The 144179-nt window shown below is 50.2% G+C and overlaps 2 protein-coding genes across 2 annotated transcripts in view; one reads left to right on the forward strand and one right to left on the reverse strand.

Moving 5' to 3' along the window:
- Positions 1 to 33211: 33211 nt before the first annotated feature.
- Positions 33212 to 96952, reverse strand: LOC141197816 (uncharacterized). Its single transcript, XM_073662891.1, has 7 exons — positions 96854 to 96952; positions 39199 to 39338; positions 38890 to 39069; positions 38683 to 38806; positions 38511 to 38599; positions 38224 to 38314; positions 33212 to 35944 (listed from the first exon to the last, which is right to left on the reverse strand). The coding sequence occupies exons 2-7, from the start codon at positions 39265 to 39267 to the stop codon at positions 34422 to 34424; spliced, it is 2076 nt and encodes a 691-aa protein (XP_073518992.1). The 5' UTR covers positions 39268 to 39338; positions 96854 to 96952; the 3' UTR covers positions 33212 to 34421.
- A 40192-nt stretch (positions 96953 to 137144) lies between these two features.
- Positions 137145 to 144179, forward strand: part of LOC141197799 (uncharacterized) — a 14574-nt gene continuing 7539 nt past the window's right edge. Inside the window, exon 1 of the mRNA XM_073662880.1 lies at positions 137145 to 137312. The gene's annotated coding sequence lies outside the window, so the exon portion shown is untranslated. The remainder of the gene's footprint in view (positions 137313 to 144179) is intronic.

Below are 144179 nucleotides of genomic sequence, written 5' to 3' on the forward strand. Positions count from 1 at the left end.
CCAAAACATCTGCCAGAAAGCATTGGTACTGAGATGTGGTCTGTGGTCCCCACCTGCAGAATCAATCCTTTGAGGGTGTCTTGATAATTGCCAATAATTTCCATCTATTGTCTATTCCATTTGCACAACAGCATGTGAAATTGATTGTCAATCAGTGTCATTTCCTAAGTGGACAGTTTGATCTACTTGGAGTTATATTCTGTTGTTTAAGTGTTCCCTTTATTTTTTTGAGCAGTGTATATATACAGTACAGACCAAAAGGTGGACACACCTTCTCATTTAAAGATTTATCTGTATTTTCATGACTAAGAAAATTGTACATTCACACTGAAGGCATCAAAACTATGAATTAACACATGTGGAATTATATACTTAACAAAAAAGTGTGAAACAACTGAAAATATGTCTTATATTCTAGGTTCTTCAAAGTAGCCACTGTTAGAACTCTCCTGTTATTTTTTTTTTAGTTTGCTGGTCACATGACCATTTTTGCCTATTTAATCCGGCTCCGCCCTCCTGGTCTTGCTGAACTTCATTGTATTTACTACTCTTGAGCTAGCTTGGTGATCTGTTGCCGTTCTCTGTTAGTTTTGCTAGGTCTTCTGACCTCTATGCTTTTTGTTGTGTGTTTGTCTTTGACTGCTACTATTTCTGCTAGGAGGTGTCCAACTTATCCCAGTCCCTAGTTCTTGTAGGGATCCCTCCCTCACATCTATAGGTCTTCGTTCAGACTAGCCGAGGACTTTAGCGGATCTGATCGCAGGATCAGGTTCCCCGTTACATCGTAGGGATCTAGTTTAGTTCTATTGTAGGGACAGTTCTCCTGTCTTTCCTTAGTCCCTGTAGCAGATCATAACAATAAGTCCAGCCCTAAAAGAAAAAAAAAAAAAATTTTCTCTAAGGAAAGACCTCCAGTTTTCCATCATGGTCTCGGTTCAAGATTTGGCTCAACGCTTGCAGGGACTCTCTCTGGAGGTGGCCAAGCTCCAACAACACGTGAGTAGCTGTTCTGGAGCACATTTTGTGGAACCAAAGGTACGTCTGCCTGATTTATTTTTTGGCGAACAACAAGATTTTTTTTCTTTTAAAAATGCTTGTTTATTGTATTTTCGTTTGAGACCCGGATCCTCTGGTGATGAATCACAGCGCATAGGGTTCATAATGTCACTTTTGCGCAAAGATCCTCAGGGATGGGCCTTCTCTCTCCAACCTAGTGATCCGTGCTTTAGATCAGTGGATAGTTTTTTTTCTGCTTTGGGTTTGTTGTACGATGATCCTGATCATGTCTCATCTGCTGAGTCTGAATTAAGACGTTTGAGGCAGGGATCAGGTAATGTGGAAAAATATTGTACTCATTTCCGTCGGTGGTCTGCCCAGGTGGGGTGGAACGATTCAGCTTTGAAAAGCTTGTTTCTTGCAGGGCTAGGTGAAAGGGTTAAGGATTTACTGATTGCTTATCCCACACCTGGAAACTTGCAGGAGGCTATGCAATTAGCTATACGGGTGGACAGGAGACTGCGTGCAAGGGTTAATGAGAGCAAATCCTCTGCTATGTCAGCTCCGAGTCTTGAGAGGGTCTGTGCTGAGAATGGAGAGCCGATGGAGATTGGAGCGATGACACCCCGCTCTCAGGAAAAAGATCGCAGGCTTTCTGAAGGCTTGTGCTTCTATTGCGGAAATTCTGGTCATTTTATTAAGAACTGTGTGCTTCGTATGAACAAAGAAAAAAAAATGGTCAGTCATGCCCGTATTGCCTGTTTAAATTCTAAGGGAGTATTCCTATCTGCCACTACTGCTGCTCAGGATGAATTAGTTGAATTTCGGGTATTTGTGGATTGTGGTTCTACTCTGAATGTGATTGATGGGGGATTCTTGGAAAAACTTAGATTAGAACCTAAAACTTTGTCATCCCCTATTGCTGTGGTTTCTGTTGATGGCTCTCCCTTGAAGAGTGTTACTCATAAGGTCTGTGAATTTCCCCTCACTATTAATGGTATTCATCAAGAGAATTTGGATTTGGTGGTATTGGATAATTTGCCTTCTCCAGTAATATTGGGGTTACCCTGGTTGAAATTGCACAATCCTGTGCTGGATTGGTCTACCAATGAAATTAAGTCCTGGAGCCCTAAGTGTTATGACAAGTGTTGTAACGGGCGCATTGCTGCTGTGGATAGGGGGGAATTGCCTGTACCTATTCAGGATTTTTGGAGAGTCTTTTCTGAGGAGGAGTCGCAGGTTTTGCCTCCCCATAGAGACTATGATTGTACCATTGAATTTGTCCCTGGAGCGACTCTTCCTAAGAGTCGTTTATTTAATCTTACTATTCCTGAGAGAAAGGCTTTGGAGGAATACATACAGACAAGCTTGGCCGCCGGTCACATTAGGCCTTCCAAGTCTACTGTGGCTGTTGGTTTTTTTTTTGTAAAAAAAAAAGATGGCGGTTTACGTCCTTGTCTGGACTTTCGTGAGATTAATAAAATTACTGTACGCAATCCTTACCCACTGCCATTGATTCCCGATTTATTTAACCAGTTAGTGGGGGCCAAGTGGTTCTCTAAAATTGATCTCCGGGGGGCTTACAATTTGTTGCGCATGAAGGAGGGTGATGAATGGAAGACTGCTTTTAACACTCCTGTGGGTCATTTTGAGAATCTGGTTATGCCTTTTGGTCTCACCAATGCTCCAGCATTTTTTCAGAATCTTATTAATGATATCCTTAGACCTTTAATCGGCAAAAATGTGGTTGTGTATTTGGATGACATTTTGATTTATTCGCCTGATCTGGAGTCTCATTGGCGGAGCGTACGTGAGGTATTACAGTTATTAATGGACAATTCACTTTTTGCTAAGCTGGAGAAATGTGAGTTCGCTGTACAGAGAATTAGTTTTTTGGGCTACATTGTCTCCAGTGAGGGTTTTGAGATGGACCCGGTTAAAGTTCAAGCTGTGCAGGAATGGCCTAGGCCTATTGTTTTGAAATCGATACAGAGGTTTTTGGGTTTCGCCAATTATTACAGAAAATTCATAAAAAAATTTTCTATTATTGTCAAACCGCTGACCGATCTCACCAGGAAAGGTGCTAATGCGGTTCAGTGGACTTCTGAGGCCATTGAAGCTTTTGTGTTTCTAAAGGAGAGGTTCACCTCTGCTCCCATCCTTATGCAGCCTGATGTGACTAAGCCGTTTTTGGTTGAGGTTGATGCTTCTTCGGTGGGGGTTGGTGCGGTGTTGTCTCAGGAAAACAAGGATGGAGTACATCCCTGTGCCTTTTTTTCAAAAAAATTTTCCGAGACTGAACTTAATTACGATATTGGTAATCGGGAATTGCTGGCGATTAAACTCGCATTTGAACACTGGCGCCACCTCTTGGAAGGTGCTGAATTTCCCGTTCAGGTTTTCACTGATCATAAAAATCTGATCTATCTTGATGCTGCCAAGCGCTTGAATGCCCGTCAGGCTAGGTGGGCACTTTTTTTCTCGCGGTTTAATTTTTCTGTTACTTACATCCCGGGTACCAAGAATGTTAAAGCGGATGCTTTGTCTCGCAGCTTTTCTCCCATGGTCGGTGTTGAGGAGGAGGAGGAGACCATTTTACAAGAAGGTGTTGTGATTGCTGCTTTGGACTCCGTTTTGGAGGATGAGATTCTTAAAGCACAGGAGAATGCCCCATCTAACACTCCCCATGGGAGGTTGTTTGTGCCTAAGACTTTTAGGAGAGATTTGTTTGTTGAGTATCATGAGTCTCGGTTGGCAGGTCATCCAGGAATTTCTGAGACCAAGAGACTTGTGGGTCGCAGTTTTTGGTGGCCTGGATGGCAGAAGGAAGTCATTAAGTGGGTGCGCCAATGTACTGTGTGTGCAAGATCCAAGTCTTCACATGCTCCTGCTGCGGGGTTGCTTTGCCCTCTGGAGGTTCCTAGTGCACCTTGGACACATCTGGCTATGGACTATGCAGCGTTGTTTTGTGGCAGACAATCAAGAGGGGTGGTTTGAGTTTCTGCCACTTGCTGAATTTGCTCTTAACAACCATACATCCTCTTCTGCTGGGTGTTCGCCTTTTTTTTGTTGTTCTGGGAGACATCCGTCTTTTGGGTCATTTTCCAAATTGGTTTCGGCTGTGCCTGAGGAGGAGAGTTTTTCCGGTGATTTGGAGAGAGTTTGGACGGATGTGCGTGGTTATCTTCAGGAGGCTAACAAAAAATCTAAGAGGTACTTTGATAGGAAACGGCAAGAGGTTTTGTTTGCTGTTGGTGACATGGTTTGGTTGTCCTCTAAGAATCTGCGATTGAGGATTCCTTCTAAAAAATTGGGTCCCAAGTTCGTAGGGCCTTTTAAGGTACTTCAGATAGTTAACCAATCTGCTGTTAGGCTGGAGGTTCCTACGTCCTGGAGGATTAATCCGGCGTTTCATGTTTCTCTGTTGAAAAAAGCTGATGTGTCGGATGGTGACGCCTCTGCCACTGTTCCTCCGGTGGTGGAGGACGGGGAATATGAAATTTCCCGCATCCTAAATTCTAGACGGTATAGAGGGAGTTTGCAGTATCTCGTCGCTTAGAAGGGTTTCGGACCTGAGGATAACTCATGGGTGAGGGCGGATGATGTTTCTGCCCCCAGACTTGTCCGAGCGTTTCACAGGAGGTTTCCTGGTAAGCCTGGGCCTAGGGGATCCGGAGGATCCTCTTAGAAGAGGGGGTACTGTTACAACTCTCCTGTTAGTTTTTTTTTAGTTTGCTGGTCACATGACCATTTTGCCTATTTAATCCGGCTCCGCCCTCCTGGCTTTGCTGGACTTCATTTGTATTTACTACTGTTGAGCTAGCTTGTTGCTGTATTGCCGTACTCTGTTAGTTTTGCTAGGTCTTATGACCTCTTTGCTTTTTGTTGTGTGTTTGTCTTTGACTGCTACTATCTCTGCTAGGAGGTGTCCAACTAAATCCCAGTCCTTAGATCTTGTAGGGATCCCTCCCCCACATCTATAGGTCTGCGTTCAGACTAGCCGAGGACTTTAGCGGGTCTGATCGCAGGATCAGGTTCCCCGTTACATCGTAGGGATCAAGTTTAGTTCTATTGTAGGGACAGATCTCCTACCTTTCCTTAGTCTCTGTAGCAGATCATAACAGTTACGCCCACAGAAGACCCCGGGTCTTCACGACCATCTATTTTGTGAAGTACACCAGTCCCTCCTGCAGCAAAACAACCCCACAACATGATGCTTCCACCCCCGTGTTTCACAGTTAGGATGGTGTTTTAGGCTTACAAGCTTCTCCCTTTCTCCTCCAAACGTACCTATAGTCATTATGCCCAAAAAGTTAAATTTTAGTTTCAGCAGACAACAGGACATGTCTCCAAAAATTAAGGTCTATGTTCCTGTGTGCATTTGCAAACATTAATCTGTCTTTTTTATGTTTCTTTTAGAGTAATGACTTCTTCCTGGCAGAGTGGCCTTTCAGCCCATGTTGATACACTACTCATTTCACTGTGGATATTGACACAATCTTAACAGATTCCGCCATCATTTTCACAATGTCTTTTACTTTTGTCCTTATGTTGATATGCAAATATCGGAAAAAAGCATGTTCATATCTGGGACATAGAACCCATCTTCTTCCTCAGCGGTATAATGGCTGGACATTCCCATCTTTTTTGTACTTATGTATAATTGTTTGTACAGATGAACGAGGCACCTTCAGGTATCTTGAAATTGTACCCAAGGATGTGCCAGACTTGTGCAAGTCCACAATTCTCTTCCTGATATCTTGGCTGATTGCTTTAGACTTTCCCATGATGTTACACAAAGAAGCAGTGTGTTTCAGGTGTGCTTTTAAAAACATCAATAGGTGTGTCTCTAATTAACTCAGATGTTGCCAAAAAAAAAAAGAAGCTTCCAAACGCTTGACATCATCATATGGGCAGTCCAGAATTGTTTAAAGGCATAAGGATCTTAGTGTATATAAACTTTTGACTTTGCAGTAAGTAATAAAAATGCCTTAAAACATTCTCTCTCTCTCATTATTCTGGCATTTGGCAAATATTAAAAATGATGTTAATTCTAATTGACCTAAAACGGGAAAGGTTTATTCTGATTTCATGTCAGATATTGAGTAAAACATGCAGATGTGTCTTTTTATATAGTGTATGTAAACTTTTGGTTTCAAATGTATATATCCAGGGGTGGGTTAAGGATAGCCAGGCCCCGGGCAGTTCAGACTGTGTGGACCCCCGAGGGGTCATGTGACGGGTCATCATATACCTGAAACAGATTATTTCTTAAAAAAAATAGCTGCTGAGTGAAACTATAACCAAAAAAAACCCATCAATTAATATAAAATTTACCTACAGTTAAGAGAGTGTTTAAGCCATAGTATTGAACAGACCAATTGTAATATGTAACAAGTCTCTTTCCAATTGTCACAAGCTTTTCATCTCGATAGTGCAGCACAAACACAGAATACTGTAGAAAACATTTACACTATCACATTTCCATTATAATAGAAACATCAGTCATTATACCAATAATAAAGTGTCAAATGTATAATGTAAAATAAATCTATATATATTTCATAAAGCTGCCAGGACCATAAACTGTAGAAAGTGTCCTCTCACTAAGCCTAAGCTCAAGCACAGCAGATAGTTTGGGGTTTGTTACTTGTTACATTTTATAGGTTAATTTGACCTTCAACCAAGGGGACTTAGTAGAGATTTGTCTCTGGAAGCGTTACCCTTTTCCCCTGTATGATGCTGACCAATCATAAACTGGAGGCAACATGGAGGGAAAAAGAAAACACCCCCAGATTAGGTAAGACCTGACCTTTTCTGTGTAATAGAAGACTCGTGTTTGAAGCACCACTCCAGGAACTTCGTTTAGTTGCACCATTCCAGCACTGAAATAAAAACAAAACACTAGACCGTAGCTTTAACCAGGTGACAAAACTCTCACTAGCGGTGATTACTGTGCAGGGGAGGAGAGCGGAGGAGTGTGATTCCATGTACTGCTCTGGATCTATCCCAGGCTGTGTGGAGTAATGTCCTGGGACCTGGGGTAAACGCTGAGCGCTGTATGTGACATGTGCTGATCGGACACTGCAGCTCTCATCTCAGCCCTGTCCTGCTGCTGTGAGACTAGAGCTGTGGTGTGCGATCAGCATTTATCCCAGGTACCGGGAAGTTATTCCCCAAAGCCTGGGATGGATGCAGAGCAGTATATGGAATCTCACATCTCTGCATAGTAATCGCTGGAAGTGAGATTTTTTTTAAATAGTTAGACGTGTATTATATCAGATACAGAGAAAGCCAGTTCTGATATTCTCTGGGGGTGTGCTCATTATCCTCTGCCTGACACCTCTTGCATATTATTGGACAACGTCATACAGGGGAAAAGTAAACGCCCCCTTAGTTGAAGGGAAAATTGGCGTAAAGTTTACAAGTAAATATCTCTTCAATGGAGATGAGAAATGAAAGAAACCATGTTTTATTCATATCTTCAGCCACTTGAATGTAAAGTAACTAGTTCCTCTTTAAAGGGAATCATTTAATAATATGAACCTGGCCAAAACCACATATATAGACATGCAGGTCCTTGAAATCTAAATCCAATGACACCTTTATATCTTTTATCTGCTGCTGCATACCCAAGAAATCAGTTTTGTAACTGGACTTGAAATATGATAACTAATGGGTGACTGGTCTGGTGGGCGTTGTTTTCCTTAGACTAATTGTTCCACAGTCCCACTAATCATGTTATCATGCCCTTTGGGTTTAAGTGACATTATTTGCAAGAGCGGTGCCACCAACAACTCTTTGTAAATTTCAGTATCTCTGATAGTGCACAATAAGCCAGGTGTGCACCTTGGCTTCATCGGAACACTGAGCATGCTGGGTATGCAGCACGGACGCAGGACACAGCCAGCTGCGGAATTTACAGAGAACCGTCTGTGAAGGCTGGCTGTGTCCTGTCATCATTGCCTGCAGTTAATACACAGTGCCCCAATAAAGTTGGGGTGCATACGCCTGACTTACTGCGCAATGTCAAAGAGCCAGTGGTAACAATGCTCTTGTAACTAATGTGACTCATGCTCAAAGAGGGCAATAACGTGATTAGTGGGACAATTAGTCTGGGAAAACAACACCCCCACAACTAGTCCCCCACTACTTATCAAATTGCAAACCCTGTTATAAAACTGATTTTATGCATAGGCAGCAATTAATAAGTCCAAAAAAAGCCTTGTAAGAAAGGTATAAAGGGATCAATAAATACGTGGTTACAGATTGGAGATCCTGACCGGTTCCCTTTAAAATTAAAATTTAGTGGAAATTAATAGACATGAATAATAGTGATGGGCGAGCACTAAAATGCTCGGGTGCTCGTTGCTCGGGTCGAGCACATTGGAACACTCGGGTTCTCGACCCGAGCAACGAGCCCAATGTAAGTCTATGGGAAACTTGATAATTTTTTAGGCGGCTCCCCCCAGCGGTCTGCAGAGGGCCTAAAAATTGGCCATATCGATGGGAACAGTGCTCAAATGGCATGGGAACAGCATGGGGAAGACCCCTGGAAGCATTTCTGACTCCCAGGTCACTGCTGTCAACAATGTTGTCAGAGGTATTACGCCACTTTTACGGACTCACAATAAAACATACAAAAACAAAATGGATTTTCCTGGGAAATATGTTAAGGAACATCCTTTCCAGGGTAATGACTTGTATATAAGGCAAAATAAATAACCATAAACAAAAATACTCCTCCACACCATAGGCTATGTTCACACTTAGCGTTTTTGATGCGGTTTTGCACTTTTGTATTGCTTTCAACCTTGATATATGCATTCACCAGTAAATGTCATTTTAACATTTTACAACATTATCTGGCCATGTGGTGTGTGAGTCATGATCAGACACATCCTTTTTCATTTATGAAGGAGGGACTCTGAAAGTCACAAAGCCTATTTTTATAGGGCCATCAGGCGGCCTTTACTATTCTTAAAGGGCCAGCAGCCGGCTATGCTTTGTTGTTCCCATTACTAAAGAGTGGGTCTCCTATACTGTTATTGTTTATGCAGTGAGTGGCAGGGCTGCCCCAAATTTGGATGCACCCCAATACCCCTTTGAAAATTTGGATGCACCCCAATACCCCTTTGAGACGACTTAGAGGAGAGCCTCCTGAAAACAATGTTCCCATTATTAGGAAGTGTGTCTCCCATACTGTTTACCTATGCAGTGAATGCAAGGGTTGTCAAAAATTTGGAGGCACTCCAATGCCTCTTGGAAGAGACGTGGAGGTCAGAGGGCCTCCTGAAAACAATGTTCCCATTATTAGGAAGTGGGTCTCCCATTGTGTTTGCCTATGCAGTGAATGCAAGGGCTGACAAAAATTGGGAGGCACGCCAATGCCTCTTGGAAGAGATGCGGAGGAGGGCCTCATAAAAAAATGCTCCCATTAGAATGGAGTGGGTCTCCTATACTTGTAATGCCCATGTACTAAGTGTATGAGTGTATGGGCTGACAAACATTTACCCCTAGGGGGTATACATGAACATACTGTATAAAAAATTTTTTTTTACGGGCATCATAAACACCCTTTAAAAGAATTGGGTGGGTGTTGCATCACAGACCATGGTCACCCTGGTGATATGTGGTGAAGGATGAGGAGAAGGAGGAGGACAAGAGCAAATAGCCAAAATCAGGAATCTTATACCCATGTGTGGGTGTGAAAAGGTGCATGGGAATACACCTCCCAAAAAAAGACACTGGATTTGAGTTTATGTTACCCTGCTATCGTTCAGTGGTGTTGAGAGGTCTGGCCCAATCCAGCCCTTGTTCATTTTTATAAGAGTCAGCCTGTCAGCATTTTCAGTTGACAGGCGGATGCGCTTATCAGTTATAATTCCACCAGGGGCACTAAAAACCCGCCCTGATAAAACGCTAACGGCAGGTAGGCCAGGACCTCCAAGGCATAGAGAGCCAGTTCATTCCATGTGTCCAGCTTGGATACCCAATAATTATAAGGCACAGAGGAATCATGGAGGACGTTGGTACAGTCAGCAAGTTACTTCCTCAGCATCTTCCCAAACTTTGCACTCCTTCTGAGAGTAACCAGCGCTTCAGGGCCTGTGCGATGGGAGGGGCTGAGAAAACTCTCCCAGAACTTTGACAGTGTTCCCCTGCCTCTGTTGGAGTTGTGTCTCTCTCGACTGTACTCCTTGGTTGTCCAACGAACTGTGACCTCTGCCGCCAGCATTTTCAGATGGGAATTTTTTTAATAGTTCCGCAACAAGGGCCTTCTTGTATTGCCCCATTTTTGTAGACCTGTCCGCCTCAAGAATAAGAGATATAAAGTTCTCCTTGTAGCTTGGGTCTAGAAGTGTCACCAACCAGTAATGACTGTCACTCAAAATTTTGAGAACGCGAGGGTCATGGGAAAGGCAGCATAACATAAACTCAGCCATGCGTGCCAGATTGCTAACAGGCAAGACTTCCATGTCCTCACCAAGAGGACGACTGACCATGCTCTCCTCCTCCTCCTCCCTGTCTTCAGGCAATCCATGCTGAACAGACAGTATGACAGTTGTACAGGTAGTACCATCTATAGCGCATGAAACTAGCTCCTGTTCTTCCTCCTCCTCTTCCTCATTGTCACCCAATCCACGTTGGGATGAGATGAGGCTGGGCTGTGTGTAATCACCCTGTATGGTTCCTTGCTCCATCTTATCGTGCTCCGCCTGCAATGCATCCTCTTTGATTGTGAGCAGAGAGCGTTTCAGAAGACAGAGAAGCGGGATCCACTCCTGAGGCCTTATGTGTGGAGTCTGAACTGAATACCGACGGCCTTGTTGATGCAGGTAGTCAACAATTGCCTTCTTCTCACAAATCGTTCCCAACATCTGCAGTGTAGAGTTCCAACGCGTTGGGACATCACACACCAATCAGTGAGCCGGAAGCTGCAAACGCTGCTGAAGCATGGCAAGGGCGTCAGAAGCGGTAGCTGACTTTCTAAAATGCGCACACAGGCGGTGTATTTTGACAAGCAGATCCGGCAGCTCTGGGTAGCTTTTGAAAAACCGCTGAAACACGAGGTTAAGCACATGGGCCAGGCATGGCACATGTGTGAGCTCGCCTTGCCTCAGAGCCGCCTCCAGGTTCAGGCCATTGTCACACTCGACCATGCTTCGCTGTAGGTTCACCGGTGTCAGCCACAGATCTGCCTGCTCTTTCAGAGCTGTCCACAACTCTTCAGCATTGTGTGGTTTCTTACCTAAGCATATTAGCTTCAGCACAGCCTGTTACCGCTTGGCCGAGGCAGTGCTTCCAGCTTGTGACTGATGTGGTCATTTCGGAGATGGAGGCTGAAGAGTAGGAGGAGGATGAGATGCAGGAGCTGTAGACTGTGGGGGCAACCCTGATTGACCTAGGGCCCACAATCCTCGGCATTGGGAGGATGTGTTCCGTCCCAAGATCTGGCTGGGTCCCGGCTTCCACTATATTAACCCAGTGTGCCGTCAGTGACATGTACTGTCCCTGCCCACAAGCACTTTTCCACGTGTCCGTGGTTAGGTGGACTTTCCCTGTATCTGCATTGTTGAGGGCACTGCTGATGTTGTGGGACACATGCTTGTGTGATGTGGGGACGGCACACCAGGAAAAATAGTGGGGGCTGGGGACCGAGTACAGAGGGATGGCTACTGCAATCAGGTTGCGGAAAGCTTCCGTCTCCATGAGCCTAAAAGGCAACATTTAGAGCGCAAGCAGTCGTGAAATGTGGGAATTTAATAGTGTGGCCTGTGGGGCGTCGGCTGCGTATTTGCACTTACATTCCAAAGACTGGGGTATGGACAACTGAACGCTGCGCTGGGACAAGGACATGCTTGCTGATGGTGCTAGTTAAGAGTGTGCAACGAGAGGTGCAGGGCAGGAGGCATCTTCGCATGGCATGCGCCATGGGCAGGGGATTGGTTTGCATGCACAACAGCAGAAGAAGCAGCGGTGTCACCCGCAGACACTGTTCCTGGACCCTGGGATTCGGTCCACAAAGTCGGGTGCTTTGCTGCCATGTGCCTGATCATGCTGGTGGTGGTCAGGCTGGTAGTTTTGCTACCCCTGCTGATGCTGGCCAGGCAGGTGGTGCAAATGGCCTTTTTGGGGTTATCGGAAGAGTATTTAAAAAACAACCAGACTCGGGAAGACGTAACAGTTGTACTGGCAACTTCAGTCGTGTTAGTGTTACGGGGAACGGTTGCCCGCCTTCTGTCTGTGGCCACCACACTGCTTCTTCCTGCCTGTTGGGGTGCTCTGCCTCCCGCCTCCTGTGTGCTGCTGTCCTTGCTCTGCATGTCCTCCTGCCAGGTTAGGTCAGTTACTATATCATTCACCACCTTGTCTTCCACTTCCGCACCCTGGTTTTCCTTCTGACTTTCTGGCAATTGTGCCTCATCATCGTCCACCTCTTGTGACACTTTCCCACCGTCACCTTCGTATGACCGTGGCTGCTCAAATATTTGGGCATCGCTACATGCGATCTCCTCTTGCCCCGCTTCAAGTGGACCAGGCGAGACGTCCGAATTTATAAATGGAAAAGTGAACAGCTCTTCAGCGTGTCCAAGTGTGGGATCAGTTGTCTCTGGGCACTCGGCATGGTGGGAGGAAGGAGGTTCAGGGTGAGGAATATGCGGTCCAGACTCACAGCTACTGAGACTTGACCGTGTGGAAGACACGGTGGTGGTGGTGGCTAAGTGACGGAAGCATTATCTGCTATCCAACCAATAGCCTTTTCACACTGCTCTGTGTTCAATAGTGGTGTATTGCAGTCCCCTATTAATTGGGACAGGAAGGTCGAGCGAGAAGATGTGGGTGTTTGTTGTGGCACAATTTCAGCTTGCCCACGGCCTCGGCATGCACCATCACATCCAGTTCCCCGTCCCTTGTCACGTGCCTTGCCCATTTTAAATGGAGGACAATATCTTCCACGCTCACTACAAATGGCTGAATTTGGAGCAAACTTAAATGTGATCCGTGTGACGGACAAACCACAGTTTAAAATAGCCGGCCTGTAGGTAACTATTTTTAACAGCATCGACCTCGTGTCAATAAGTTCACTGACACACTGCAACAACATTTCAATGGAGGCCAGAAATGGCAGTATTTTCAGCACAATTATATGTGATCCGTGTGACGGACAAACCACAGTTTTAAATAGCTGGATTTTTAGCGCTTTAATATGGAAAGGACCTGGCTGTATTCTGCAGTGCCAAGAAGCAAATGGCGCAGATAAACGGTGTTCTCTGGATTGCTTTTTAAGCAAATAATCAGGATTAAGATAAAAAATAAATTATTCCTGGCCCCTGATACCTGGGCCTATTTCTACAAATAATAATCTTTATTTTTATATAGCGCTAACATATTCCGCAGCGCTTTACATACATTATTGTTGCTGTCCCCATCGGGGCTCACAATCTACATTCCCTATCAGTATGTCTTTGGAGTGTGGGAGGAAACTGGAGAACCTGGAGGAAACCCACACAAACACGGGGAGAACATACAAACTCCTAGCAGATGTTGTCCTTGGTGGGATTTGAACCCAGGACCCCAGCGCTGCAAGGCTGCATTGCTAACCACTGTGCCACCGTGCTGCCTGTAAAAGCACCAGCAGACAGAACTTGAATGGATCCTCTTGCTATGTGCACTGCAGTCTGCTATATACCCTGCCTGCCTGCCTAGCATGGCGGCGCCAGGTCTGATATAGACCTGATGACACTGTGCGGCCAGCCAATCACTGTAATGCCACAACCAACATGGCTGCGGCATTACAGTGTGTGGCCGAAAATCCCTGCATGTTGATTGGCGTTCTAAAGAGCGCCAAATATGCAGGGTGGGGACCCAAACTCCCACCGAGCAACCCCGGAAAGTGTCACAAGAGCAGTTCATTACAACATTCCACTCTAAAGCGACAGAATTACGTGACTATCTTATTAAATCGTGGCCCATCTTAATGGCTGACCCCATATTGGCAAAATATCTACCAGAGAGGCAGCAAATCACCTTCAGAAAGGCAAAAAATCTCTGTGATCATCTTATGAGAAGCCACTATTATCCTACCACTCCCCCTAATTTTATGAAAAGACTACCTCCAGTAAATGGATGTGTACCATGTAGTAGATGTGTGGCGTGTCCTAATGTTGAACATGCTAACTCTTTCACGTATTCCCAGGGCTCTAGGACCTATTATATCACCAAACCGATAACTTGTACCTCTAAAGCTATGGTCTATTATGCAACATGCCTGTGTCCTAAAGTCTATGTAAGGCTCACAACTAGACAACTTAGGACAAGAATACGTGAACACGTCCTAGGTATTGAAGCGGCGGTAAATGAAACTGATATTTCTACGTTATAAACTATTCCCAAGCATTTTAGAATACACCATAAGTGTGACGCATCTAAACTTAAAGTTCGGGATATTGACATGATCACCACTAATATTAGGGAAAGTAGAGTGAGCCAACTATTCGCCCAGAAAGAGAGCAGATGGATGTGGACTTTAAAAACACTCCATCCATTGGGCTTGAACGAAAATATTAGTTATGCCCCATTTCTCTGCTCACCTATATCCACATTGTTTTAGCTATTTTGTCTTACCTTTTTATCTAGTATGGTTGGGTAGTTTTTTTTGTATTTTAACTTTTTTCTATTTCTTTAGTGTTCCTCCATGAGAGTTCGCCGTCTTTTTCTACCAAATTTTCATAAAGGCATTACATGGTGATTGACATGTTTGTATAGGTGATATCTCCATTTCTATAAGTCAATGACGTTGATGACTTCCATTCTGCTATTTGATAACATGGACATAATTGCTGGCGCTGCATTGTCTCTCAAGATCTGTAACTATTTTCTGTGTGCGCATTTTTTGTCCATACAGTTATTATTGTATATATTTCGCATTTATAGATCGATATTTTCTTATATCTGATTATGCATTTATACTATAATCTCATATAATCATGTTATACATCATGCTTTTCTTAAAGATATAGTTTATTTGTTTTGTCATGGTCAATTAACTTCTCTGACTTATTTATAATTGTCTATCGCCTATACCCCTTAGAAATACAGTACAGACCAAAAGTTTGGACACACCTTCTCATTTAAAGATTTTTCTGTATTTTCATGACTATGCAAATTGTACATTCACACTGAAGGCATCAAAACTATGAATTATCACATGTGCAATTATATACTTAACAAAAAAGTGTGAAACAACTGAAAATATGTCTTATATTCTAGGTCCTTCAAAGTAGCCACCTTTTGCTTTGATTGCTTTGCACACTCTTGGCATTCTCTTGATGAGCTTCAAGAGGTAGTCACTGGAAATGGTTTTCACTTCACAGGTGTACCCTGTCAGGTTTAATAAGTGGGATTTCTTGCCTTATAAATGGGGTTGGGACCATCAGTCTTGTTGTGCAGAAGTCAGGTGGATACACAGCTGACAGTCCTACTGAATAGACTGTTAGAATTTGTATTATGGCAATAAAAAAGCAGCTAAGTAAAGAAAAACGAGTGGCCATCATTACTTTAAGAAATGAAGGTCAGTCAGTCCGAAAAATTGGGCAAACTTTGAAAGTGTCCCCAAGTGCAGCTGCAAAAACCATCAAGCGCTACAAAGAAACTGGCTCACATGAGAACCGCCTCAGGAAAGGAAGACCAAGAGTCACCTCTGCTTCTGAGGATAAGTTTATCCGAGTCACCAGCCTCAGAAATCGCAGGTTAACAGCAGCTCAGATTAGAGACCAGGTCAATGCCACACAGAGTTCTAGCAGCAGACACATCTCTACAACAACTGTAAAGAGTAGTGGTGAGCGATACCTTCCGATATCGGGAAATATTGGATCGGATTGGATCGGACCGATACCCAAAAAGTATTGGATATCGCCGATTCCGATACCGGAACCCAATGCAAGTCAATGGGACAGAAATATCGAAATAAAAATAAACCCTTTCTTTCCTTGTAGGTTAATTCTACATGAAGGAAAACAACTAAGAATAATGTAGAATGTATTGGGGGAGGTGGGGGAGACAATAAAGGCATAGAGGTTTAACCCAATCAAATGGAATAGCAGGAATTAATATTTTTTTAAGACGTTCTGAGTTACGGAAATATTGACTATGTTAAATTTTTTTATATTTTGTCAGATATTTATGTTTCACTACTTCCATGCTCTTCACCTTCTTTTTTACTTCTCTCACACTTTCTCCTTCATCATCCTCAGCATCAGCATCTTTTTCATCAACTTCTTCTTCACCTTCTTCATCTTCTTCTTCTTCACCTTCTTCGTATTATTCTTTTTTTTTACATTCTTCATATTCTTCTTATTCAACTATTATTCTTCTTCATATTCTACTTCTTCATCTTCTTCTTCTTCTTCATCATATTCTTATTTGTGACAGGCATTCCTGTAGTTGTTATCTATAAAAGTTTGAACATTACACCTTTCGTTCTGCCCGTCACAAAAGATTTACATAGTTACATAGTTACATAGTTTATAAGGCCGAAAAAAGACAAGCGTCCATCCAGTTCAGCCTATTTCTTGTGCACTGCAGCTATTCCGCAGCGTTGAGGGGAAGGCAAAAAAAAAAACATGCGGTATAGGCCAATTTACATCACTGAGGAAAAATTCACTTCCCGACACCAATCTGGCAGTCAGATTAAATCCCTGGATTAATTAACTATCACTAAGCATAAGATGTAATTTTATTGTTCTCAAGAAAGGCGTCCAGGCCTCTCTTGAACTCATTAAGTGAGTTGGACATCACCACTTCCTCTCCCAGAGAGTTCCAGAGTCTCACGGCTCTGACCGTAAAGAATCCCCTTCTATGCTGGTGCAGGAACCTCCTTTCCTCCAGGCGCATAGTGTGCCCCCTCGTCTTTGTCACCATCCTTGGTATAAACAGGTCATGGGAGAGATCTCTGTACTGCCCCCTGATGTATTTATACATGTTTATGAGGTCTCCCCTAAGCCTTCTCTTTTCCAATGTAAATAGGCCTAATTTTGACAACCTCTCTGGGTATTCTAGTCCCTCCATGCCCTTTATTACCTTAGTCCCCCTCCTTTGTACCCTCTCTAGCTCCAATATGTCTTTCCTGAGCACCGGAGCCCAGAACTGTGCACAATATTCTAAGTGCGGCCTTACCAGCGCTTTATACAGAGGAAGAACAATGTTCTCATCATATGCCCCTATTCCTCTTCTGATGCATGCCATGACTCTATTTGCCTTCGCAGCTGCTGCCTGACACTGGGCACTCCAATTTAATTTGCTATTAACCAAGACGCCCAGGTCCTTCTCCATGTCAGATTTCCCCAACGGTTTCCCATTTAATATGTATGGGTGACTGCTGTTTTTCTTTCCCATGTGCATGACCTTACATTTATCGGCATTGAACCCCATTTGCCATTTTTTGGCCCAACTCCCCAATTTATCTAAATCCTCCTGTAGCTGTGCCCTATCCTCATCTGTATTAACTACTTTACAAAGTTTAGTATCATCTGCAAATATTGCTATTTTACTATGCAACTCTTCCACTAGATCATTAATAAATATATTAAATAATATAGGGGCCAAGACAGACCCTTGAGGCACCCCGCTAGTAACCCTGACACACCCTGAGCTTACTCCATTGATAACCACCCTCTGCTTTCGTTCACTCAGCCAGCTATTTACCCACTTGCACACATTATCCCCCAGACCAAGCATTCTCATTTTATATACCAACCTTTTGTGTGGCACGGTATCAAACGCTTTGGAGAAGTCCAGGTATACAACATCCACTGACTCTCCCCGGTCCAGCTGCGAGCTCACCTCCTCGTAGAAGGCGATCAGGTTTGTTTGGCAGGAGCGATCCCTCATGAATCCATGTTGATATGGAGTTAGACAGTTATTATCATTAAGATATTCTACAATAGCATCTCTAAGAAATCCTTCAAACAATTTACCCACAACAGACGTTAAGCTGACTGGTCTATAGTTCCCAGGGTCACTTTTAGACCCCTTTTTGAATATTGGTACCACATTTGCTTGGCGCCAGTCTATTGGGACAGTCCCTGTCGATAAAGAGTGCTTGAATATAAGATACAGCGGTCTGTCTATCACATTACTTAATTCTTTTAGTACCCGGGGGTGTATGCCATCTGGGCCTGGTGACTTGTCTATTTTGATATTATTTAGGCGTTTCTGAACTTCCTCCTGGGTTAGGTGGGTGATATTTTAGCGGAGGGTTTACTTTATCACTCTGCATTTCCTCCGATAAATTGTTTTCTTTTGTGAAAACAGTGGAGAAGAAGCTATTGAGTAGGTTTGCTTTACCCTCATCGCCCTCTATGATTTTACCCAGGTTATTTTTCAATGGGCCAACTCCATCAGTTTTAATCCTTTTACTGTTTATATAGTTAAAGAACAGTTTGGGATTCGTTTTACTTTTCTTGGCAATTAGTCTCTCTGTCTCCTCTTTTGCTATTCTTATTTGTTTCTTACAGATTTTGTTTTTTTCCCTATAAGATATTAGCGCTTCCTCGCTGCCTTCTTGTTTAAGTTTACTGAAAGCCCTTTTTTGGTTTTTCCTTGCCCTCTTGACTTCCTTATTTAGCCACATTGGCTTCCTCCTATTCCTAGCCGTTTTATTCCCATAAGGTATGTACCTTCTACAGTGACTATGTAGGACTGTTTTGAAAATTTCCCATTTTCTATCCGTGCTCCTATTACTAAAGATACTATCCCAGTCTATAAGGTGAAGGGCATCTCTTAGCTGATCAAACTTTGCCCTCCTGAAGTTTAGTGTTTTTGTTACTCCCTTTCTGGGCACCCTACTGAAGCACATGTGGAATTGTATAATGTTGTGGTCACTATTTCCCAGGTGCCCCCCGACCTGCACCACAGTTATTCTGTCTGGCCTGTTAGTTAATATTAAGTCTAAAATGACCGTCCCTCTAGTTGGTTCCTGCACAAGTTGTGACAAATAATTGTCTTTGATAATTGACAGAAACCTGCTTCCTTTCTGAGATCTACAGCTTTCGGTTTCCCAGTCTATATCGGGGTAGTTGAAGTCCCCCATAATAATAACCTCGTTATTTTTTGCTACTTCGTCTATTTGTCTCATTAATAGACTTTCCGTGGCTTCTGCTATATTTGGTGGTTTATAACAGACTCCTATGATAATTTTATTATTGTTTTTTGCCCCATGTATCTCCACCCATAAGGACTCGACCTCCTCATTTCCCTCCCATACATCCTCCCGTATTGTAGGCTTTAGACACGTCTTTACATATAGACAGACTCCACCCCCTTTCCGATTTCTTCGATCCCTTCTAAACAGACTGTAACCCTGTAAGTTAACTGCCCAGTCATAGCTTTCATCTAACCATGTCTCGGTTATTCCCACTATGTCATAGTTACCTGTAGATATTTCTGTTTCCAGTTCATCCATCTTGTTTGTCAGGCTTCTGGCATTTGCTAGCACGCAGTTTACACGATTTTGTTTTGTTCCAATCTTCTCCCTGTGGATTGTGTTAGAAATTTTCTTACCTCCCTTCCAAGTATCTTGTCTTGGACCTTCTTTGTCGCACTTTACAACAGGATTTGTCCGCTTTCAGTTTGGCCTGCAGCAGCAGGTCTTTTCCAGGGGCACCACGAGGAGGAATGGACTCACCCCCATACACTGCTTAGTCATCTTCTGCTTATAATTTAGATAATATCTTTTGCTTTGATTTTTAGTCTTATGCTTAATGTTCTTCCGCCTTTTGTTCTGCAGCTTCTTGTACTTCTGCTTCGTGGTTTTCTGTCTCTTGTTCTTCTGTATCTTGGTGGTTGTCTTCTTGTTCTTTGTCCTCTTGGTCAACTTCTTCAGGGTCATCTTCTTGGTCTTCTTCGGGGTGGTCTTCAGGGTCGTCGTCTTCAGGGTCCTCGTCTTCTTCGGGGTGGTCTTCAGGGTCCTTGTCTTCAGGGTCGTCTTCGGGGTCCTCGTCTTCTTCGGGGTGGTCTTCAGGGTCCTCGTGTTCAGGGTAGTCGTCTTCGGGGTCCTCGTCTTCATCAGGGTGGTCTTCAGGGTCGTCGTCTTCAGGGTTGTCGTCTTCAGGGTTCTCGTCTTCTTCGGGGTGGTCTTCAGGGTCCTCGTGTTCAGGATCGTCGTCTTCGGGGTCCTCGTCTTCTTCAGGTTGGTCTTCAGGGTCCTCGTCTTTAGGGTCCTCGTCAGGGAGATCCAGAGTGATTACCAAGAACCATTTCAAAAAGCTTGAACTTGGAAATGTAGCAGAAGGTACAAGAAGGCTGAGGAACTGCCGAGAACCAGCTGATGGTACTGGAACCCGGATGGGTAGCAGAAGGTACAAGAGCCAATGGAACTACCGAGGACCAGCTGACGGTACTGGAACTCGGTTACTAAGCAGGAGGTACCTGTGCAGAAAGCACTACCAAGGACCAGCAGACGTTGGTGGAACTTGGATACCGCGAAGGAGGCACCTAAGCCAAAGGCACTGCCGAGAACCAACTGACGGTACTGGAACCCGGATGGGTAGCAGAAGGTACCCATGTAAAAAAAAGTTGCAAGGCCCGCGAGCCAGCCGCAGTTACCAAAACCCACAGTCCTACAGGGGGTGCTTGTCCTATTGGCACTATGGAACCAGCCTTCATTGCCATATCCCGCAGCCCACATAGGAGTCACCTAAACTGCAGGCACCATAGAGTCGGCTAACCCGACCGCAACACGACAGGACAACGCATTGGAGGCAAAGTGACGTTGACACTACCCGGAAACAGCTGGCGTGCTGGAACCAGGCTGGGCAGGAGGGAGTACCCATGCCAAAGACACTGCCGAGAACCAGCTGACGGTACTGGAACCCGGATGGGTAGCAGAAGGTACAAGAGCCAATGGAACTACCGAAGACCAGCTGACGGAGCTGGAACTCGGTTACTAAGCAGGAGGTACCTGTGCCAGAAAGCACTATCAAGGACCAGCAGACGTTGGTGGAACTTGGATACCGAGAAGGAGGCACTTAAGCAAAAGGCACTGCCGAGAACCAGCTGATGGTACTGGAACCCGGATGGGTAGCAGAAGGTACAAGAGCAAATGGAACTACCGAGGACCAGCTGACGGTACTGGAACTCGGATGGGTAGCAGAAGGTACAAGAGCCAATGGAACTACCGATGACCAGCTGACGGTACTGGAACTCGGTTACTAAGCAGGAGGTACCTGTGCCAGAAAGCACTACCAAGGACCAGCAGACGTTGGTGGAACTTGGATAACTAGAAGGAGGCACCTAAGCCAAAAGCACTGCCGAGAACCAGCTGACGGTACTGGAACCCGGATGGGTAGCAGAAGGTACCCATGTAAAAAAAAGTTGCAAGGCCGCGAGCCGGCCGCAGTTACCGAAACACACAGTCCTACAGGAGGTGCTTGTCCTATTGGCACTATGGAACCAGCCTTCATTGCCAGATCCCACAGCCCACATAGGAGTCACCTAAACTGCAGGCACCATAGAGTCGGCTAACCCGACCGCAACACGACAGGACAACGCATTGGAGGCAAAGTGACGTTGACACTACCCGGAAACAGCTGGCGGGCTGGAACCAGGCTGGGCAGGAGGGAGTACCCGTGCCAAAGACACTGCCGAGAACCAGCTGACGGTACTGGAACCCGGATGGGTAGCAGAAGGTACAAGAGCCAAAGGAACTACAAAAGACAAGCTGACGGTACTGGAACTCGGTTACTAAGCAGGAGGTACCTGTTCCAGAAAGCACTACCAAGGACCAGCAGACGTTGGTGGAACTTGGATACCAAGAAGGAGGCACCTAAGCCAAAGGCACTGCCGAGAACCAGCTGACGGTACTGGAACCCGGATGGGTAGTAGAAGGTACAAGAGCAAATGGAACTACCGAGGACCAGCTGACGGTACTGGAACCCGGATGGGTAGCAGAAGGTACAAGAGCCAATGGAACTACCGAAGACCAGCTGACGGTATTGGAACTCGGTTACTAAGCAGGAGGTACCTGTGCCAGAAAGTACTACCAAGGACCAGCAGACATTGGTGGAACTTGGATACCAAGAAGGAGGCACCTAAGCCAAAGGCACTGCCAAAAACCAGCTGACGGTACTGTAACCCGGATGGGTAGCAGAAGGTACCCATGAAAAAAAAAGTTGCAAGGCTGCGAGCCGGCCGCAGTTACCGAAACCCACAGTCCTACAGGGGGTGCTTGTCTTATTGGCACTATGGAACCAGCCTTCATTGCCAGATCCCGCAGCCCACATAGGAGTCACCTAAACTGCAGGCACCATAGAGTCCGCTAACCCGACCGCAACATGACAGGACAACGCATTGGAGGCAAAGTGATGTTGACATTACCCAGAAACAGCTGGCGTGCTGGAACCAGGCTGGGCAGGAGGGAGTACCCGAGCCAAAGACACTGCCGAGAACCAGCTGACGGTACTGGAACTCGGATGGGTAGCAGAAGGTACAAGAGTCAATGGAACTACAGAGGACCAGCTGACGGTACTGGAACTCGGTTACTAAGCAGGAGGTACCTGTGCCAGAAAGCACTACCAAGGACCAGCAGACATTTGTGGAACTTGGATACCGAGAAGGAGGCACCTAAGCCAAAGGCACTGCCGAAAACCAGCTGACGGTACTGGAACCCGGATGGGTAGCAGAAGGTACCTCTGAAAAAAAAAGTTGCAAGGCCGCGAGCCGGCCGCAGTTACTGAAACCCACAGTCCTACAGGAGGTGCTTGTCCTATTGGCACTATAGAACCAGCCTTCATTGCCAGATCCCGCAGCCCACATAGGAGTCACCTAAACTGCAGGCACCATAGAGTCGGCTAACCCGACCGCAACACGACAGGACAACGCATTGGAGGCAAAGTGACGTTGACACTACCTGGAAACAGCTGACGTGCTGGAACCAGGCTGGGCAGGAGGGAGTACCCGTGCCAAAGACACTGCTGGGAAACAGGTGGCGGTGCTGGAACCCAGGGTAAATACTAAAAACAGAGTGGAGCCAGAGGCGTAATTGGAGCAACTTTAAAATCTGTAGTAGTGTGAATGTGGACAGAGCAGGAGAATTTGCCGGACACACAGCAGGGGAACAGCTGACGTTACTGAACCCCAATAACACGGCAGCAAGTGTTGACTGTGCAGACGGCACTTCTGAGCAGCAACTAGCAGTATTGGAGCCCAGGGTAAATACTAAAAACAGAGGAGCCAGAGGTGTAATTGGAGCAAGTTTTAAATCAGTAGTACAGTGGATGTGGACAAAGCAGGAGAATTTGCCAGACACACAGCTGGGGATCAGCTGACGTTACTGAACCCCAATAACACTGGAGCAAGCGTTGACTGTGCAGACGGCACTTCTGAGCAGCAACTAGCGGTATTGGAGCCCAGGGTAAATACTAAAAACAGAGGAGCCAGAGGTGTAATTGGAGCAAGTTTTAAACCAGTAGTACAGTGGATGTGGACAAAGCAGGAGAATTTGCCGGACACACAGCTGGGGATCAGCTGACGTTACTGAACCCCAATAACACTGGAGCAAGCGTTGACTGTGCAGACGGCACTTCTGAGCAGCAACTAGCGGTATTGGAGCCCAGGGTAAATACTAAAAACAGAGGAGCCAGAGGTGTAATTGGAGCAACTTTAAAATCTGTAGTAGTGAGAATGTGGACAGAGCAGGAGAAATTGCCGTCCTCACAGCAGGGGAACAGCTGACGTTACTGAACCCCAATAACACGGCAGCAAGTGTTGACTGTGCAGACAGCACTTCTGAGCGCCAACTGGCGGTGTTGGAGCTCAGGGATAATACTGAAAACAGAGGAGCCAGAGGTGTAATTGGAGCAACTTTAAAATCTGTAGTAGTGAGAATGTGGACAGAGCAGGAGAATTTGCCTGACACACAGCAGGGGAACAGCTGACGTTACTGAACCCCAATAACACGGCAGCAAGTGTTGACTGTGCAGACGGCACTTCTGAGCGCCAAATGGCGGTGTTGGAGCTCAGGGATAATACTGGAAACAGAGGAGCCAGAGGTGTAATTGGAGCAACTTTAAAATCTGTAGTAGTGTGAATGTGGACAGAGCAGGAGAAATTGCCGTCCGCACAGCAGGGGAACAGCTGACGTTACTGAACCCCAATGACACGGCAGCAAGTGTTGACTGTGCAAATAGCACTTCTGAGCGCCAACTGGCGGTGTTGGAGCTCAGGGATAATACTGAAAACAGAGGAGCCAGAGGTGTAATTGGAGCAACTTTAAAATCTGTAGTAGTGTGAATGTGGACAGAGCAGGAGAAATTGCCATCCGCACAGCAGGGGAACAGCTGACGTTACTGAACCCCAATAACACGGCAGCAAGTGTTGACTGTGCAGATAGCACTTCTGAGCGCCAACTGGCGGTGTTGGAGCTCAGGGATAATACTGAAAACAGAGGAGCCAGAGGTGTAATTGGAGCAACTTTAAAATCTGTAGTAGTGTGAATGTGGACAGAGCAGGAGAAATTGCCATCCGCACAGCAGGGGAACAGCTGACGTTACTGAACCCCAATAACACGGCAGCAAGTGTTGACTGTGCAGACAGCACTTCTGAGCGCCAACTGGCGGTGTTGGAGCTCAGGGATAATACTGAAAACAGAGGAGCCAGAGGTGTAATTGGAGCAACTTTAAAATCTGTAGTAGTGAGAATGTGGACAGAGCAGGAGAATTTTCCGGACACACAGCAGGGGAACAGCTGACGTTACTGAACCCCAATAACACGGCAGCAAGTGTTGACTGTGCAGACGGCACTTCTGAGCGCCAACTGGCGGTGTTGGAGCTCAGGGATTACAGTTCAGGTGGTAGAAACATGAACACAACAGGAGACCTGGATACTGTTGCCAACCAATTATTTATTCTGGAAGAGGACTGGCAAATTCATGAGAGATCCAGGCCTTGTTCATTTTGAGAAAAGTAAGCCGGTCAACGTTATCGGAGGATAGTCGCATGCGACGGTCTGTTATACACCACCTGCGGCACTAAAGACGCGTTCCGATAATACACTAGCAGCAGGGCAAGCTAGCACCTCCAACGCATACTGGCTAAGCTCTGGCCATGTATCCAGCTTACAGACCCAAAACTTGAAGGGAGAAGAGCCGTCTGGGAGTACACTGAGAGGGCAAGACATGTAGTCTGTCACCATCTGACGGAAACGTTGCCTCCTGCTGACTGGAGCCGTCTGTGATGGTGTAGACATTTGTGGCGGCGGGGACACAAAACTTTGCCACATTTGGGCCATACTGGTCTTGCCTTGTGCTGAGGCGCTGCTTCTGCTCCCTCTTTGTGCAGAGCTTCCTCCACTGCCTCGACGCACTGAGCTGCTTTGTAAAGCACTAACAGCACTGGTCTCGGTTGGAATGGAGAACATGATGGAATGCATCAGTGCGTCTTGGTACTCCCGCATTTTATGCTCCCGGTTCAACGGTGTTATGAGGCTTTGTAAGTTGTCCCGGTAGCGAGGATCTAGGAGGGTGGACACCCAATAATCAGCCGTGTTGAGAATGTGGGCGATGCGGTGGTTGTTTCTCAGGCACTGCAGCATGAAATCAACCATGTGCTGCAGACTGCCAACTGGCCAAGAAACGCTGTCCCCTGCTTGAGGCGTGATCTCTGCCTGCTCTGCATCACCCCACCCTCGCTCTAGATACTGACTACTAGAGCATTGTGTACCTCCCTCCTCTGGACAGATGTCTTCCTCCTCCATTGACTCATCCTCATCCTCCTCATAAAGTGTCCCCTGCCTAGGCCTTTGTGAGGAACCACGCTGCGCAGACTGTAGAGAAGCAGATGGCATTTGTGACTCCTCATCCTCCAAAACCTCGTCCCTTAGTGCTTGCAGTGTTTTATCAAGCAGGCAGATAATGGGGATAGTCATGCTGACTAGTGCATCATCTGCACTCGCCATCCGCGCGGAATAATCGAAGGCATGCAAAACGTGGCAAATGTCCTTCATAGAGGCCCACTCAGTGGTGGTGAAGTGTGAACGGCGCGCACTGCGACTTGTTTGTGCCTGCTGCAGCTGGTACTCCATTACTGCTGCCTGCTCGCACAACCTCTCCAACATATGTAACGTTGAATTCCACCTGGTGGGTAGGTCACATATGATGCGATGTTCAGGAAGACGTAATCGGCGCTGCAGAGCTGCAATGCGCGATCTTGCGTTGCTGGAACGCTGCAAGTGAGCGCACTCTATGGGGACCTTGTGAAGCAGTGCATCAAGATCCGGATAGTCCCTCAAAAAACTCTGCACGACCAAGTTGAGCACATGTGCCAGACATGGGATGTGAGAGAGGTTGCCTAGGCCCAGAGCTGCCACCAGATTTCGGCCATTGTCACACACTACCATGCCTGGCTGGAGATTCGCTGGCACAAACCACACGTCGCTCTGCTGCTTCATGGCATTCCAGAGCTCCTGCGCTGTGTGGCTTCGATTCCCCAAAGAAATTAATTTTAATACGGCCTGTTGACATTTGGCCACGGCTGTGCTCATATCGGTCATCATAACAGGTAACCGTTCACGAGTCGATGTGAAGGTAGACCGTGACGGCTCCTGCAGTGCTGATTCAGAGGAACTGGAGTATGAGGAGGAGTCAATGTGTACAGACTGGATTCCTGCAATCCTTGGAGTTGGCAGAACACGTACAGCGCCACTCTCAAGATCTGTACCCGGCTCCACAACATTTACCCAATGGGCAGTGAGGGAAAGGTATCGTCCCTGTCCATGCTTACTGGTCCACGCATCGGTGGTCAGGTGGACCTTGCTACTGACGGCGTTTTGTAGCACCTGCTGAAATAAAAGCGGCTGGGCATGTTTTATTGTGGGACTGCCAATGCCATAAAGTTACGGAAGGTGTCAGTCTCCACCAGCCTGAATGATAGCATTTCAAGGGCCAGTAGTTTAGCAATGCCAGCATTCAGAGCCTGTGCTCGGGGGTGGTTTGCCGAATATGGGCGCCTTTTCTCCCATGCCTGTGCTAACGATGGCTGTAGACTGGCCTGGGAGTGTGAGGATGACAGGGAAAGTGGTGCTGTGGGTGGAATTGCACTGTGTCTCTGTACAACAGTGCCAGAGATTCTTCCATGGCGATCCTGTGAGGAAGCCGAACCAGCTGCGTGTGAGCTGGAGGAAGAGGCTACAACACGAGCTGAAGAGGTGGTAGGTGGCGCTGTAGGTTGGCCTAGGTCTTCAGTGTGTTTTTGTAACTCCACCACGTGCTTGGTCCGCACATGTTTCCACATATTTGTGGTATTGAGGTTGCTGACACTTTTCCCTCTTTTCACCTTCTGATTACACAGCTTGCATTTGACAAAGCAAATGTCATCTGCAACTGTGTCAAAAAAGGACCAGGCACTGCAAGTCTTGGGAGCGCCCGCTTTGGATTTTGGAAGAGCCATGCTCCTAATGGGTGCCGAAGTGGAGGCTACAGGCAACCAAGTCTGCCCCCTCCCTCCTTTTTGGGCCGTTCGGGGAATTTCTTCCGCAGAGCTGCTCCCACCACCTTCCTGTCCCTCACGCCATGATGGGTCAAGGACCTCATCATCTACACCACCCTCTTCAAACAACTGCTTCTCCTGGGTAGTCTCGACAGCACAGTACGCACCAGAAGTGGCACCTGAGTCTCATCATCAGATGCGTGCTGAGGTGTGCTGCTGACCATAGGCACTTTTCCACCCGCCTCTTCAGATTCAGAGAGACAAAACGGTTGCGCATCACTGCATACTACCTCTTCTTCAAATTCTCGAATTCTGCTTGGCTGGCCCCCTCTTTCCAAGCCAAGAGATTCAGAGAACAGAAGTAGAGATAGCTCCTGTCCAGGGCTCTCTGACTGCCTGGGCAATTTGGCAGGTGGTGAAGAGACAGATGGGTGCTCTTCAGTGCTCAGGACCTGAGAGGATCTGGAACTAATTGAAGTCGATGCGTTAGCTGCCATCCATCCGACAACGGCTTCAATTTGGTCCTCCCGCAGCAGTGGGGTACGGCTAGCTCCTACAAAGCTGTGCATAAAGGACTGTTCCCTGGTAAAACTGGGGGATGCTGAGTCACTTGTGCCCGCAGTAGGCACAGAATCCCCACGTCCTCTCCCTGCAGGCACAGAATCCTCACGTCCTCTCCCTGCAGAAACTCCACGCCCACGACCACATGCCTTACTCCCTGCCTTCTTCATCTTGGTAGACTAATAAAGATAGGCAGAAAAGTACTAAGGGCTTATTGTGCTTATTCCTGAACAGCTGCTAACAGGTATAAGAAACACTAATTTTATAAAGTGTGGACTAGACTTTAATATGAGCTAATGTGGCCTACACAACTGTAAAGTGGAGTGTTTGGTGAACTTTATTTAGGTTTTTTTTTGTCACAAAAAGACATTGGATGTGCCCAAAGATATAATACCGATAGTATCACAAACTTTTTGTAGCTATTACAATGTAGGAAGGTAACCTACAATGCAATAGATGAGGCTACAAAAAATAGGCTAATACTAATCTGGCTGGGGCTGCAGGGCACAATGCTGCAGAAAGGCTCCTCTATCTACTCCTATATAGTGTGTTTGGAACCAATGTAGCTGAATATGGATGGAACCAATACACTAATAGGAGAAATCAGGAAAAATGTTCAATTAGCAAACAAGGACAATGTATGAGGCAGTAACGCACGCTGAGCGCACTACAACCAGACGTGGCTGAAGCACACACTACAGCGTGAGCTGCACTCACACACAGAGACCTTGCAGACAGGCGTGAACAGTGCAGATGCAGAGCACTGTGCACTAGCGCTGCAAGACAAAAAAAATTCTCTATCTACTCCTATATAGTGTGCTTCGAACCAATTTAGCTGAATACGGATGGAACCACCACACTAATAGGAGATATCAGGAAAAATGATCAATTAGCAAAAAAGGATAATGTATGAGGCAGTGATGCACACTGAGCGCACTACAACCAGACGTGGCTGAAGCACACACTGCAGGGTGAGCTGCACTCACACACAGAGACCTTGCAGACAGCGGTGAACAGTGCAGATGCAGAGCACTGTGCACTAGCGCTGCAAGACAAAAAAAAATTCTCTATCTACTCCTATATAGTGTGTTTGGAACCAATTTAGCTGAATACGGATGGAACCACCACACTAATAGGAGATATCAGGAAAAATTATGAATTAGCAAAAAAGGACAATGTATGAGGCAGTGACACACACTGAGTGCACTACAACCAGACGTGGCTGAAGCACACACTACAGGGTGAGCTGCACTCACACACAGAGACCTTGCAGACAGCGGTGAACAGCACAGAGAACTGAGCACTAGCGCTGCAAGGCACAGCAATTTATAAAGTAGCTTGGGTAAAGCAGAATAGACCAAGTAGGTAGCTAAAACTGTCCCTCAGAAAAACAGCGTCCTATCCCTAACTGAATTCACAGCAGTGAGCTCAAAATGGCGGCGGCGGCTTTCATAGTGCATCATGACATCATTTCAGCAGCCAATCACAGCCATGCCATTAGTTAAGATGCCTACATGCCTAACAGGATGTGCCCACACTTCTTAGGATCCTCATTGGCTGAATAAAATGAAACTGGCTCATTGCATTATGGGAACTTCCGATTCCGGCATACGATATTGTAAAAGTATCGGAATTAAGTATCGGAATTCCGATACTGCGACTATCGGCCGATACCCGATATTTCAGTATCGGAATGCTCAACACTAGTAAAGAGGAGACTTTGTGCAGCAGGCCTTCATGGTAAAATAGCTGCTAGGAAACCACTGCTAAGGACAGGCAACAAGCAGAAGAGACTTGTTTGGGCTAAAGAACACAAGGAATGGACATTAGACCAGTGGAAATCTATGCTTTGGTCTGATGAGTCCAAATTTGAGATCTTTGGTTCCAACCACCGTGTCTTTGTACTACGCAGAAAAGGTGAATGGATGAACTCTACATGCCTGGTTCCCACCGTGAAGCATGGAGGAGGAGGTGTGATGGTGTGGGGGTGCTTTGCTGGTGACACTGTTGGGGATTTATTCAAAATTGAAGGCATACTGAACCAGCATGGCTACCACAGCATCTTGCAGCGGCATGCTATTCCATCCGGTTTGCATTTAGTTGAACCATCATTTAATTTTCAACAGGACAATGACCCCAAACACACCTCCAGGCTGTGTAAGGGCTATTTGACCAAGAAGGAGAGTGATGGGGTGCTACGCCAGATGACCTGGCCTCCACAGTCACTAGACCTGAACCCAATAGAGATGGTTTGGGGTGAGCTGGACCGCAGAGTGAAGGCAAAAGGGCCAACAAGTGCTAAGCATCTCTGGGAACTCCTTCAAGATTGTTGGAAGACCATTTCCGGTGACTACCTCTTTAAGCTCATCAAGAGAATGCCAAGAGTGTGCAAAGCAGTCATCAAAGCAAAAGGTGGCTACTTTGAAGAACCTAGAATATAAGACATATTTTCAGTGGTTTCACACTTTTTTGTTAAGTATATAATTCCACATGTGTTAATTCATAGTTTTGATGCCTTCAGTATGAATGTACAATTTTCATAGTCATGAAAACACAGAAAAATCTTTAAATGAGAACATGTGTCCAAACTTTTGGTCTGTACTGTATATATATATATATATACACACACACACACACATACATACATTTGGGATATGCTATTATTTTCTTTTTCTCTCCGGTTGTATTTGACTATATATCTGTGGACTGGGCGGTACGCACGGCTTCACTGTTCTCTGTGGTGTCCTCACTGGCTGTATCAATATGTGCTCACATGACGCGGTTGCCGTGGATGCGGCGGTGTATCGGTGATTGCCATGTGTCATGCCACACCCTCCCCACACCCATTGGCGGAGACTACACACCCCCTTTTCTATTGGCTCAAGGGTTTCTAAACCCTACCCACCTTCATTGACGCCACCCCCTGACGAAGGCAGCCGTGCCGAAACGCGCATTAGGGTGAGTGCCATTGAGGAGCGTGTTCACATCCACTGTGGCTGTAAGTATTCTATAAGATTTATGCTACAATCTTTTCGCTGCCGTTCTTTAATCTTTTTTCCTACTTAGGTGCATTTTCTAGGCTTTAATATGTATTAGGATATACTTTTACTCTGTAGCCTAAGGGGTCAGGGCACTGATACCACTTATAAAGATCTGCTATCCCCGGTATGAGCTATCTATATTAGTACCTATATATAGACAGCGGTATGACTAACCTCTTATATAGCAACTACTTCTGACCTGCCTCATAAGCACCTGCACTTTTATTGAATGCTTCACTGCATTTTAACAATATATTCTTATTTTTTTGGCAGCCCAATTATGTATTTACATCAGAAAAGAATCATGTTAATTTGTCTCATGCTCCTCATTAGTGCTCCTCCATTGTTTTACTATTAACTGTCTCTGTGATTCATATTTTTTTCCTGTATAAATTATAATTAATAAAATGTCATTTTTTCACTATTAGATGGGACTCTGACTTGAAGTTTTTCCCTCTTGTTTCTTATGTATGGAGGACTATGTGGGGCCCATTATACTGTATGGAGGACTATGTGGGGCCCATTATACTGTATGGAGCACTATGTGGGGCCCATTATACTGTATGGAGGACTATGTGGGGCCCATTATACTGTATGGAGGACTATGTGGGGCCCATTATTCTGTATGGAGGACTATGTGGGGCCATTATTCTGTATGGAGGACTATGTGGGGCTCATTATACTGTATACTGGTCGGCCCACGACTTTGTCAAAGTTTTTCATTTTGGCCCTCTGCATGTTTTGAGCTTTCCATCCCTGATGTAAAATCAGTATGGGTATGGAGATGGCAATAATGCAAAGCTGCTAATTGGACTTTGCTACAAGCCTCCTAATACAGCTGAACATGAAGAGGATGATATGCTGCAACAAATTCAAAAGGCAACAAAAACAAGTTATGGTCAAAAGTGTTGAAATTGTTCCAGAAAATGAAGTCATTCTCTCAGAAAATTATTGCAATTACAAGTTTTGTTATACACGTTTATTTCCTTTGCATGCATTGGAACAACACAAGAAAACAGAGAAAAAAAAGGCAACTTGAACATAATTTCACACAAAATAGTTCGGACAAAATTGTTGGCACCTTGCCAAAATTGTGGGTAAACAACTTTGTTTCAAGCATGTGAAGCTTGTTCAAACGCAATTTTGGGGAAGCACGCATCGTGCAGGTTCCCAGTCTCCCACTCAGGTAACTATGCTGGATTTTGACCGTGTGAGATACTAAGGGAAAGGATATCTATCTTTGAGATATAGCTATTTATAGCATATAGACGGTTGTTTTCATGTTGTCCCTTCACATGCGTTATAGTCTCATTAAACATTTGACAATGGGGAGGAAGGGAGTTGTGAGACGAGATACCTGCATCCTATGTGTTACCTGCTTGTTTTTATCTATGTTTTAATGTTTTGTATGGTGATTTGGCACCGATTTGTCTCCTTAGACACTCTGCTCTATTCTTTATGTAAAAAATCTTTTTGAATAAAGTTTATACATGTTTTCTACATCATTGGCCATGTGATCGTTGTTTTCCGCTTCGGCACCCCCTAGTCAAATGCAATTTTGGCAAGTAACAGGTGTGGGCAATATGAAAATTACACCTAAAACCAGATAAAAAAGGGAGAAGTTGATTCAATATTTGCATTGTGTGAAAATGTGTGGCACACTAAGCATGGAGAAAACAGAAAAAGGAGAAGAGAACTGTCTGAGGACTTGATATTTATCAACAATTTTGGTTCTCAACAATTTCAAGGTTATAAGTCCATCTTTAGAGATCCACATGTTCCTTTGCCCAAGGTACACAGCATAAAGAATAAATTTACAACCCATACAGTCAAATATGGTGGCGGTTCAAAGGTGGTTTGGGGTTGCTTTGCTGCCTCCGACTGTGTGCAAGGCATCATGAAATCTGAAGATTAGCAAAGGATTTTGGGTCACAATATAGTGCCTAGTGTCAGAAAGCTGGGTTTGCATCCTAGGTAGTGTTGAGCGAGTATGTTCTATTAACCCTTTCGCCGAGTATGCTTGGGCCGAGCTCCGAGTATTTACAGCTGCTCAGTGATATGTTTGAATCACTCCCATGTGCATGATTTGCAACTGTTTGACAGCTTTATTACATGTGAGGAATGTCTATTTCTTACACATTCCTCACATGTAATAAAGCTGCCAAACAGTCGCAAATCATGCACACGGGAGTGATTCAAACATAACACTGAGCAGCTGTAAATACTCGAAACAAAACACACTCGCTCAACACTAGTCCTAGGTCATGGGTCTTCCAGCATGACAATGAGCCCAAACATACTTCAAGAAGCACCTAGAAAATAGATGGAAACAAAGTGCTGGAGAGTTCTGACCAGCAATGAGTCTGGATCTAAATCCCATTGAACACTTGTGGAGAGATCTTAAAATTGCTGTATGGAGAAAAATATTAAAATTTGAGAGTCCTCAGTGGTTGATACAATCTTTTGAGTTAGCCATTAGTCAATAAGCTTTCTAGACTACTCATGTCTCTTCATGAGACATAGTATAACACAAAATCTGAAGAGTCACATATTTATACACAACAGGGCACAGGAATAATGCAATAGATAAGACAAGTGATGTTAAGCAGAACTATCAGTTTCGGAAAAGGATAAGCAGTTGTGGCCGTAAAAATGTGTGGCCACAAGTAGATCTATTCTTTTTTTCTTTTTTGTGTGGCGATGAGAATTCATCCTTGTTTTAAGTTTTTGCCCTGTCTCCCCTACATACAGACCCCCAGTTGGACAATTGGTACATATAATTAAGTACATTACATTAGATTTAATGCAGCTGAAAGTACCTGGGATCTTGTAATCCTCATGTAAGTTGGGAATCTTTATCTTGTCAGTGGTCATTATAAACGGACAGGTTTACATATACAGGTGAGGATGAATTTTATAAGTTTCACCACAAAGGTGAAACTATCCTCCCAGTCAGTGTGCTTTTCCTCCCAGTACCTTTTAAGTCTAACAATGTTAGGTTTCTGGGAGATTATACTTGTTCCTTTTATTTTTGGTTCTTCTTAGCTTGCCTTCTTTGCCCTATATGAATGTGTTTTTGCTTGTCATTCAGGGTTTTCGTATTTTACTTCATACTTTCCTTTCCCCTTGTTGCAGCCTCCCCTCTGGTTCCTCAGGAGGTATGAGAAACTCCTCAACGACTTATTAGGGAGTTAGGTCTGTGGTGGCGTTTTTAGTTGTACAGCTAGGGCCTTTCTTGTCTGTACAGAGACTAGTTGGGTGTAGTTGCGGCATTCTCCCCTGTGTGGGTTCTCCGGTGGTTATCAAGATGCGCTTTCTGTTTAAAACATTTCCCACATTTTCAACATGAAAAAGGCTTCTTCCCTGTGTGAATTCTCTGATGTTTACTAAGATGTGATTTCTGTCCAAAACATTTCCCACAATCTGCACATGAAAAAGGCTTTGCCCCTGTGTGGGTTCTCTGATGGATGATAAGAGTTGATTTCTCTGTAAAACATTTCCCACATTCTGAACATGAAAATGGCTTCTCCCCTGTGTGAGTTCTCTGATGTATATTAAGACATGATTTTTGTACAAAACATTTCCCACAATCTGAACATGAAAATGGCTTCTCCACTGTGTGGGTTCTCTGGTGCTTAAGAAAACTAGATTTATGGTTATAACATTTTCCACATTCTGAACATGGAAAAGGCTTCTCCCCTGTGTGTGTTCTCTGATGGTTGATAAGAGTATATTTCTCTGCAAAACATTTCCCACATTCTGAACATGAAAAAGGCTTCTCAACTGTGTGAGTTTTGTGATGTTTGATAAGATTTGATTTCGCTGTAAAATATTTCCCACATTCTGAACATGGAAACGGCTTCTCTCCTGTGTGTGTTCTCTGATGGTTGATAAGAGTATATTTCTCTGCAAAACATTTCCCACATTCTGAACATGAAAAAGGCTTCTCAACTGTGTGAGTTTTGTGATGTTTGATAAGATTTGATTTCGCTGTAAAATATTTCCCACATTCTGAACATGGAAACGGCTTCTCTCCTGTGTGTGTTCTCTGATGGTTGATAAGAGTTGATTTCTCTGTAAAACATTTTCCACATTCTGAACATGGAAAAGGCTTCTCCTCTGTGTGCGTTCTCACATGTTTGATAAGATTTGATTTCTTTGCAAAACATTTTCCACATTCTGAACATGGAAAAGGCTTCTCCTCTGTGTGCGTTCTCACATGTTTGATAAGATTTGATTTCTCTGTAAAACATTTCCCACATTCTGAACATGAAAATGGCTTCTCCCCTGTGTGAGTTCTCTGATGTATCTTAAGATTTGATTTCTGTACAAAACTTTTTCCACAATCTGAACATGAAAAAGGATTCTCCTCTGTGTGGGTTCTCTGGTGTGCGATAAGATTTGATTTCTCTGTAAAAAAATTCCCACATTCTGAACAGGAAAATGGCTTCTCTCCTGTGTGAGTTATCTGGTGCCTAACAAGACTTGATTTCTGATTAAACCATCTCCCACACTTGGAGCAAGAAAATCTATTCTTCGCTGTGTGAATTTTTTGATGTTTAAGAAAAGACTTTTTGAGAGGAAAACTATTTCTATATTCTGAATGTGAAAATGGCTTCTTTGCTTTAGGAGCAGTTTGTTTTTTAATGCTTATTTTGTGACTTTGATTTTCCTTAGTAGTCGGTAATGAATCAGAAGACAGGACGTGTTTCAAAGGATCAGATGACAGATCTTTGCTGTGAAGGGATGATGGTAAATCTGGAGTAATGGCATTCACTTCAATTGTATCCTGGGGGATCTGAAAATTATCTGATTTAAAAACTGAAGATGTCAGCTGTCTCTCTGATCTCCTGGTACAGACATCTGCCAAGAATAAAAACAATTATTATTTTTTAATAAAGAATCCTTGGATTTTATATTTTTGAACATTTCTACTTAAATTGTCTGTAAAAAAGGCAAGTTATATAAAAAAAAAATTCACTGGACAATGACCATCTAATAGAAAACCTCATAGGATGAAGCAGTGGAGCGTGGTGTTCACCTGTTTGTTTATTCTGCCTCCCAAATATGGAGTAAAAGGTACAGGCTCTGTCCAGCCACTAAGATTAGGGTTGCTGGGACCAGTAGTACCATCCAGTCTGGCAGTATGGGTGTGTGCAGTCCAGCTGGAGTAATCTGCTCCCTTCTTCAGCAATTTGGAAAGCATCGCACCCTACTAAAGCTGGAAGCATATTGCTGGAAGCTGCCAGATACAGCCTTGTTCTCCTCTGGTTCAGTCCTCTGTGCTCAGCTCCCGGCTTGTGGATTTGTTTCCTGTTGTGACCTCGGCCCGTTTACTGACTACTCGTGTCTTCTGATTTTGTATTTTCTCTGCCCTCCTGGTTCTGACCCGGCTACCTGACTATTCTTCTTTCCATCTCACTCCAAAGAATAGCAGGTAACACCGTGGCCCAAGCCTAGGGGTCTCTGTGTAGGTTCAGATCCATGTAGAGGGGTTAAAGGGTGATGATCAAAGTAATTTGTGAAATCTGTAAACAGGGTAGATAGTTATAAGCCTGTTCGTGGTAGCCATCTTTTGAGCATTCCTAATAACTAAATGGCGCTCCTTCCCTTCTTAACCTGCCATGTGCCCAGACAGTAGTGTACAACCGTATATAGGGGATTGTCAGAGTCAAAAGAAGTTGGAAAATAATTTGTAAGGTCCATTTGTTTCCTATTATCCTTTGTGAAGAATTCCAAAGTTATCACCACATAAAGTGACACACGTCAGATTTGAAAAATGGGGCCTGATTAGAAACATAAAACTGCGGGAAGGGGTTAAAGCAGAGGATTACTGAAGTCAAAAACTGTGACTATAGACAATAAAACATCGTCTGAAATGATCAAACTGAACAGTCTTCATCAGAGAAAAATGAGTAACTAGTGGTGAAACCTCTCTGGGGTAATTGGAGTATGGGGCTCGGTGGCTCTTGGCAATCTAAACTATCATAAGAACCAATATTTTCTGTCAGATGAGTGTCAAGAAGAAATATTAGACATTTAAAGTGAACTTTTTTATAATACTGCAGAGCTGAGGTGTCTTAAATGTAGATCTCGGGCATTTGGAAGAGGCAATGGAGATCTTTTTGAAAAACTACCAGGGAGTTATAGAGTCACATAAGTGAGGCCGGCTGATCCAACCACAATGAAACTATCATAGAGAGGGAATTTGTAAAAAAAAGAATATAAAAACATGTAACATCCCCAACAACAACATATGTATGAAGGGAGAAATCCAACACTAAACTGGAGTAGCACTCATTTATGGTGGACCATTTGGCTTGAACAAGCCGGAACCCCGAACACGAACCTGAATTTGAAATGCCGAACAAATTTGCTCAATACTATTTATGATGTGGAGTGAATCCATGAAACCAGGGCTGGAGCCAACACATCTCCTGCAGGCGTGAATAAATGTATATTACAGCCATCAGCCACGCTCAGCTTAGAGATATATCATGGCACAGGTGTAATGTTTTCTGTATAGTTTATCACAATCCAGTTTGAAGTTAGTTGGTTTTAAAATAAAATGAAGTCAGGATAAAGGGAAACTCTGCTGTTATTGTACAGAAATTCACACTTGGCCTCACTGCACATTTAATGTTGTCGATCATAAAAGTGAAGTTTGGCCAAAAAGACTGGACCTGGTCTTGTAGGGACCATATGAGCACATTCAGCAGCACAGAAGGTAGATTCATCCAATAAGATATCAGGGATCTAGGAAGCCAACACCATCATTACCCTCCGCTTTCTCTTACAGGCCCATCATTATATTTTTCTTCAAGGGATTTTCTCACTAGTCAGCACATTCTACGTACGCTGTCATTTGGCTTTGTAGTTTACAGATCTGGGCAGGTAACGGTCAGCGTCTCCTAATCCCAGGGGGTAGGTGGATCCTCCAGGTTGTAAGTGCTACAGAAAAGGGCTTTCACAATTACACAAAGTAATCTGAATATTTTCGGACGGAGGAGAATGTTGTGGTCTAGCGGCAAAATGGTGATCACACGATTGTGATATGGCTGGACTACATCACCGATAAAGCAGCCACAGCCAGTGACTGAGAAGAATCTGTGACTTCTCTGCATTTAGTGGTTACTACTCACCTGGGTAGTCATATGTAGGAATCTCCTCTTTACACCGCTCATCACCCCTCACATATGTCTCTGTAGTATTAATATGGGTCAGATCTTCACCCTGAAACAAATATTATAAAAGTCAAAGACAGATGAAGAAGTCACATCTATGATCAGCTCTAATCCTGTTATCTCCACCGTTCTCATAACACAAATTTAAAACATAATAATGGTGGATAAAACAAGACTGAAGACAGGACCTTTACAGCCGTCTACACATCATAGGGGAAATCTCATGACATCTTCTCTCCATCTACCTGAAGAACATTGGTATCTTCTTGTTTACAGTCCTGTGGAAGAAGAGGATGGGGACATCTCTCTGGTGTTGTCCTCTTACTGGATAGATCTGGAGGAAACACATACAAGGACTGAATTCATTTTTTACATACAGATAATTATAGGCCGTGTGTATTTAGTCCTGTCTATTACCTGGTGATGTGAAGGGCTGGGGAACCTCCATCATGACGTCCTTGTACAGATCTTTGTGTCCTTCTAAATACTCCCACTCCTCCATGGAGAAATAGACAGCGACATCCTGACATCTTATAGGAACCTGACACATACAATGATACCGTCATCCCCCAGATCCCTTCATAGCATTACTGTATAATATCCCAGCATTCCCAGCAGTGTCACCTCTCCAGTCAGCAGCTCAATCATCTTGTAGGTGAGTTCTAGGATCGTCTGGTCATTGATGTCCTCATGTATCAGAGGGTGAGGTGGAGGCCCTGTGATTGGGCTCAGGGGTATTCCCCATTCCTCAGACACAGGGTCCTGACAGCGCTCACTAGAGGTCTTCTTCACTACTGTGTAATCCTGGTTATGGAGAGACACATTAATAAATCTCCCTCCAGACATTTCCAGAGTCCTCACCTCTCCAGTTCTGTCCATCTGTTATTCCCATAGATAAGAATTATGTAATGTGACGTCATCAGAATCTCTCACCTCTCCAGTAAGACGGAAGAGGATCTCTAGGGCGAGGTGTAATATCCTCTCCGCCATCTTGTCCATCATTTTCCTGGATAAATCAGGAAAATTTTCTTATATAGATGATCTTCACTGAGAGGATCCGGTATTTTAGAGATCTGAATGAGAAAAAGATAAGCTGATGGATAAGACCATTTTTCACAGCTTACTAATTCTCCTACACATAAAGATGGAAATATTCTTTGACCTGATCTTCGCCCGGCTCTGTTCAATACATGATTTTACTAACTCTCCTCTTCCACTCTCTGATCACAACCTTCTTTCATTCTCTGTCAAGAACTGTCACCCTGCTCAAGACACCCCCACTTTCCACACTTATAGAAATATACATGCCATTAACACCCAGAAATTTATGAAAATGTTGCAATCATCATTGGCCCCAATCTCCTCCCTCTCATGCCCTGACTTTGCACTGAAGCATTATAACAAAACATTGCAATGCGCCCTGGATGAAGCCGCACCTCCTACACAGAGAACAACTCGGCACAGACGGCGACAACCCTGGAACACACTGCAAATACACTTTCTCCAGTGGTGCTCCAGGTGTGCCGAACGGCTGTGGACAAAATCTAATCTGGCCGAAGATTTCCTCCATTATAAATTTATGCTTAAAACCTATAACTCCGCCCTTCACCTCTCCAAACAAACCTACTTTAACAACCTCGTCATCTCATGGTCCAATAATCCTAAACACCTGTTTGACACTTTTCACTCTCTCCTTAATCAAACAGCACAGGCCTCAAACATCAACCTCAGCACTAACGATCTGGCCAATTATTTAAAAGAAAAAATTGACCATATCCGATAGGAAATTTTCTCTCAATCCCCAAATGTTATGCATACTCCTCCCTCCCACACTGCATCTTGCTAATTTTCTGACTTCAAACCAGTCACGAAAGAAGAAGTGAAAAGGCTCCTTTCTTCATCTCGCTCTACCACCTGCACCAGTGACCCTATTCCCTCACATCTCCTTCAGTCCCTTTCTCCAGCTGTCACTACTCACCTAACTAAAATATTAAACCTCTACCTTTCATCTATTATTTTTCCCTCCTTTTTTAAACACGTCAGCATACATCCATTACTTAAAAAAACATCCCTCGACGAGAACTGTGCTGCTAACTACAGACCTGTTTCCAATCTTCCCTTTATCTCTAAACTACTCGAACAAGTGGTCCACTCCTGTCTAATCCGCTATCTCTCAGATAACTAACATTCTACTGAAACTGCACTCACTAAAGTTTCTAATGATCAACTAACAGTAAAATCTAATGGTCACTACTCCCTGCTGATTCTCCTGGATCTCTCTGCAGCATTCGACACTGTGGATCTACCTCTCTGACCGCTCCTTCACTGTGTCTTTTGTTGGCTTCTCTTCTTCTCCCCTTCCCCTTATTCTCGGGGTTCCTCAAGGATCAGTCCTAGACGCCCTTCTTTTCTACTTATACACCGCTTCTATTGGACAAACAATCAGCAAATTCGGTTTTCAGTACCATCTCTATGCTGATGACACCTAATTAGACACCTCTTCTCTGGACATCACTCCTGCATTATTACAAAATACCAGTGATTGTCTTTCCGCTGTCTCTAACACTATGCCCTCCCTCTATCTAAAATTGAATCTGTCAAAAACTGGACTCCTCTTATTTCCTCCCTCCACTAACCTACCTGTGCCCGATATTGCCATTTCTGTTTGTGGCTCCATCATTACTCGCCAGCAACATGCCCGCTGTCTTGGGGTCATACTTGATTCAGATTTTTCCTTCACTCCTCACATCAAATCACTTGCTCGCTCGTGTCTTCTATACCTCAAAAACATCTCTAGAATTAGAAATTTTCTTTCCTTTGACTCTTACTGTAGCTCTTACTCATTCTCGTCTGGACTATTGCAACTCTTTACTTATCGGTCTCACCTACCGATACAACGATGTCTCTTCCCTGTGCCAGTCATTGCACTGATTGCTCATCCAATACAGAGTTCAATATAAACTTATTGCTCTTACCCACAAAGCTATCCACGATTCAGCACCACTCTACATCTCCTCCCTCGTCTCAGTCTACCACCCTACCAGTGCCCTTCGTTCTGCTAATGACTTAAAACTAAAATCCTCCGTAATCCGAATCTCCCACTCCCGTCTCCAAGATTTCTCGCATGCTGCACCAATTCTTTGGAATGCACTACCCAGGACAATTTGATTAATTCCCAATACCCACAGTTTTAAGCGTGCCGTAAAAACCCATTTATTTAGACTGGCCTATCACCTCAACATACTTATCTAACTGTCCCAGTTTTGGCCCATATTAAAATTTTCTTCAAAATCATGCTCATACCATCCATGCACTGCATAGCCTCTGTCTGTACTGTACACATACTGGCTGGCGATCAGTTCATGTAGTGTTATGTACTTACCCTATTTAGTATATTAAGGCTGTATTATACAATATATGTACATTTTACCTTTTGTGTCTCCCCTATTTCCTTATAGACTGTAAGCTTGTGAGCAGGGCCCTCACTCCTTTTAATATCTGAGTTATGCTTATTCTGTAAAGTCTTTAATTCTGTAAAGTCTTTAATTATAATAATAATTTTTATAGCGCCAACATATTCCACAGCACTTTACAATTTTAGGGGGGACTTACACAGACAATACCTGTGTAAGTCCCCCCTAAAATTGTAAAGTGCTGTGGAATATGTTGGCGCTATAAAAATTATTATTATAATTAAATTCAGATGTAAATCTAAGGCCCACTCTATTGATGTTGAGTTCCCTGACAAATTCAAAAGATTGTTCACTCGTCCCCGACCAGATGATAAAAATGTCATCAATATATTTGTACCATACCCCAATATATGGATGCCATCACTTATGACCATTACTGAATATTGTGGATTCCTCCCACCAGTCCAGGGATAAGTTAGCATATGAGGGGGCACAGAGGCTCCCCATCGCAGTACCCCTGAGCTGGTGGAAGTACTTCCCGTCAAAAAGAAAGAAGTTATGAGTAAGAGTGAATTTTAGAAGATCCTCCATGAAGTCATTATGTCTGCTACACTCTATTGATCTGGATTTCAAGAAATGTCTTACTCCTCTGATACCGTCCTCATACTGTATATTACTGTACAAAGCCTCGATATCTAATAAGGTCTGCTCCCCTACATGCATGTATACATGCTCGAGGGTCTACATGTAGGGGAGCAGGCAAAGGGAAAGCCAACTCTAGAGGGATTATTCCAACTTCAGGACCTCAGGCGATACTATGGGAACATTACACTGTGTAGGGGCATCATACATCCTGCATAAGGGGGATAATGGGGGCATTACACTGTGTGGGGGCATCATACATCCTGCATAAGGAGCATAATGGGGGCATTACACTGTGTGGGGGCATCATACATCCTGCATAAGGGGCATAATGGGGGCATTACACTGTGGGGGCATCATACATCCTGCATAAGGGGCATAATGGGGGCATTACACTGTGTGGGGGCATCATACATCCTCCATAAGGGGCATAATGGGGGCATTACACTGTGGGGGCATCATACATCCTACATAAGGGGCATAATGGGGGAACATTACACTGTGTGGGGGCATCATACATCCTGCATAAGGGGCATAATGGGGGCAGTACACTGTGTGGGGGGCATCATACATACTGCATAAGGGGCATAATGGGGGCATTACACTGTGTGGGGGCATCATACATACTGCATAAGGGGCAAAATGGGGGCATTACACTGTGGGGGGCATCATACATACTGCATAAGGGGCATAATGGGGGCATTACACTGTGGGGGGCATCGTACATACTGCATAAGGGGCATAATGGGGACATTACACTGTGTGGGGGCATCATACATCCTGCATAAGGGGCATAATGGGGGCATTACACTGTGTGGGGCATCATACATCCTGTATAAGGGGCATAATGGGGGCATTACACTGGGGCATCATACATCCTGCATAAGGGGCATAATGGGGGCATTACACTGTGTGGGGCATCATACATCCTGTATAAGGGGCATAATGGGGGCATTACACTGGGGCATCATACATCCTGCATAAGGAGCATAATGGGGGCATTACACTGTGTGGGGGCATCATACATCCTGCATAAGGGGCATAATGGGGGCATTACACTGTGGGGGCATCATACATCCTGCATAAGGGGCATAATGGGGGCATTACACTGTTTGGGGGCATCATACATCCTCCATAAGGGGCATAATGGGGGCATTACACTGTGGGGGCATCATACATCCTACATAAGGGGCATAATGGGGGAACATTACACTGTGTGGGGGCATCATACATCCTGCATAAGGGGCATAATGGGGGCAGTACACTGTGTGGGGGGCATCATACATACTGCATAAGGGGCATAATGGGGGCATTACACTGTGTGGGGGCATCATACATACTGAATAAGGGGCAAAATGGGGGCATTACACTGTGGGGGGCATCATACATACTGCATAAAGGGCATAATGGGGGCATTACACTGTGGGGGGCATCGTACATTCTGCATAAGGGGCATAATGGGGACATTACACTGTGTGGGGGCATCATACATCCTGCATAAGGGGCATAATGGGGGCATTACACTGTGTGGGGCATCATACATCCTGTATAAGGGGCATAATGGGGGCATTACACTGGGGCATCATACATCCTGCATAAGGAGCATAATGGGGGCATTACACTGTGTGGGGGCATCATACATCCTGCATAAGGGGCATAATGGGGGCATTACACTGTGGGGGCATCATACATCCTGCATAAGGGGCATAATGGGGGCATTACACTGTATGGGGGCATCATACATCCTCCATAAGGGGCATAATGGGGGCATCATACATCCTACATAAGGGGCATAATGGGGGAACATTACACTGTGTGGGGGCATCATACATCCTGCATAAGGGGCATAATGGGGGCAGTACACTGTGTGGGGGGCATCATACATACTGCATAAGGGGCATAATGGGGGCATTACACTGTGTGGGGGCATCATACATCCTGCATAAGGGGCATAATGGGGGCATTACACTGTGTGGGGCATCATACATCCTGTATAAGGGGCATAATGGGGGCATTACACTGGGGCATCATACATCCTGCATAAGGAGCATAATGGGGGCATTACACTGTGTGGGGGCATCATACATCCTGCATAAGGGGCATAATGGGGGCATTACACTGTGGGGGCATCATACATCCTGCATAAGGGGCATAATGGGGGCATTACACTGTATGGGGGCATCATACATCCTCCATAAGGGGCATAATGGGGGCATCATACATCCTACATAAGGGGCATAATGGGGGAACATTACACTGTGTGGGGGCATCATACATCCTGCATAAGGGGCATAATGGGGGCAGTACACTGTGTGGGGGGCATCATACATACTGCATAAGGGGCATAATGGGGGCATTACACTGTGTGGGGGCATCATACATACTGCATAAGGGGCATAATGGGGGCATTACACTGTGTGGGGCATCATACATCCTGTATAAGGGGCATAATAGGGGCATTACACTGGGGCATCATACATCCTGCATAAGGGGCATAATGGGGGCATTACACTGGGGCATCATACATCCTGCATAAGGGGCATAATGGGGGCATTACACTGGGGCATCATACATCCTGCATAAGGGGCATAATGGGGGCATTACACTGTGTGGGGGCATCATACATACTGCATAAGGGGCATAATGGGGGCATTACACTGTGGGGGCATCTTACATACCGCATAAGGGGCATAATGGGGTCATTACACTGTGGGGGCATCTTACATACTGCATAAGGGGCATAATGGGGGCATTACACTGTGTGGGGGCATCATACATACTGCATAAGGGGCATAATGGGGGCATTACACTGTGGGGGGCATCATACATACTGCATAAGGGGCATTACACTGTGTGGGGGCATCATACATCTTGCATAAGGGGCATAATGGGGGCATTACACTGTGGGGGCATCTTACATACTGCATAAGGGGCATAATGGGGGCATTACACTGTGGGGCCAGTAAAGGGGTCCTGTACTATGAGAACAATACGTTTCCTCCCTTCCTGTCTCCATAGTTGGGTCGTATGTATCTATTACAGGAAACAGAACAAAAACCTTATGATTGTTATAAAGGGGCAACACAAGACCCCAAAAGAGTCTCGGTGCTGAAGGGGTTATGCCCCCTGCGCCCAGTAATGGGGTCTCCACATACCTCCACCTGCAGAGACGCCACCACATATATGGCTGCTCTGTGCGCACAGGAGCTGTGATGAGGTCACAGGAGGGGAGGAGTCAGGGGTCACATGATCAAGGGCCTCAGCGGATGCAGGACTCTGCTGTGCTTGTTGTCATGGTGCTGGATGAGCTGAAGGTTATGTGTGGGGTCAGGAGGGGTTTACAGGGGGGATGTAGCAGAGCCGAGTGTGTACGAGGTGTACGGAGCAGAGCCGCGTGTGTGCGAGGTGTACGGAGCAGAGCCGCGTGTGTGCGAGGTGTACGGAGCAGAGCCGCGTGTGTAAGAGGCGTACGGAGCTGAGCCGCGCGTGTACTAGGTGTACGGAGCAGAGCCGCGCGTGTACGAGGTGTACGGAGCAGAGCCGCGTGTCTACGAGGTGTACGGAGCAGAGCCGCGCGTGTACGAGGTGTACGGAGCAGAGCCGCGCGTGTACGAGGTGTACGGAGCTGAGCCGCGCGTGTGCGAGGTGTACGGAGCAGAGCCGCGTGTCTACGAGGTGTACGGAGCAGAGCAGCGCGTGTACGAGGTGTACGGAGCGGAGCCGCGCGTGTGCGAGGTGTACGGAGCGGAGCCGCGCGTGTGCGAGGTGTACAGAGCGGAGCCGTGTGTAGGAGGTGTACGGAGCGGAGCCGCACGTGTACGAGGTGTACGGAGCGGAGCCGCGCGTGTACGAGGTGTACGGAGCGGAGCAGCGTGTACGAGATGTACGGAGCAGAGCCGTGCGTGTACGAGGTGTATGGAGCGGAGCCGCGTCTGTATGAGGTGTACGGAGCGGAGCCACATGTGTACGAGGTGTACGGAGCGGAGCCGCATGTGTACGAGGTGTACGGAGCGGAGCCGCGCGTGTACGAGGTGTACGGAGCGGAGCCGCATGTGTACGAGGTGTACGGAGCGGAGCCGCATGTGTACGAGGTGTACGGAGCGGAGCCGTGTGTACGAGGTGTACGGAGCGGAGCCGCATGTGTACGAGGTGTACTGAGTGGAGCCGCGCGTGTACGGAGCGGAGCCGCGTGTGTACGAGGTGTACGGAGCAGAGCCGTGTGTGTACGTGGTGTACGGAGCAGAGCCGCGTGTGTACGAGGTGTACGGAGCAGAGCCGCGTGTGTACGAGGTGTACGGAGCAGAGCCGCGTGTGTTCGAGGTGTACGGAGCAGAGCCGAGTGTGTACGAGGTGTACGGAGCAGAGCCGCGTGTGTACGAGGTGTACGGAGCAGAGCCGCGTGTGTGCGAGGTGTGCGGAGCAGAGCCGCATGTGTACGGTGCGGAGCCGTGTGTACGAGGTGTACGGAGCGGAGCCGCGTGTGTACGAGGTGTACTGAGTGGAGCCGCGTGTGTATGGAGCGGAGCCGCGTGTGTACGAGGTGTACGGAGCAGAGCCGTGTGTGTACGAGGTGTGCGGAGCAGAGCCGTGTGTGTACGAGGTGTACGGAGCAGAGCCGCGTGTGTACGAGGCGTACGGAGCAGAGCCGCGCGTGTACGAGGCGTACGGAGCAGAGCCGCGCGTGTACGAGGCGTACGGAGCGGAGCCGCGCGTGTACGAGGCGTACGGAGCGGAGCCGCGCGTGTACGAGGTGTACGGAGCGGAGCCGCGCGTGTACGAGGTGTACGGAGCGGAGCCGCGCGTGTACGAGGTGTACGGAGCGGAGCCGCATGTGTACGGTGCGGAGCCGTGTGTACGAGGTGTACGGAGCGGAGCCGCGTGTGTACGAGGTGTACGGAGCGGAGCCGCGTGTGTACGAGGTGTACTGAGTGGAGCCGCATGTGTACAAGGTGTACTGAGCGGAGCCGCGTGTGTACAGAGCGGAGCCGCGCGTGTACGAGGTGTACGGAGCGGAGCCGCGCGTGTACGAGGTGTACGGAGCGGAGCCGCGCGTGTACGAGGCGTTTTTGAGCGGAGCCGCGCGTGTACGAGGTGTACGGAGCGGAGCCGCGTGTACGAGATGTACGGAGCAGAGCCGCGTGTGTACGAGGTGTACGGATCGGAGCCGCGTGTACGAGGTATACGGAGCGGAGCCTTGTTTGTACGAGGTGTACGGAGCGGAGCCGCGTGTGTACGAGGTGTACAGAGCGGAGCCGCGTGTGTACGAGGTGTACGGAGCAGAGCCGTGTGTGTACGAGGTGTACGGAGCAGAGCCGCGCGTGTACGAGGTATACGGAGCAGAGCCGCGCGTGTATGAGGTATACGGAGCAGAGCCGCGCGTGTATGAGGTATACGGAGCAGAGCCGCGCGTGTATGAGGTGTACGGAGCAGAGCCGCGTCTGTACGAGGTGTATGGAGCGGAGCCGCATGTGTACGAGGTGTACGGAGCGGAGCCGCGCGTGTACGAGGTGTACGGAGCGGAGCCGCATGTGTACGAGGTGTACGGAGCGGAGCCGCATGTGTACGAGGTGTACGGAGCGGAGCCGTGTGTACGAGGTGTACGGAGCGGAGCTGCGTGTGTACGAGGTGTACGGAGCGGAGCCGCGTGTGTACGAGGTGTACGGAGCAGAGCCGCGTGTGTACGAGGTGTACGGAGCAGAGCCGCGTGTGTGCGAGGTGTGCGGAGCGGAGCCGCGTCTGTATGAGGTGTACGGAGCGGAGCCGCGCGTGTACGAGGTGTACGGAGCGGAGCCGCGCGTGTACGAGGTGTACTGAGCGGAGCCGCGCATGTACTAGGTGTACGGAGCGGAACCGCGCGTGTACGAGGTGTACGGAGCGGAGCCGCATGTGAACGAGGTGACGGAGCAGAGCCGCATGTGTACGAGGTGTACGGAGCGGAGTCGTGTGTACAAGGTGTACGGAGCGGAGCCGCATGTGTACGAGGTGTACGGAGCGGAGCCGCATGTGTACGAGGTGTACGGAGCGGAGCCGCGTGTGTACAAGGTGTACTGAGCGGAGCCGCGTGTGTACGGAGCGGAGCCGCGTGTGTACGGAGCGGAGCCGCGTGTGTACGAGGTGTACGGAGCAGAGCCGCGTGTATACGAGGTGTACGGAGCAGAGCCGCGTGTGTACAAGGTGTACGGAGCAGAGCCGCGTGTGTGCGAGGTGTACGGAACAGAGCCGCACGTGTAGGAGGTGTACGGAGCGGAGCCGCGCGTGTACGAGGCGTACGGAGCGGAGCCGTGTGTGTACGAGGTGTACGCGGAGCGGAGCCGCGCGTGTACGAAGCGTACGGAGCGTAGCCGTGTGTGTACGAGGTGTACAGAGCGGAGCCGTGTGTATGAGGTGTACGGAGCGGAGCCGCGCGTGTACGAGGTGTACGGAGCATAGCCGCGCGTGTACGAGGTGTACGGAGCGGAGCCGCGCGTGTACGAGGTGTACGGAGCGGAGCCGCGCGTGTACGAGGTGTACGGAGCGGAGCCTCGCGTGTACGAGGCGTACGGAGCGGAGCCGCGCGTGTACGAGCCGTACGGAGCGGAGCCGTGTGTGTACGAGGTGTACTCGGAGCGGAGCCGCGCGTGTACGAGGCGTACGGAGCGTAGCCGTGTGTGTACGAGGTGTACAGAGCGGAGCCGTGTGTGTACGAGGTGTACGGAGCAGAGCCGCATATGTACGAGGTGTACGGATCGGAGCTGCGTGTACAAGGTGTACTGAGCGGAGCCGCGTGTGTACGGAGCGGAGCCGCGTGTGTACGGAGCGGAGCCGCGTGTGTACGGAGCGGAGCCGCGTGTGTACGGAGCGGAGCCGCGTGTGTACGGAGCGGAGCCGCGTGTGTACGAGGTGTACGGAGCAGAGCCGCGTGTGTACGAGGTGTACGGAGCAGAGCCGCATGTGTACGAGGTGTACGGAGCAGAGCCGCGTGTGTACGAGGTGTACGGAGCAGAGCCGCGTGTGTACGAGGTGTACGGAGCAGAGCCGCGTGTGTACGAGGTGTACGGAGCAGAGCCGCGTGTGTACGAGGTGTACGGAGCAGAGCCGCGTGTGTACGAGGTGTACGGAGCAGAGCCGCGTGTGTGCGAGGTGTACGGAGCAGAGCCGCGTGTGTGCGAGGTGTACGGAGCGGAGCCGCGTCTGTATGAGGTGTACGGAGCGGAGCCGCATGTGTACGAGGTGTACGGAGCGGAGCCGCGCGTGTACGAGGTGTACTGAGCGGAGCCTTGTTTGTACGAGGTGTACGGAGCGGAGCCGCGTGTATGAGGTGTACGGAGCGGAGCCGCGTGTGTACGAGGTGTACAGAGCAGAGCCGCGTGTGTACGAGGTGTACGGAGCGGAGCCGCGTGTGTATGAGGTGTACTGAGCGGAGCCGCATGTGTACGAGGTGTACTGAGTGGAGCCGCGTGTGTACGGAGCGGAGCCGCGCATGTACGAGGTGTACGGAGTGGAGCCGCATGTGTATGGAGCGGAGCCGCGTGTGTACGAGGTGTACGGAGCAGAGCCGTGTGTGTACGAGGTGTGCGGAGCAGAGCCGCGTGTGTACGAGGTGTACGGAGCAGAGCCGCGCGTGTACGAGGTGTACGGAGCGGAGCCGCGCGTGTACGAGGTGTACGGAGCGGAGCCGCACGTGTACGAGGTGTACGGAGCGGAGCCGCATGTGTACGAGGTGTACGGAGCAGAGCCGCATGTGTACGAGGTGTACGGAGCGGAGCCGTGTGTACGAGGTGTACGGAGCGCAGCCGCGTGTGTACGAGGTGTACGGAGCGGAGCCGCGTGTGTACGAGGTGTACTGAGTGGAACCGCGTGTGTACGAGGTGTACTGAGCGGAGCCGCATGTGTACGAGGTGTACTGAGTGGAGCCGCGTGTGTACGGAGCGGAGCCGCTTGTGTACGAGGTGTACGGAGCGGAGCCGCGTGTGTACGAGGTGTACGGAGCAGAGCCGTGTGTGTACGAGGTGTGCGGAGCAGAGCCGCGTGTGTACGAGGTGTACGGAGCAGAGCCGCGTGTGTACGAGGTGTACGGAGCAGAGCCCCGCGTGTACGAGGTGTACGGAGCGGAGCCGCGCGTGTACGAGGTGTACGGAGCGGAGCCGCATGTGTACGAGGTGTACGGAGCGGAGCCGCATGTGTACGAGGTGTACGGAGCAGAGCCGCATGTGTACGAGGTGTACGGTGCGGAGCCGTGTGTACGAGGTGTACGGAGCGGAGCCGCGTGTGTACGAGGTGTACTGAGTGGAGCCGCGTGTGTACGGAGCGGAGCCGCGCATGTACGAGGTGTACGGAGCGGAGCCGTGTGTACGAGGTGTACGGAGCAGAGCCGCGTGTGTACGAGGTGTACGGAGCGGAGCCGCGTGTGTACGAGGTGTACGAAGCAGAGCCGCGTGTGTACGAGGTGTACGGAGCAGAGCCGCGTGTGTGCTAGGTGTACGGAGCAGAGCCGGGTGTGTTCGAGGTGTACGGAGCGGAGACGTGTGTACGAGGTGTACGGAGCGGAGCCGTGTGTACGAGGTGTACGGAGCGGAGCAGTGTGTACGAGGTGTACGGAGCGGAGCCGCGCGTGTACGAGGTGTACGGAGCAGAGCCGTGCGTGTACGAGGTGTACGGAGCAGAGCCGCACGTGTACGAGGTGTACGGAGCAGAGCCGCGCGTGTACGAGGTGTACGGAGCGGAGCCGCGCGTGTACGAGGTGTACGGAGCGGAGCCGCGCGTGTACGAGGTGTACGGAGCGGAGCCGCGCGTGTACGAGGTGTACGGAGCGGAGCCGCGCGTGTACGAGGTGTACGGAGCGGAGCCGCGCGTGTACGAGGTGTACGGAGCGGAGCCGCGCGTGTACGAGGTGTACGGAGCGGAGCCGCGCGTGTACGAGGTGTACGGAGCGGAGCCGCGCGTGTACGAGGTGTACGGAGCGGAGCCGCGCGTGTACGAGGTGTACGGAGCAGAGCCGCATGTGTACGAGGGGTACGGAGCGGAGCCGTGTGTACGAGGTGTACGGAGCGGAGCTGAATCTGTACGAGGTGTACGGAGCGGAGCCGCGCGTGTACGAGGTGTACGGAGCGGAGCCGCGCGTGTACGAGGTATACGGAGCGGAGCCGCGCGTGTACGAGGTGTACGGAGCGGAGCCGCGCGTGTACGAGGTGTACGGAGCGGAGCCGCATGTGTACGAGGTGTACGGAGCGGAGCCGCATGTGTACGAGGTGTACGGAGCAGAGCCGCATGTGTACGAGGTGTACGGAGCAGAGCGGCATGTGTACGAGGTGTACGGAGCAGAGCCGCGTGTGTGCGAGGTGTACGGAGCGGAGCCGCGTCTGTATGAGGTGTACGGAGCGGAGCCGCATGTGTACGAGGTGTACGGAGCCGCGCGTGTACGAGGTGTACGGAGCGGAGCCGCGCGTGTACGAGGTGTACGGAGCGCAGCCGCATGTGTACGAGGTGTACGGAGCGGAGCCGTGTGTACGAGGTGTACGGAGCGGAACCGCATGTGTACGAGGTGTACGGAGCGGAGCCGTTTGTACGAGGTGTACGGAGCGGAGCCGCATGTGTACGAGGTGTACGGAACGGAGCCGCATGTGTACGAGGTGTACGGAGCAGAGCCGCATGTGTACGAGGTGTACGGAGCGGAGCCGCATGTGTACGAGGTGTACGGAGCGGAGCCGCGTGTGTACGAGGTGTACTGAGTGGAGCCGCGCGTGTACGGAGCGGAGCCGCGTGTGTACGAGGTGTACGGAGCAGAGCCGTGTGTGTACGTGGTGTACGGAGCAGAGCCGCGTGTGTACGAGGTGTACGGAGCAGAGCCGCGTGTGTACGAGGTGTACGGAGCAGAGCCGCGTGTGTACGACGTGTACGGAGCAGAGCCGCGTGTGTATGGAGCAGAGCCGCGTGTGTGCGAGGTGTACGGTGCAGAGCCGCGTCTGTATGAGGTGTACGGAGCGGAGCCGCGTGTGTACGAGGTGTACGGGGCGGAGCAGTGTGTGTACGAGATGTACGGAGCGGAGCCGCGCGTGTACGAAATATACGGAGTGGAGCCGGGCATGTACGGGGTGTATGGAGCGGAGCCGCGTGTGTCCGAGGTGTACGGAACGGAGCCGCATGTGTACGAGGTGTACGGAGCAGAGCCGTGTGTGTACGAGGTGTACGGAGTAGAGCCGCGTGTGTACGAGGTGTACGGAGCGGAGCCGTGTGTACGAGGTGTACGGAGCGGAGCCGTGTGTACGAGGTGTACGGAGCGGAGCTGCGCGTGTACGAGGTGTACGGAGCGGAGCCGGGCGTGTACGAGGTGTATGGAGCGGAGTCGCGCGTGTACAAGGTGTACGGAGCGGAGTCGCGCGTGTACAAGGTGTACGGAGCGGAGTCGCGCGTGTACATGGTGTACGGAGCGGAGCCGTGTGTGTACGAGGTGTACGGAGCAGAGCCGCATATGTACGAGGTGTACGGAGCGGAGCCGGGTCTACGGAGCGGAGCCGCATGTGTACGAGGTGTACGGAGCGGAGCCGCGCGTGTACGAGGTGTACGGAGCGGAGCCGCATGTGTACGAGTTGTACGGAGCGGAGCCGCATGTGTACGAGGTGTACGGAGCAGAGCCGCATGTGTACGAGGTGTACGGAGCAGAGCCGCATGTGTACGAGGTGTACGGAGCGGAGCCGCGTCTGTATGAGGTGTACGGAGCGGAGCCGCATGTGTACGAGGTGTACGGAGCCGCGCGTGTACGAGGTGTACGGAGCAGAGCCGCGCGTGTACGAGGTGTACGGAGCCGCGCGTGTACGAGGTGTACGGAGCAGACCCGCGCGTGTACGAGGTGTACGGAGCGCAGCCGCATGTGTACGAGGTGTACGGAGCGGAGCCGTGTGTACGAGGTGTACGGAGCGGAACCGCATGTGTACGAGGTGTACGGAGCGGAGCCGTTTGTACGAGGTGTACGGAGCGGAGCCGCATGTGTACGAGGTGTACGGAACGGAGCCGCATGTGTACGAGGTGTACGGAGCGGAGCCGCGTGTGTACGAGGTGTACTGAGCGGAGCCGCGTGTGTACGAGGTGTACTGAGTGGAGCCGCGCGTGTACGGAGCGGAGCCGCGTGTGTACGAGGTGTACGGAGCAGAGCCGTGTGTGTACGTGGTGTACGGAGCAGAGCCGCGTGTGTACGAGGTGTACGGAGCAGAGCCGCGTGTGTACGAGGTGTACGGAGCAGAGCCGCGTGTGTAAGACGTGTACGGAGCAGAACCGCGTGTGTATGGAGCAGAGCCGCGTGTGTGCGAGGTGTACGGTGCAGAGCCGCGTCTGTATGAGGTGTACGGAGCGGAGCCGCATGTGTACGAGGTGTACGGAGCGGAGCCGCGTGTGTACGAGGTGTACGGAGCGGAGCCGCGTGTGTACGAGGTGTACGGGGCGGAGCAGTGTGTGTACGAGATGTACGGAGCGGAGCCGCGTGTGTACGAAATATACGGAGCGGAGCCGCGCGTGTACGGAGTGGAGCCGGGCATGTACGGGGTGTATGGAGCGGAGCCGCGTGTGTCCGAGGTGTACGGAACGGAGCCGCATGTGTACGAGGTGTACGGAGCAGAGCCGTGTGTGTACGAGGTGTACGGTGCAGAGCCGCGTGTGTACGAGGTGTACGGAGCGGAGCCGCATGTGTACGAGGTGTACGGAGCGGAGCCGCGTGTGTACGAGGTGCACGGAGCGGAGCCGCGTGTGTACGAGGTGTACTGAGTGGAGCCGCGTGTGTACGGAGCAGAGCCGCGTGTGTACGTGGTGTAAGGAGCAGAGCCGCGTGTGTAGGAGGTGTACGGAGCAGAGCCGCGTGTGTACGGGGTGTACGGAGCAGAGCCGCGTGTGTACGAGGTGTACGGAGCGGAGCCGCGTGTGTACGAGGTGTACGGAGCAGAACCGCGTGTACGAGGTGTACGGAGCAGAGCCGCGTGTGTACGAGGTGTACGGATCGGAGCAGCGTGTACGAGGTGTACGGAGCGGAGCCGTGTTTGTACGAGGTGTACGGAGCGGAGCCGCGTGTACGAGGTGTACGGAGCGGAGCCGCGTGTGTACGAGGTGTACGGAGCAGAGCCGCGTGTGTACGAGGTGTACGGAGCAGAGCCGCGTGTGTACGAGGTGTACGGAGCAGAGCTGCGTGTGTACGAGGTGTATGGAGTGGAGCTGCGTGTGTACGAGGTGTACTGAGCGGAGCGGCGTGTGTACGAGGTGTACTGAGTGGAGCCGCGTGTGTATGGAGCGGAGCCGCGCGTGTACGAGGTGTACGGAGCGGAGCCGTGTGTACGAGGTGTACGGAGCGGAGCCGCGTGTGTACGAGGTGTACGGAGCGGAGCCGCGTGTATACGAGGTGTACGGAGAGGAGAAGCGTGTGTACGAGGTGTACGGAGCGGAGCCGCGTGTGTACGAGGTGTACGGAGCGGAGCCGCGTGTGTACGAGGTGTATGGAGCGGAGCCGCGTGTGTACGAGGTGTATGGAGCGGAGCCGCATGTGTACGAGGTGTACGGAGCGGAGCCGCGTGTGTACGGAGCAGAGCCGTGTGTTTACGAGGTGTACAGAGCGGAGCCACGTGTGTACAGAGGGGAGCCGCGTGTGTACGAGGTGTACAGAGCGGAGCCGTGTGTAGGAGGTGTACGGAGCGGAGCCGCACGTGTACGAGTTGTACGGAGCGGAGCCGCGCGTGTACGAGGTGTACGGAGTGGATCCGCGCGTGTACGAGGTGTACGGAGCGGAGCCGCGTGTGTACGAGGTGTACGAAGCGGAGCCGCATCTGTACGAGGTGTAGGGAGCGGAGCCGCGCGTGTACGAGGTGTACGGAGCGGAGCCGCGTGTGTACGAGGTGTACGGAGCGGAGCCGCGCGTGTACGAGGTGTACGGAACGGAGCCGCATGTGTACGAGGTGTACGGAGCAGAGCCGCATGTGTACGAGGTGTACGGAGCAGAGCCGCGTGTGTGCGAGGTGTACGGAGCGGAGCCGCGTCTGTATGAGGTGTACGGAGCGGAGCCGCATGTGTACGAGGTGTACGGAGCGCAGCCGCATGTGTACGAGGTGTACGGAGCGGAGCCGCATGTGTACGAGGTGTACGGAGCGGAGCCGCGCGTGTACGAGGTGTACGGAGCGCAGCCGCATGTGTACGAGGTGTACGGAGCGGAGCCGTGTGTACGAGGTGTACGGAGCGGAACCGCATGTGTACGAGGTGTACGGAGCGGAGCCGTTTGTACGAGGTGTACGGAGCGGAGCCGCATGTGTACGAGGTGTACGGAACGGAGCCGCATGTGTACGAGGTGTACGGAGCGGAGCCGCGTGTGTACGAGGTGTACTGAGCGGAGCCGCGTGTGTACGAGGTGTACTGAGTGGAGCCGCGCGTGTACGGAGCGGAGCCGCGTGTGTACGAGGTGTACGGAGCAGAGCCGTGTGTGTACGTGGTGTACGGAGCAGAGCCGCGTGTGTACGAGGTGTACGGAGCAGAGCCGCGTGTGTACGACGTGTACGGAGCAGAGCCGCGTGTGTACGACGTGTACGGAGCAGAGCCGCGTGTGTATGGAGCAGAGCCGCGTGTGTGCGAGGTGTACGGTGCAGAGCCGCGTCTGTATGAGGTGTACGGAGCGGAGCCGCATGTGTACGAGGTGTACGGAGCGGAGCCGCGTGTGTACGAGGTGTACGGGGCGGAGCAGTGTGTGTACGAGATGTACGGAGCGGAGCCGCGTGTGTACGAAATATACGGAGCGGAGCCGCGCGTGTACGGAGTGGAGCCGGGCATGTACGGGGTGTATGGAGCGGAGCCGCGTGTGTCCGAGGTGTACGGAACGGAGCCGCATGTGTACGAGGTGTACGGAGTAGAGCCGTGTGTGTACGAGGTGTACGGTGCAGAGCCGCGTGTGTACGAGGTGTACGGAGCGGAGCCGCATGTGTACGAGGTGTACGGAGCGGAGCCGCGTGTGTACGAGGTGTACGGAGCGGAGCCGCGTGTGTACGAGGTGTACGGAGCAGAGCCGCGTGTGTACGTGGTGTAAGGAGCAGAGCCGCGTGTGTAGGAGGTGTACGGAGCAGAGCCGCGTGTGTACGGGGTGTACGGAGCAGAGCCGCGTGTGTACGAGGTGTACGGAGCGGAGCCGCGTGTGTACGAGGTGTACGGAGCAGAACCGCGTGTACGAGGTGTACGGAGCAGAGCCGCGTGTGTACGAGGTGTACGGATCGGAGCAGCGTGTACGAGGTGTACGGAGCGGAGCCGTGTTTGTACGAGGTGTACGGAGCGGAGCCGCGTGTACGAGGTGTACGGAGCGGAGCCGCGTGTGTACGGTGTACGGAGCAGAGCCGCGTGTGTACGAGGTGTACGGAGCAGAGCCGCGTGTGTACGAGGTGTACGGAGCAGAGCTGCGTGTGTACGAGGTGTACGGAGCGGAGCTGCGTGTGTACGAGGTGTACTGAGCGGAGCGGCGTGTGTACGAGGTGTACTGAGTGGAGCCGCGTGTGTACGGAGCGGAGCCGCGCGTGTACGAGGTGTACGGAGCGGAGCCGTGTGTACGAGGTGTACGGAGCGGAGCCGCGTGTGTACGAGGTGTACGGAGCGGAGCCGCGTGTATACGAGGTGTACGGAGAGGAGAAGCGTGTGTACGAGGTGTACGGAGCGGAGCCGCGTGTGTACGAGGTGTACGGAGCGGAGCCGCGTGTGTATGAAGCGGAGCCGCGTGTGTACGAGGTGTATGGAGCGGAGCCGCATGTGTACGAGGTGTACGGAGCGGAGTCGCGTGTGTACGGAGCAGAGCCGTGTGTTTACGAGGTGTACAGAGCGGAGCCACGTGTGTAGAGAGGGGAGCCGCGTGTGTACGAGGTGTACAGAGCGGAGCCGTGTGTAGGAGGTGTACGGAGCGGAGCCGCACGTGTACGAGGTGTACGGAGCGGAGCCGCGCGTGTACGAGGTGTACGGAGCGGAGCCGCGCGTGTACGAGGTGTACGGAGCGGAGCCGCGTGTGTACGAGGTGTACGGAGCGGAGCCGCGCGTGTACGAGGTGTACGGAGCGGAGCCGCACGTGTACGAGGTGTACGGAGCGGAGCCGCGTGTGTACGAGGTGTACGGAACGGAGCCGCATGTGTACGAGGTGTACGGAGCAGAGCCGCATGTGTACGAGGTGTACGGAGCAGAGCCGCGTGTGTGCGAGGTGTACGGAGCGGAGCCGCGTCTGTGCGAGGTGTACGGAGCGGAGCCGCATGTGTACGAGGTGTACGGAGCGCAGCCGCATGTGTACGAGGTGTACGGAGCGGAGCCGCATGTGTACGAGGTGTACGGAGCGGAGCCGTTTGTACGAGGTGTACGGAGCGGAGCCGCATGTGTACGAGGTGTACGGAGCGGAGCCGCATGTGTACGAGGTGTACGGAGCGGAGCCGCATGTGTACGAGGTGTACGGAGCGGAGCCGCATGTGTACGAGGTGTACGGAGCGGAGCCGCGTGTGTACGAGGTGTACTGAGTGGAGCTGCGCGTGTACGGAGCGGAGCCGCGTGTGTACGAGGTGTACGGAGCAGAGCCGTGTGTGTACGTGGTGTACGGAGCAGAGCCGCGTGTGTACGAGGTGTACGGAGCAGAGCCGCGTGTGTACGAGGTGTACGGAGCAGAGCCGCGTGTGTACGACGTGTACGGAGCAGAGCCGCGTGTGTATGGAGCAGAGCCGCGTGTGTTCGAAGTGTACGGTGCAGAGCCGCGTCTGTATGAGGTGTACGGAGCGGAGCCGCATGTGTACGAGGTGTACGGAGCGGAGCCGCGTGTGTACGAGGTGTACGGGGCGGAGCAGTGTGTGTACGAGATGTACGGAGCGGAGCCGCGTGTGTACGAAATATACGGAGCGGAGCCGCGCGTGTACGGAGTGGAGCCGGGCATGTACGGGGTGTATGGAGCGGAGCCGCGTGTGTCCGAGGTGTACGGAACGGAGCCGCATGTGTACGAGGTGTACGGAGCGGAGCCGCGTGTGTACGAGGTGTACGGAGCGGAGCCGCGTGTGTACGAGGTGTACTGAGTGGAGCCGCGTGTGTACGGAGCGGAGCCGCGCGTGTACGAGGTGTACGGAGCGGAGCCGTGTGTACGAGGTGTACGGAGCGGAGCCGCGCGTGTACGAGGTGTACGGAGTGGAGCCGGGCGTGTACGAGGTGTATGGAGCGGAGCCGGGCGTGTACGAGGTGTACGGAGCGGAGCCGGGCGTGTACAAGGTGTACGGAGCGGAGCCGTGTGTGTACGAGGTGTACGGAGCAGAGCCGCATATGTACGAGGTGTACGGAGCGGAGCCGGGTCTACGGAGCGGAGCCGCATGTGTACGAGGTGTATGGAGCGGAGCCGCGTGTGTACGAGGTGTACTGAGTGGAGCCGCGTGTATACGGAGCGGAACCGCGTGTGTACGTGGTGTACGGAGCAGAGCCGCGTGTGTACGAGGTGTACGGAGCAGAGCCGCGTGTGTACGAGGTGAACGAAGCGGAGCCGCGTGTGTACGAGGTGTACGGAGCAGAACCGCGTGTACGAGGTGTACGGAGCAGAGCCGCGTGTGTACGAGGTGTACGGATCGGAGCAGCGTGTACGAGGTGTACGGAGCGGAGCCGTGTTTGTACGAGGTGTACGGAGCGGAGCCGCGTGTACGAGGTGTACGGAGCGGAGCCGCGTGTACGAGGTGTACGGAGCGGAGCCGCGTGTGTACGAGGTGTACGGAGCAGAGCCGCGTGTGTACGAGGTGTACGGAGCAGAGCTGCGTGTGTACGAGGTGTACGGAGCGGAGCTGCGTGTGTACGAGGTGTACTGAGCGGAGCTGCGTGTGTACGAGGTGTACTGAGTGGAGCCGCGTGTGTACGGAGAGGAGCCGCGCGTGTACGAGGTGTACGGAGCGGAGCCGTGTGTACGAGGTGTACGGAGCGGAGCCGCGTGTGTACGAGGTGTACGGAGCGGAGCCGCGTGTATACGAGGTGTACGGAGAGGAGAAGCGTGTGTACGAGGTGTACGGAGCGGAGCCGCGTGTGTACGAGGTGTACGGAGTGGAGCCGCGTGTGTATGAAGCGGAGCCGCGTGTGTACGAGGTGTATGGAGCGGAGCCGCATGTGTCTGAGGTGTACGGAGCGGAGTCGCGTGTGTACGGAGCAGAGCCGCGTGTTTACGAGGTGTACAGAGCGGAGCCACGTGTGTACAGAGGGGAGCCGCGTGTGTACGAGGTGTACAGAGCGGAGCCGTGTGTAGGAGGTGTACGGAGCGGAGCCGCACGTGTACGAGGTGTACGGAGCGGAGCCGCGCGTGTATGAGGTGTACGGAGTGGATCCGCGCGTGTACGAGGTGTACGGAGCGGAGCCGCGCGTGTACGAGGTGTACGGAGCGGAGCCGCGTGTGTACGAGGTGTACGGAGCGGAGCCGTGTGTACGAGGTGTACGGAGCGGAGCCGCGCGTGTACGAGGTGTACGGAGTGGAGCCGGGCGTGTACGAGGTGTATGGAGCGGAGCCGGGCGTGTACGAGGTGTACGGAGCGGAGTCGCGCGTGTACAAGGTGTACGGAGCGGAGCCGTGTGTGTACGAGGTGTACGGAGCAGAGCCGCATATGTACGAGGTGTACGGAGCGGAGCCGGGTCTACGGAGCGGAGCCGCATGTGTACGAGGTGTACGGAGCGGAGCCGCGTGTGTACGAGGTGTACTGAGTGGAGCCGCGTGTATACGGAGCGGAACCGCGTGTGTACGTGGTGTACGGAGCAGAGCCGCGTGTGTACGAGGTGTACGGAGCAGAGCCGCGTGTGTACGGGGTGTACGGAGCAGAGCCGCGTGTGTACGAGGTGTACGGAGCGGAGCCGCATGTGTACGAGGTGTACGGAGCGGAGCCGTTTGTACGAGGTGTACGGAGCGGAGCCGCATGTGTACGAGGTGTACGGAGCGGAGCCGCATGTGTACGAGGTGTACGGAGCAGAGCCGCATGTGTACGAGGTGTACGGAGCGGAGCCGCATGTGTACGAGGTGTACTGAGTGGAGCCGCGCGTGTACGGAGCGGAGCCGCGTGTGTACGAGGTGTACGGAGCAGAGCCGTGTGTGTACGTGGTGTACGGAGCAGAGCCGCGTGTGTACGAGGTGTACGGAGCAGAGCCCCGTGTGTACGAGGTGTACGGAGCAGAGCCGCGTGTGTACGACGTGTACGGAGCAGAGCCGCGTGTGTATGGAGCAGAGCCGCGTGTGTGCGAGGTGTACGGTGCAGAGCCGCGTCTGTATGAGGTGTACGGAGCGGAGCCGCATGTGTACGAGGTGTACGGAGCGGAGCCGCGTGTGTACGAGGTGTACGGGGCGGAGCAGTGTGTGTACGAGATGTACGGAGCGGAGCCGCGTGTGTACGAAATATACGGAGCGGAGCCGCGCGTGTACGGAGTGGAGCCGGGCATGTACGGGGTGTATGGAGCGGAGCCGCGTGTGTCCGAGGTGTACGGAACGGAGCCGCATGTGTACGAGGTGTACGGAGCAGAGCCGTGTGTGTACGAGGTGTACGGAGCAGAGCCGCGTGTGTACGAGGTGTACGGAGCGGAGCCGCATGTGTACGAGGTGTACGGAGTGGAGCCGCGTGCGTACGAGGTGTACGGAGCGGAGCCGCGTGCGTACGAGGTGTACGGAGCGGAGCCGCGTGTGTACGAGGTGTACTGAGTGGAGCCGCGTGTGTACGGAGCGGAGCCGCGCGTGTACGAGGTGTACGGAGCGGAGCCGTGTGTACGAGGTGTACGGAGCGGAGCCGCGCGTGTACGAGGTGTACGGAGTGGAGCCGGGCGTGTACGAGGTGTATGGAGCGGAGCCGGGCGTGTACGAGGTGTACGGAGCGGAGCCGTGTGTGTACGAGGTGTACGGAGCAGAGCCGCATATGTACGAGGTGTACGGAGCGGAGCCGGGTCTACGGAGCGGAGCCGCATGTGTACGAGGTGTACGGAGCGGAGCCACGTGTGTACGAGGTGTACTGAGTGGAGCCGCGTGTATACGGAGCGGAACCGCGTGTGTACGTGGTGTACGAAGCAGAGCCGCGTGTGTACGAGGTGTACGGAGCAGAGCCGCGTGTGTACGGGGTGTACGGAGCAGAGCCGCGTGTGTACGGGGTGTACGGAGCGGAGCCGCGTGTGTACGGGGTGTACGGAGCAGAACCGCGTGTACGAGGTGTACGGATCGGAGCAGCGTGTACGAGGTGTACGGAGCGGAGCCGTGTTTGTACGAGGTGTACGGAGCGGAGCCGCGTGTACGAGGTGTACGGAGCGGAGCCGCGTGTGTACGAGGTGTACGGAGCAGAGCCGCGTGTGTACGAGGTGTACGGAGCAGAGCTGCGTGTGTACGAGGTGTACGGAGCGGAGCTGCGTGTGTACGAGGTGTACTGAGCGGAGCTGCGTGTGTACGAGGTGTACTGAGTGGAGCCGCGTGTGTACGGAGCGGAGCCGCGCGTGTACGAGGTGTACGGAGCGGAGCCGTGTGTACGAGGTGTACGGAGCGGAGCCGCGTGTGTACGAGGTGTACGGAGCGGAGCCGCGTGTATACGAGGTGTACGGAGAGGAGAAGCGTGTGTACGAGGTGTACGGAGCGGAGCCGCGTGTGTACGAGGTGTACGGAGTGGAGCCGCGTGTGTATGAAGCGGAGCCGCGTGTGTACGAGGTGTATGGAGCGGAGCCGCATGTGTACGAGGTGTACGGAGCGGAGTCGCGTGTGTACGGAGCAGAGCCGCGTGTTTACGAGGTGTACAGAGCGGAGCCACGTGTGTACAGAGGGGAGCCGCGTGTGTACGAGGTGTACAGAGCGGAGCCGTGTGTAGGAGGTGTACGGAGCGGAGCGGAGCCGCACGTGTACGAGGTGTACGGAGCGGAGCCGCGCGTGTATGAGGTGTACGGAGTGGATCCGCGCGTGTACGAGGTGTACGGAGCGGAGCCGCGTGTGTACGAGGTGTACGGAGTAGAGCCGTATGTGTACGAGGTGTACGGAGCGGAGCCTTGTGTACGAGGTGTACGGAGCGGAGCCGCATGTGTACGAGGTGTACGGAGCGGAGCCGCGTGTGTACGAGGTGTACTGAGTGGAGCCACGTGTGTACTTAGCGGAGCCGCGCGTGTATGAGGTGTACGGAGCAGAGCCGCGTGTGTACGAGGTGTACGGAGTAGAGCCGCGTGTGTACGAGGTGTACGGAGCAGAGCCGCGTGTGTATGAGGTGTACGGAACGGAGCCGCGTGGGTACGAGGTGTACGGAGCAGAGCCGCGTGTGTACGAGGTGTACGGAGCAGAGCCGCGTGTGTACGAGGTGTACGGAGCAGAGCCGCGTCTGTATGAGGTGTACGGAGCGGAGCCGCATGTGTACGAGGTGTACGGAGCGGAGCCGCGTGTGTACGAGGTGTACGAGGCAGAGCAGTGTGTGTACGAGATGTACGGAGCGGAGCCGCGCATGTACGGAGCGGAGCTGGGCATGTACGAGGTGTATGGAGCAGAGCCGCGTGTGTCCGAGGTGTACGGAACTGAGCCGCATGTGTACGAGGTGTATGCAGCGGAGCCGTGTGTATACGAGGTGTACGGAGCGGAGTCGTGTGTACGAGGTGTATGGAGCGGAGCTGCATGTGTACGAGGTGTACGGAGCGGAGCCGCGTGTGTACAAGGTGTATTGAGTGGAGCCGCGCGAGTACGGAGCGGAGCCGCGTGTGTACGAGGTGTACGGAGCAGAGCCGTGTGTGTACGAGGTGTACGGAGCAGAACCGCGTGTGTACGAGGTGTACGGAGCAGAGACGCGTGTGTACGAGGTGTACGGAGCAGAGCCGCGTGTGTACGAGGTGTACGGAGCAGAGCCGCGTGTGTGCGAGGTGTACGGAGCAGAGCCGCGTCTGTATGAGGTGTATGGAGCGGAGCCGCATGTGTACGAGGTGTACGGAGCGGAGCCGCGTGTGTACGAGGTGTACGGAGCGGAGCCGCGTGTGTACGAGATGTACGGAGCGGAGCTGCGTGTGTACGAAATATACGGAGCGGAGCCGCACGTGTACGGAGCGGAGCCGGGCATGTACGAGGTGTATGGAGCGGAGCCGCGTGTGTCCGAGGTATACGGAACGGAGCCGCATGTGTACGAGGTGTACGGAGCAGAGCCGTGTGTGTACGAGGTGTACGGAGCAGAGCCGCGTGTGTACAAGGTGTACGGAGCAGAGCCGCGTGTGTACGAGGTGTAGGGAGCAGAGCCGCGTGTGTACGAGGTGTACGGAGCAGAGCCGCGTGTGTACGAGGTGTACGGAGCAGAGCCGCACGTGTACGAGATGTACGGAGCGGAGCCGCGCGTGTACGAGGTGTACGGAGCGGAGCCGCATGTGTACGGGGTGTACGGAGCAGAGCCGCATGTGTACGAGGTGTACGGAGCGGAGCCGTGTGTACGAGGTGTACGGGGCGGAGCAGTGTGTTTACGAGGTGTACGGGGCGGAGCAGTGTGTGTACAAGATGTACGGAGCGGAGCCGCGTGTGTACGAAATATACGGAGCGGAGCCGCACCTGTACAGAGCGGAGCCGTGTGTGTACGAGGTGTACTGAGTGGAGCCGCGTGTGTACGGAGCGGAGCCGCGCGTGTACGAGGTGTACGGAGCGGAGCCGCGCGTGTACGAGGTGTACGGAGTGGAGCCGGGCGTGTACGAGGTGTATGGAGCGGAGCCGGGCGTGTACGAGGTGTATGGAGCGGAGTCGCGCGTGTACAAGGTGTACGGAGCGGAGCCGTGTGTGTACGAGGTGTACGGAGCAGAGCCGCATATGTACGAGGTGTACGGAGCGGAGCCGGGTCTACGGAGCGGAGCCGCATGTGTACGAGGTGTACGGAGCGGAGCCGCGTGTGTACGAGGTGTACTGAGTGGAGCCGCGTGTATACGGAGCGGAACCGCGTGTGTACGTGGTGTACGGAGCAGAGCCGCGTGTGTACGAGGTGTACGGAGCAGAGCCGCGTGTGTACGGGGTGTACGGAGCAGAGCCGCGTGTGTACGAGGTGTACGGAGCGGAGCCGCATGTGTACGAGGTGTACGGAGCGGAGCCGTTTGTACGAGGTGTACGGAGCGGAGCCGCATGTGTACGAGGTGTACGGAGCGGAGCCGCATGTGTACGAGGTGTACGGAGCAGAGCCGCATGTGTACGAGGTGTACGGAGCAGAGCCGCATGTGTACGAGGTGTACTGAGTGGAGCCGCGCGTGTACGGAGCGGAGCCGCGTGTGTACGAGGTGTACGGAGCAGAGCCGTGTGTGTACGTGGTGTACGGAGCAGAGCCGCGTGTGTACGAGGTGTACGGAGCAGAGCCCCGTGTGTACGAGGTGTACGGAGCAGAGCCGCGTGTGTATGGAGCAGAGCCGCGTGTGTGCGAGGTGTACGGTGCAGAGCCGCGTCTGTATGAGGTGTACGGAGCGGAGCCGCATGTGTACGAGGTGTACGGAGCGGAGCCGCGTGTGTACGAGGTGTACGGGGCGGAGCAGTGTGTGTACGAGATGTACGGAGCGGAGCCGCGTGTGTACGAAATATACGGAGCGGAGCCGCGCGTGTATGGAGTGGAGCCGGGCATGTACGGGGTGTATGGAGCGGAGCCGCGTGTGTCCGAGGTGTACGGAACGGAGCCGCATGTGTACGAGGTGTACGGAGCAGAGCCGTGTGTGTACGAGGTGTACGGAGCAGAGCCGCGTGTGTACGAGGTGTACGGAGCGGAGCCGCATGTGTACGAGGTGTACGGAGCGGAGCCGCGTGCGTACGAGGTGTACGGAGCGGAGCCGCGTGCGTACGAGGTGTACGGAGCGGAGCCGCGTGTGTACGAGGTGTACTGAGTGGAGCCGCGTGTGTACGGAGCGGAGCCGCGCGTGTACGAGGTGTACGGAGCGGAGCCGTGTGTACGAGGTGTACGGAGCGGAGCCGTGTGTACGAGGTGTACGGAGCGGAGCCGCGCGTGTACGAGGTGTACGGAGTGGAGCCGGGCGTGTACGAGGTGTATGGAGCGGAGCCGGGCGTGTACGAGGTGTACGGAGCGGAGCCGTGTGTGTACGAGGTGTACGGAGCAGAGCCGCATATGTACGAGGTGTACGGAGCGGAGCCGGGTCTACGGAGCGGAGCCGCATGTGTACGAGGTGTACGGAGCGGAGCCGCGTGTGTACGAGGTGTACTGAGTGGAGCCGCGTGTATACGGAGCGGAACCGCGTGTGTACGTGGTGTACGAAGCAGAGCCGCGTGTGTACGAGGTGTACGGAGCAGAGCCGCGTGTGTACGGGGTGTACGGAGCAGAGCCGCGTGTGTACGGGGTGTACGGAGCGGAGCCGCGTGTGTACGAGGTGTACGGAGCAGAACCGCGTGTACGAGGTGTACGGAGCAGAGCCGCGTGTGTACGAGGTGTACGGATCGGAGCAGCGTGTACGAGGTGTACGGAGCGGAGCCGTGTTTGTACGAGGTGTACGGAGCGGAGCCGCGTGTACGAGGTGTACGGAGCGGAGCCGCGTGTGTACGAGGTGTACGGAGCAGAGCCGCGTGTGTACGAGGTGTACGGAGCAGAGCTGCGTGTGTACGAGGTGTACGGAGCGGAGCTGCGTGTGTACGAGGTGTACTGAGCGGAGCTGCGTGTGTACGAGGTGTACTGAGTGGAGCCGCGTGTGTACGGAGCGGAGCCGCGCGTGTACGAGGTGTACGGAGCGGAGCCGTGTGTACGAGGTGTACGGAGCGGAGCCGCGTGTGTACGAGGTGTACGGAGCGGAGCCGCGTGTATACGAGGTGTACGGAGAGGAGAAGCGTGTGTACGAGGTGTACGGAGCGGAGCCGCGTGTGTACGAGGTGTACGGAGTGGAGCCGCGTGTGTATGAAGCGGAGCCGCGTGTGTACGAGGTGTATGGAGCGGAGCCGCATGTGTACGAGGTGTACGGAGCGGAGTCGCGTGTGTACGGAGCAGAGCCGCGTGTTTACGAGGTGTACAGAGCGGAGCCACGTGTGTACAGAGGGGAGCCGCGTGTGTACGAGGTGTACAGAGCGGAGCCGCACGTGTACGAGGTGTACGGAGCGGAGCGGAGCCGCGCGTGTATGAGGTGTACGGAGCGGAGCCGCGCGTGTATGAGGTGTACGGAGTGGATCCGCGCGTGTACGAGGTGTACGGAGCGGAGCCGCGTGTGTACGAGGTGTACGGAGTAGAGCCGTATGTGTACGAGGTGTACGGAGCGGAGCCGTGTGTACGAGGTGTACGGAGCGGAGCCGCATGTGTACGAGGTGTACGGAGCGGAGCCGCGTGTGTACGAGGTGTACTGAGTGGAGCCGCGTGTGTACTTAGCGGAGCCGCGCGTGTATGAGGTGTACGGAGCAGAGCCGCGTGTGTACGAGGTGTACGGAGCAGAGCCGCGTGTGTACGAGGTGTACGGAGCAGAGCCGCGTGTGTATGAGGTGTACGGAACGGAGCCGCGTGGGTACGAGGTGTACGGAGCAGAGCCGCGTGTGTACGAGGTGTACGGAGCAGAGCCGCGTGTGTACGAGGTGTACGGAGCAGAGCCGCGTCTGTATGAGGTGTACGGAGCGGAGCCGCATGTGTACGAGGTGTACGGAGCGGAGCCGCGTGTGTACGAGGTGTACGAGGCAGAGCAGTGTGTGTACGAGATGTACGGAGCGGAGCCGCGCATGTACGGAGCGGAGCTGGGCATGTACGAGGTGTATGGAGCAGAGCCGCGTGTGTCCGAGGTGTACGGAACTGAGCCGCATGTGTACGAGGTGTATGCAGCGGAGCCGTGTGTATACGAGGTGTACGGAGCGGAGTCGTGTGTACGAGGTGTATGGAGCGGAGTCGCGCGTGTACAAGGTGTACGGAGCGGAGCCGTGTGTGTACGAGGTGTACGGAGCAGAGCCGCATATGTACGAGGTGTACGGAGCGGAGCCGGGTCTACGGAGCGGAGCCGCATGTGTACGAGGTGTACGGAGCGGAGCCGCGTGTGTACGAGGTGTACTGAGTGGAGCCGCGTGTATACGGAGCGGAACCGCGTGTGTACGTGGTGTACGGAGCAGAGCCGCGTGTGTACGAGGTGTACGGAGCAGAGCCGCGTGTGTACGAGGTGTACGGAGCAGAGCCGCGTGTGTACGAGGTGTACGGAGCGGAGCCGCATGTGTACGAGGTGTACGGAGCGGAGCCGTTTGTACGAGGTGTACGGAGCGGAGCCGCATGTGTACGAGGTGTACGGAGCGGAGCCGCATGTGTACGAGGTGTACGGAGCAGAGCCGCATGTGTACGAGGTGTACGGAGCGGAGCCGCATGTGTACGAGGTGTACGGAGCGGAGCCGCGTGTGTACGAGGTGTACTGAGTGGAGCCGCGCGTGTACGGAGCGGAGCCGCGTGTGTACGAGGTGTACGGAGCAGAGCCGTGTGTGTACGTGGTGTACGGAGCAGAGCCGCGTGTGTACGAGGTGTACGGAGCAGAGCCCCATGTGTACGAGGTGTACGGAGCAGAGCCGCGTGTGTACAACGTGTACGGAGCAGAGCCGCGTGTGTATGGAGCAGAGCCGCGTGTGTGCGAGGTGTACGGTGCAGAGCCGCGTCTGTATGAGGTGTACGGAGCGGAGCCGCATGTGTACGAGGTGTACGGAGAGGAGCCGCGTGTGTACGAGGTGTACGGGGCGGAGCAGTGTGTGTACGAGATGTACGGAGCGGAGCCGCGTGTGTACGAAATATACGGAGCGGAGCCGCGCGTGTACGGAGTGGAGCCGGGCATGTACGGGGTGTATGGAGCGGAGCCGCGTGTGTCCGAGGTGTACGGAGCGGAGCCGCGTGTGTACGAGGTGTACGGAGCAGAGCCGTGTGTGTACGAGGTGTACGGAGCAGAGCCGCGTGTGTACGAGGTGTACGGAGTGGAGCCGCGTGCGTACGAGGTGTACGGAGCGGAGCCGCGTGTGTACGAGGTGTACTGAGTGGAGCCGCGTGTGTACGGAGCGGAGCCGCGCGTGTACGAGGTGTACGGAGCGGAGCCGTGTGTACGAGGTGTACGGAGTGGAGCCGGGCGTGTACGAGGTGTATGGAGCGGAGCCGGGCGTGTACGAGGTGTACGGAGCGGAGCCGTGTGTGTACGAGGTGTACGGAGCAGAGCCGCATATGTACGAGGTGTACGGAGCGGAGCCGGGTCTACGGAGCGGAGCCGCATGTGTACGAGGTGTACGGAGCGGAGCCGCGTGTGTACGAGGTGTACTGAGTGGAGCCGCGTGTATACGGAGCGGAACCGCGTGTGTACGTGGTGTACGGAGCAGAGCCGCGTGTGTACGAGGTGTACGGAGCAGAGCCGCGTGTGTACGGGGTGTACGGAGCGGAGCCGCGTGTGTACGGGGTGTACGGAGCAGAACCGCGTGTATGAGGTGTACGGAGCAGAGCCGCGTGTGTACGAGGTGTACGGATCGGAGCAGCGTGTACGAGGTGTACGGAGCGGAGCCGTGTTTGTACGAGGTGTACGGAGCGGAGCCGCGTGTACGAGGTGTACGGAGCGGAGCCGCGTGTGTACGAGGTGTACGGAGCAGAGCCGCGTGTGTACGAGGTGTACGGAGCAGAGCTGCGTGTGTACGAGGTGTACGGAGCGGAGCTGCGTGTGTACGAGGTGTACTGAGCGGAGCTGCGTGTGTACGAGGTGTACTGAGTGGAGCCGCGTGTGTACGGAGCGGAGCCGCGCGTGTACGAGGTGTACGGAGCGGAGCCGTGTGTACGAGGTGTACGGAGCGGAGCCGCGTGTGTACGAGGTGTACGGAGCGGAGCCGCGTGTATACGAGGTGTACGGAGAGGAGAAGCGTGTGTACGAGGTGTACGGAGCGGAGCCGCGTGTGTACGAGGTGTACGGAGTGGAGCCGCGTGTGTATGAAGCGGAGCCGCGTGTGTACGAGGTGTATGGAGCGGAGCCGCATGTGTACGAGGTGTACGGAGCGGAGTCGCGTGTGTACGGAGCAGAGCCGCGTGTTTACGAGGTTTACAGAGCGGAGCCACGTGTGTACAGAGGGGAGCCGCGTGTGTACGAGGTGTACAGAGCGGAGCCGTGTGTAGGAGGTGTACGGAGCGGAGCGGAGCCGCACGTGTACGAGGTGTACGGAGCGGAGCCGCGCGTGTATGAGGTGTACGGAGTGGATCCGCGCGTGTACGAGGTGTACGGAGCGGAGCCGCTCGTGTACGAGGTGTACGGAGCGGAGCCGCGTGTGTACGAGGTGTACGGAGTAGAGCCGTATGTGTACGAGGTGTACGGAGCGGAGCCGTGTGTACGAGGTGTACGGAGCGGAGCCGCATGTGTACGAGGTGTACGGAGCGGAGCCGCGTGTGTACGAGGTGTACTGAGTGGAGCCGCGTGTGTACTTAGCGGAGCCGCGCGTGTATGAGGTGTACGGAGCAGAGCCGCGTGTGTACGAGGTGTACGGAGCAGAGCCGCGTGTGTATGAGGTGTACGGAACGGAGCCGCGTGGGTACGAGGTGTACGGAACGGAGCCGCGTGGGTACGAGGTGTACGGAGCAGAGCCGCGTGTGTACGAGGTGTACGGAGCAGAGCCGCGTGTGTACGAGGTGTACGGAGCAGAGCCGCGTCTGTATGAGGTGTACGGAGCGGAGCCGCATGTGTACGAGGTGTACGGAGCGGAGCCGCGTGTGTACGATGTGTACGAGGCAGAGCAGTGTGTGTACGAGATGTACGGAGCGGAGCCGCGCGTGTACGGAGCGGAGCTGGGCATGTACGAGGTGTATGGAGCAGAGCCGCGTGTGTCCGAGGTGTACGGAACTGAGCCGCATGTGTACGAGGTGTATGCAGCGGAGCCGTGTGTATACGAGGTGTACGGAGCGGAGTCGTGTGTACGAGGTGTACGGAGCGGAGCCGCATGTGTACGAGGTGTACGGAGCGGAGCCGCGTGTGTACAAGGTGTATTGAGTGGAGCCGCGCGAGTACGGAGCGGAGCCGCGTGTGTACGAGGTGTACGGAGCAGAGCCGTGTGTGTACGAGGTGTACGGAGCAGAACCGCGTGTGTACGAGGTGTACGGAGCAGAGACGCGTGTGTACGAGGTGTACGGAGCAGAGCCGCGTGTGTACGAGGTGTACGGAGCAGAGCCGCGTGTGTACGAGGTGTACGGAGCAGAGCCGCGTGTGTGCGAGGTGTACGGAGCAGAGCCGCGTCTGTATGAGGTGTACGGAGCGGAGCCGCATGTGTACGAGGTGTACGGAGCGGAGCCGCGTGTGTACGAGATGTACGGAGCGGAGCTGCGTGTGTACGAAATATACGGAGCGGAGCCGCACGTGTACGGAGCGGAGCCGGGCATGTACGAGGTGTATGGAGCGGAGCCGCGTGTGTCCGAGGTATACGGAACGGAGCCGCATGTGTACGAGGTGTACGGAGCAGAGCCGTGTGTGTACGAGGTGTACGGAGCAGAGCCGCGTGTGTACAAGGTGTACGGAGCAGAGCCGCGTGTGTACGAGGTGTACGGAGCAGAGCCGCGTGTGTACGAGGTGTACGGAGCAGAGCCGCGAGTGTACGAGGTGTACGGAGCAGAGCCGCACGTGTACGAGGTGTACGGAGCGGAGCCGCGCGTGTACGAGGTGTACGGAGCGGAGCCGCATGTGTACGAGGTGTACGGAGCAGAGCCGCATGTGTACGAGGTGTACGGAGCGGAGCCGTGTGTACGAGGTGTACGGGGCGGAGCAGTGTGTTTACGAGGTGTACGGGGCGGAGCAGTGTGTGTACAAGATTTACGGAGCGGAGCCGCGTGTGTACGAAATATACGGAGCGGAGCCGCACCTGTACAGAGCGGAGCCGGGCATGTACGAGGTGTACGGAGCGGAACCGCGTGTGTCCGAGGTGTATGGAACGGAGCCGCATGTGTACGAGGTGTACGGAGCAGAGCCGCGTGTGTACGAGGTGTACGGAGCGGAGCCGCGCGTCTACGAGGTGTACGGAGCGGAGCCGCATGTGTACGAGGTGTACGGAGCGGAGCCATGTGTGTACAAGGTGTACGGAGCCACGCGTGTGTACGAGGTGTACGGAGAGGAGCCGCGTGTGTACGAGGTGTACGGAGCAGAGCCATGTGTGTATGAGGTCTACAGAGTGGAGCCGCGTGTGTACGAGGTGTACGGAGCAGAGCCGTGTATGTATGAGGTGTACGGAGTGGAGCCGCGTGTGTACGGAGCGGAGCAGCGCGTGTACGAGGTGTACGGAGCATAGCTGCGTGTGTACGAGGTGTACGGAGCGGAGCCGCGTGTGTAAGAGGTGTACGGGGCGGAGCAGCGTGTGTACGAGATGTACGGAGCGGAGCCGCGCGTGTACGAGGTGTGCGGAGCGGAGCCGTGTGTAGGAGGTGTACGGAGCGGAGCCGCACGTGTACGAGGTGTACGGAGCGCAACCGCGCGTGTACGAGGTGTACGGAGTGGATCCGCGTGTGTACGAGGTGTACGGAGCGGAGCCGCGCGTGTACCAGGTGTACGGAGCGGAGCCGCGTGTGTACGAGGTGTACGGAGCGGAGCCGTGTGTACGAGGTGTACGGAGCGGAGCCGCGTGTGTACGAGGTGTACTGAGTGGAGCCGCGTGTGTACGAGGTGTACTGAGTGGAGCCGCGTGTGTACGGAGCGGAACCGCGTGTGTACGTGGTGTACGAAGCAGAGCCGCGTGTGTACGAGGTGTACGGAGCAGAGCCGCGTGTGTACGGGGTGTACGGAGCAGAGCCGCGTGTGTACGAGGTGTACGGAGCGGAGCCGCATGTGTACGAGGTGTACGGAGCGGAGCCGTTTGTACGAGGTGTACGGAGCGGAGCCGCATGTGTACGAGGTGTACGGAGCGGAGCCGCATGTGTACGAGGTGTACGGAGCAGAGCCGCATGTGTACGAGGTGTACGGAGCGGAGCCGCATGTGTACGAGGTGTACGGAGCGGAGCCGCGTGTGTACGAGGTGTACTGAGTGGAGCCGCGCGTGTACGGAGCGGAGCCGCGTGTGTACGAGGTGTACGGAGCAGAGCCGTGTGTGTACGTGGTGTACGGAGCAGAGCCGCGTGTGTACGAGGTGTACGGAGCAGAGCCCCATGTGTACGAGGTGTACGGAGCAGAGCCGCGTGTGTACAACGTGTACGGAGCAGAGCCGCGTGTGTATGGAGCAGAGCCGCGTGTGTGCGAGGTGTACGGAGCAGAGCCGCGTCTGTATGAGGTGTACGGAGCGGAGCCGCATGTGTACGAGGTGTACGGAGCGGAGCCGCGTGTGTACGAGGTGTACGGGGCGGAGCAGTGTGTGTACGAGATGTACGGAGCGGAGCCGCGTGTGTACGAAATATACGGAGCGGAGCCGCGCGTGTACGGAGTGGAGCCGGGCATGTACTGGGTGTATGGAGCGGAGCCGCGTGTGTCCGAGGTGTACGGAGCGGAGCCGCGTGTGTACGAGGTGTACGGAGCAGAGCCGTGTGTGTACGAGGTGTACGGAGCAGAGCCGCGTGTGTACGAGGTGTACGGAGCGGAGCCGCGTGCGTACGAGGTGTACGGAGCGGAGCCGCGTGTGTACGGAGCGGAGCCGCGCGTGTACGAGGTGTACGGAGCGGAGCCGTGTGTGTACGAGGTGTACGGGGCGGAGCAGTGTGTGTACAAGATGTACGGAGCGGAGCCGCGTGTGTACGAAATATACGGAGCGGAGCCGCACCTGTACAGAGCGGAGCCGGGCATGTACGAGGTGTACGGAGCGGAGCCGCGTGTGTCCGAGGTGTATGGAACGGAGCCGCATGTGTACGAGGTGTACGGAGCAGAGCCGTGTGTGTACGAGGTGTACGGAGCGGAGCCGCGCGTCTACGAGGTGTACGGAGCGGAGCCGCATGTGTACGAGGTGTACGGAGCGGAGCCATGTGTGTACAAGGTGTACGGAGCCACGCGTGTGTACGAGGTGTACGGAGAGGAGCCGCGTGTGTACGAGGTGTACGGAGCAGAGCCATGTGTGTATGAGGTCTACAGAGTGGAGCCGCGTGTGTACGAGGTGTACGGAGCAGAGCCGTGTGTGTATGAGGTGTACGGAGTGGAGCCGCGTGTGTACGGAGCGGAGCCGCGCGTGTACGAGGTGTACGGAGCATAGCTGCGTGTGTACGAGGTGTACGGAGCGGAGCCGCGTGTGTAAGAGGTGTACGGGGCGGAGCAGCGTGTGTACGAGATGTACGGAGCGGAGCCGCGCGTGTACGAGGTGTGCGGAGCCGTGTGTAGGAGGTGTACGGAGCGGAGCCGCACGTGTACGAGGTGTACGGAGCGCAACCGCGCGTGTACGAGGTGTACGGAGCGGATCCGCGTGTGTACGAGGTGTACGGAGCGGAGCCGCGCGTGTACCAGGTGTACGGAGCGGAGCCGCGTGTGTACGAGGTGTACGGAGCGGAGCCGTGTGTACGAGGTGTACGGAGCGGAGCCGCGTGTGTACGAGGTGTACTGAGTGGAGCCGCGTGTGTACGGAGCAGAGCCGTGTGTGTACGAGGTGTACGGAGCAGAGCCGCGTGTGTATGAGGTGTACGGAACGGAGCCGCATGTGTACGAGGTGTACGGAGCAGAGCCGTGTGTGTACGAGGTGTACGGAGCAGAGCCGCGTGTGTACGAGGTGTACGGAGCAGAGCCGCGTGTGTACGAGGTGTACGGAGCAGAGCCGCGTGTGTACGAGGTGTACGGAGCAGAGCCGCGTGTGTACGAGGTGTACGGAGCAGAGCCGCGTCTGTATGAGGTGTACGGAGCGGAGCCGCATGTGTACGAGGTGTACGGAGCGGAGCCGCGTGTGTACGAGGTGTACGAGGCAGAGCAGTGTGTGTACGAGATGTACGGAGCGGAGCCGCGCGTGTATGGAGCGGAGCTGGGCATGTACGAGGTGTATGGAGCAGAACCGCGTGTGTCCGAGGTGTACGGAACGGAGCCGCATGTGTACGAGGTGTATGGAGCGGAGCCGTGTGTAGACGAGGTGTACGGAGCGGAGTCGTGTGTACGAGGTGTACGGAGCGAAGCCGCATGTGTACGAGGTGTACGGAGCGGAGCCGCGTGTGTACGAGGTGTATTGAGTGGAGCCGCGCGTGTACGGAGCGGAGCCGCGTGGGTACGAAGTGTACGGAGCAGAGCCGCGTGTGTACGAGGTGTACGGAGCAGAGCCGCGTGTGTACGAGGTGTACGGAGCAGAGCCGCGTGTGTACGAGGTGTACGGAGCAGAGCCGCGTGTGTACGAGGTGTACGGAGCAGAGCCGCGTGTGTACGAGGTGTACGGAGCAGAGCCGCGTGTGTGCGAGGTGTACGGAGCAGAGCCGCGTCTGTATGAGGTGTACGGAGCGGAGCCGCATATGTACGAGGTGTACGGAGCGGAGCCGCGTGTGTACGAGGTGTACGGGGCGGAGCAGTGTGTGTACGAGATGTACGGAGCGGAGCCGCGTGTACGAAATATACGGAGCGGAGCCGCGCGTGTACGGAGCGGAGCCGGGCATGTACGAGGTGTATGGAGCGGAGCCGCGTGTGTCCGAGGTGTACGGAACGGAGCCGCATGTGTACGAGGTGTACGGAGCAGAGCCGTGTGTGTACGAGGTGTACGGAGTAGAGCCGCGTGTGTACAAGGTGTACGGAGCAGAGCCGCGTGTGTACAAGGTGTACGGAGCAGAGCCGCGCGTGTACGAGGTGTACGGAGTGGAGCCGCGCGTGTACGAGGTGTACGGAGCGGAGCCGCGCGTGTACGAGGTGTACGGAGCGGAGCCGCGCGTGTACGAGGTGTACGGAGCGGAGCCGCATGTGTACGAGGTGTACGGAGCAGAGCCGCATGTGTACGAGGTGTACGGAGCGGAGCCGTGTGTACGAGGTGTACGGGGCGGAGCAGTGTGTTTTCGAGGTGTACGGGGCGGAGCAGTGTGTGTACAAGATGTACGGAGCGGAGCCGCGTGTGTACGAAATATACGGAGCGGAGCCGCACCTGTACAGAGCGGAGCCAGGCATGTACGAGGTGTACGGAGCGGAGCCGCGTGTGTCCGAGGTGTATGGAACGGAGCCGCATGTGTACGAGGTGTACGGAGCAGAGCCGTGTGTGTACGAGGTGTACGGAGCGGAGCCGCATGTGTACGAGGTGTACGGAGCGGAGCCGTGTGTGTACAAGGTATACGGAGCCACGCGTATGTACGAGGTGTACGGAGAGGAGCCGCGTGTGTACGAGGTGTACGGAGCAGAGCCATGTGTGTATGAGGTCTACAGAGTGGAGCCGCGTGTGTACGAGGTGTACGGAGCAGAGTCGTGTGTGTATGAGGTGTACGGAGTGGAGCCGCGTGTGTACGGAGCGGAGCCGCTCGTGTACGAGGTGTACGGGGCGGAGCAGCGTGTGTACGAGATGTACGGAGCGGAGCCGCGCGTGTACGAGGTGTGCGGAGCGGAGCCGCGTGTGTACGAGGTGTACGGAGCGGAACCGCGTGTGTCTATGACGTGTACGGAGCCGAGCCGAGTGTGTACGAGGTGTACGGAGCAGAGCCGCGTGTGTACGAGGTGTACGGAGCAGAGCCGCGTGTGTATGAGGTGTACGGAGCGGATCCGCATGTGTACGAGGTGTACGGAGCGGAACCGTGTGTGCGAGGTGTACGGGGCGGAGCAGTGTGTGTACAAGATGTACGGAGCGGAGCCGCGTGTGTACGAAATATACGGAGCGGAGCCGCACGTGTACAGAGCGGAGCCGGGCATGTACGAGGTGTACGGAGCCGAGCCGCGTGTGTCCGAGGTGTATGGAACGGAGCCGCATGTGTACGAGGTGTACGGAGCAGAGCCGTGTGTGTACGAGGTGTACGGAGCGGAGCCGCGCGTGTACGAGTTGTACGGAGCGGAGCCGCATGTGTACGAGGTGTACGGAGCGGAGCCGTGTGTGTACAAGGTGTACGGAGCCACGCGTGTGTACGAGGTGTACGGAGAGGAGCCGCATGTGTACGAGGTGTACGGAGCAGAGCCGTGTGTGTATGAGGTGTACGGAGTGGAGCCGCGTGTGTACGAGGTGTACGGAGCAGAGCCGCGCGTGTACGAGGTGTACGGAGCGGAGCCGCATGTGTACGAGGTGTACGGAGCGGAGCCGCACGTGTACGAGGTGTACGGAGCGGAGCCGCATGTGTACGAGGTGTACGGAGCAGAGCCGCATGTGTACGAGGTGTACGGAGCAGAGCCGCATGTGTACGAGGTGTACGGAGCAGAGCCGCATGTATACGAGGTGTACGGGGTGGAGCCGTGTGTGTACGAGATGTACGGAGCGGAGCCGTGTGTGTACGAGATGTACAGCGCGGAGCCGCATGTGTACGAGGTGTACAGAGCAGAGCTGCGTGTGTACGAGGTGTACGGAGCGGAGCCGCGTGTGTACGAGGAGTACGGGGTGGAGCAGCGTGTGTACGAGATGTACAGGGCGGAGCAGCGTGTGTACGAGATGTACGGAGCGGAGCCGCGTGTGTACGAGGTGTACGGAGCGGAACCGCGTGTGTCTGTGAGGTGTACGGAGCAGAGCCGTGTGTGTACGAGGTGTACGGAGCAGAGCCGCGTGTGTACGAGGTGTACGGAGCAGAGCCGCGTCTGTATGAGGTGTACGGAGCGGAGCCGCATATGTACGAGGTGTACGGAGCGGAGCCGCGTGTGTACGAGGTGTACGGGGTGGAGCAATGTGTGTACGAGATGTACGGAGCAGAGACGTGTGTGTACGAAATATACGGAGCGGAGCCACGCGTGTACGGAGCGGAGCCGGGCATGTACGAGGTGTACGGAGCGGAGCCGCGTGTGTCCGAGGTGTACGGAACGGAGCCGCATGTGTACGAGGTGTACGGAGCAGAGCCGTGTGTGTACGAGGTGTACGGAGCGGAGCCGCATGTGTACGAGGTGTACGGAGCAGAGCCGCATGTGTACGAGGTGTACGGAGCGGAGCTGTGTGTACAAGATGTACGGAGCGGAGCCGCGTGTGTACGAAATATACAGAGCGGAGCCGCACCTGTACAGAGCGGAGCCGGGCATGTACGAGGTGTACGGAGCGGAGCCGCGTGTGTCCGAGGTGTATGGAACGGAGCCGCATGTGTACAAGGTGTACGGAGCAGAGCCGTGTGTGTACGAGGTGTACGGAGCGGAGCCGCATGTGTACGAGGTGTACGGAGCCACGCGTGTGTACGAGGTGTACGGAGCGGAGCCGCATGTGTACGAGGTGTACGGAGCGGAGCCATGTGTGTACAAGGTATACGGAGCCACGCGTATGTACGAGGTGTACGGAGAGGAGCCGCGTGTGTACGAGGTGTACGGAGCAGAGCCATGTGTGTATGAGGTCTACAGAGTGGAGCCGCGTGTGTACAAGGTGTACGGAGCAGAGTCGTGTGTGTATGAGGTGTACGGAGTGGAGCCGCGTGTGTACGGAGCGGAGCCGCTCGTGTACGAGGTGTACGGAGCATAGCTGCGTGTGTACGAGGTGTACGGAGCGGAGCCGCGTGTGTACGAGGTGTACGGGGCGGAGCAGCGTGTGTACGAGATGTACGGAGCGGAGCCGCGCGTGTACGAGGTGTGCGGAGCGGAGCCGCGTGTGTACGAGGTGTACGGAGCGGAACCGCGTGTGTCTATGACGTGTACGGAGCAGAGCCGCGTGTGTACGAGGTGTACGGAGCAGAGCCGCGTGTGTACGAGGTGTACGGAGCAGAGCCGCGTCTGTATGAGGTGTACGGAGCGGATCCGCATGTGTACGAGGTGTACGGAGCGGAACCGCGTGTGCGAGGTGTACGGGGCGGAACCGCGTGTGCGAGGTGTACGGGGCGGAGCAGTGTGTGTACAAGATGTACGGAGCGGAGCCGCGTGTGTACGAAATATACGGAGCGGAGCCGCACATGTACAGAGCGGAGCCGGGCATGTACGAGGTGTACGGAGCGGAGCCGCGTGTGTCCGAGGTGTATGGAACGGAGCCGCATGTGTACGAGGTGTACGGAGCAGAGCCGTGTGTGTACGAGGTGTACGGAGCGGAGCCGCACGTGTACAGAGCAGAGCCGGGCATGTACGAGGTGTACGGAGCGGAGCCGCGTGTGTCCGAGGTGTATGGAACGGAGCCGCATGTGTACGAGGTGTACGGAGCAGAGCCGTGTGTGTACGAGGTGTACGGAGCGGAGCCGCGCGTGTACGAGGTGTACGGAGCGGAGCCGCGCGTGTACGAGGTGTACGGAGCGGAGCCGCATGTGTACGAGGTGTACGGAGCGGAGCCGTGTGTGTACAAGGTGTACGGAGCCACGCGTGTGTACGAGGTGTACGGAGAGGAGCCGCATGTGTACGAGGTGTACGGAGCAGAGCCGTGTGTGTATGAGGTGTACGGAGCGGAGCCGCGTGTGTACGAGGTGTACGGAGCAGAGCCGCGCGTGTACGAGGTGTACGGAGCGGAGCCGCATGTGTACGAGGTGTACGGAGCGGAGCCGCACGTGTACGAGGTGTACGGAGCGGAGCCGCATGTGTACGAGGTGTACGGAGCGGAGCCGCATGTGTACGAGGTGTACGGAGCGGAGCCGCATGTGTACGAGGTGTACGGAGCAGAGCCGCATGTGTACGAGGTGTACGGAGCAGAGCCGCATGTGTACGAGGTGTACGGAGCAGAGCCGCATGTATACGAGGTGTACGGGGTGGAGCCGTGTGTGTACGAGATGTACGGAGCGGAGCCGTGTGTGTACGAGATGTACGGAGCGGAGCCGTGTGTGTACGAGATGTACGGCGCGGAGCCGCGTGTATACGAGGTGTACAGAGCAGAGCTGCGTGTGTACGAGGTGTACGGAGCGAAGCCGCGTGTGTACGAGATGTACGGAGCGGAGCCTCGTGTGTACGAGGTGTACGGAGCGGAGCCGTGTGTGTATGGAGCGGAGCCGTGTGTGTACGAGGTATACGGAGCAGAGCCGCGCATGTACGAGGCGTATGGAGCGGAGCCGCCTATGTACGAGGTGTACGGAGCAGAGATGTCTGTGTACGAGGTGTACGGAGCGGAGCCGCGTGTGTACGAGGTGTATGGAGCGGAGCCGCACGTCTATGAGGTGTACGGAGCGGAGCCGCGTGTGTACGAGGTGTATGGAGCAGAGCCGTGTATGTACGGAGCGGAGCCGCATGTGTACGAGGTGTACGGAGCGGAGCCGTGTGTGTACAAGGTATACGGAGCCACGCGTATGTACGAGGTGTACGGAGAGGAGCCGCGTGTGTACGAGGTGTACGGAGCAGAGCCATGTGTGTATGAGGTCTACAGAGTGGAGCCGCGTGTGTACGAGGTGTACGGAGCAGAGTCGTGTGTGTATGAGGTGTACGGAGTGGAGCCGCGTGTGTACGGAGCGGAGCCGCTCGTGTACGAGATGTACGGGGCGGAGCAGCGTGTGTACGAGATGTACGGAGCGGAGCCGCGCGTGTACGAGGTGTGCGGAGCGGAGCCGCGTGTGTACGAGGTGTACGGAGCGGAACCGCGTGTGTCTATGACGTGTACGGAGCCGAGCCGAGTGTGTACGAGGTGTACGGAGCAGAGCCGCGTGTGTACGAGGTGTACGGAGCAGAGCCGCGTGTGTATGAGGTGTACGGAGCGGATCCGCATGTGTACGAGGTGTACGGAGCGGAACCGTGTGTGCGAGGTGTACGGGGCGGAGCAGTGTGTGTACAAGATGTACGGAGCGGAGCCGCGTGTGTACGAAATATACGGAGCGGAGCCGCACGTGTACAGAGCGGAGCCGGGCATGTACGAGGTGTACGGAGCCGAGCCGCGTGTGTCCGAGGTGTATGGAACGGAGCCGCATGTGTACGAGGTGTACGGAGCAGAGCCGTGTGTGTACGAGGTGTACGGAGCGGAGCCGCGCGTGTACGAGTTGTACGGAGCGGAGCCGCATGTGTACGAGGTGTACGGAGCGGAGCCGTGTGTGTACAAGGTGTACGGAGCCACGCGTGTGTACGAGGTGTACGGAGAGGAGCCGCATGTGTACGAGGTGTACGGAGCAGAGCCGTGTGTGTATGAGGTGTACGGAGTGGAGCCGCGTGTGTACGAGGTGTACGGAGCAGAGCCGCGCGTGTACGAGGTGTACGGAGCGGAGCCGCATGTGTACGAGGTGTACGGAGCGGAGCCGCACGTGTACGAGGTGTACGGAGCGGAGCCGCATGTGTACGAGGTGTACGGAGCAGAGCCGCATGTGTACGAGGTGTACGGAGCAGAGCCGCATGTGTACGAGGTGTACGGAGCAGAGCCGCATGTATACGAGGTGTACGGGGTGGAGCCGTGTGTGTACGAGATGTACGGAGCGGAGCCGTGTGTGTACGAGATGTACAGCGCGGAGCCGCATGTGTACGAGGTGTACAGAGCAGAGCTGCGTGTGTACGAGGTGTACGGAGCGGAGCCGCGTGTGTACGAGGAGTACGGGGTGGAGCAGCGTGTGTACGAGATGTACAGGGCGGAGCAGCGTGTGTACGAGATGTACGGAGCGGAGCCGCGTGTGTACGAGGTGTACGGAGCGGAACCGCGTGTGTCTGTGAGGTGTACGGAGCAGAGCCGTGTGTGTACGAGGTGTACGGAGCAGAGCCGCGTGTGTACGAGGTGTACGGAGCAGAGCCGCGTCTGTATGAGGTGTACGGAGCGGAGCCGCATATGTACGAGGTGTACGGAGCGGAGCCGCGTGTGTACGAGGTGTACGGGGTGGAGCAATGTGTGTACGAGATGTACGGAGCAGAGACGTGTGTGTACGAAATATACGGAGCGGAGCCACGCGTGTACGGAGCGGAGCCGGGCATGTACGAGGTGTACGGAGCGGAGCCGCGTGTGTCCGAGGTGTACGGAACGGAGCCGCATGTGTACGAGGTGTACGGAGCAGAGCCGTGTGTGTACGAGGTGTACGGAGCGGAGCCGCATGTGTACGAGGTGTACGGAGCAGAGCCGCATGTGTACGAGGTGTACGGAGCGGAGCTGTGTGTACAAGATGTACGGAGCGGAGCCGCGTGTGTACGAAATATACAGAGCGGAGCCGCACCTGTACAGAGCGGAGCCGGGCATGTACGAGGTGTACGGAGCGGAGCCGCGTGTGTCCGAGGTGTATGGAACGGAGCCGCATGTGTACAAGGTGTACGGAGCAGAGCCGTGTGTGTACGAGGTGTACGGAGCGGAGCCGCATGTGTACGAGGTGTACGGAGCGGAGCCATGTGTGTACAAGGTATACGGAGCCACGCGTATGTACGAGGTGTACGGAGAGGAGCCGCGTGTGTACGAGGTGTACGGAGCAGAGCCATGTGTGTATGAGGTCTACAGAGTGGAGCCGCGTGTGTACAAGGTGTACGGAGCAGAGTCGTGTGTGTATGAGGTGTACGGAGTGGAGCCGCGTGTGTACGGAGCGGAGCCGCTCGTGTACGAGGTGTACGGAGCATAGCTGCGTGTGTACGAGGTGTACGGAGCGGAGCCGCGTGTGTACGAGGTGTACGGGGCGGAGCAGCGTGTGTACGAGATGTACGGAGCGGAGCCGCGCGTGTACGAGGTGTGCGGAGCGGAGCCGCGTGTGTACGAGGTGTACGGAGCGGAACCGCGTGTGTCTATGACGTGTACGGAGCAGAGCCGCGTGTGTACGAGGTGTACGGAGCAGAGCCGCGTGTGTACGAGGTGTACGGAGCAGAGCCGCGTCTGTATGAGGTGTACGGAGCGGATCCGCATGTGTACGAGGTGTACGGAGCGGAACCGCGTGTGCGAGGTGTACGGGGCGGAACCGCGTGTGCGAGGTGTACGGGGCGGAGCAGTGTGTGTACAAGATGTACGGAGCGGAGCCGCGTGTGTACGAAATATACGGAGCGGAGCCGCACATGTACAGAGCGGAGCCGGGCATGTACGAGGTGTACGGAGCGGAGCCGCGTGTGTCCGAGGTGTATGGAACGGAGCCGCATGTGTACGAGGTGTACGGAGCAGAGCCGTGTGTGTACGAGGTGTACGGAGCGGAGCCGCACGTGTACAGAGCAGAGCCGGGCATGTACGAGGTGTACGGAGCGGAGCCGCGTGTGTCCGAGGTGTATGGAACGGAGCCGCATGTGTACGAGGTGTACGGAGCAGAGCCGTGTGTGTACGAGGTGTACGGAGCGGAGCCGCGCGTGTACGAGGTGTACGGAGCGGAGCCGCATGTGTACGAGGTGTACGGAGCGGAGCCGTGTGTGTACAAGGTGTACGGAGCCACGCGTGTGTACGAGGTGTACGGAGAGGAGCCGCATGTGTACGAGGTGTACGGAGCAGAGCCGTGTGTGTATGAGGTGTACGGAGCGGAGCCGCGTGTGTACGAGGTGTACGGAGCAGAGCCGCGCGTGTACGAGGTGTACGGAGCGGAGCCGCATGTGTACGAGGTGTACGGAGCGGAGCCGCACGTGTACGAGGTGTACGGAGCGGAGCCGCATGTGTACGAGGTGTACGGAGCGGAGCCGCATGTGTACGAGGTGTACGGAGCGGAGCCGCATGTGTACGAGGTGTACGGAGCAGAGCCGCATGTGTACGAGGTGTACGGAGCAGAGCCGCATGTGTACGAGGTGTACGGAGCAGAGCCGCATGTATACGAGGTGTACGGGGTGGAGCCGTGTGTGTACGAGATGTACGGAGCGGAGCCGTGTGTGTACGAGATGTACGGAGCGGAGCCGTGTGTGTACGAGATGTACGGCGCGGAGCCGCGTGTATACGAGGTGTACAGAGCAGAGCTGCGTGTGTACGAGGTGTACGGAGCGGAGCCGCGTGTGTATGAGGAGTACGGGGCGGAGCAGCGTGTGTACGAGATGTACAGGGCGGAGCAGCGTGTGTACGAGATGTACGGAGCGGAGCCGCGTGTGTACGAGATGTACGGAGCGGAGCCGCGTGTGTACGAGATGTACGGAGCGGAGTCGCGCGTGTACGAGGTGTGCGGAGCGGAGCCGCGTGTGTACGAGGTGTGCGGAGCGGAACCGCGTGTGTCTGTGAGGTGTACGGAGCAGAGCCGTGTGTGTACGAGGTGTACGGAGCAGAGCCGCGTGTGTACGAGGTGTACGGAGCAGAGCCGCATATGTACGAGGTGTACGGAGCGGAGCCGCGTGTGTACGAGGTGTACGGGGCGGAGCAGTGTGTGTACGAGATGTACGGAGCAGAGCTGTGTGTGTACGAAATATACGGAGCGGAGCCACGCGTGTACGGAGCGGAGCCGGGCATGTACGAGGTGTACGGAGCGGAGCCGCGTGTGTCCAAGGTGTACGGAACGGAGCCGCATGTGTACGAGGTGTACGGAGCAGAGCCGTGTGTGTACGAGGTGTACGGAGCGGAGCCGCGCGTGTACGAGGTGTACGGAGCGGAGCTGCATGTGTACGACGTGTACGGAGCGGAGCCGTGTGTGTACAAGGTGTACGGAGCCACGTGTGTGTACGGAGAGGAGCCGCGTGTGTACGAGGTGTACGGAGCAGAGCCGTGTGTGTACGAGGTGTACGGAGCAGAGCCGTGTGTGTACGAGGTGTATGGAGCGGAGGCGCGTGTGTACGAGGTGTACGGAGCATAGCTGCGTGTGTAAGAGGTGTACGGAGCGGAGCCGCGTGTGTACGAGGTGTATGGGGCGGAGCAGCGTGTGTACGAGATGTACGGAGCGGAGTCGCGCGTGTACGAGGTGTGCGGAGCGGAGCCGCGTGTGTACGAGGTGTACGGAGCGGAACCGCGTGTGTCTATGACGTGTACGGAGCAGAGCCGAGTGTGTACGAGGTGTACGGAGCAGAGCCGCGTGTGTACGAGGTGTACGGAGCAGAGCCGCGTCTGTACGAGGTGTACGGAGCGGAGCCGCGTCTGTACGAGGTGTACGGGGCGGAGCAGTGTGTGTACGAGATGTACGGAGCGGAGCCATGTGTATACGAAATATACGGAGCGGAGCCGCGCGTGTACGGAGTGGAGCCGGGCATGTACGAGGTGTACGGAGCGGAGTCGCGTGTGTCCGAGGTGTACGGAACGGAGCCGTGTGTGTACGAGGTGTACGGAGCGGAGCCGCGCGTGTACGAGGTGTACGGAGCAGAGCTGCATGTGTACGAGGTGTACGGAGCGGAGCCGTGTGTGTACAAGGTGTACGGAGCAGAGCCGTGTGTGTACGAGGTGTACGGAGCGGAGCCGTGTGTGTACGGAGCAGAGCCGCGCGTGTACGAGGTGTACGGAGCGGAGCCGCGCATGTACGAGGTGTACGGAGCGGAGCCGCATGTGTACGGGGTGGAGCAGTGTGTGTATAAGATGTACGGAGCGGAGCCGCGTGTGTACGAAATATACAGAGCGGAGCTGCGTGTGTACGAAGTGTACGGAGCAGAGCTGCGTGTGTACGAGGTGTACGGAGCGGAGCCGTGTGTGTACGAGGTGTACAGGGCGGAGCCGCGTGTGTACGAGATGTACGGAGTGGAGCCGCGCGTGTATGCGGTGTTGCGGAGTAGAGCCGCGTGTGTACGAGGTGTACGGAGCGGAACCGCGTGTGTCTATGAGGTGTACGGAGCGAAGCCGCGTGTGTACGAGATGTACGGAGCGGAGCCTCGTGTGTACGAGGTGTACGGAGCGGAGCCGTGTGTGTATGGAGCGGAGCCGTGTGTGTACGAGGTATACGGAGCAGAGCCGCGCATGTACGAGGCGTATGGAGCGGAGCCGCCTATGTACGAGGTGTACGGAGCAGAGATGTCTGTGTACGAGGTGTACGGAGCGGAGCCGCGTGTGTACGAGGTGTATGGAGCGGAGCCGCACGTCTATGAGGTGTACGGAGCGGAGCCGCGTGTGTACGAGGTGTATGGAGCAGAGCCGTGTATGTATGGAGCGGAGCCGCGTGTGTACGAGGTGTACGGAGTGGAGCCGTGTGTGCACGAGGTTTTTCCCTCATATCTTTACCATTTGGCGGTGTGACAATAATATTACATTTGTTCACCTACCATGCCGGCAGGTCCTATATTAGCCGGCAGGTCCTATATTAGGCCACTCCACCCACCGCTCTCTGCTGAATGTTGGTTCCTGGGCAGTTCACTCTGCTAGTGTCTAGTTTGTTGCTCCTGTTATACCTCGCACTCGTGTCTCTGACTCTTCCACCAGCTGCTGCGGTCCTGGGGACTACCATTCAGTAGTACCCGATGTCTACCAGCAGCCCATCCTATCCTCTCCACCAGAGGCTCTAGTGAAGACCTGGTAGACACCTAGTTATGCCCTCCAGGGTAAGCTCGGCCCGTGGCCCTGTGGGTCCACATCCACCAGCGTTACACCAAGTAACCGTGTGTACAATTACGGTGGCACAGCCTAATCATAGGTATAGGGGAACCTCCGCAGATGACCGCGCTGTTACTGAAAATCCCTATACAAAGATTAAGTCCACATTCACATGTTCAGTATTTGGTCAGTATTTTACAATCAAATTTGTAAGCCAAAACCTATTCTTTATAGTTCATCTCTCTTTGCAAATCCCTTCACTGGCTCCCAATTGCCCAGCGTATCCAGTTCAATCTACTAACACTGACCTACAAAGCCATCTATAACCTTTCTCCTCTGTTCATCTCTGAACTAATCTCCCAATATATTCCCTCATGTAATCTCCGGTCTTCCCAAGATCTCCTTTTCTCCTCCATACTTATTCGTTCCTCACCCAATCGCCTCCAAGACTTCTCCCGAATATCCCCCATCTTCTGGAATTCTGCGCCTCAACAAGTCCGATTATCTGCCACATTCGGATCCTTCAGACGGAACCTGAAAACCCATGTCTTCAAGAAAGCTTACAACTTGCAATGACCACGCTGCCGCCTCACCACCACCAGAGCTGCAGCAACCCCCCAACCTACTGTCTCCTTCCCCACCATCCTATAAATGTAAGCCCGCGAGGGCAGGGTCCTCTTCCCTCTGTACCAGTCTATCATTGTTAGGTCATTTACTGTAAGTGATATCTGTATTTCGTGTGTAACCCTTTCTCATGCACCATGGAATCAATGGCGCTATATAAAATAATAATATTTCAGTCTTGTGATTTTCCTGGATATTTAAGACCATTTAAGTGGACCCATATAGACATTAATCTACGTATCCCTCTTATTCTATTGTTTTTTTATGCATATAAGAATTGTTCATGGGTACACACTTAATATATGTTTGCATGTGTAACTTTAGGTACATATTCTATATATATGTGTACAGTTATTATATTTCACATTGCACTTTATTTTTCATGCACATAGACAACTAATTCTGTCATAATATGTGCTTTTGTGTATATACAGAACAGACCAAACGTTTGGACACACCTCATTTAAAGATTTTTCTGTATTTTCATGACTATGAAAATTGTACATTCACACTGAAGGCATCAAAACTATGAATTAACACATGTGGAATTATATACTTAACAAAAAAGTGTGAAACAACAGAAAATATGTCTTATATTCTAGGTTCTTCAAAGTAGCCACCTTTTGCTTTGATGACTGCTTTGCACACTCTTGGCATTCTCTTGATGAGCTTCAAGAGGTAGTCACCTGAAATGGTCTTCCAACAATCTTGAAGGAGTTCCCAGAGATACTTAGCACTTGTTGGCCCTTTTGCCTTCACTCTGCGGTCCATCTCACCCCAAACCATCTCGATTGGGTTCAGGTCTGGTGACTGTGGAGGCCAGGTCATCTGGCGTAGCCCCCCATCACTCTCCTTCTTGGTCAAATAGCCCTTACACAGCCTGGAGGGGTGTTTGGGGTCATTGTCCTGTTGAAAAATAAATGAGGGTCCAACTAAATGCAAATCGGATGGAATAGCAAGCGCTGCAAGATGCTGTGGTAGCCATGCTGGTTCAGTATGCCTTCAATTTTGAATAAATCCCCAACAGTGTCACCAGCAAAGCACCCCCACACCATCACACCTCCTCCTCCATGCTTCACGGTGGAAACCAGGCATGTAGAGTCCATCCGTTCACCTTTTCTGCGTCGCACAAAGACACGGTGGTTGGAACCAAAGATCTCAAATTTGGACTCATCAGACCAAAGGTCAGATTTCCACTGGTCTAATGTCCATTCCTTGTGTTCTTTAGCCCAAACAAGTCTCGTCTGCTTGTTGCCTGTCCTTAGCAGTGGTTTCCTAGCAGCTATTTTACCATGAAGGCCAGCTGCACAAAGTCTCCTCTTAACAGTTGTTGAAGAGATGTGTCTGCTGCTAGAACTCTGTGTGGCATTGACCTGGTCTCTAATCTGAGCTGCTGTTAACCTGCGATTTCTGAGGCTGGTGACTTGGATAAACTTATTCTCAGAAGCAGAGGTGACTCTTGCTCTTCCTTTCCTGGGGCGGTCCTCATGTGAGCCAGTTTCTTTGTAGCGCTTGATGGTTTTTGCAACTGCACTTGGGGACACTTTCAAAGTTTTCCCAATTTTTCGCACTGATTGACCTTCATTTCTTAAAGTAATGATGGACACTCGTTTTTCTTTACTTAGCTGCTTTTTTCTTGCCATAATACAAATTCTAACAGTCTATTCAGTAGGACTATCAGCTGTGTATCCACCAGACTTCTGCACAACACAACTGATGCTCCCAACCCCATTTATAAGGCAAGAAATCCCACTTATTAAACCTGACAGGGCACACCTGTGAAGTGAAAACCATTTCCGGTGACTACCTCTTGAAGCTCATCAAGAGAATGCCAAGAGTGTGCAAAGCAGTCATCAAAGCAAAAGGTGGCTACTTTGAAGAACCTAAAATATAAGACATATTTTCAGTTGTTTCACACTTTTTTGTTAAGTATATAATTCCACATGTGGTAATTCATATTTTTGATGCCTTCAGTGTGAATGTACAATTTTCATAGTCAAGAAAATACAGAAAAATCTTTAAATGAGAAGAAGGTGTGTCCAAACTTTGTCTGTACTGTATATATCTGTAATAAATATAATATATAATATAAAATATATAATATAAAAAATATAATAATAGAGAAGTCCACAATGACAATGTGCAAAATAATGTGCAAACAGTGCAAAAGTGCAGGTATAATACTACTTGATGTCACAAAGTGACAAGTGCTATGATTTCACACATAAACTTTTCATATTTATATTTATTTTTATATACATAATTTTTTTCATTCTCTTATTATTTCTTCATTACCAATTTGGGGTATGTGCAATTTTTATTGTCATTAATACACACAGCTGTGCACTTTCATTTTTTTTTTCATTTTTAGCACGTGTCACTTTGTGGTACCAATTTTAAACTATCTATTCAACTCTTTCAATTAATTGTTTTTCTTTTTTGTATTTTTTATTATTTATTTTTTATTTTTATCGTTTATTTTTAGCTTTCTTTATCATAGCACTTGTCACTTTGTGACATCAAGTAGTATTATACCTGCACTTTTGCACTGTTTGCACATTGTCATTGTGGACTTCTCTATTATTATATTTTTTATATTATTATATTTTTTTTTATTTTTTTCTTCTTATCATATTGCATATCACTTTATGGCATTATATTTATTACAGATATATAAGTATACTTTTTGCACAAGTGACTGAACATGTACTGTGCCCATTGATCTATTTTCTCATCTATATACAAATTGCACATTATCACTTTAGGGGTGTATTACTGTTTATACATTCCTTTTTTCATTTTCATCTATTCCTTTGCCATTCATTTTTCACCATTTTCTTCACCTCCACTTACACCCACTCACACCACACTGTCTTTTCTCTTCTTTTATCTATATGCGTTCCAACTGTGGAGCGCACATTAACTCCGCCCACTTTAATGACGCTATATGCGTCTGTGGCGCCCTGCTACGCATTGGTGCCACAGATCCCAGAGGGGTGCATTGACGGATTTCTCCACAAGAGCCCCTCAGAGCATAAACACACCTCCATCCTACCACATCAGACCACCAGAGGGAGCCCGGATAGGGTTATATATATATACGGAGGGTGGCGTTAGGCAGGCAGTCTGCTAGAGTACAGAGCTAAGTACAGATCCTAGTCAGACTCAGTGAGTCGAGTTCATCTAGTGAAAGAGTCTAGAGTGTAGCTCAGTGAACTCAGTAAGCTCAGGATAGTGAGCTTAAGGTGAGCCGACGCCATAAGAGCGGTGAAGAAGCAGTTAGCCTGCTGCTGTGTGTAGCCTAGTGAGGGCCCTGAGTAGGCTGAAGGCTAGTGGAGTGAGCAACATAGGGGGCAGAGGAGCTGTACCAGCTCACCCCAAAAGCATCTACCGGACACCGGGTCCGCGTCTACAGGGCCCTATATCCCCTGTAAAGACAACTGGAACCCCTGGAAGACTTCAGGTCCCAGGATCACCCAAGAGCTGATACATACCAGAGCCAGGAGTCACGGAGGCCCCGCAAGCAGGGAGAGTGATCTCCAACCAAAGGCCCTACCACAAGATCAGCCAGTGCAGGACAGAAACCAAGTTAGGCCTAGCTCCAAGCAGGTCAGAGACTTACTAAACAAAGACAAGAAACAGGAGGCCCTACACCCGCTCACTGGGGAGAGTCCTGATTTGCACCCCTCACCCTACAGTGCTCCGGAAGGTGCCTGAATTAACAACAGTAAAAGGTACTGAAGTGACTATCGTGTGTGTCCCTGTTCTTACTCTGACCCGGCTGGGTCCCCTCTGTCCTGCATCCCTGCACCCACGCTGCCCTGAGGCCCTGCTCCACCTGTGGGGAGCCATACCACCCAAGCTGCTTAACACCGGCCTCAGAGGACTGCTGCAGCGCTGGTGATCCTCACCAGGAACCACAGGTGGTGTCACGAACTTTCATTATCCCCTTTTGAAGAGTGACCCCAGGGTACAGGCCTGGGAAGCGACTACCGCGACATCCCCCAAGTCCATGCATTAAGGCCCGGGTGCCGAGTCATCCCCATCCCCTGGGCTCGTCACGTCATTTCCGCTTCTGCGTTCCAGGGTGACACGCACGCCGACACCGCCTTCTCCATATGCCCTGCGCTCTTTGGAGCCGCAGCTCACCATGGGGAGGCGGCGTTTGGCTTATTCAACATGGCGCCATACTCAAACACATGAGACCCATCAGGTATTTATTATGCACATTCATGATTGGCCCAATTCTTGTTAAATATCTCCTGTCTATTCTCTGACATCATATCATCGTTAAAGCCTCTGGCGAAACGCGCGTTGGATCTGGTCACTTGGGTCAGTATTGGCTATCTTACTTTCTCCATACATAGATTTGCTTTATATCACCTTTTCAATGACCGTGTAACTATGTTTTTGTCTCTTTAGACTTTACAATCAGCACTATGCACTTTAGCCTGTAATTTATTTAGGGACCCTGTTGCACATTTATGTCTTGTTCTGGTTTATGATTGATTGATTTCTGTATGAACATAATGTAATAGCTACTACCCCTTTGTGACTTTTCTGTTGTGTTACTTTTCCCATACACACATAAATATAAATATATATATATTGTGACAGTGTCACTGGTTTTATATGTGAGGGGAGGTATGTGTCACTCAGGATGCTCTCCTGTGTGAACTAAGACCTACTTTATTTTTCTGCCAGCATGTTATATGCTGGTAGATTTACTCTGTTAAAGGGTGTGCGGTTTTATGGGAATGGCAAAGAGGGCGGGACGCCATTCCCCCTACCTCCCCTCAGGGTGTGGCTGAGCAATGTGTAAAAGCTCAGTCCTGTTTTTTTTCTCCTGTGAAGTGTGATCTGGAGAGCTAAGTCTCCAGACAGTATTGTGGAAGCTGCAGAGCTTGTTACCTGTGCAGTTTATGCTACCGAGAGCGGGCGGAACCCGCTCAACTATGGACTGAGCTATACTTTGTTTTGTTTTTCCATTTAACCCAGAGGGGTCTTGTTTATTTTTTCTGCGAAACCCTGCACGAGTTTATGCCAGACAATAAACCAGCAGAAAGGTAACCTTAGAACGTATGTCCTGAGTCTGCCTCCTGGAGAGCCGAGCAAGTCGTCTTGCCACAGTTGGTGTGAGAGTGCGTGCAGGATTCCAGGAACACGTGTACCTGCCACAAAGACCGGTGGATGTCCTGGGTGAAGGCTGCCAGCCAGCCAGAGAAGTCCAGCAGCATGGAGGAGCTCATTAAGCACCTGGTCCAGGCCCAGCAGAGCATGCAGCAGCAACACCTACAGGCCCAGCAGAGCATGTAGCAGCAGCACCAGGAGATGACCAAACTGTTGCTTCAGCAAATCCAGTTGCAGCAAAAGTCGCAGCAGCAGCACCAGCAGGAGGCGCAACAGCAGATACAGCTTTTGGCGGACGCCATCCAGAGCAGGGCGGCCGCCCCACCCCCAGGGCCGACTGATGATTCTCAGGTCAGGAAGGCGGTAAGGCGGGCCATGCAGAAGATGACCCCTGGGGATGATGTAGAAGCATTTCTGACTGTTTTTGAGAGGGTGGCTGATCGGGAGAGACTTCCACCAGCACAGTGGGCAGAGGTTCTGGCGCCATATTTATCGGGTGAACCCCAGAAGGTGTATTTTGACTTGGCGCTGCAAGATGCTAAGGAGTATCCCAAACTAAAGATAGAGATCTTAGCACGTCTGGGAGTAAATATGGCGGTGAGAGCCCAACGAGTTCATCACTGGGCGTATGCTAGCGACAAACCCCCTCGCTCGCAGATGTTTGACCTCCTGCACCTGGTTCAGAAGTGGCTACAACCGGAGTCCTCCACTCCGGCCCAGATGGTTGAGCGGGTGGTGATTGACAGATTCATGCATTCCCTTCCCAAGCCAGTACAGACCTGGGTTGCCCAGGGTGATCCCCAGAACGCAGATGACTTCATCGGCCTGGTAGTGAGGTACCAGGTAGTCGAGAGATCTCTTGGGAAACCGGATGCAGTCACTTCTCCCTACTGGGATACCGAAAGGGGGGCGGGTTCACCACGGAAGGAGTCTAGAGCCACCACTGGGGGGGCGTCCCACTCCCACTGAAGGTGCCGTTAGAACAGTTGGTAAAGATATAGTTTGCTGGTGGTGTCACAACCCTGGACATGTAGCCGCCAGGTGTCAAATATCCCCTGAGCCCATGGACTGCAGCCTAGGCAGGCGGGTCTCCTATTATGTCTATCCAGCCTGTAGCGTGGACTGTCGACCCGGTGAGGGGCCGCAGGCGTGTTCAGTGTCCATTAATGGAGTAAAAGTGCTTGGGCTGTTGGACTCCGGGAGTCTGGTGACCTTGATCAGAGCATCCCTTCCCCACCAGTTGATCCCTTCCAAAACCCTGGGCGTTCGGTGCATCCATGGTGACGCCAAGGACTATCCCGTGGCCATAGTAACAGTGGGGACAGACTGTGGTGCCCAGTCCCATGAAGTCGGGGTAGTAAAGGACCTGATACATCCCGTCATATTGGGCCGTGATTTTTCCTTATTCTGGGACTTGTGGGGGAAGGGAACTGGACTAAGTAGCATGGGGAAAAGCCAGGTCCTTGAAGAAGAACCCCGGACGAAGTCTCAGATGGAGGAGTTCCCACTGTGCGTCCTTGTCGGTGATGAGGATGAGATGGTGACCGAGGAGGCCGACCTCCCTGCGTTAGATATGTCCAGAGAGAACTTTTGGACTGCTCAAGTTCGAGACCTGACCTTAAAAGGGGTGTTCCTACCAGGTTACTGTATGTAATGGGGTTGCCCAAGAGCCGGGGGCCGACACCAGATTCCCCCACTTTGCAGTGCAGGGGGAGTTGCTATATCGGGTGGCCAAACTGAGGGGCGGTGAGATAGTGGAACAGCTGTTAGTGCCGGGGCCATACAGACGGCGGGTGCTACATATGGCCCATTCACATGTTCTGCGGGGACACCTAGGGGTCGAGAAAACTCAGGAGAGGATATTGAGAAGGTTTTATTGGCCAGGGTGTTATCGAAAAGTTCAAAACTATTGTAGGTCCTGCCCCACCTGCCAAATAACCGCTCCCTCCTCCCACTTCCGTAGCCCCTTAGTCCCACTACCTGTGATAGAGGTTCCCTTTGAGAGGATTGCCATGGACCTCGTGGGCCCCTTAGTTAAATCAGCTCGGGGCCACCAATATATCCTGGTCGTCATGGACTATGCGACTCGGTATCCGGAAGCGGTTCCCCTAAGGAACATGTCCAGTAAAAGTATAGCCCGAGAGCTGGTCCATATTTTTGCTCGGACAGGTCTACCAAAAGAGATTCTGACAGACCAAGGAACCCCCTTCATGAGCAAGGTGATGAAGGAGCTTTGCAGAGTCCTTCAGATAACTCAGCTTCGGACCTCGGTTTATCATCCACAGATGGCCGGCCTAGTAGAACGCTTCAACAAGACCTTAAAGGCGATGCTCAAGAAGGTTGTTGAAATGGATGGGCGAGACTGGGACTACCTGCTCCCATTTCTGCTTTTCTCGGTCAGAGAAGTTCCTCAAGCCTCCACTGGCTTCTCTCCATTTGAGCTCCTATATGGGCGGCATCCAAGAGGTCTCCTACACATCGCCAAGGAAACTTGGGAGGCTGAAGTCACACCACACCGGAGTATCATCGAACATGTCGCCCAGTTACAGGGGAGAATGTCAAAGGTGATGCCCATCGTGAAGGAACATCTCCTCCAGGCGCAGGAAGCCCAGGCGAGGGTCTATAACCGGTTGGCGAGACTAAGACAGTTCCAGCCCGGGGACCGTGTTTTGGTGCTGATCCCTACCGTTGAGAGCAAGTTCCTCGCCAAATGGCAAGGTCCATACGAGGTGGTGGAGAAAGTCAGCGAGGTTAATTATAAAGTCCACCATCCTGGCCGAAGAAAGCCGCATCAAATATATCATGTAAATTTGCTCAAGCCGTGGCGGGACCGTGAACCTGTGGAAACTCCTTGCCTGGGAGCCGCACCAGAAGGCAAGGTGGAGGAGGTCACTATTGCAGAGACTCTATCACCGGCCCAGAAGCAACAGTGTCGAGAATTACTACAGCGGAATCGGGAGCTGTTCTCAGAGTTGCCGGGGCATACTCAAGTGGTAGAGCATGATGTGCTGACAGAGCCGCACGTACGAGTGAATCTGAAGCGGTATCGGATTCCAGAAGGACGCCGGGAGGTGATCTCGGCCGAGGTGAAGAGGATGTTAGACCTCGGAGTAATAGAGGAGTCAAAGAGTGGGTGGTTGAGCCCAATCGTCCTCGTGCCGAAACCCAATGGAGAGTGGAGGTTTTGTAATGACTACTGCCGACTGAATGAGGTATCCAAGTGTGACGCGTACCCGATGCCCCGTGTCGACAAACTCATCGAGAGGCTTGGACCGGCAAGGTACATCACCACTCTTGACCTGACGAAGGGCTACTGGCAGATCCCCATGTCCCAAATGGCTGAGGAGAAGACGGCTTTCTCAACACCTGATGGGTGTTTTCAATACACGCAGATGCCATTCGGACTACAGGGGGCCCCAGCCACTTTCCAGGGGGCTATGGATCGGATCCTAGCCCCACATAAGAAGTATGCCGCAGCCTACCTCGACGACATTGAAGTCTTTAGCCCAGACTGGGCTAGTCACCTACCTAAACTACAGGCCGTTCTGGACGCGCTAAGGAAGGCAGGATTTACCATAAATCCGAGAAAGTGTGCCATCGGAAAGGAGGAGGTCAAGTACCTGGGCTATGTTGTTGGGAGAGGCGAAATAAAGCCGCAAATCAAGAAAGTGGAGGCAATTCAAACCTGGCCGCAACCACTCTCGAAGAAGCAGGTGAGAGCATTCCTGGGAATGGTGGGATACTACCGGAGGTTTATCCCGAATTTCGCTATGATTGCCGCGCCACTAACGAATCTTCTAAAAGGCACCAAATCAATCATGGTGAAATGGACGGAAGAAAGGGAGACCGCGTTTCAACAGTTGAAGCTAACACTGTGCAAGCAGCCGGTCCTGGTCTTCAAGAAAGAATTTGTAGTCCAGAGGGACGCTTCAGAGGTTGGTCTAGGGGCTGTACTCTCCCAAGAGATAAATGGGGAAGAACATCCCATTCTCTATCTAAGCCGAAAGCTGTCCTCCTGCGAGAAGAGCTACGCCATAGTAGAGAAAGAGTGTTTAGCCATAAAATGGGCCGTGGATACACTGAAATATTACCTACTAGGCCGGAAGTTTAAATTAGTATCAGACCATGCCCCGTTGAGATGGTTGAGGGAGAAGAGGGGTAAAAATGCCAGGGTAACTAGATGGTTCCTAGGACTTCAAGAGTTTAACTTTCACGTGGAGCATAGGCCCAGGAAGTTACATGGGAATGCAGATGCCCTCTCTAGGATTCCCTGCCTGGTGTCAGAAGGTGCCCAAACCCCCGGCTTTGGGCAGAGGGGGGGAATATGTGACAGTGTCACTGGTTTTATATGTGAGGGGAGGTATGTGTCACTCAGGATGCTCTCCTGTGTGAACTAAGACCTACTTTATTTTTCTGCCAGCATGTTATATGCTGGTAGATTTACTCTGTTAAAGGGTGTGCGGTTTTATGGGAATGGCAAAGAGGGCGGGACACCATTCCCCCTACCTCCCCTCAGGGTGGGGCTGAGCAATGTGTAAAAGCTCAGTCCTGTTTTTTTTCCCTGTGAAGTGTGGTCTGGAGAGGGAAGTCTCCAGACAGTATTGTGGAAGCTGCAGAGCTTGTTACCTGTGCAGTTTATGCTACCGAGATCGGGCGGAACCCGCTCAACTATGGATGGAGCTATACTTTGTTTTGTTTTTCCATTTAACCCAGAGGGGTCTTGTTTATTTTTTCTGCGAAACCCTGCACGAGTTTATGCCAGACAATAAACCAGCAGAAAGGTAACCTTAGAACGTGTGTCCTGAGTCTGCCTCCTGGAGAGCCGAGCGAGTCGTCTTGCCACAGTATATATATATTTTATTGTCTTTATCAATAAATGTTATATTTTATACTGCCCTAGTTCCTGTGTCACATATGTAGGTTATTATAGTTGCAGATACATGAACGTCTGATTATAGCACTATACTGACTTTGAGTAATTATCCAATAACTAGTGATCAGCAAATGATCTTTGGATAAGGGGTTAACCGAGCACGCTCAAGTATAACTGAGTATCTTTGGCGTGCTCGTATATCATGTTCGAGTCCCTGTGTCTGCATGATTTGCAGATGTTAGACAGCCTCAACACATGCAGGGATTCCCTGTTTATTGGGGAATCCTCACGTGTTGAAGCTGTTTAACAGCCGCAAATCATGCAGACACAGGGACTCGAACACAATATACGAGCACTCCGATGATACTCAGTTATGCTCGAGTGCGCTCTGTTAACCCCTTATCCGAGCACGTTCCCTCATCACTACCGATAACAAGATGCGGCCGGACAATCGCAGTAATGCCAGTAGAAAACATGGCTACAGCACTACAGTGTATGGCAGGCAATGCCCGAATGTATATTGGCCGTATAACAGACACAAGACATATGGGGCGCGGTCTAGAACTCCCCCGATACTCGTAATGGAGAGATAATCACCAGTATCTACATTACTGTGCTGGAGCTAGGAGAGGAATAATGGCGTTGTGTGAGGACTTCTCTGGGCTTCTGTCCTTCATCCTGCAGTCGTCTGAATGGATCTAATGTGGACGGGAACCAGCTAAGCCGCATTCTGTCCACAGCTGTTACCTCACTGTTCACACCACACAGAGACCCCAAAAGAGTCTCCGTGCTGAAGGGGTTAATGCCCAGTAATGGGGAATTTCCACATACCTCCACCTGCAGAGCCGCCACCACACATATGACTGTTCTGTGCGCACAGGACCTGTGATGAGGTCACAGGAGGGGAGGAGTCAGGGGTCACATGATCAGGGGCCTCAGTGGCTGCAGGACTCTGCTGTGCTGGTTGTCATGGTGCTGGATGAAGTTGTCTACTAGATAGATAAAGTGTCTCTCCATAACCAGGATTACACAGTAGTGAAGAAGACCTCTAGTGGGCGCTGTCAGGACCCTGTGTCTGAGGGATGGGGAAGACCCCTGAGCCCAATCACGGGGCCTCCACCTCACCTTCTGATACATGAGGACATCAATGACCAGAAGATCCTAGAACTCGCCTACAAGATGATTGAGCTGCTGACTGGAGAGGTGACACTGCTGGGAATGCTGGGACATTATACAGTAACGCTATGAAGGGATCGGGGGGGGTGACGGTATCATTGTATGTGTCAGGTTCCTATAAGGTGTCAGGATGTCGCCGTCTATTTCTCCATGGAGGAGTGGGAGTATTTAGAAAGACGCAAAGATCTGTACAAGGACGTCATGATGGAGGTTCCCCAGCCCCTCACATCACCAGGTAATAGACAGGACTAAATACACACGGCCTATAATTATCTGTATGTAAAAAATGAATTCAGTCTGTTATGCACACGCCCGGACTGACTGGCGTGTGCGTGATTAGTGATCCCACTGTACCATGAACCGAAGAGTGCCTGGAGGGGCATAACTAAGTATCAACCCGATCCGACCAAGGTCGCACGGCGGCCCAGTCGACTCCGTGCACCAGTGAGGAACCGAGCAGAGGGACCAGGTGCTACTCCAGGTCAGACCCCGGACACAGCTGTTGACCCACACTGGGGAATGCAGGGACAGGCAGGTTAGGCTGACATGCAGATAGGTGGGTATTGGCAGGCACGGCTGGTATGCAGACAGGTGGGTACTGGCAAGCACGGCTGGTATGCAGACAGGTGGGTACTGGCAAGCACGGCTGGTATCCAGACAGGTGGGTACTGGCAAGCACGGCTGGTATGCAGACAGGTGGTTACTGGCAAGCATGGCTGGTATGCAGACAGGTGGTTACTGGCAAGCACGGCTAGAGTGCAGACAGGGAGGTACTGGCAAGCACGGCTGGAGTGCAGACAGGGAGGTACTGGCAAGCTCGGCTGGCGTGCAGACAGGTGGATACTAGCAGGTTGGAGCGCAGGCTGGATAGGGTCCAGTACAGACTGGGATACAGGAACAGAGCCGCAGATGCGGTAGACAAGCAGAGTAAAGCGAAACCGCCGGAGCGGTGGACAAGGCAGAGCAGAGCGAAACCGCAGGTGCGGTGGACAAGGTAGCAGATCTGGTGAAGAAGAAGAAACTGCTGACTGTCCTGAAAATATGGGGACTGGACACCCCTTGTACCTTAGCAGTCCCCTAGGATACACCATGCAGGATCTCCAGACCTGAGCGGGCACTAGATCTCTTGGCTCTGGACGACCTGTGAGTAAACCAGTCAGCACCTGGAATGTGAACTTCTTCATGTGTAATGCTCCAATCTGGAGCTTAATTTGTACAGACATATTTTGACTGTTTCTGCGTAGGGCTCGTCCTTCCGCTGACAATGCCCAAACTGACTTCTGGAGTTTTCGGACTGGAATCAAACACTGACTCTTCAAGGCTTTAAGCCCGAAACTTCCGGTTAATCCGAGACTTTCACTTGCTATGGAGACAGTCATGGTCATCTGTGGAGAGGAAACACTAACGCCAAGGGCAGCCTCTCCTACAGGCCTAATGTCTTGGGATTCCCCAACCTTCGCTGGACAAAGACCGTCAGGGGGTCCCAAACAACTGCAGAGGGACCGCAATCCAATTTTGTGACTGAGTTCCGGCCTCTGCTTAGCCTGACGAACATGGTCAACCTTCATGGATTCAGTGCGGATAGCTGCCTCTACGGGCTTGGGAACAGGAGGTCTTTGGGAGGACAGAACCTGGCGTGATGGTTTACCTCTATGCCTTGCACGTCTGGACTGCCTCTTGAGGTTGGGAAGAGAAGTATTCTGTGGAGCATAGTCATCCTGTGTGGATTCTGGGTGGGCAGCTGTCTCTTCGGGCTGGAGAACTGGTAGGCTACCTACACACATTACTCATCGGGGCTGCTCCGGGATATTGGGAAGGGAAGCTTTAGCAGAGGCTTCAGGATTAGGGTCATCGAAGACCATTAGAAAGGCCACCAGGAAGGCCTGCAGGTCAGAGATGATAGGATCCCATGCTTCCCATAGGGGAGCGATCTATTTCAAGGCATCACCCGCTAGGTAGGACATCATAAATGCTACTTTAACCCGATCGGTAGGAAAATAGTGAGAATAGAACTTGAAATGCAGCATGCATTGCTCCACAAACACACGGCTTCGTTTTGGATCCCCATAGTACCGTGGCAGATCTGCAGGAACGAGTGTTGATAGCTCCATTTGGGCTGGTGCGTAAATCGCCTGGACCTCAGCTTGTGGAAAAAAATTTTCTTGGTGCACGTATTCGCCAGACAAGGATTCAAATGTCTCTGAGAGCGAAGGGCCGTGGGGCTCAACGGGAACAATGGCATGAGAAAACTGTTATGCACACGCCCGGACTGACTGGCGTGTGCGTGATTAGTGATCCCACTGTACCATGGGTACCATGAGTGTCTGGAGGGGCGTAACTAAGTATCAACCCGATCCGACCAAGGTCGCACGGCGGCTCAGTCGACTCCGTGCACCAGGGAGGAACCGAGCAGAGGGACCAGGTGCTACTCCAGGTCAGACCCCGGACATGGCTGTTGACCCACACCGGGGAATGCAGTACAGGCAGGTTAGGCTGGCATACAGACAGGTGGGTATTGGCAAACACGGCTGGTATGCAGACAGGTGGGTACTGGCAAGCACGGCTGGTATGCAGACAGGTGGGTACTGGCAAGCACGGCTGGTATGCAGACAGGTGATTACTGGCAAGCATGGCTGGTATGCAGACAGGTGGTTACTGGCAAGCACGGCTGGTATGCAGACAGGTGGGTACTGGCAAGCTCGGCTGGAATGCAGACAGGGAGGTACTGGCAAGCACGGCTGGAGTGCAGGCAGGGAGGTACTGGCAGGCACGGCTGGTGTGCAGACAGGTGGACACTAGCAGGTTGGAGCGTAGGTTGGATAGGGTCCAGTACAGATTGGGATACAAGAACAGAGCCGCAGATGCGGTAGAGAAGCAGAGTAAAGCGAAACTGCCGGAGCGGTGGACAAGGCAGAGCAGAGCGAAACCGCCGGAGCGGTGGACAAGGCAGAGCAGAGCGAAACCGCTGGTGCGGTGAGAAAGTAGAGCAGAGCGAAACCGCAGGTGCAGTGGACAAGGTAGAGCAGAGTGAAACCGCTGGAGCGGTGGACAAGGTAGAGCAGAGCGAAACCGCCGGAGCGGTGGACAAGGCAGAGCAGAGAGAAACCGCAGGTGCGGTGAGCAAACTGAGCATAGCGAAACCGCAGGTGCGGTGGACAAGGTAGAGCAGAGCGACACCGCCGGAGTGGTGGACAAGGTAGAGCAGAACAGGGCAGAAGGTGCAGGCAGAGAGGACAGGGCTCTGTTCACATGGAACAGACTGGAAAATACAGGAAGATGCTTAGAACACAGGAGGTAGATACGGAGGAAGGGAAAAGGGACAAGCAGAACCAGATACACACAAGGTACTTACAATGAAGTAGCTAGTGGACTCTAAACTCACAAACAGAAGTACAGAGACAATGAGTTGGAGTTAGGTGCAGGTTCAGACACTGCAGGAAAAGGGAAGGTACGGACATAGAGAGAAACAGGTAACAGGTTAGGAGACAGTTCAGACAAGAACTGACACTGGAACGAGATACAGGAACGAGCCTGGGTACTCAGCCCCCAGGAAGGCAGAAACAAACTAGAAGTCACAGGTAACAGTCCTGGGTATACAGCCCCCAGGGTGGCGGAAACAGACTAGCAGTCACAGATACAGGTAACAGAATCAGACAAGATGCAGAACAGGACCTGGCAACTCAGAGGCAAGGAGCACACTGATTGTTAGTGTTGCTCAGGCACCTCCTTCTGGGTGGGGGGGTTTAAATATCCAGTGACTCACAGCAATAGGCTGGGTACGCTTTAGGAGTGCGCCCACAGCAGCTATAAGAATCAGAAAGTAACTGGGCCACCGCCCTAAGCAATCAGACAAGACACATGCACACAGCATGTACTGGAGCAAGGTTTGCAGGCTGGACTGATCTGTAAGATTGCGGTCTTGTATGGTGAGAGGTGGTGCACTATGCAAGCACTGACGAGTGACTCTGACAAGTGATTCTGACGAGTGATTTTGACAAGTGATTTTGACGAGTGATTCTGACAAGTGATTTTGATGAATGATTCTGACGAGTGATTCTGACGAATGATTCTGAGGAGTGATTCTGAAGAGTGATTCTGACGAATGATTCTGAAGAGTGATTCTGAAGAGTGATTCTGATGAATGATTCTGAAGAGTGATTCTGAAGAGTGATTCTGACGAGTGATTCTGACAACTGATTCTGAGGAGTGATTCTGACAAGTGATTTTGACGAATGATTCTGACGAGTGATTTTGACGAGTGACTTTTACAACTGTAATAATAATAATAATAATATTAAAAAAAAAAAGTACCTGTTCGCTGATGGGACTTGAACACAAAAGTCTATGTCCCAAAGCCAGCGCACTAACCACTAAGCTATTAACTTAGCTGTAAAAACCTATGAGTTCTATTTGGTTATATGATTTTCAGTGCAAACTTGTCTAAAACTCATTGGGACTTATGCACAGACTGCAAGCAAGCCAAATTCAAATCATGTTTGATTCTGATGTGTGAGTCTGATGTGTGACTTTCTTCAAACATCAGAATCATAATGACTTTTAGTCACCCTGAGTATTTTCATGGTTAATCTCATAAGACAAGAAAAGCTGCCAGCTACAATCACTTGACTGGATAGTTCAATGGTAAGGCAACAGTCTCTGAAACTACTTTGTCAGAGATCAAATCCTGACAGGCATAAGATTTTTTTTATTTTAATTATTCCTATTAAGCACACAAACTACAGGGGTGTTTTACTTTTAATATCTGACGTTCTGATTGTCATCCTGACGTGTTAAGAGTTTCGGACACGCTGTCTATTTCTATGGTAAATTACATAGCCAAACTAAATTGGGAGGCAAGAATTTACTACATATCTATTTCCAAGTGACTTTATATTTGCATAACTTCTTAAAGGGGTCTAATGATAAAATGTTTTTATTGTAAATTTTTATTTCCATCCACCCAAGTACTGGCTGCAAACTCCCAATTTACTTTTGCTATCTAATTTACCATGCAAATAGACAGCGTGTCCGAAACTCTTAACACATCAGGATGACAATCAAAACGTCAGATATTAAAAGTAAAACACCCCTGTAGTTTGTGTGCTAAATAGGCATAATTTAAAAAAAAAATAAAAATCTTATTCCTGTCAGGATTTCAACTCTGACAAAGTAGTTTCAGAGGCTGATGCCTTACCATTGCACTATCAAGTCAAGTGATAGTAGCTGCCAGCTTTTCTTGTCTTATAAGATTAACCATGAAAATACTCAGGGTGACTAAAAGTCATTATGATTCTGATGTTTGAAGAAAGTCACACATCAGACTCACACATCAGAATCAAACATCATTTGAATGTGGCTGGCTTGCAGTCTGTGCATAAGTCCTAATGAGTTTTAGACAAGTTTGCACTGAAAATCATATAACCAAATAGAACTCATAGGTTTTTACAGCTAAGTTAATAGCTTATTGGTTAGTGTGCTGGCTTTGGAACACAGACTTTTGGGTTCAAGTCCTATTAGCAAACAGGTACTGTTTTTTTTATTATTATTATTATTACAGTTGTAAAAGTCACTCGTCAGAATCACTCGCCAGAGTCACTCGTCAGAATCATTCGTCAAAATCACTTGTCAGAGTCACTCATCAGAATCACTCATCAGAGTCACTCGTCAGAATCATTCGTCAAAATCACTTGTCAGAGTCACTTGTCAAAATCATTCGTCAAAATCACTCGTTAGAATCACTTGTCAAAATCATTTGACAGAATCACGTGTCAGAATCACTTGTCAGAATCACTTGTCAGACAGGGTATTTAGCCTCAAACTGACATCATTCTGATGTTTGATTTTGATATCTGATCATGTCCTAAAATGGACACTGTAACAGAGACATATGTGAGGGGTGATGAGCGGTGTAAAGAGGAGATTCCTACATATGACTACACAGGTGAGTAGTAACCACTAAATGCAAAGAAGTCACTGATTCTTCTCTTGGAAATATATATATGATGCGCCACATCAAAGGTAATTTGTATCTAATAAAATATAAGCTGGGTGACAGTTCTTTGTAAAACAACAACGATAAAGGATAAGACAAAATTACTTGGAGGGTGAGGGCTTTTTAGCTCCTTTACTTTAACCGGACAAAACCATCGGTCTGGAGGGATTTTTATACCATATAGATGTTTTTTTTAGACTTTGATGCTTTTTTAAAAACAATAACATAAATAATGATGTAAATATGTAAGGCGCTTTCATGAATCTCCGGTAGATTGACAATTGAGATCAGAAGCAAATATTTAGCTCTTTTGGTCAGAACGGAACATGCATTATGGTTGTAGGTTTATTTTCTCCCATTCGATTAAAACTTGTGAACATTCGTCTTTTTTCATTCGTATTAACTATGTAAATATGTCAGATATTATTATTGTGCGATAACATGGAGATATATAGGCAAACAACAGAAGATTCCTAGGAGGATGGAAGGTCAGTGCTATGGGTGTCGAGAACGCTGCTCACCTTCCTTCTGCTGCAGATTTACTTCTGTTGAATCTGCTCAAAATATTCATCTGAAAGAGATTAAATGCTGGAAATATCTTCTGGTTTATCCAGCCTCAGAAAGCCTTTAATAATTAATAATAATAATAATTTTTATTTATATAGCGCCAGCATATTCCGCAGCACTGTACAATTAAGCGGGGACATGTACAAATACTAAATTCAATACAATTTAAGGACAGTTTAAACAGTTACATCAGGAGTGAGGTCCCTGCTCGCAAGCTTACATTCTACAAGGAAATGGTGGACACACTGGGTGAAAAGTGATTTGTTATTTCAGGTCAGGCAATTATAATAAATAGGGATATTCATGTAAAGCTGTATGATCCGGTCATCAGCCCATATGTTTAAGTGCAATACTCAAGTATTGAGTGCAGTTATCTTGTGCATGGAGAGTGTGGAGACAGATGAAGAGAAGGGAACAGATTCTGAATGATATTTAGAAGGAGGGAACAGGGGAAAGTTAATTTACTGAGTAGTTAAGGTGTTAGGATTGTTTAAAGAGATGGGTTTTTAATGCGCGCTTGAAGATGTGGTGGCTAGGCATCAGTCGGTTCGTCTGGGGTAGATTCCAGAGAACTAGCGCAGCATGGTAGAAGTCTTGGAGACGGAGATGCGAGGTTCTGATTATGGGGGATGTTAGTCTTAGGTCATTTGTAGAACGGAGGGCACGTGTAGGGCGATAGAGACGAGAGAGGAGATATAAGACGGTGCAGAACTGTGGAGAGCTTTGTGGGTGAGAGCAATGAGTTTATATTGGACCCTGTAGTCAATGGGCAACCAGTGTAATGACTGCCACAAGATGGAGGCATCAGTGAAATGACTGGACAGAAATACGACCCTGGCTGCCGCATTCAGGACGGATTAGAGAGGAGAAAGTTTGGTAAGAGGGAGACCGATCAGAAGAGAGTTGCAGTAGTCCAAACGAGAGTGAATCAGAGCGACTGTAAGACTTTTAGCAGTTTCCGAAGGGGTCGGATTCTGGAGATGTTTTTAAGATGCAGTTGACAAGAGCGAGTGAGTGATCGGATATAGGGAGAAAAGGAAAGGTTAGTGTCGAATATGACCCCAAGGCATCGGGCGTGCTGCTTGGGAGTTATGGTTGAACCCTCCAAGGTAATTTCGGTGTGAGGTAGAGTTGGGTTAGTAGAGGGGAGAAACACAAAAAGGTCAGTTTTGGTGAGATTCAGTTTAAAATAGAGAGAGGACATGATGTTAGAGACAGCAGACAGACAATCCTTGATATTTTGTATTAGGGTAGGGGTGATGTTAGGGGAAGTGTATAATTGGGTGTCATCAGCATAGAGATGATAATGAAACCCAAATCTGCTAATAGTTTGTCCAATAGGGGCAGTGTATAGAGTTAAGAGGAGGGGGCCTCTTCTCTCTGTACGTCTGTTTAAAGGGGGCTTTTAAACAGATGTATAGTGGGGAGAATAAGTATTTGATACACTACTAATTTTGCAAGTTTTCCCACCTACAAAGAATGGAGAGGTCTGTAATTTTTATCGTAGGTATACTTCACCTGTGAGAGACAGAATCTAAAAATAAAAACCAGAAAATCACATTGTATGATTTTTAAACAATTAAATTGCATTTTGTTGCATAAAACAAGTATTTGATCACCTACCAATAAGCTAGAATTCTGGCTCTCACAGACCTGTTAGTTTTTCTTTATGAAACTGCGCTCATTACCTGTATTAACTGCAGCTGTTTGAACTCATTACCTGTATAAAAGACACCTATCCACACACTCAACCAATCACACTCCAACCTCACCACCATGGCCAAGAATAAAGAGCAGTCTAAGGACACCAGGGACAAAATTTTAGATCTGCACAAGGCTGGGATGGGCTACAGGACAATAGGCAAGCAGCTTGGTGAGAAGGCAACAACTGTGGGTACAATTATTAGAAAATGGAAGAAACACAAGATGCCTTTCAATATTCCTTGATCTGGGCCTCCATACAAGATCTCGCCTCATGGGGTAAGAATGATTTTGAGAAAAGTCAGGAATCAGCTCAGAACTACAAGGGAGGACGTGATCAATGACCTGAAGAGAGCTGGGACCACAGTCTGAAACATTACCGTTAATAACACACTACGCCATCATGGATTAAAATCCTGCAGGCCACGCAAGATCCCCCTGCACATGCCAGCACATGTCTGGGAAACATCATTCTTTGGGGTTGCTTTTCTGCAGAGGGGACAGGACAACTGCACCGTATTGAAGGGAGGATGGATGGGGTTATGTATCGTGAGATTTTAGCCGACAACCTCCTTTCCTCAGTAAAAGCATTGAAGATGGGACGTGGTTGGGTCTGCCAGCATGACTTGATCTGAAACACACAGCCAGGGCAACTATGGAGTGGCTCCGTAAGAAACATTTCAATGTCCTGGAGTGTCCTAGCCAGTCTCCAGACCTGAACTCAATATAAAATCTTTGGAGGGAGCTGAAACTCATGTTGCCCAGCGACAGCCCCGAAACCAGAAAGATCTGGAGAAAATCTGAATGGAGGAGGGGGCCACAATCCCCGCTGCAGTGTGTGCAAACCTGGCCAAGAATTACAGGAAACGTCTGACCTCTGTAATTGCAAACAAAGGTTTCTGTACCAAATATTAAGTTCTGTTTTTCTATTGTATCAAATACTTATTTCATGTAATAAAATGCTAATTAATTATGTAAAAATCATACAATGTGATTTTCTGGATTTTTTTTTATATTCTGTCTCTCACAGGTGAAGTGTACCTGGGAAATACAAGGAGGCCTTGTGTAGTAAGGTTGTAAGTCCATACTCTCAGTTTTGCACCGATTACCGCTGACCAATTCTTATTATTCTCTCTTTTCATGTTGTGTACATTATAATATTTAAGCCATATGACAAGAGCCTTGGGGCAGGGCCTTCATAACCCTTATCCCTTTTGCTGTATGAGGAGAAATTACTGGAAACCTCCGAGTATAGACCACTACTTTCAGAATGAGTTCCATCATTTAGACTGAATATAATTAGTTTGTCTCCTCTCTTTGTGCTAACCAGCAAACAAATGCAGGACAATTGTGACCTCTCTGCACACAGGAGCGGCAGTTCAGTTTATTCAATAGTTCCATTAGGAAAGAAAATCCTCAGCTCTCACCGAATGTTGCAAATTATCCATTTTTTTTTTACTTAAAAGCCAGGAGTCGATTATAAGGGAAGGAAACATATGAAAAGTCCCCTTTTTATCCACTCCTAACTTTTTCTACATTCCCTTTTACAATTTTCCACTGAGGATTTAACTAGAAAAGACTGACGATGGGCAACACTGATATATGAGCCTACGAAAATGGTTTTGATTAATGAAAAATAAACTGCAAGAAAGCAGCATGGGGCGAAGTGTCATCTTCTGTTTTTGTTTTAAAGCCTACTGTTAGATTGTGATCAGCGTTGCATCACTGTTTTTGTTAAAAAGCAAATTTTTCTGTATGCTTTGTAGTTTGGATGAAAACTTTTACATATTAAGGTTCTAAAATATCAGTAGCAGAGGCGTAGCTAGGGTTTTGGTTCAGGGGGGGCGAAACTTCTGAGTGGGCCCCTAACCAGGTAATCCTGATTATAACTATGGTGGCGCACCCTAATAGTGGATGTAGGAGAACCTCAGCAGATGACCGCGCTGTTACTAAAAATAATCTCTATACAAAGACCAGCACTGATATTACCGCCATGTGGTTACATACAGTATATTGATAGATACCAGTCCTGCAGAACATATAAGAGATCACAGCACAGTTATATATGGTGACTTACAGCTGACGTTCTTTCTGATTAAATTGTTCACTTTTCTCTTCTTTTCCATCTGGTCCAGACCGACACGACAACTTCTCCATCCAGGACTCAGTCTCAGGTCTGCAGAGATCACAACAAAGATACATTTGACTCCTTACATTTCAGGCACCGTCCCCCATCTATTCCGAACCTGCATAAACTCCTCATCCTGCTGATACTGCACCTGCTGTGTGCTCTCTAGATGGTAAAACAAACCTCTAAAATATAGTAATGCTGTGTGCAAGTGCCCTAGAAAACATTGCCAACATTTTGCCCCTAGAATGTTATAGTGTCCTCTGTGTGCCCCTCTGACTGTTATAATAACCTGAGTTCCCCTATAACGATAAGTGCCCACTTAAGATTTAATAATGTCCTGAGTCTCCCCCCATATACAGCCCCCTCTACACAGTATGATGCTCTCTTATACACAGTATAATTCCCCCTTACTGTATAGTACCCCCCACAGTATACTGACATCTTAGTAGCCTCCAAACTGATGTCTCCAACACTGTATGATGGCCCCCACACTGTGCAAAGACCCAACATTATCTCCCACACTGTATGATGGCCCCCTCACTGTGCAAAGACCCAACATTATCTCCCACACTGTATGATGGCCCCCACACTGTGCAAAGACCCCACATGTATGACCCAAATGTAATCCTCACACTGTATAAATAGCCCACATATAGTATAATGCCCCTCCCATAGGCAAAGTCTGTAGTATAATGTTCCCCCTCATAGGCAGAGTCTGTAGTATAATGTCCACCCCCCCATAGGCAGAGTCTGTAGTATAATCCCCCCCCCCTCATAGGCCGAGTCTGTGGTATAATGTTTCTCCCCCCACCCCATAGGCAGAGTCTGTAGTATAATGTTCCCCCTCATAGGCAGAGTCTGTAGTATAATGTCCACCCCCCCATAGGCAGAGTCTGTAGTATAATCCCCCCCCCTCATAGGCCGAGTCTGTGGTATAATGTTTCTCCCCCCACCCCATAGGCAGAGTCTGTAGTATAATGTTCCCCCTCATAGGCAGAGTCTGTAGTATAATGTTCCCCCTCATAGGCAGAGTCTGTAGTATAATGTCCCCCCCTCATAGGCAGAGTCTGTAGTATAATGTTCCCCCTCATAGACAGAGTCTGTAGTATAATGTCCCCCCCCCATAGGCAGAGTCGGTAGTATAATTCCCCCCCCCCTCATAGGCCGAGTCTGTGGTATAATGTTTCTCCCCCCACCCCATAGGCAGAGTATGTAGTATAATGTCGCCCCCCTCTCACCCCCTTGCAAAATATGACTAAGCAAATACTCACCTCTCCTCCTCGTTCCTTCACTGCTCCGAGTGCTGCTCCTGGCACGCACATCTTCAGAACAGCGGCCGGACGCCAAGTGATGAAGTCACTGATGTCAGACGCAGAAGGGACTGATGAGAAAGGAAGCATCGTGAGAGGGAGCCATATACATGTTTGGAATGGGGAAAATGTTTTGACTGGAAATCAAAATTTATTCAACATAAGAGAAGTCACACAGGGGAGAAGACAATTTGTTGTGAAGATGAGAAATGTTTTAGCGAAAGATCTTTTCTTTTTAGAGAAGCAACACAGGAGCAAAAACGTTTTCATTCTCACAATGTGGAAAATGCTTTAAATAGAAATGAGGCCTTGTAAAACATAAGAGAAGTCACACAGGGGAGAAGCCGTATTCATGTTCAGAATGTGATAAATGCTATAGTGATAAATCAAGTCTTGTGAGTAGTGTTGAGAAATATCGGGCATCGACCGATATTCGCTGTATCGGAGTTCCGATACTGAGTTCCGATACTTTTACAATATCGAATACCGGAATCGGAAGTTCCCATAATGCCTGCGCTCTGCAGTGTCTCTGAAGGATGACAAGCTGGATGGCAGCGCTCAGCTGCGATCCAGCCTGTCATCAGAATGCCATCCCAGCGTGAGAGAATTCTCCTGCTCAAGCGCTGACATTACATTATCTCCCTTACATTACAATTAAATGGAATAGCAGGAATTCATAATTTTTAAGACGTTAATGCCACAGCCATGGCGGTTGTGGCATTACAGTGGTTGCCCAAATCGATGGGAACAGTGCTCACAGTGAAACATGAAAAGCCGGCAATTCATCAGCGGCATATACAGGTACCCGACAATTTAGAACAGAAAGAATAGAGCTTCACACATAGATTAGATAGATAGAAACATGTTAGTCACATCTACTATATAATTGTCTTATCCCGTCTGTCTGTCTGTCTTTCTGTATGTCTGTCTGTCTGTCTGTCCTGGAAATCCCGGGTCGCTGATTGGTCCGGCCGCGTCCAATCAGCGATGCGGCATTTCTGAAAAACATGGCGGCCGTTAGCTGCTCATGTGTGGCACGGAGGTCAGCGGCGATGCAGCTGGGAGATGCAGCCGGCTACTCACAGCATAAGTCCCCCGACCGCAGGCGCCGCTGACCTACATGCGGCTATCATCGGGAGATCAGCGGCTACGGCCGCTTATCTCCCGAGGACAAGTGTGACGCCGATTCCCCTCCCCTCCTCTCCTCTCCCCTCCACTCTCCTCCCGTCCCTCCCCCCGCTCGATCAGGACCCCGGCACCCGGCGTCATACTTACCCCTCCCCTCCCCTCCTCTCCCCTCCCCTCTCCTCTCCTCTCCCCTCCCCTCTCTTCCCGTCCCTCCCCCAGCTCGATCAGGGCCCCGCCACCAGGCGTCATACTTACCCCTCCCCTCCCCTCTCCTCTCTTCCCCCCTCCCCTCTCCTCCCGTCCCTCCCCCCACTCGATCAGGACCCCGACACCGGCGTCATACTTACCCCTCCCCATGCCTCCGCAACAGCTCCTGTGTCTTCCGCTGATGCTCTGTGACGTCTCAGGTCAGAGGGCGCGGTGACGTCTTTACACCGCGTGCGCTCTCTCCTGACCGGTCACAGCGCACAGCGTCAACATGTGGGCTACGCTGGAGTCCAGAGAAGCAGCTGAGAAGGGAGGTGAGTATTGGATTTTTTTTTTTTTGTTTAGGGCCATAGGGGACCTGCATGGGGCACTATGGGGGGATGGATATACAGGGGATATGACTTCCTGCATGGGGCATTATATGGGGGGGAGAGGTGAAATCCTACATGGGGCATTATATGGGGGGAGAGGTGACATCCTACATGGGGCATTATATGGGAGAGAGGTGACATCCTGCATGGGGCATTATATGGGGGGAGAGGTCACATCCTGCATGGGCCATTATATGGGGGAGAGGTGACATCCTGCATGGGACATTATATGGGGGGAGAGGTCACATCCTGCATGGGGCATTATATGGGGGGAGAGGTGACATCCTACATGGGTCATTATATGGGTGAGAGGTGACATCCTGCATGGGACATTATATGGGGGGAGAGGTCACATCCTGCATGGGGCATTATATGGGGGGAGAGGTGACATCCTACATGGGGCATTATATGGGGGAGAGGTGACACCCTGCATGGGGCATTATATGGGGGAGAGGTCACATCCTGCATGGGGTATTATATGGAGGGAGAGGTCACATCCTACATGGGGCATTATATGGGGGAGAGGTCACATCCTGCATGGGGCATTATATGGGGGGAGAGGTCACATCCTACATGGGGCATTATATGGGGGAGAGGTGACATCCTGCATGGGGCATTATATGCGGGGATGTGACATCCTGCATTGGGTATTATATACGGGGGATGTGACTTCCTGCATGGGGCATTATAAAGGAGGGTCGGGAGACATATGCTAGAATACCCGATGCGTTAGAATCGGGCCACCATCTAGTAAATAATAAGTACAATGACAGTGTTGCTTACTGTACTTGTCATTTAGTGTAAAGGATTTATTTAAAAAAATATTAGTGTTTTCATGCACCGTCTCTTTAAAAAAGCCGGCCGGCAATTCAGCAGCGGTACCCGACAATTTAGAACAGAAAGATAGAGCATCACACATAGATTAGATAGATAGAAACATGTCAGTCACATATATAAGAAGTACAGTGATAGTGTTGGTTATTGTACTTGTCATTTAGTGTTAAAATAAAAGATTTATTAAAAAAAAAAAAATTGGCGTGGGGTTCCCCCATAATTATAGTCTCTAGCGGAGGTTAAGCAGACAGCTGGGGCAGATGTTTGAAGCCTGGGAAGGGGGTAATACCCACGGAGCTTCCCAGGCTACTAATATCAGCCCCCAGCTGAATACCTAGTCTTTACTAGCTATTAAAATGGGGGACCCCCCCAAAAAATGACGTGGGGTCCCCCATATTTTAACCACTTCGCGCCAGAGCCTGTTTTTGCCTTCGTGACCGGGCCAATTTTTTCAATTCTGACCACTGTCACTTTATGAGGTAATTACTCTGGAACGCTTCAACGGATCTCCCTGATTCTGAGACTGTTTTTTCATGACATATTGTACTTCATGATAGTGGTAAAATTTCTTCGATATAACTTGCGTTTATTTGTGAAAAAATCGGAAATTTGGCGAAAATTTAGAAAATTTTGCAATTTTCAAACTTTGAATTTTCATGCCCTTAAATCAGAGAGATATGTCACACAAAATAGTTAATAAATAACATTTCCCACATGTCTACTTTACATCAGCACAATTTTGGAACCAAAATTTTTTTTTGTTAGGGAACTATAAGGGTTAAAAGTTGACCAGCGATTTCTCATTTTTCCAACAAAATTTACAAAAACAATTTTTTAGGGACCACATCATATTTGAAGTCACTTTGAGGGGTCTTTATGACAGAAAATACCCAAAAGTGACACCATTCTAAAAACTGCACCCCTCAAGGTGCTCAAAACCACATTCAAGAACTTTATTAACCCTTCAGGTGCTTCACAGGAATTTTTGGAATGTGGAAAAAAAAAATTAACATTTAACTTTTTTCACAAAAATGTTACTTTAGACCCAATTTTTTTTATTTTCACAGGGGTAACAGGAAAAAATGGACCCCAAATTTTTTTGTGCAATTTCTCTTGAGCGTGCTGATACCCCATATGTGGTGGAAAACCACTGTTTGGGCGCACTGCAGGGTTCGGAAGGGAAGGAGCGCCATTAGACTTTTTGAATGTAAAATTTGTCTGAATAATTAGCAGACGCCATGTTGCGTTTGGAGAGCTCCTGATGTGCCTAAACAGTGGAAACCCCCCACAAGTGACACCATTTTGGAAACTAGACCCCTTAGGGAACTTATCTAGATGTGTGGTGAGCACCTTGAACCCCAAGGTGCTTCACAGAAGTTTATAATATTGAGCTGTAAAAATAAAATTTTCACATTTTTCCCACAAAACCGTTTTTCATCCCTTAATTTTGCATTATCATAAGGGTAATAGGATAAATTGCACCATGAAATTTGTTGTGCAATTTCTCCTGAACACGCTGATACCCCATATGTGGAGGCAAATTACTGTTTGGGCGCATGGCAGGGTTTGAAAGGGAAGGAGCGCCATTTGACTTTTTGAATGTAAAATTTGTTTGAATAATTAGCAGACGCCATGTCGCATTTGGGGAGCCCCTAATGTGCCTAAACAGTGGAAACCCCCCACAAGTGCCACCATTTTGGAAACTAGACCCCTTAGGGAACTTATCTAGATGTGTGGTGAGCACCTCGCACCCCCAGCTGCTTCACAGAAGTTTATAATATTGAGCCGTGAAAATAAAATTTTCACATTTTTCCCATAAAAAATGTTTTTCATCCCCTAATTTTGCATTATCATAAGGATAACCGGAGAAATTGCACCATGAAATTTGTTGTACAATTTCTCCTGAGTACGCCGATACCCCATATGTGGGGGAAAACCACTGCTTTGGTGTACGGCAGGGTTCGGAAGAGAAAGGAGCGCTATGTTGGCTGGGATAGGCAGCAGACACCATGTCACATTTGAAGAGTCGCTGACATGCCAAAACAGCAGAAACCTCCACAAGTGACCCCATTTTGTAAACTACACCTCTCAAGGAATTCATCTAGGGAAGTAGTGAGTATTTTTTAATTTTTAAATTTATACCATTGGGCAGTGAAAAAATCATAATTATATTTTTACCACAAAAAAATGTTTTACCCTCAGATTTTACATTTTCACACAGGGCAATGGGTAAAAATGGTGCCGAAATGTGTCACACAATTTCTTCTAAAAGTGTCAATACCCCATATGTGGCTGTATCGTACCGCTTAGCCATACGGTGAGATCTGGGGGGGACGGAGTGCTATTTGACAATTGGAGAACAAATTATTGTAGAATAGGCATTTGGATTTGGGAGCACAAAATTTTCTGAATTTCTTTTGGGGGGCAAGGGTCATTTTGCTTTTCCAGAGCCTTTCTGCTACCAGTAACTTGGAAGTCCCTTATATTTTTAACAGATGACGGACCTGAGTGGGGACTAGCTTTTTTTGAGGACTGAGTTGAAGCTTTTATTGGGAACATTTTACGTAACATTTATCCGGCGCTCTAGGCTGAGCACTTACATCGGGGTTTCCATCTAAATTTCCAAGTGATGTAATTCAGATGAAACCCCTGCAGGATCCATTCACTGTAATGAGGCAGCAGAGTTACTCTGGACACCGTCTGGCCTCTGTGTAGCGGTGTCCTTTTTTTCAGAAGTGCACAAAACTGTGGCCTACCGCACTTTTATCTACGCCTAAAAAAACTGACACCGTGGGATCACAGGCCAGACGGCATCCACAGTGGCCTATATCTGTCTCATTACAGGGAATCTTCCGTCATGGGTTCCGGCTGAATCATGTATTTCAGAGATTTACACGGAAACTCTGGTGTAAGTGCTCAGCGCAGAGCACAGGATAAATGTGGGCAGAGCCTTACTGGGATCTTTGGGGACATAATAAACAAATCAGTAGCAGGTGAAGAATTGGTTTTATTTATTTTTTACGCCGTTCCTAGTGTGATATAACTGATTAAATTACTTTATTCTTCGGGTCGGTGTGATTACAGAGATACCAGATTGATATCGGGTTTTTATGACTGACAGCTGTCACATACTAAAAGACGCTTTTTTTGCAAAATCTAGTTTTTGCATCACCATATTTTGAGAGCTATAATTTTTCCATATTTCGGCCGACAGAGTCATGTGACGGCTTGTTTTTTGCGGGACGAGTTGACATTTTTATTGGTACCATTTTTGGGGACGTGACATTTTTTGATCGCTTTCTATTCTGTTTTTTGGGAGGTAAAATTAACAAAAACAAACAATTCAGGAATTGTTTTTTGAGTTTTTTTTTTATGCCGTTCTGCGTGTGGTAAAAGTGATCAGGCAGCGTTATTCTTCGGGTCAGTACGTTTACAGCGATACTACACTTACTGTATTTTTTTTATGTTTTGGCGCTTTTACACAATAAAACTATTTTATAGAAAAAAATATTTTTTTTGCATTGCTTTATTCTGAGCGCTATAACTTTTTTATTTTTCGGCTGATGGAGCTGTATGGTGGCTTTTTTTTTGCGTAACAAGATGACGTTTTCAGTGGTACCATTTTTATTTCTATTTTGTTTTTTGATCGCATTTTTTTCCACTTTTTGTTTGGCAATATGATGAAAAAGCATATTTTTTTGCTCCGTTTTTTATTTATTTTTATTACGGTGTGCACAGAAGGAGTTAATTAGTGTGACAGTTTTATAGCTCGGGTTGTTTCGGACGCGGCGATACCAAATATGTGTACTTTTTTTGGTTTTGTAAAAATATACGGATTTATTGGTTTAATATTTTATTTATTTATTTTTATTTATTTTGTGATTTTTTTATTAATAGTTTAAAAACTTTTTTTTTACTTTTTTTCACATTTTTTCTTAGTCCCTGTATGGGACATTAATTTTTATTTTTCTGATCTCTGATCTCATGTAATGTAATAGACATATATTACATTACATGAGATCTTCCCTGACTGTTTCAGTCAGAGTCTCCTGTCTGGCTACAGCTGCAGCTGAGCCAGACAGGACACCATATATGGCAGAGCTGGAGGCGGTCATGTGACCTCCAGCTGCCATAGCAACCCCAGGTCCTGGAAGGACTCGGAGGTCTTCGGAGAGGTAAGTTGACGACCCCCTCTCCTCCTGCTGTCTCCTATATGCCGCGATCACTATAGATCACAGCATATAGAAGACAGCTAAGGGTTAACATCACTGGGACCTCATCTAATCAGGTCCCGATGATGTTCCCTGTCAGAGCTAACGCTCTGCACCGGAATCGCAGCGCTTGCAGGACCCTGGGGGTCCTGAGCGCTGCGAGACCACCCACCGTTTTTAAACGTCGGCGCTGCACAGAGCCCGGCAAGCGCCGACGTTTATCTACAGTGGGCGGTCGGGAAACGGTTAATAGCTAGCAAAGGCTAGGCAGACAGCTGGGGGCTGATATTAATAGCCCAGGAAGGGTGCCATAAATATTGGCCCCCTCCCAGGCTAGAAACACCAGCCGTCAGCCGCCCCAGAAATGGCGCATCCATAGGATGCACCAATTCTGGCACTTAGCCTCGCTCTTCCCACTGCCCTGTAGTGGTGGCAGTGGGGTAATAGGGCTGGGGTTGATGTCAGCTTATAATGCCAGCTGACATCAAGCCCAAGTTAGTAATGGAGAGGCGTCTATAAGACACCCCCATTACTAACCGCTTAGTCAAAGTTAAAAAAAAAACACAAACACCCAGAATAAAGTCCTTTAATTGAAATAAACACACAATTCTTTATTGTTCTAAATTAAACCATACTTACCGTCACGCCCATTCCAGCTGAAGCCAACGATCTCCTGCAATAAAAGTAAAATAATAAAGCAACATCATTCTTACCTTTCCATGGTTCCCACGACGGCTACAGCTCTGCTACATTCACATGACAGGCTGGACCGCAGCAGAAAGCAGCCATCCAGCCTGTCATCCCGCAGACACTGAGAAGCGCAGGCATGCTTGCGCTCCTCAATGTCTGGCTGTGACGGCATCCAGATGAGCCGACAATGAACTCAGCTCACCTCATGCACGTCACTGACAGCGTGGGAGAATTCTCCTGCGCATGCGGTGAGCGTGAGAGAATTCTCCTGCTGAAGCGCTGAGCGCAGGAGAATTTTCCCACGCTGTCAGTGACGTGCATGAGGTGAGCTGAGTTCATTGGACATGACCTCGGCTCATCTGGATGCCGTCACAGCCTGACACTGAGGAGCGCAAGCAAACCTGCACTTCTCAGTGTCTGCGGGATGACAGGCTGGATGGCAGCTTTCTGCTGCGGTCCAGCTTGTCATCTCGATGTAGCAGAGCTGGAGCTGTCCTGGGAACCATCGAAAGGTAAGGATGATGTTGCTTTATTATTTTTCTTTTATTGCAGGAGATCGTTGGCTTCAGCTGGAATGGGCGTGATGGTAAGTATGGTTTAATTTAGAACAATAAAGAATTGTGTGTTTATTTCAATTAAAGGACCTTTTTCTGGGTGTTGCAAATTGCACTCCACCGCCACCCCGGAAAATGGCGCGTTCATAGAAGCGCCATCTTCTGGCGCTGTACCCAACTCATCCAGGGCCCTGGTGCGGTGGCTCACTGGGTAATAAAGGGGTTAGGGCCAGCTTGGCATTATCAGCTGGCCCTAAGACCGAAATTCATGGGGTCACGCCAATATTAGACATGACCGCCATGAATTTCTAGTAAAGTATTTAAAAAAAACACAACACCCAGAATAAAGTCCTTTAATTGAAATAAACACACAATTCTTTATTGTTCTAAATTAAACCATACTTACCATCACGCCCATTCCAGCTGAAGCCAACGATCTCCTGCAATAAAAGAAAAATAATAAAGCAACATCATCCTTATCTTTCGATGGTTCCCAGGACAGCTCCAGCTCTGCTACATCGAGATGACAGGCTGGACCGCAGCAGAAAGCTGCCATCCAGCCTGTCATCCCACAGACACTGAGAAGCGCAGGCTTGCTTGCGCTCCTCAGTGTCAGGCTGTGACGGCATCCAGATGAGCTGAGGTCATGTCCAATGAACTCAGCTCACCTCATGCACGTCACTGACAGCGTGGGAAAATTCTCCTGCGCTCAGCGCTTCAGCAGGAGAATTCTCTCACGCTCACTGCATGCACAGGAGAATTCTCCCACACTGTCAGTGACGTGCATGAGGTGAGCTGAGTTCATTGTCGGCTCATCTGGATGCCGTCACAGCCAGACACTGAGGAGCGCAAGCATGCCTGCGCTTCTCAGTATCTGCGGGATGACAGGCTGGATGGCAGCTTTCTGCTGCGGTCCAGCCTGTCATCTCGATGTAGCAGAGCTGGAGCTGTCGTGGGAACCATGGAAAGGTAAGGATGATGTTGCTTTATTATTTTACTTTTATTGCAGGAGATCGTTGGCTTCAGCTGGAATGGGCGTGACGGTAAGTATGGTTTAATTTAGAACAATAAAGAATTGTGTGTTTATTTCAATTAAAGGACTTTATTCTGGGTGTTTGTGTTTTTTTTTTAACTTTGACTATGGGGTTAGTAATGTGGGTGTCTTATAGACGCCTCTCCATTACTAACCTGGGTTTGATGTCAGCTGGCATTATAAGCTGACATCAACCCCAGCCCTATTACCCCACTGCTACCGCTACAGGGCAGTGGGAAGAGCGAGGCTAAGAGCCAGAATTGGCGCATCCTATGGATGCGCCATTTCTGGGGCGGCTGACGGCTGGTGTTTCTAGCCTGGGAGGGGGCCAATATTCATGGCACTCTTCCTGGGCTATTAATATCAGCCCCCAGCTGTCTGCCTAGCCTTTGCTAGCTATTAAAATAGGGGGGACCCCACGTCATTTTTTTGGGGGGTCCCCCATTTTAATAGCTAGTAAAGGCTAGGTATTCAGCTGGGGGCTGATATTAGTAGCCTGGGAAGCTCCGTGGGTATTACCCCCTTCCCAGGCTTCAAACATCTGCCCCAGCCGTCTGCTTAACCTCCGCTAGAGACTAAAATTACGGGGAACCCCACGCCAATTTTTTTTTAAATAAATCCTTTATTTTAACACTAAATGACAAGTACAGTAACCAACACTGTCACTGTACTTCTTATATATGTGACTGACATGTTTCTATCTATCTAATCTATGTGTGATGTTCTATTCTTTCTGTTCTAAATTGTCGGGTACCGCTGCTGAATTGCCAGCCGGCTTTTTTAAAGAGACGGTGCATGAAAACACTAATATTTTTTTAAATAAATCCTTTAACACTAAATGACAAGTACAGTAAGCAACAGTGTCACTGTACGTATTATATATGTGACTGACATGTTTCTATCTATCTAATCTATGTGTGAAGCTCTATTCTTTCTGTTCTAAATTGTCGGGTACCGGTGTATGCCGCTGATGAATTGCCGGCTTTTCATGTTTCACTGTGAGCACTGTTCCCATCGATTTGGGCAACCACCTCCCCCAATACATTCTACATTATTGTTAGTTGTTTTCCTTCATGTAGAATTAACCTACAAGGAAAGAAAGGGTTTATTTTCATTCCGATATTTGTGTCCCATTGACTTGCATTGGTTTCCGGTATCGGAATCAGCGATATCCGATACCTTTTGAGTATCGGCCAATCCAATCCGATCCGATATTTCCTGATATCGGAAGGTATCGCTCAACACTACTTGTGAGACATCAGTGAATTCACACCGGGGCAAAGCCGCATTCATATTCAGAATGTGGGAAATGCTATAGTGATAAATCAAGTCTTGTGAGACATCAGTGGATTCACACAGGGGAGAAGCTGTATTCATGTTCAGAATGTGGGAAACTTTATAATAATAAAACACATCTTGCCACACATCAGTGGTGAAGCCATTTTCATGTTCAGAGTGTGGGGCATTTTTTACTGATAAATCATCTCTTGTTAACCATCAAAGCGTTCATACAGGATCAATGCCATATTCATGTTCAGAATGTGGGAAATGTTTTATTAATAAATCAAATTTTGTTAGACATCAGTGGGTTCACAAGGAGGTGAAGCCGTTTACATGTTCAGAATGTGGGAAATGTTTTAGTCAGAAGTTGTAAGACATCAAAGAACTCACACAGGGGAGAAGCCATTTTCATGCAATAATGTCAGAAATATCTTACCAAGAAATCAAGTCTTAGGGTATGTGCTCACGTAGCGTTTTACAAGCGTATATGCTGCGGAATTTCCGCAGCATAAACGCTTGGGAAACGCTTGGTAATCCGCCCCCCATGGTCCCCAATGACAAGCCGCAATGTCAATGCCCATGCTGCGGATTTTTCCGCAGCGTTTATGCTGCGCTCAAAAATCCGCAGCATGTCCATTAATTTGGCGGACACGCAGCGTAATCGCCGCCATTGACTTGCATTGAAACGCATAATATCCGTGTCAGTACATTTGTACACACGGATATTATGCGTTTCTATGTGCGGATGGTACCCAAGTCTGGAGGAGAGGAGACTCTCATCCAGACCTGGGTGCCATAGAAACTGTAAAAAAAAGAATTTAAAATAAAAAATAAAGTTTATACTCACCTTCCGGTGTCCTCCCGGTGTTTTGTCTGCTCCTTCCGGTGTCTTTCACTGCTCGCGCTGTTGTGAACGACCTGCCATGACATCACTGAATCATGTGACCCATCACATGGCTCAATGACGTCACCACTGCGAGCATTGCAAGAGACCGAACGCAGCAGAGATAACACCGGGAAGACACGGGAAGGTGAGTATAATCTTTTTTTATTTTTTACCATTCTATTCTTTTTTTTAACTATTACTTGGTCACACTATATAAATCCATGCCGGTTGCATGGATTTATATAGTGTGAACAAGTTGTCAAGCACTTTCCAAGTGATGCTAAAATCGCTTGGAAAAGCGCTTGATAACCCGCATGCAGAAATGCATGCAAAGACGCTTGACAAACGCTTCTACCTGGCGGGAAAAACGCATGTAAAAAATGTTTTTCCTGCCAGGGAGAAGCGTAAAAAATATGCAGCATTTATGCATCGTGGGCACATAGCCTTAATAACTATTAAAAAACTCAAATATATCAGAGAAAACTTTCACCTACCCTATTCGGAGAGTGTTTTAATCAAAGCCAGCGCTAATTCTGCATCAGAAATCTTTTATCGGAAAACATTTCCAATTCCTGAATGTTTTACTCACAAATCAAATCTCCATTAAAAATAAATGGATTCATTCAGTGACAGCATTTTTTCAAGCTGTTTTATGTATTAAAATGATAATAGACATTCAATTTACAGTCATAATAAATCATTGATGAGATAGGAAAAGATATAACATTGGTCAAGAACTTAAAGGGTTGTCTCCTTTCAGAAAATCCTCGTCCCATGCTGCCGTTTGTTATAAAATAACCATCCACTCTTCACTCACCTTCTCTGGGTCCAACACTGAGTTTCTGGCTCTGCTCCCGGTGACCAGTATTGAATGCTGCGTTGACTTCATGGCAAAAGTGTGGCACCCAATCAGTGAGCTCAGCGACTCTGCACGTGTAGACTGAGCCCGCCCCATTCAGAGTTTCTGAGTTCTCTGATTGGCCGCCGCGCTGTCGACGTGGGGTCAGCACCGCAGCCAATACCAGACACCAGGAACAGGGGTAAAGACTTAGCGCTGGATCCTGGGACGGTGAGTAACGAGTGGTTGGTTATTTTATAACAAACTTCAGTTGGAGACGAAGATTTTCTAAAAGGGGATAACCCCTATAAAAATGTATATAAAAAAGTATTTGCCTTTTTGTAGTTTCTTTCAGTTTTATTTTTTTTGTCACATGTAAATGTTTGTGATCATCCAACTATTTTTACCATAAAATAAAGTTTAAACAAGTAACTACAAAATGCAGCTTCTAATAGATCATTCCATTTACTGAAGTTCAAAGATTTATACAAACCCTATAGATCCACCTTGTAAAAAAAGAATAATTGCTTTTCTAAACAAATAATTGGTCGTGCCATCCTCTACAGTAACAGATGCAAACCATTAGCTTGCGATAACCTGTGATGAGTTTTTTTACATCAATGTGGAGGAATTTTGGACACTTGCAGAATTGTTTTTATTCGGCTACATTGGAAGGTTCTCAAGCATAAACTGCCCGTTGAAAGTCTTACCACAGAATCTCAATGAAGTTCAAGTTAGGACTTTGACTAAGGCAATCCAACACCTTAGTTTTGTTTCTTTTTAGCCATTCAGAGAGAGACCAATTTCTGTGAATTTGTGATAGGGTTCAGAATACATGTTTCTGTCAATTCTGGTAACTCGACCACTTCTTGTAGAAGCAGCTCCACACCATCACAGTACCTCATTTGTCTCATTTTCTCCAGGTGTTCTCTGTTCTGGAGATTGCTACTTAACTGAGCTGTCTGCCATTGATCCCTGCCAGATGTAGTTTGTGCTTCCTGGTGAGTGTTTGCCTGGTTCTGTTCTGCTGAGTTCTGATCTTCCGCTGCCTGACCCTTTGTTCTGACTATCCCTTCGTCTTGTCCTTTTGCCTTGATCCGCTCTCTCCTGGTATTTTGACCCCGGACCATTACCTGACTTATGTCTTTATCTATTCCCTATGGTTTTCTATGTGCTCTCTTGGTATTGACCCCGCAACGTCTGACTTCTCTGCCTCACGGTCTGTCCACAAGTAGTGACTAGTGTCACAAAACCTTTATGTTCTTTTTGGTCAGCCACGTTTTGCAACTCTCCCATGCAATTTCTGCCCATCTTTCTTATTGTGAAATTAAGGACATTTTACATTAACTGAGGAGAGAAACGAGGCCTTTAGTTCTTTAGACGTTCATCTTGGTTCTTTTGTGACATTCTGGATAAGTTCTAGGTGAAATTTTGGTAGGTTGGATCCTCCAAGGAAAATTCAACATGGTTCCAAATTTTTTTTCCATCTCACTCTCACTTTAATTCACTAGAATCCCCAGGGGCGGGCTGGGCCGGGTGGCAGAGGGCCAATTGCCTCCCCAGGCCGGTCCTCTAGCAGCGGTTTTGGGCCGCCCGGCTGTCAGCCATCGCCTCAGCCGGGCGACCCAAACTGTGCCGCCTGACTGCAATACTGCCGCGGCCACTCTCCTCTACGTGCACCCTCCCATCAGGGTGCGCGGCCTGATGGGAGGGCGCGCGGCCTGATGGGAGGGCGCGCCGCCTGACAGGAGCTGCGGCGCTAGTGAAAGCGGGATGGCTCGTGGGCCCACAGGTAAGTAGGGATCAGCGCTGGAATGGCAGAGGTGAGTATTTATTTATTTTTTTAATCTGGGACTAATATACAATACACTATGCAGGGCCATATATACAATACCGAGCACTTTTCAGGGGCATATATACAGTACAGAGCAATATGCGGGACCCTGTATACAGTACGGTGTCCAGAGCCCAAATCCAACGGGCTTCCAATTGTGCCAAACGTTGACTCCTCTTTCCACCTCTAGCAGTATTTGTAAGTAAATCTATACCCCGCACTTTAAGAAGTGTGCTGTCACAGTCATGATGTAATTGAAAGTGATGGGGAATGGTCCTAAGCGTCACTTAGGGCCATATATATAGTACGGAGAACTATGCAGGGCCATATATACAATATGGAGCACTATGCGGGGCCATATATATAGAACGGAGCACTATGCAGGGCCATATATACAGTACGGAGCACTATGCAGGGCCATATATATAGAACGGAGCACTATGCAGGGCCATATATACAGTACGGAGAACTATGCAGGGCCATATATACAGTATGGAGCACTATACAGGGCCATATATATAGTACAGAGAACTATGCAGGGCCATATATATAGTACGGAGAACTATGCAGGGCCATATATACAGTATGGAGCACTATGCAGGGCCATATATATAGTAAGGAGAACTATGCAGGGCCATATATACAGTATGGAGCACTATGCAGGGCCATATATATAGTAAGGAGAACTATGCAGGGCCATATATACAGTACGGAGCACTATGCAGGGCCATATATATAGTACAGAGAACTATGCAGGGCCATATATATAGTACGGAGAACTATGCAGGGCCATATATACAGTACGGAGCACTATACAGGGCCATATATATAGTATGGAGAACTATGCAGTGCCATATATACAGTACGGAGCACTATGCAGGGCCATATATATAGTACAGAGCACTATGCAGGGCCATATATATAGTACGGAGAACTATACAGGGCCATGTATATAGAACGGAGCACTATGCAGGGCCATATATATAGAACGGAGAACTATGCAGGGCCATATATACAGTACGGAGAACTATGCAGGGCCATATATATAGTACAGAGCACTATGCAGGGCCATATATATAGTACAGAGCACTATGCAGGGCCATATATACAGTACAGAGCACTATGCAGGGCCATGTATACAGTACAGAGAACTATGCTGGGCCATATATATAGTACGGAGAACTATGCGGGGCCATATATACAGTACAGAGCACTATGCGGGGCCATATATATAGAACGGAGCGCTATGCGGGGCCATATATATAGAACAGAGCACTATGCGGGGCCATGTATACAGTACGGAGCAATATGCAGGGCCATATATATAATACGCAGTACTATGCAGGGCCATATATACAGTACGGAACACTATGCAGGGCCCTATATACAGTATGAAGCATTATGCAGGGCCATATATACAATACGGAGCACTATGCAGGGCCATATATATAGTACGGAGCACTATGCAGGGCCATATATACAGTACAGAGCACTATGCGGGGCCCTATATACAGTATGAAGCACTATGCAGGGCCATATATACAATACGGAGCACTATGCAGGGCCATATATACAGTACGGAGAACTATGCAGGGCCATATATACAGTACGGAGCACTATGCGGGGCCATATATATAGTACAGAGCACTATGCAGGGCCATATATATAGTACAGAGCACTATGCAGGGCCATATATACAGTACAGAGCACTATGCTGGGCCATATATATAGTACGGAGAACTATGCAGGGCCATATATACAGTACAGAGCACTATGCAGGGCCATGTATACAGTACAGAGAACTATGCTGGGCCATATATATAGTACGGAGAACTATGCAGGGCCATATATACAGTACAGAGCACTATGCAGGGCCATGTATACAGTACAGAGAACTATGCGGGGCCATGTATATAGTACGGAGAACTATGCAGTGCCATATATACAGTACAGAGCACTATGCAGGGCCATATATACAGTACGGAGCACTATGCAGGGCCATGTATACAGTACAGAGAACTATGCGGGGCCATGTATACAGTACATAGCACTATGCAGGGCCATATATATAGTACGGAGCACTATGCAGGGCCATATATATAGTACGGAGAACTATGCAGGGCCATATATACAGTATGGAGCACTATGCAGGGCCATATATATAGTACAGAGAACTATGCAGGGCCATATATATAGTACGGAGAACTATGCAGGGCCATATATACAGTACGGAGCACTATGCAGGGCCATATATATAGTAAGGAGAACTATGCAGGGCCATATATACAGTATGGAGCACTATGCAGGGCCATATATATAGTAAGGAGAACTATGCGGGGCCATATATATAGTACAGAGCACTATGCAGGGCCATATATACAATACGGAGCACTATGCAGGGCCATATATATAGTACGGAGCACTATGCAGGGCCATATATACAGTACAGAGCACTATACGGGGCCCTATATACAGTATGAAGCACTATGCAGGGCCATATATACAATACGGAGAACTATGCAGGGCCATATATACAGTACGGAGCACTATGCAGGGCCATGTATACAGTACGGAGCACTATGCAGGGCCATATATACAGTACGGAGAACTATGCAGGGCCATATATACAGTACGGAGCACTATACAGGGCCATATATATAGTACAGAGCACTATGCAGGGCCATATATACAGTACGGAGCACTATGCAGGGCCATATATATAGTACAGAGCACTATGCAGGGCCATATATATAGTATGGAGCACTATGCAGGGCCATATATATAGTACCGAGAACTATGCAGGGCCATATATACAGTACGGAGCACTATGCAGGGCCATATATACAGTACGGAGAACTATGCAGGGCCATATATACAGTACGGAGCACTATGCGGGGCCATATATATAGTACAGAGCACTATGCAGGGCCATATATATAGTACAGAGCACTATGCAGGGCCATATATATAGTATGGAGCACTATGCAGGGCCATATATATAGTACCGAGAACTATGCAGGGCCATATATACAGTACGGAACACTATGCGGGGCCATATATATAGAACAGAGCACTATGCGGGGCCATGTATACAGTACGGAGCACTATGCAGGGCCATATATATAATACGCAGTACTATGCAGGGCCATATATACAGTACGGAGCACTATGCAGGGCCCTATATACAGTATGAAGCATTATGCAGGGCCATATATACAATACGGAGCACTATGCAGGGCCATATATATAGTACGGAGCACTATGCAGGGCCATATATACAGTACAGAGCACTATGCGGGGCCCTATATACAGTATGAAGCACTATGCAGGGCCATATATACAATACTGAGCACTATGCAGGGCCATATATACAGTACGGAGCACTATGCAGGACCATATATACAGTATGAAGCACTATACAGGGCCATATGTACAGTACGGAGCACTATGCAGGGCCATATATACAGTACGGAGCTCTATGCGGGGCCATATATACAGTACGGAGCACTATGCAGGGCCATATATACAGTACGGAGCACTATGCAGGGCCATATATACAGTACGGAGCACTATGCAAGGCAATATATACAGTACGGAGCACTATGCAGGACCATATATACAGTATGAAGCACTATACAGGGCCATATGTACAGTACGGAGCACTATGCAGGGCCATATATACAGTACGGAGCTCTATGCGGGGCCATATATACAGTACGGAGCACTATGCAGGACCATATATACAGTACGGAGCTCTATGCGGGGCCATATATACAGTACGGAGCACTATGCAGGGCCATATATACAGTACGGAGCACTATGCAGGGCCATATATACAGTACGGAGCACTATGCAGGGCCATATATACAGTACGGAGCACTATGCAAGGCAATATATACAGTACGGAGCACTATGCAGGGCCATATATACAGTACAGAGCACTATGCAGGGCCATATATACAGTACGGAGCACCATGTAGAGCCATATATACAGTACGGAACTCTATGCGGGGCCCTGTATACAGTATGAAGCACTATGCAGGGCCATATATACAGTATGAAGCACTATGCTGGGCCATATATACAGTACGGAGCACTATGCAGGGCCATATATACAGTACGGAGCACCATGTAGAGCCATATATACAGTACGGAGCACTATGTGGGGCCCTGTATACAGTACGGAGTAAATTTACTCAGCCTCAGAGCCAAAACCTCGGCCAATATTTTGATGTCTGTGGGTAGTAAAAATATTGGCCTATAAGAATCAGGTACAAGTGGATCCTTTTTTGGCTTCATGAAATGAGCTTGGTAAGCTATTGGCATCAGCAGCTTCATGGAAAGTGTGTAATACAAGGAAATTCACTCGAATGAGGCCCTGAATATTCTGTAACAACTCTTACTATGACAAAGCAATCTGATCTAAACAGATGCAATATGCACCTCAGTATATGGAGCTTCGAACAAGCCAGGATGCATTGAGGTAGAAGCTGTTGTAGCGTTTACCCTCCGTTTGCGACTTCCATCCATTGGTAAGGGACACAGCAGAAATTGAGTCCTTTTTCGGCAACAGGGTAATTGGCAATCACAGTTTCTGGATCTAACACCACCAGACTTCTTCCTTTTGGGGTATGCTCAAAGGAAGTTTATCAGAACAAGCCTTGCACTTCGGAAGTTTTGAAGGAAAATATCCAACGATAACTTACTGCTATACCCCCGATATTCTTGCCGATGCCTTCAGGAACATGGAACGCAACTTTGAAATGTGTCTGGCGGAAAACGAGTATCACTTCCAGCATGGCAAATGACGCAACCAATTATACATACGTCATGGTATATAGTATATTTTATTTTATTCAGATTACTTAATCTTAATGAAAATTACAACAGAATACATTGTTCTACATATTTTCAAAAGTTGTCAGGTTCATTTATGAAATGAGCCATTTGTTAATGATTTTGACCTCCTGAATTCAAATCTCACAATGAGAATTTTTAGTTGTCTCTTGTTTCTATGACATCAAAGAGTTTTCCTTTTACTGCTACATATAATGAAAGCTTAAAAGTTTCAGTACTTTGAAACATTATTATTTTTGCAAATATAAAAATGCAGAATATTTTGCTATGCCAATCTTCTGATATTTATGTAGAGGAAACTTAGCAACAATTCAAATAACTAAAACCTGTCTAAACACTATTGCGAATTATTGAGAGTTGCAGAAATTGCACTACAACATTTGCTCCTCATTCAGTGACCACTCTTTCTTGCTTGTCTCTTGTACTCCTACACTGGATCATCTCTTACAATTGTATAACGGTAATGTTCAAGCATTGATGGCTTCCATTTTTCTTGATATCTTTCCTCCATAGCCGTAATATCTTGGTGAAATCTCTCACAGTGCTCTTCATTCACTGCTCCACAGTTTGGTGGAAAAAAGTCTAGATGCGAATGTAAGAAATTAATCTTTAAGGGCATGTTATAGCCAAGATCATTATATGTTTTGAGGAGAATTTCTCCCAATTTTTCATAGTTATCTACTCTGGAGTTTCCCAAAAAATTAGTTACCACTAATGTGAATGCTACCCATGCAGTCTTTTCATTGCCCTGCAATGGACAAACTGCTCATCTTGAAGAAGCTTAAGAATCTGAGGTCCAATAAAGAGTCCTTCCTTTATCTTTGCTTCTCTCAACCTTAGAAATGTATCAATGAGATACTTTTATGCTTTTGCATTTTTATCCATTGCCTTTACAAAGTTCTTCATTAGGCCCAACGTAATATGCAATGGTGGCAACAAAATCTTATCTAGGTCAAGAAGTGCTGGATGCAGGACATTTTTACTCCCTGGCTGAAGTGACTGTTGGAAAGGCAAGTCTTTTATTGTAGTGATATTCTCTTGCACAACTATTTCACTCAGAAAGAAGCAGTACTTTGTGTATCCAACCTGGAGACAAAGTTAGAGGGAAACCACCTTTAAGTCACCACAGAGGGGCTGCAAATGTTGGTCATAGTTCAGGCACCTCAACAGCTGTTTCATGTTGTTATAGGTTTCTTTCATGTGGACTGCATAACCTAATGGAATTGAAGGTAGCGGATGTTTTGGACGTTCGATGAAGAGCCTCCACTCCTCTGAATTATGACTTATCTTCAGAGCTTCCATTAAACTGTTCATGTTGTTACATAGACTGAAAAAAGATAATTAGCTCATATCACCTGATACTCACAGGAATCCCAGGCTCACGGATTAGTGTCCAGCATACACTTGCAAGGATATATAAGGAAGGTAAAATCCGGTGCCACATGCGATAAATCCTTTTATTCCAAAATTAAAAATCACAACATGTCACTAGGAGCGGAACAACTGGACGCGTTTCGATGACACAGTCCCTTATTCGTCAGTATCTTTTTATTTGCTAGTGTTTGTCTGAGAACGACGCTTACCACATATATGGCAGCCTCAGGCCACAGGAGATTGCAGAAGGCATCCGATCTCATTTCCTATGCTGTGGCTGCCATAGCAGTAGGGGAGCAAGGCACCATTTAATTGTATTATCACTGTATGTTCCAAAATGATACATAGCACTTCAATAACACTTGAAAGTTCACCAGTCTGTGACATAAAATGTCAAAGACAAAGAAAAGCTATATGATTATAATAAAATTTTAATTTTATTAAATTACATAATAAAAATTATAAAAGTGCAGACCATTAGATTGTGACTTTATCAGATTAGTAATATGCAGAAGTATATGTAAAATAAGAAAGAATTAATAAATTCTTAAATGCTAGTGCAATATATTATCCCTATATCTTAATAATCACCCGCAGTTTATATATCATTATTTAACCACTATTCCTATTTCATCACAGTTAAGCACCGCATAGGATCCTTATCAGGTAAACTTATTTCACTTGAATGAACATAGGGAATAGTAAATTTGTATACAAGTCAGTCCCCTTTTCCCCCCGACGCGCGTTTCAGCGCTCTGGCTTCTTCCTTGCGGGCGTGTCTTAAGTGGGGGGCATGGCCTGGTTAAATATGTCACTGGACCAATCAGCTACAGATACGTTTTTACTCAATCAGCCAATAGAAAATGGCATCTGACGTCATGAAGTGGGTGGTGTCCTTGGCGCATAACACTCCTGTGCCGCCCTATAAGGAAGTGATCTCCTTCATGTGCGAGGTGAACCACAAGCAGGATATGCTAGTGGTTACTATGATACGCACTGAGTTTGGTCTATGAGGTCCTCAGGAGACGCATGCGCACTACCGCCCATTATTACTTAGATGGTTCTCTGCGCTGTTTTTATATATGTTGGGATATTGAAGGGAGTAGGAGGGGGAAATAAAATAATTATATGTAGGAAAATGTTTGAATTACCAAAATAATCCAGACTATTTAGTATTTTTTGAATACTATATATGTGTTCAGATTACTATAAATTTTATACATTGTTATAGCCTATACCTATCACTAGGAAAACTGTACAACAAAAAGAGCCCATGGGAGAAGAATATTATTATACTTATTGTTTGGATAAGTGAAATTAGTGTAGGAAAAATAATTTGCCCAAATGTGTGAAAAGAAATTGTGACTAAGGATGTATGATGGAAATGTCACGTGTTAAGCAGCAAATATGGAGAGGTGATGCTGAGAAATTGTAAGGAAAGTGCAAAAATATACAGACATGTAGAAGTGATGAAACGGGAATAGTGGATCAATAGAGAAAAGACTTTATATGATTTATAAACTGCGGGTAATTATTAACATCCAGGGAGAATATACAGTGCTGGCCAAAAGTATTGGCACCCCTGCAATTCTGTCAGATAATACTCTGTTTCTTCCTGAAAATGATTGCAATCACAAATTCTTTGGTGGTATTCTCTTCATTTAATTTGTCTTCAATGAAAAAAACACAAAAAGAATTGTCCTAAAGCCAAATTGAATATAATTCCACACCAAACCTAAAAAAGGGTGTGGACAAAAGTATTGGCACCCTTTGAAAAATCATGTGATGCTTCTCTAATTCGTGTAATTAACAGCACCTGTAACTTACCTGTGGCACCTAACAGGTGTTGGCAATAACTAAATCAAACTTGCAGCCAGTTAACATGGGTTAAAGTTGACTCAACCTCTGTCCTGTGTCCTTGTGTGTACCACATTGAGCATGGAGAAAAGAAAGAAGACCAAAGAACTGTCTCAGGACTTGAGAAACCAAATTGTGAGGAAGCATGAGCAATCTCAAGGCTACAAGTCCATCTCCAAAGACCTGAATGTTCCTGTGTCTTCCGTGCGCAGTGTCATCAAGAAGTTTAAAGCCCATGGCACTGTGGCTGACCTCCCAAGATGTGGACGGAAAAGAAAAATTTATGAGAGATTTCAACGCAAGATTGTGCGGATGGTGGATAAAGAACCTCGACTAACATCCAAACAAGTTCAAGCTGCCCTGCAGTCCGAGGGTACAACAGTGTCAACCCGTACTATCCGTCGACGTCTGAATGAAAAGGGACTGTATGGTAGGATACCCAGAAAGACCCCACTTCTTACCCCAAGACATAAAAAAGCCAGGCTGGAGTTTGCCAAAACTTACCTGAGAAAGCCTAAAACATTTTGGAAGAATGTTCTCTGGTCAGATGAGACAAAAGTAGAGCTTTTTGGGAAAAAGCATCAACATAGAGTGTACAGGGAAAAAAAAGAGGCATTCAAAGAAAAGAACACGGTCCCTACAGTCAAACATGGCGGAGGTTCCCTGATGTTTTGGGGTTGCTTTGCTGCCTCTGGCACTGGACTGCTTGACCGTGTGCATGGCATTATGAAGTCTGAAGACTACCAACAAATTTTGCAGCATAAGGTAGGGCCCAGTGTGAGAAAGCTGGGTCTCCCTCAGAGGTCATGGGTCTTCCAGCAGGACAATGACCCAAAACACACTTCCAAAAGCACTATAAAATGGTTTTAGAGAAAGCACTGGAGACTTCTAAGGTGGCCAGCAGTGAGTCCAGACCTAAACCCCATAGAACACCTGTGGAGAGATCTCAAAATGGCAGTTTGGAGAAGGCACCCTTTTCAAATATCAGGGACCTGGAGCAGTTTGCCAAAGAAGAATGGTCTACAATTCCAGCAGAGCATTGTAAGAAACTCATTGATGGTTACCGGAAGCGGTTGTTCGCAGTTATTTTGGCTAAAGGTTGTGCAACCAAGTATTAGGCTGAGGGTGTCAATACTTTTGTCCGGCCCTTTTTTGGAGTTTTGTGTGACATGATCAATGATTTGATTTTTGCTTCATTCTCTTTTGTGTTTTTTCCTTGCAAGCAAATTAAATGAAGAGAATTATACCAAAGAATTTGTGATTGCAATCATTTTCAGGAAGAAACTGAGTATTATCTGACAGAATTGCAGGGGTGCCAATACTTTTGGCCAGCACTGTATTACACTAGCACTTAATCAGTTATTAATTCTTTCCTATTACACATATACTTCGGTATATTACTAATCTGATAGTCACAATCTAATGCTCTGCACTTTCCTGAGGTTTCCTTCTTTTTACATGATTTTTTGTAATCTTTTAAAAATATTTAAATTTGAGAGTCCTCAGTGGTTTATACCTTTTAATGACTAACTGAAAAGATAGTAACAGGTTGAAAGCTGGCTAACACAGTACAAAAAAAAATATATATATATATCGGGCCACCATCTAGTGTGTGTGTGTATGTATGTATATAAATATATATACAGTGCCTACAAGTAGTATTCAACCCCCTGCAGATTTAGCTGGTTGACACATGCGGAATTAACTTGGCATTGTGACATTTGTACTGTAGATCAGCCTGGAAGTGGGAAATGCACTGCAGCAAATTTTTTTTTTATTTTTTTTTTAAAACGTAAAAAGTTAATTCAGAGTGTCATTTATTATTCAACCCCTCAAACCACAAGAATTAAAGTATTAAGAAGTAGTTCAGGCACCAAGAATAATGAGCTTCACATGTGTGGATTAAAGATCTCTTTTGCCAGCCTTTTCTGACTATTTAAGACCCTCCCCAAACTTGTGAACAGCACTCAGACATGGTCAACATGGGAAAGACAAAGGAGCATTCCAAGGCCATCAGAGACAAGATCGTGGAGGGTCACAAGGCTGGCAAGGGGTACAAAACCCTTTCCAAGGAGTTGGGCCTACCTGTCTCCACTGTTGGGAGCATCATCCGTAAGTGGAAGGCTTATGGAACTACTGTTAGCCTTCCACGGCCAGGACAGCCTTTGAAAGTGTCCTCCCGTGCCGAGGCCAGGCTTGTCCGAAGAGTCAAGGCTAACCCAAGGACAACAAGGAAGGAGCTCCGGGAAGATCTCATGGCAGTGGGGACATTGGTTTCAGTCAATACCATAAGTAACGTACTCCACCGCAATGGTCTCCGTTCCAGACGAGCCTGTATGGTACCTTTACTTTCAAAGCGTCATGTCAAGGCTCGTCTACAGTTTGCTCATGATCACTTGGAGGACTCTGAGACAGACTGGTTCAAGGTTCTATGGTCTGATGAGACCAAGATCGAGATCTTTGGTGCCAACCACACACGTGACGTTTGGAGACTGGATGGCACTGCATACGACCTCAAGAATACCATCCCTACAGTCAAGCATGGTGGTGGCAGCATCATGCTGTGGGGCTGTTTCTCAGCCAAGGGGCCTGGCCATCTGGTCCGCATCCATGGGAAGATGGATAGCACGGCCTACCTGGAGATTTTGGCCAAGAACCTCCGCTCCTCCATCAAGGATCTTAAGATGGGTCGTAATTTCATCTTCCAACAAGACAACGACCCAAAGCACACAGCCAAGAAAACCAAGGCCTGGTTCAATAGGGAAAAAGTCAAGGTGTTAGAGTGGCCTAGTCAGTCTCCTGACCTTAACCCAATTGAAAACTTGTGGAAGGAGCTCAAGAATAAAGTCCACATGAGACACCCAAAGAACCTAGATAACTTGGAGAAGATCTGCATGGAGAAGTGGGCCAAGATAACTCCACAGACCTGTGCCGGCCTGATCAGGTCTTATAAAAGACGATTATTAGCTGTAATTGCAAACAATGGTTATTCCACAAAATATTAAACATAGGGGTTTTATAATAATTGACCCACACTTTTATGTTTAAAATTTAATAAAATTCAACTGAGCAACATAACGTTTTGGTTTGTAAGATTTATGCTTCTGTTCATAAAATCTACTCTCGTTTGCAGTTTGAAGGCTCTAACTTATTTGCATCTTATCAAACCAGCTAAATCTGCAGGGGGTTGAATACTACTTGTAGGCACTGTATATGTAACATACCTGGCGGCGTCCTTGCATGGTGGTCCATCTCCCACTGTGCAAGAGGGCGCACTTGATCTCCTGTCCAGAATGTCTCTCTGGCTTCCCTCCATGCTGTCTGTTTGTGTCTGTTTCTGCTGCTTAAGGGCGGCGCCCGATCACTTCCTGCCTTTTGTACCTGCTGTGGGTCACACCCCTTGTGCGTCCTCAGCCTATTGCTGTCTGTCACTTGGTATATAGCTCAGCAGCTCCCTTCTATCCCTGCCTGAGCATAGTGTTTCCTTCAGTGTGTGCTTGCACTCTGAAGGTGCCAGGTCCCGTTCTTTGTTTCCTTGTCTGCCTTTCCTGGAGGCTGTATTTCCAGGCCTGTCTGAACTGAGTCCTGTATGTCTTCTGCTTTGCGGTATCAGCTCCCGTGTCTGAACTGAGTCCTGTATGTCTCCTGCTTTGCGGTATCAGCTCCCGTGTCTGAACTGAGTCCTGTATGTCTCCTGCTTTTCGGTATTAGTTCCCGTGTCTGAACTGAGTCCTTTCTGTGTTCTCTTGTCTGTCCTGTCTGAACACGCTCCTAGCCTGTTCCTCCTGCCTTCTAGGGGCCGATTACCTAGACCCGTTCCTGTATCTTGTCTGACCTGTCTGAACACGCTCCTAGCCTGTTCCTCTCGCCTTCTAGTGGCCGATTTCCTAGACCCGCTCCTGTGTCTGGTCTGTCCTGTCTGAACACGCTCCTTGCCTGTTCGCTCCGCCTTCTAGTGGCCGATTTCCTAGACCCGCTCCTGTGTCTGGTCTGTCCTGTCTGAACACGCTCCTTGCCTGTTCGTTCCGCCTCTCTGGGGGCCGTATTCCCAGACCCGCTCCTGTATCCCTCTGCAGTGTCGGTCTCCTCCGTACACTCAGTTCCAGTCTGAACTCTCTCCTGTCCTTTACCTGTTTTGCCTCTATGTCCGTTCCCTTCCTTTTTCTGCAGAGTCTGAACTCGTACCTAACTCCTGCTTGTTGTCTCTGCAAGTACTGTGTGAGTATCTGGCTCTGTCTTTCCCTTCCTGTCTGTTCCGTGTGAACAGAGCCCTGTCCTCCCTGCTCAGCCTTGTCTGCACTCTAGCTGTGCTTGCCTGTAACCCTCTGCCTGTATTGTTCCTTAGTCCCGGTGTGTACTGGGTCCTATCCCGCCTGTGTTCCTACCTGCTAGTGCCTCCCTGTCTGCACTCTAGCTGTGCTTGCCTTTACCCCCCTGCCTGCATACCCGCCTGCCTACATACCAGTCGTGCCTGCCTATACCCACCAGTCTGTGTGCCAGCCTACCAGCCTGTTCCTGTATTCCCCTGTGTGGGTCAACAGCCGTGTCCGGGGTCTGTCCTGGAGTAGCACCTGGTCCCTCTGCTCGGTTCCTCCTTGGTGCACTGGCGTCGTATGCCGTCGTGCGACCCTGGTCGGATCGGGTGAATACCTAGTCACGCCCCTCCAGGCATTCACTCTCCGGCACGGTCCAGTGGAATCACTACCAATCACACGCACACGCCGCTTAGCCCGGGCGTGTGCATAACAGTATATATATATATATATATATATATATATATATACAGTATATAATATATATTTTATACTAGATGGTGGCCCGATTCTAACTCATCGGGTATTCTAGAATATGTATGCGGCCTACCGGGCGCGACTAATCAGCGAAGCAGTATTTAAATGGGTTGTGCACTACTTTAAATTAACCCCCCAATGTATCCCCCCGGGGCCCCTAATGAATTTTGTAATTACGTCATGTTGTCAATACTGCTTGTGACAACATCGCTGACCACGCACAGCCAGGACGTAATTCCCCCGGCTGCAGCCAGCTCTTGCTTTCGCTTACATCACGACTATTTGCGGCTGCAGCCAGGGGTCTCCTGTTCCACGTACCACAGTGAATGACGGGCTGTGGGCGGGGTTATCCCCCATCGTGTCACACCCAGCATCCACCGCGCGCTCTGTCAATGAATGCGCGTGCGGTGGATGCCGGGTGTGACGGGATGGGGGATAACCCCGCCCACAGTCCATCACTCACCGTGGAAAGCGAAACAGGAGACCCCTTGGCTGCAGCTGCAAATAGTCGCGACCAATTAGCGAACCGTGTTAGTGAGGACCGGGTAGCGGCGCTGCCTGTTCGGGTACTTCCGCTGCGAGCAGCCGGGAGATGACTGGCTAGCACCCGGCTGCATCGCCGCTGACCTCCATGCGGCTACCGTCGGGAGATCAGCGGCTAGGACCGCTGATTTCCCGACGGCAAGTGTGAAGGGAGGACCGGGGAGCAAGGCCGCCGGTCGGTGTACTTCTGTTGCGAGCAGCCGGGAGATGACCGGCTAGCACCGGTCATCTTCCGGCTGCGTCGCCGCTGATCTCCCGACGGTGGCCTGCGTGTTTCAAATCCGGCGCCAATTCGCGGCCGGGCTGCGCCAGTCGCTGATTTGTCGCGGCCGCGACCATTCAGAGAAGCGGTGTTTTAAATTTCGTGCCAATCAGTAGAGCACTGTTTAAATTTGGCGGCAATATTGCTGATTGGTCGCAACCAATCAGTGAACCGTGTTAGTGTGGACCGGGGAGAGGCGCTGCCTGTGCGGGTACTTCCGCTGCTAGCGCCGGTCATCTCCCGGCTGCATCGCCACTGACCTCCATGCGGCTACCGTCGGGAGCTCAGCGGCTAGGGTCTCTGATCTTCTGACGGCAAGTGTGAAGGGAGGACCGGGGAGCGGCGCTGCCTAGGCCGCCAGTCGGGGTACTTCTGCTGCGAGCAGCCGGGAGATGACCCGCTAGTGCCGGTCATCTCCCGGCTGCATCGCCGCTGACCTCCGTGCGGCAGATGAGCCGCTAACTGCCGCCATCTTGTTGTGAAATCCCGCATCACTGATTGGCCGCTGCCGGACCAATCAGCGACGCGGGATTTCCTGGACGGACAGACAGACGGGATAAGCCGATTATATAGTAGATATTTATTTTTCCCTGTATTGTAATTTAATAAAATTAGAATTTCATTGTAATCCTAGAGCTTTTCTTTGTGATATTTTATGTCCCAGACTTATGAACTTGTCATTTCATTGTAGCCCAGCGCTAATCAACACTGGGAAATCCTGGCAGCGGCACCGACTGACCGGACAAACCCTTCACAGCAGAGACGAGCCGACTCCATCTAGAAACCACGGACGATTCTCATCCCTATTGTTCTTCAGTCCATGTGTCGTCATTATGTCCGGATTTATCAGCAATGTACAAAAGGTAATAGGGTAAAGAATGTATATAGGGTCAGTATGTATATATTCTGTACTGTATGTATATAGGGTCAGTATGTATATATTCTGTACTGTATGTATATAGGATCAGTATGTACTGTATATAGTCTGTACTGTATGTGTATAGGGTCAGTATGTATATATTCTGTACTGTATGTGTATAGGATCAGTATGTATATATTCTGTACTGTATGTGTATAGCGTCAGTATGTATATATTCTGTACTGTATGTGTATAGGGTCAGTATGTATACATTCTGTACTGTATGTATATAGGGTCAGTATGTATATATTCTGTACTGTATAGGATCAGTATGTATATATTCTGTACTGTATGTGTATAGTGTCAGTATGTATATATTCTGTACTGTATGTGTATAGGGTCAGTATGTATACATTCTGTACTGTATGTATATAGGGTCAGTATTTATATATTCTGTACTGTATAGGATCAGTATGTATATATTCTGTACTGTATGTATATAGGGTCAGTATGTATATATTCTGTACTGTATATATATATATATATAGGGTCAGTATGTATATATTCTGTACTGTATGTGTATAGGGTCAGTATGTATATATTCTGTACTGTATATAGGGTCAGTATGTATATATTCTGTACTGTATGTATATAGGGTCAGTATGTATACTATACTGTATGTGTATGGGGTCAGTATGTATATATTCTGTACTGTATGTGTATAGGGTTAGTATGTATATATTCTGTACTGTATGTGTATAGGGTCAGTATGTATATATTCTGTACTGTATGTGTATAGGGTCAGTATGTATATATTCTGTACTGTATGTGTATAGGGTTAGTATGTATATATTCTGTACTGTATGTGTATAGGGTCAGTATGTATATATTCTGTACTGTATGTATATAGGGTCAGTATGCATATATTCTGTACTGTATGTATATAGGGTCAGTATGTATATATTCTGTACTGTATAGGGTCAGTATGTATATATTCTGTACTGTATTTGTATAGGGTCAGTATGTATACATTCTGTACTGTATGTATATAGGGTCAGTATGTATATATTCTGTACTGTATAGGATCAGTATGTATATATTCTGTACTGTATGTATATAGGGTCAGTATGTATATATTCTGTACTGTATATATATAGGGTCAGTATGTATATATTCTGTACTGTATGTATATAGGGTCAGTATGTATATATTATGTACTGTATGTGTATAGGGTCAGTATGTATATATTCTGTACTGTATGTGTATAGGGTCAGTATGTATATATTCTGTACTGTATATATATAGGGTCAGTATGTATATATTCTGTACTGTATGTATATAGGGTCAGTATGTATACTATACTGTATGTGTATAGGGTCAGTATGTATATATTCTGTACTGTATGTGTATAGGGTTAGTATGTATATATTCTGTACTGTATGTGTATAGGGTCAGTATGTATATATTCTGTACTGTATGTGTATAGGGTTAGTATGTATATATTCTGTACTGTATGTGTATAGGGTCAGTATGTATATATTCTGTACTGTATGTGTATAGGGTCAGTATGTATATATTCTGTACTGTATGTACATTTATAGAGATAAGTACACGCGCGGCGGCTCCGCTCCGTACACCTCTCACACACAAGGCTCCGCTCCGTACACTTCGCACACGCGTGGCTCCGCTCCGTACACTTCGCACACGCGCGGCTCCGCTCCGTACACCTCGCACACGCGCGGCTCCGCTCCGTACGCCTCGTACACGCGCGGCTCCGCTCCGTACGCCTCGTACACGCGCGGCTCCGCTCCGTACGCCTCGTACACGCGCGGCTCCGCTCCGTACGCCTCGTACACGCGCGGCTCCGCTCCGTACGCCTCGTACACGCGCGGCTCCGCTCCGTACGCCTCGTACACGCGCGGCTCCGCTCCGTACGCCTCGTACACGCGCGGCTCCGCTCCGTAAGCCTCGTACACGCGCGGCTCCGCTCCGTAAGCCTCGTACACGCGCGGCTCCGCTCCGTACGCCTCGTACACGCGCGGCTCCGCTCCGTACGCCTCGCACACGCGCGGCTCCGCTCCGTACGCCTCATACACGCGCGGCTCCGCTCCGTACGCCTCGTACACACGCGGCTCCGTTCCGTACACCTCGTACACGCGCGGCTCCGCTCCGTACACCTCGTACACGCGCGGCTCCGCTCCGTACACCTTGTACACGCGCGGCTCTGCTCCGTACACCTCGTCCACACGGCTCTGCTCCGTACACCTCGTACACACGCGGCTCCACACCGTACACCTCGTACACACGCGGCTCCGCTCCGTACACCTCGTACACACACGGCTCTGCTCCGTACACCTCGTGCACACGCGGCTCCGCTCCGTACACCTCGTACACACACGGCTCTGCTCCGTACACCTCGTACACACACGGCTCTGCTCCGTACACCTCGTACACACGCGGCTCTGCTCCGTACACCTCGTACACACACGGCTCTGCTCCGTACACCTCGTGCACACACGGCTCCGCTCCGTACACCTCGTACACACGCGGCTCCGCTCCGTACACCTCGTACACACACGGCTCTGCTCCGTACACCTCGTACACACGCGGCTCTGCTCCGTACACCTCGTACACACGCGGCTCCGCTCCGTACACCTCGTACACACGCGGCTCTGCTACATCCACACTGTAAACCCCTCCTGACCCCACACATAAACTTCAGCTCATCCAGCACCATGACAACCAGCACAGCAGAGTCCTGCATCCACTGAGGCCCCTGATCATGTGACCCCTGACTCCTCCCCTCCTGTGACCTCATCACAGCTCCTGTGCGCACAGAGCAGCCATATATGTGGTGGCGGCTCTGCAGGTGGAGGTATGTGGAGACCCCATTACTGGGCGCAGGGGGCATTAACCCCTTCAGCACGGAGACTCTTTTGTGGTCTTGTGTTGCCCCTTTATAAGAATCATAAGGTTTTTGTTCTGTTTCCTGTAATAGATACATACGACCCAACTATGGAGACAGGAAGGGAGGAAACGTATTGTTCTCATAGTACAGGACCCCTTTACTGACCCCCACAGTGTAATGCCCCCATTATACCCCTTATGCAGGATGTATGATGCCCCCACAGTGTAATGCCCCCATTATGCCCCTTATGCAGGATGTATGATGCCCCCACAGTGTAATGCCCCCATTATGCCCCTTATGCAGGATGTATTATGCCCCCACAGTGTAATGCCCCCATTATACCCTTTATGCAGGATGTATTATGCCCCCACAGTGTAATGCCCCCATTATGCCCCTTATGCAGGATGTATGATGCCCCCACAGTGTAATGCCCCCATTATGCCCCTTATACAGTATGTATGATGCCCCCCACACAGTGTAATGCCCCCATGATGCCTCTTATGCAGGATGTATGATGCCCCCCACACAGTGTAATGCCCCCATTATGCCCCTTATACAGTATGTATGATGCCCCCCACACAGTGTAATGCCCCTTATGCATGATGTATGATGCCCCCACACAGTGTAATGCCCCCATGATCCCTCTTATGCAGGATGTATGATGCCCCCACAGTGTAATGCCCCCATTATGCCCCTTATGCAGTATGTATGATGCCCCCACACAGTGTAATGCCCCCATTATGCCCCTTATGCAGTATGTATGATGCCCCCCACACAGTGTAATGCCCCCATTATGCCCCTTATGCAGTATGTATGATGCCCCCCACACAGTGTAATGCCCCCATTATGCCCCTTATGCAGTATGTATGATGCCCCCCACACAGTGTAATGCCCCCATTATGCCCCTTATGCATGATGTATGATGCCCCCACACAGTGTAATGCCCCCATTATGCCCCTTATGCAGTATGTATGATGCCCCCACACAGTGTAATGCCCCCATGATGCCTCTTATGCAGGATGTATGATGCCCCACACACAGTGTAATGCCCCCATTACACCCCTTATGCAGTATGTATGATGCCCCACACAGTGTAATGCCTCCATTATGCCTCTTATGCAGGATGTATGATGCCCCCCACACAGTGTAATGCCCCCATTATGCCCCTTATACAGTATGTATGATGCCCCCCACACAGTGTAATGCCCCTTATGCATGATGTATGATGCCCCCACACAGTGTAATGCCCCCATGATGCCTCTTATGCAGGATGTATGATGCCCCCACAGTGTAATGCCCCCATTATGCCCCTTATGCAGTATGTATGATGCCCCCACACAGTGTAATGCCCCCATTATGCCCCTTATGTAGGATGTATGATGCCCCCCACACAGTGTAATGCCCCCATTATGCCTCTTATGCAGTATGTATTATGCCCCCACACAGTGTAATGCCCCCATTATGCCCCTTATGCAGGATGTATGATGCCCCCCCACACAGGGTTTCGCCCCCATTATGCAGTGTGATGATGCCCCCCCCACACAGTGTAATGCCCCCATTATGCCCCTTATGCAGTATGTATGATGCCCCCCACACAGTGTAATGCCCCCATTATGCCCCTTATGCAGTATGTATGATGCCCCCACACAGTGTAATGCCCCCATTATGCCCCTTATGCAGTATGTATGATGCCCCCACACAGTGTAATGCCCCCATTATGCCCCTTATGCAGTATGTATGATGCCCCCACACAGTGTAATGCCCCCATTATGCCCCTTATGCAGTATGTATGATGCCCCCCACACAGTGTAATGCCCCCATTATGCCCCTTATGCAGTATGTATGATGCCCCCACACAGTGTAATGCCCCCATTATGCCTCTTATGCAGTATGTATTATGCCCCCACACAGTGTAATGCCCCCATTATGCCCCTTATGCAGGATGTATGATGCCCCCCCACACAGGGTTTCGCCCCCATTATGCAGTGTGATGATGCCCCCCCCACACAGTGTAATGCCCCCATTATGCCCCTTATGCAGTATGTATGATGCCCCCCACACAGTGTAATGCCCCCATTATGCCCCTTATGCAGTATGTATGATGCCCCCACACAGTGTAATGCCCTCATTATGCCCCTTATGCAGGATGTATGATGCCCCCCCACACAGTGTAATGTCCCCATTATCCACCTTATGCAGGATGTATGATGCCCCCACGCAGTGTAATGCCCCCATTATGCCCTTTATGCAGGATGCATGATGCCCCCACACAGTGTAATGCCCCCATTATGCCCCTTATGCAGTGTGTATGATGCCCCCACACAGTTTAATGCCCCCATTATGCCCCTTATGCAGTGTGTATGACCCCCCCCCCCCCACAGTATAATGTTCCCCCAGTACCGCCTGAGGTCCTGCAGTTGGAATAATCCCTCTGGAGAATGACCCCTCCATATATACCCTCGAGCATGTATACAGGCATGTAGGGGAGCAGGCCTTACTAGATATTGAGGCTTTGTACAGTAATATACCGCATGAGGATGGTATCAGAGGAGTAAGACGTTTCTTGAATTGAGATCACTAGAGTGTAGCAGACATAATGACTTGATGGAGGATCTTCTAAAATTCACTCTGATTCATAACTTCTTTCTTTTTGATAGGAAGTATTTCCACCAGCTCAGGGGTACTGCGATGGGTAGCCTCTGTGCCCCCTTATATGCTAACTTATCCCTGGACTGGTGGGAGGAATCCTCAATATTCAGGGATGGCATCCATATATTGGGGTATGGTACAAATATATTGACTGCATTTTTATCACCTGGTCAGGGACGAGTGAACAATCTTTTTAATTTGTCGGGGAACTCAACATCAATAGAGTGGGCCTTAGATTTACATCTGAATTTATTATAATAATAATTTTTATAGCGACAACATATTCCACAGCACTTTACAATTTTAAGGGGGACTTATATTGACAATACAGACTTTACAGAATAAGCATAACTCAGATATTAAAAGGAGTGAGGGCCCTGCTCGCAAGCTTACAGTCTATGAGGAAATAGGGGAGACACAAAAGGTAAAATGTACGTATATTGTATAATACAGCCTTAATATACTAAATAGAGTAAGTATATAACACCACATGAACTGGTCGCCAGCCAGTATGTGTACAGTACAGACAGAGGCTAATCAGTGCATGGATGGTATGAGCATGATTTTGAAGAAAATTTTAATATGGGCCAAACTGGGACAGTTAGATAAGTGTGTTGAGGTGATAGGCCAGTATAAAGAAATGTTTTTTTAGGGCACGCTTTAAACTGTGGGTATTGGGAATTAATCAAATTGTCCTGGGTAGTGCATTCCAAAGAATTGGAGCAGCATGCGAGAAATCTTGGAGACTGGAGTGGGAGGTTCGGATTACGGAGGATTTTAGTTTTAAGTCATTAGCAGAACTGAGGGCACGGGTAGGGTGGTAGACTGAGATGAGGGAGGTGATGTAGGGCGGTGCTGAATCATCAAGAGTTTTGTGGGTAAGAGCGATAAGTTTATATTGAACTCTGTATTGGATGGGCAATCAGTGCAATGACTGGCACAGGGAAGAGACATCGTTGTATCGGTTGGTGAGGAATATGACCCTGACTCCTGCGTTCAGGACGGATTGGAGAGGGGAAAGTTTATAAAGGGGGAGATCGATAAGTAAAGAGTTGCAATAGTCCAGACGAGAATGAATAAGAGCTACATAAGAGTTTTTACAGAGTCAAAGGTAAGAAAATTTCTGATTCTAGAGATGTTTTTAAGGTGTAGATGACACGAGCGAGCGAGTGATTTGATGTGAGGAGTGAAGGAAAGATCTGAATCAAGCTTGACCCCAAGACAGCCGGCATGTTGCTGGCGAGTAATGATGGAGTCACAAACAGAAATGGCAATATCAGGCATAGATAGGTTAGTGGAGGGAGGAAATAGGAG

Source organism: Phyllobates terribilis, unplaced genomic scaffold (assembly GCF_046119375.1).
Source record: "Phyllobates terribilis strain yellow unplaced genomic scaffold, ASM4611937v1 Scaffold_88__1_contigs__length_6355796, whole genome shotgun sequence".
NCBI classification, from domain to species: Eukaryota; Metazoa; Chordata; class Amphibia; order Anura; family Dendrobatidae; genus Phyllobates; species Phyllobates terribilis.

Excerpts from the sequence above, each read along its gene's own strand:
- LOC141197816 (XM_073662891.1), bottom strand. The coding sequence starts at position 39,267 with ATGATGGACAAGATGGCGGAGAGGATATTACACCTCGCCCTAGAGATC. Across the intron at positions 39,070-39,198 it reads TCTTCCGTCTTACTGGAGAG|GATTACACAGTAGTGAAGAA; the intron begins GTGAGAGATTCT and ends CTCCATAACCAG. Across the intron at positions 38,807-38,889 it reads TTGAGCTGCTGACTGGAGAG|GTTCCTATAAGATGTCAGGA; the intron begins GTGACACTGCTG and ends TGTATGTGTCAG.